The sequence below is a fragment of the Balaenoptera ricei genome, chromosome 7, assembly GCF_028023285.1.
Source record: "Balaenoptera ricei isolate mBalRic1 chromosome 7, mBalRic1.hap2, whole genome shotgun sequence".
Classification (NCBI taxonomy): domain Eukaryota; kingdom Metazoa; phylum Chordata; class Mammalia; order Artiodactyla; family Balaenopteridae; genus Balaenoptera; species Balaenoptera ricei.
The window spans coordinates 30,037,605-30,181,783 of record NC_082645.1 but is presented as its reverse complement, the minus strand read 5'-3'; the positions used below and the strand labels follow the sequence as shown (position 1 = coordinate 30,181,783).

The 144,179-nt window shown below is 39.3% G+C and overlaps 1 protein-coding gene across 1 annotated transcript; it reads left to right on the top strand.

Annotated features, from left to right (window-relative positions):
* Nucleotides 1-35,515: 35,515 nt before the first annotated feature.
* NXPH2 (neurexophilin 2) lies at nucleotides 35,516-136,245 on the top strand. The gene is made up of 2 exons (XM_059927122.1): nucleotides 35,516-35,660; nucleotides 133,945-136,245. The coding sequence occupies exons 1-2, from the start codon at nucleotides 35,610-35,612 to the stop codon at nucleotides 134,686-134,688; spliced, it is 795 nt and encodes a 264-aa protein (XP_059783105.1). The 5' UTR covers nucleotides 35,516-35,609; the 3' UTR covers nucleotides 134,689-136,245.
* Nucleotides 136,246-144,179: the final 7,934 nt, after the last annotated feature.

Sequence of the window (144,179 nt, the reverse complement as noted above, 5' to 3'; positions counted from 1 at the left end):
TCTCTGTTATTTGTAGTGTATATGAACTATTATTTGAAAACTATTGCTATTGGTAGTAACAAGATTCTGGGCCTGCCAGGGCCAAGTCCAGTTATGAGAATTTGTTGTGGACATCTCAATGTAGGGGAAGGTCACTCACTATTTCCTCACCTTCCTGAAGAACGCTTTGAACGCTACTAGACCTAATAAGTGAGTTTAACAAGGTTGCAGGGAAAAGATCAATAAGCAAAGATACACATATACAAAGTATATACAAACTGCATTTGTACATACTACAACACATGAAACCCTCATAATTAAAATTAAATCAATAATTCAATTTACAGTGACAACCAAAAACATGAACACATTAGGGATAAAATTAACAACTATGTGAAAACTACTGAAACTATACACCCTGGTTTAAAAAGTTTAAAGACCTAAATAAATGGGGAGGTATACCATTTTCATGGATTGTATGAGTCCTTATTGCTAAGATAACAATGCAGTCCCAATTAAAATCCTATTGGACATTTTTGCACAAATTGACTAGCCAATTCCAAAATTTAATTGAAAATACAAAGGACCTAGAATAGGCAAAACAATTTTTTAATAGGAAGTACAAAGTTTAAAGACATGTTTCTAACTTCAAGTCCTACTTTAAGGCTATGGTAATCAAGACAGTGTTATATTGATGTAAAAATAGACATATGGAACAGAATCTAGAATCCAGAAATATATCTACACATTCATTTTTCACAAATGACCAGTGGAAAAAGGAATGTCTTTTCCATAAACGATGTTGGAACAACCAGAAATTGTTGTCAATTTTTACCTCACTCTACACAAAATTAATTCTACACAATAATTAATCAAAAATCTACATGTAACGATTAAGATTATAAAACTTCTGGATGGAAATATTGTGATCTCGAGGTAGGCACAAAAAACTCAAAACATATTAGAAAAATTATATATTGGATTTGATCAAAATTAGAATATTTGCTCTTCAAAAGACACCATAAAAAGCAACAAATCATAGACTGAGAGAAAATATATATAGCACATATAAGAGAAAGAACTTGTATCTAAAATATATGAAGAAACCTTCTATCTCTATTAGCAGACAACTTACTTAAAAGCACAAAAAGATTCCAACTGACACTTCACAAAGTAAGAAATCTGAATACCCAATAAGGACATGAAAAGATGAAGATGCTCATCATTTATCAGGAAAACGCAAAATTTAACTATAATAAGCTCTCACTTTGTACCTATAAGAATAGCTAAAGTTAGAAAAACTGACCATACCAAACGTTGAAGAGGATGTGAAGCAGCTGGAACGCTTAAGCCTTGCTGGTAGGAATATGAAAAGGTCCAACCACTATGAAAAACAGCTTGGCAGTTTCTTTAACAGTTACACATATATCTCCCATATGATCCAGTCATTCCACATCTAGGTATTCACCCAAGAGAAATGAAACTATATGTCCATACAAAGACTTGCACACAAATGTTCATAGCCGCTTTACTCATAATATCTCCAAACTGGATACAACCCAAATATCTATCAGCAGGTAAACAGATAAACAAATGGTGTCATATGTATATAGAATGACGTAATACTCAGCAAAAGAGGACCAAAGTACAAATATATGCAACATGACTAAAGCTCAGACTCACTGTGTAGAATGAAAGAAACCAGTCTCAAAAGAGGATATACTGTTACATTTACTTGAAACTCTAGAAAAGACAAATCGAATCTATAATAACAGAAGGCAGGTCAATGGTTGCTTAGGAGTTGCAGTGTGAAGGGAGTTGACTGGGAAGTGGTAAAGGAATCTTCCGTGGTCATCGAAACAGTCCGTATTTTGACTGCAGTTGTGTTTTTATCAAAACTCATTAAACGATACACTTTAAATGAGGACATTGGATTGTATGTAAAGTATACCTCCATAGTAAATAATAATAAACTCCACAGAAACATAAATGTCAAAACTTAGCCCTCAAAATGTTTCTACCTTCTCTTCCCATTGCCATTTTCCTATATACAGAAAACTAAACATTTTCATAAAGAGTGAAAAAAGTCAGTCGATCATGAAAATAATTTAAGTGTTTGGATTAGAGTTGATCACCATAAGCATTATTTAAACATTCATTTAATTTAAGTGTATTTCCTTTCTTTTTATTTGGTTGTAGAAATACATCTTCAGATCTTCACCGTACATGAAAATATCCAAATCAACTAAAAAATAAAAGGACAAGAAATAAGTAGTAAATAGATATTTAATTTTCGTTTTAAAAAATTAACTGCCTGAGTGCTTTCAAAGATGGTCTTATTTCATAAATGCTGGGAATAAATTTATAGAAAAACTGGCCAGCCTGTTGGACTAACATGAGCTCTGTCACACGATTCTTTCTTGTGCCTCTCAAGAATTCAGGCCATACAAAGAGAAAAACAAATCTCCCTATCGTCCTGCCCTCCCCTGTCCATGACTTACATACCAATTGTGATCCTTTGCATTGTTTTATGCTTTCAACGCAGCATGGGCCGGAGCTCAAAGTGATGCACTTGAACCTTACTTGAGATTTAAAAAAAAAAAAAACCTGAACAAAATCGGCTGCTGTTTCTTCTGACTCCCAGCCTAGGGCTCAGATTGTACATCAAGACACAGATACTGGGAAGAAGGTCAGTGGAAATGTTTGCTAGGACAGGATCTAAGGACCACTGTTGGGGTTCCCACTGGGAGATAAAATTTTATGTATGTCTGATAAAATGGAATAAATAGCAAATATGGAAAAATAACTTTAAAATGCTAGTTCTCTCCCCCTGCTCTTTGCAGAAGTCTGTTTAATCTAGAAAATTATGGTTCAAATGTTCTTTTTCCAACCAGCTTTCACTCTCTAGTCCTAACTTGCTCGCATGTGAAAAATGCTGTTACTAAAGTGGTTAAGGGTCACAAAAACAGAAAAATTGGAAACCAAGAAAGACCTCCAACAGTGGCTGCAAGTAAGGAGAAAATACATATGGTGGTAATATGACCAGGATTTCAAAAATGAGCCGTCCCGTTCCTATTTGGCTACCAACTCAAGATTGCCCTGTCCTCTCCTCTGTGACCAATGTTGTAGACCTCTTCACATTACTGATCTTACACACACACACACACACACACATACACACACACACACTCTCTTACCAGGTGATGTTTATGCCCTTATTATCTCACTAACCTAAAGACCAAAAGCAGCAACCTGCAGAAGTACATTCAGAATTCTGTGTCTGCCATTGCATAGTTTCCTATAGGAAATTAACCCCCAAAATGAATCACCAATGTATTCATTTATTTAACATATTTTAAAGGAGCTGTTAGATTCTTTACTGGACTTCTTTCCAAATATTTTTCAGCTCATCAAGAACGCTTTTAGTCCTTGGTTATACAAGGTCCAAGGATATTTCAAAGTAATGGATTTATGAATTTCAGCATGAATATAAAATCTACTCTAAGGATGAAGAAATGAGAGAAGAGGGAAGAGGGAATCAAGAAAACACATCAAAAAGGAAGCACTGTCCACTTCCTAAGTTCAGCCTTTGGGTAACATGTAGGCGAGGAGCTCTTTCTGAAATGTTTCCCAGGGCAGCGTCATCAGCCCCAGAACAGAGTATGACTTTGGTGTGAATGACTGTCTGAATGATCCTTCCTGCCTGCCTGCCTCCTTTCTTTCCTTCCTCACTCTCCCCTCTTCCTCTCTTTCTTTCTTCACTTATCTTTTGAAAATTTAAATCACATACAAGCGTGAATTTATTTACATCTGTCAAATACTTGTTTATTTTGCACATATTTATATATTTCTTTATAATATTTCTCTGCCATTTTGTCTGCCACATGGCTTTTCTCCTCACCTCTTACAAGTACTTGAAGGACAGAGTCGACAAATTCTTTTTGTTAATCTCTTCCCTTTTCTACCTGCTTCACAGTCCATTTAACAAATATATGCAGAATCTTGCAAAAGATTCTGTTCAGGATTGGTTCTCAGTAAATTCTTATTCTCTAAGTGAGGGCTATTAAATAAACTAGATAGAATTAAACTTATCGTATGAAGTTATGTGAATTATTTAAATGACTGCATTACAAAAGAAACAATCATTTTTCAAATGACACCAAACTGTCTAAACATAAATTTACATGTATCATATTTTCTACAGTTGACTCTACAAGGAGAGTCTTTTTGTAATCCTGTATAATAACTAAATATTCACAGGATTAATTTGGTAGATTCAGTGTACTGCAGTAACAGTTAAGTGACATCTACCTGATATACACGTCACTCATTAATCATATTAAAATCCTGAGACTTAATTTGAATTACCTGTAATTTAGAGAACTTCAAAAATATTCATGTACTCTACACTTGAAGCTTTCAAGTCCCAAGAAGATCAAAGAGATTTGTTCAACTGTGGAAACCTTCTTAAGAGCTTTCTAAGACCCTACATATCATACACATTTCATATATAAGACAAGATTTAGGAGAATTAAGGCCACGGTGGTATAAATGTCAGATTCATTTGCTTATAATATAAATAATGCAAAATTCTTCTCTAGTAGCCATGATCAAATTCTGCTTTTTGATGAAACAGAAGCAGATGGCCCATTCAGGGTGATTAAAGTTAAGCAAAGTATTTTAATATGACTAATTTAGGGAAAGAAGGAAGGTAGAAATCTGAGACGGAGGAGAGAATGAGGTCCCACTTAAATAATATAATTAGAATAGCTGGTGATGATCTGGCTCAACCAAATTTACTTTTTCAGGTGGGGAAACTGAGACCCCGAGTTTAGAAGTAGCTTGACACCCTCCTCATGTTTCTGTTCCCTATGAGGACATCACCTGTCTTATTAAATATATGTTACAATATCCTAAAAAACAATCAACCTGTCACCTACTAGATTTAAAGAAAAAGAAGACTCTCTTCATCTTACTCAAATCCCAAGTTAAAGTACTTTCATTCTTATTTTTTTAAAAAGGGTGTACTTAATAAATAGGGTAAAATAATGAGCCTAGAATCAACTCAAAAATCTCTAATAAACATAAAAGTGTGAAACTAGTATAATTATCCAAGTAAATTAAATGGAAACCCTGTAGACAGACCGAATGCTTCCTTACACAAGAGTTCAAAGAGTTCAGGGTGAAATAATGGCAAATAAATAGGCTTTGGAATTTAAAATAATAATAACAATCACTGAGTTTAGATTCCTCATCTAATCCCTAATGGTTATGTGCTATGGAGCAAAGAACATGACTAACTTGACCTCGGTTTCTCTCATCCTTCAAATGAGTATAATAATATCCATGTTATACAATTGTAGGAGATTAATACGTTTAAAAAGACAGTACACAGTCTGGCACATAAAAGTCCTCAATCAATTTTACTTATTATTATTACTTTTATTACTATCATCTTTTTGGTATCATTGTTATCCACAATATTGTTGACTCACTAGAAAATCCCCTAGTTCATGGCTTGATCCCCATCCTCGCAGGAGATACTATAGCTTATTTGTTTCACAGTATCCAAACTAACAAATGGTTTATTTAAATATTAGAATGTTAATCTTTTGATTTAAAATGGAAACTGGCTATACAGAGAGGGCACCACTATACTTAAGAGACCAAATTATTTATCAAGGCATGTTTGATAGCCAGTACAAAAGGAGTTGAAAACTAGTAATTATAGTAAATATCCATTGGATGGTTACTGTGTGTGGAGCAGTTTTCTCATATAGTCTCATATGATCCAATATAAACCTTGTGAACTAGGTACTACTGTATCTCCATTTCACAGATGAGATAAATTGCGGCACAGAGAGATTCAGTACCCTGCTCAAGTGTACAGATCCAGCAAATGATGGAGCCAGAATTGAATATAAGTCTTCCTTGCACCATTTACCCTCATACAATTCTACCTTCCTAGACCCTAGTGTCTATTTCCAGTAAGATAAGAAATCCATACCTTGATAAAAAACATTCTCTACATGTATTAGTTTGAATATATGCCATAACAGAGAGCAGAGAGACTCAAAATTATGGCTGATCTTCAAAGTTATTTTATTTGTCAGTCATGTAAAAGTCCAGGTGGGTGGACCAGGGCAGATATGGCAGCCCCATGATCATCAGGATTGCAGGCCCCTTCTCCCTTGTAGCTATATGTACACCTTTTGTGTAAAAGTACATACACCTTTCTCTACATGTTCCTTTCATGTAATAGTACAAGATGGCTGCTCCAGCTCCCACCATCACGCCTGCATTTCTGCATATTCTGTAAATATATGTAGGCCTGTTTGTGTGTGTATATAGAGAGTGAGAGATTAAGATTTATTATAAGGAATTGGCTCATGAACTAAGGAGACTGACAAGTCCCATGATCTGCTCTCTGCAAGCTGAGGACCCAGGAGAGCCAATGTGCACGTGCAGTCCAAGCTCAAAGGCCTGAGAACCAGGAGAGCTGATGGTGTACATTCCAGTCTGAGAGCAGGAGACCAATGTCCCCACTCAAAACCTGGCAGAGAATGCATTCTCCCTTACTTTGCCTTTTGCTCTATTCAGGCCTCCAAAGGATTGGATGAGGCCCACCCACATCGGGGAGGACCATCTGCTTTACTCAGTCTACAAATTCAAATGCTGATCTCATCCAGAAACACCCTCCCAGACACACCCAGAATAATGGCCGCCCCGTGTCCCAGTCAAGTTGACACAAAAAAATGTAATCATCACAGGACTGGAGATAGCTCAGGGACGAAAGCTAAGAGCAGAGGTCCTGATGAGGGAACCACTAGCTTTTGCTAACCTGGAGGAAGAGAAGGCAGCAACATGAGATCAAACCCCCATCGTCTAAACTGCAGCGGAAAAGCAACTATCCAGGGGACTGAGACTTACTAGGCAGCCGTCTTGTAACATTTAGGATAAATGGGATTACTTCCTTCCTTAAAAAAAAAAATCAAAGTGAGTGAGCAAACAAAAACACTATGAGACACTCTTCTACTCTGCCTGCATCATTTTTAGTTTTCTTATTCTCTGAGGCAACATCTTCAACACAAATTCATAAAATCATAGCCTAACCTGCTCTTGACTTTAGCCTTTGATGTAGTCAACCTCTCTGGTGTCGTTTAAGCTCTGGAAACTCAGAGGATAGCACAACCACAATAGGGTCAAGTGTGTCACCTGTAGGGGACTTCAAGGGTCAAAATGTGATGGCTGTTCAGGTGGCTAAGTTTATTTAGAGAGTAATTCCATTTTATTTTCCCTGCCAGAGAATCAGAAAACAACCCGACCAGTTCACTTCAGTAAGTACCTAAAATCAAACAGAAAATCAGACAAATATCAGAACAGGCTTTTGAACAAAGCGGCGGGCTTTCTGGGCCTCGTTGTACACAAGGTTTCGAATGTCCACATCATGCTATTCAGAAGCAGAAGTAAACAACGCGCTGCAAGAATCAATGTACTTTCAGTTCTGCGATGGCCGTGCACTCAGAAGCTGAATGAGAAGCAACACACAGACTCAGCCTGATCAACACCCTTAAAACAGACCTGCGTATGTCCCCAGTGGAGGGCCCTGCTGCCCTGACTAGCAAGACACAAGTCTTCCAGAGGAAGGATAAAGCTTTTGGCAGGTTATCAACCTCACTCTGATAAGGATGGCTAATTGCACTGGTTTTAACATGAAAATGTGTCTTTTTGGTGCACTGTGGATTTTCAGAGGGTCTCTGAATGCTGCTTCAGATAACATCTCTTCCTCCCATGGTAAAGATTCTCCATGATAGATGATGGACCCAGGGGAGGATGGCACCGTGGACAAGTGAAGATGCAAGCTGCTCTTCCTGGAAGTTGACAGCAACCTGACACTGACTTGCCAACTGAGGCTGAGACTCTGCTTTATTGAGCACAGTGGAGAGGATCTGCTTAACAACCCTGAAAACTAAACCCCAGGGAATGGGATGCTTTGGTTTACTGGACATTTGATTCTCCAAAAGCCTTTTTGATATTTCAACCCTTATTATTGGAATTCTTTGAACTTGGAAGAATCAACTTCTCATTTTAGTACTTATTTCAGGAGTACACAGAACATAACTGAACTCACAGATGGGGATTTGGCACAGATACCTGAACTGTCAGTGGATACAGATGAGGAACTTATGTGGGATTGGAGCTGAGTAATACTGACCCCAGGACATATATATATATATATATATATACCAAAAGCCCATTAATTCATTAAACAGATAATTATTAAATATCTATTCTCTGCCAGGCATGGGGAACAAATATACCTGAGGGGAGGGGAAGGAATTGACAAAATATTACACAAATATTTAATTACAGACAGCTATGTTCAAAGCTATAAAAGCAGTGAGCAACTGACAAAGGACAACAGGGTCCCCTACTTTGCTGGCAGGTAGAGAACACTTACTTGGGGAACTGATGTTTAACTAAAGACCGAGTGGAAGAAATAGACTTACAATGCTTTGAAAGTAATATTTCTGTTGTTTTTAACTTTTTATGATTTGATTCCACCTAAAAGAGAAATATTAAAAAATTTAAATTCAAGTTAGCTTGGTTTTCAGTTATCTGAGGTTTGAGCCTCAAAACACGAGGGCCCCTGAAGTGCCTGATATTCTTGGTGCCTTGGACTTGAAAAAGATTTAAGCCCCTTGTTCTGCAGTGTCTATAGAATCAGGAAATGAAACCTCTAGTAAAACCATGACTTCTAGCAAGTACAGTGTTTTCTGAGCCATTCTTAATGATTGCAAACACCATTTTATCTCAGGAATTCCCTTTTACTGTTCCTTTGTCGGCTGAATCTTGGGAGAATTTTTTCTCTATTGTCGTTCTTATTTCTAAATTGATTTTAGCCAAGAAGAAAATTGCCCATCTGCAGGAGATAATGCTAAATCTCAGTCTCATTCAGTATTACAGCAGGTATTTTATTTGAATCCAAAACTTCTAACAGCAAGTGTAGCAAATGTTGAAAAGAAAATGAAAGAATAGCATAACTTCATTTCTTTTATTTACAGTCATTTTGGTTTTGAACTAATCTTCTCAGGTTTACTTGTCCAGACTATAAACATCTGTTTTTGTTATTTTTTTTCTTTCTTTTTGTTTTTCTAGTTCTCTGTTAAATAATTCTGTATTACAGCATTTTCTAACATATACTCAAAAAAAGCATTTCTCTAGAATTCCAGTAGATGGCAGCATAGAGCTATAGTTCTCACAGGGATGTACCTTTGCTTCTGCTGAGCACTCAACATTGATAAAGAGTAGTGAGTCCCTGATACAGAATCTGAGCTGGGTGTGTAAGCCAAGTCCAGCCCAACTGGCAAATATAACATTTCCAAATTTCTTGTACAACAGCCAATGGGTCGTTCAGAGTGAAAACTAATATTACAAATAGCAAATTAAAGGAAAACAAATATACTTCTTACCCACTGGCTGGTTCACCAACATCGTTTGGAAAGCAGTAAAAAGGACATTTATAAATTTGAACTTTCTTTACTGGTCAGTGTGGGGAAAGAAACTAGACGCCTAAGTGCTCTCTGCTGATTGCTTTGTTACCAGGACTGTTAACTGCTGATAGGACACAGGGCCCCCAGCCATCAGAAAGTTGCCTGACCAGTTAGTACTGGATACAGAGACTCAGCCCTTTATCATGCTTGAGGGCTGAATCTTATCCCTCTTGCTTGAAATAACAAGAGCTCTGGAGTCTGGTTACGAGGACACCTGGGGTGACTTGCAGATTCTTCCCTGACGGTCATGTTTTCTGACCCTCAATTTTCTCACATATAAAGTAGCATTAAGATGTCCTTCTCTGCTTCCTTTATAGAGGAGTGATGGGGATTGGAGGAAAGCTAAGAGCACAGTGTCAGGTATCAGGAGACAAACTGAGGCAACAGAATCTGGTAATACAATGGTGGGCTCTGCAGCCATCACTGAAGGCTTGAACCCAGCTCCAGGCCGTTAACCCTACAACTGTACAAATTACTCAAGCACTCTAAGCCTCAGTGATCTCCATTATAATATAGATCTAATGGTAAGAACTAACTTATAGTCCTAGGATATATTTAGTCTGTTTTCTCTGCTCAATGCATTTTGGCTATGATTGATAAGAAACATGAATTTTGCCCTGACCTTGCCATTAACCGTCTGTATGGGCTTGGGTAAATCACACAGCCTCTCAAAGTCTCAGCTTCCTCACCTCTAAAATATAAAGGTGGACTTGAACCACATTTGATTCAGATATATATTATATATTTCTAAATTGCAAAGCCCCATGTAAATGAGACGTATTTTTACTACATGGAAACCTGGAGGAACAAGATGAATTCAGCTGGCAGATGTTTTCATGGAAGTAGCCGGGTTTGAGGACTGAATTAATCAGAGGGTTGTTCCCAAGGTCTATAAATATAGCTCTAGGTAATCAGAAAATAATCACGTTAAACATGTTAACCGTGCGTTAAACAGGTGACAGAGGACAGAGGCAACAGCAAAAGCAACAGGGCCTGTAACACTAGCCAAGGCAGGGCCACTCCAGACTCGAGGAGCTGCAGGTGCTTCCTGAGAGGAAGAAATCTCCTATCCAGCCACTGTCTGACCACCTGCACTCAGAGAAGACTCTCCCAGAAATGTTACCACAATTCCATGAGTGTCAAGCCCTGAGTAATCCATGGCCTACTAGGGTAGCCTAAGGATGTGGACTTGTAGCATTCACCCTTCCCCATACGTCTGCCAGAGGTTTCCAAAATTCAGGTAGTCCCCGGGAAGAAATGGGCTTCCTATCAGTCAGATATGGCAAATCTGAAAGGACTTTGTATTTAGCTGGATGGTTCTTTATTATTCCTTATCAGATCCCGAGGAAACATCATGCACACTTTTAATGGATTGTGGAGAAGAGACCATGGTGGGGAGTTCGGGCTCAGATCAGGCTGGTAGGAACACTCCAGTGAGGAACCCAGGAGACAAGAAGGAAGTACACACCTGGCAGACATGGGGAGAGACCATCTAGGATGGAAGAGAAAATGAGAAATTCACCAACACTTGTCAGGGCTCCAAAGTTCAGTCTCTCAGCACCAATTGGCAGAGAACTCAATGATGAACTCAACAGAAGATGTAAAGTCCTCACAACACTGATCCTAGTGGTTAAGCCTCAGCCAAGAGCAAATCATATTTTAAGACATCCCAGGCAAACCAAAGGAAAACCAGACGGCTTCTTGGTGAGCGTGGAGAATTGGAGCTAGAAAGGCGTCTGGAGGTGGTCCAGGCCAAGGACAACGCTGCAAAGAACACCACATTGGCCAGGTCTGCAGACACACCCAGGCCTCCTACTGTCCTTTACTGAAGGACGTTTAACCTCGGCAGGGTCCTCCCACGGTCAGCAAGTGCACAGGAAGGATGGAGGAAGGAAGGCCTTCTCCTTGTTTTCACCACCGTGCCAGCAGCACACTGGAAGAGCTTCATTAACCAACAGCTTCTTGTTCCTGCTCCCCCTTTTCTTTGATGCTATCAAGTGCAGTTTTCTGCATTTAGTCTTTGATACATGATAGTAAAAATCAGGGAGCGTTTACAAAATCCTTTACATAAATTAACTTAGTCCTGGGGACAACCCCATACAGGTTATAAACCCCACGTTATACACAAGGAAAATAAGAGATAGATAATTTAAATAACCTGTAGAGAAGCAAAATTTGCCACCTCAAACTGTCTCTTTGTTACGCGGATTATTTCAAGCTAAAAACAATCAAGGCCCAAAAGGCTCAGGAAGAAACTTTAACTTCCTCACCAGCTGCCAAAAAGAATTTAGGTGGAGGGCCTGTTCCCAGAATGGAGATATCACCAGAGATATTTGCAAAGAATATGGGCTGGTGTGGGCAGGGGAAATTCAGGCAAGGCCTAGAAACCAGAATCCACTCTGTGTCCCACTGTCTCTGCTCAGCCCAGCAAACATTTGTTTATCAAACATTTGCTTTTCCATCTCCACATGAAATGCCTTCCTCCCTTCTGAAGTCCCAAACCACTACCCCAACATCCTCTTTTGTCTTTAGCTGAAGATGGTATTTAAGGCGAGGGTTTTGGGGCCATTTTGGTGAGTTACTTAGTTTTCCTGGGTCCCTTCCATGTATACATGTTATTAAACTTTTGTTTGATTTTTCTCCTGTTAATCTGTCTCATGTCATTTTAATTCTTAGACCAGCCAGAAGAACCTGGAAGGGTAGAGGGAAATTTCTTCCTCCCTAACATACTCAGTGTATGATATTTTGTAAACAGTGTATGGAGGTATGACCCAAAGAGATTAATTCCAGAACCCATGTTTTAACTATACCAAGAAGAAGGCAACAGCAAAGCTGTGATACACCACAACAACAAAAGAAAAGATAAAAACCACATGATCATCTCAATAGATGCAGAAAAAGCATTTGATAGGGACTTCCCTGGTGGCACAGTGGTTAAGAATCCACATGCCCACGCAGGGGACACGGGTTCGAGCCCTGGTCCGGGAAGATCCCACATGCTGCGGAGCAACTAATCCCATGTGCCACAACTACTGAGCCTGCGCTCTAGAGCCCATGAGCCACAACTACTGAGCCCATGTGCCACAACTACTGAAGACTGTCTACCTAAAGCCCGTGCTCCACAACAAGAGAAGCCACTGCAATGAGAAGCCCACACACCGCAACAAAGAGTAGCCCCCACTTGCTGCAACTAGAGAAAGCCCACACGCAGCAACCAAGACCCAATGCAGCCAAAAATAAATTAATTAATTAAAAGAAAAAAGAAAAAGCATTTGATAAAATTCAACATCTATTCATGATTTAAAAAAAAAAAAACTATTACCAAAGTGGGTATAGAGAGAACATATCTCAATCAACATAATAAAAGCTGTTTATGACAAACCCACAGCCAACATAATATTCAGTGATCAAAAGCTGAAAGCCTTCCTGCTAAAATCTGGAACAAGACAAGGATGCCCACTCTCACCACTTCTATTCAACATAGTATCGGAAGTCCTAGCCACAGCAATCAGACAAAAAGAAATAAAAGGTATCCAAATTAGAAGGGAAGAGGTAAAATTGTCATTATATGCAGATGACATGATACTATATATAAACAAACCTAAAGATTCCACACAAAAACTACTAGAACTGATCAGTGAATTCAGCAAGGTAGTAGGATATAAGATTAACATACAGAAATTTGTTGCATTTCTTTACACTAACAATGAAGTATCAGAAAGTAAAAAACAAAAAAACAAAAGAAACCTTGTTTAAAAACACATAAACAAAACAAAAAACACACATAAACAAAAATAAAATACTTAGGAATAAACTTAACCAAGGGGGCTAAAGACCTATATGCTAAAAACTATAGAACACTAATAAAGGAAACTGAAGATGATTCAAAGAAATGGAAAGATATCCCATGCTCTTGGACTGGAATAATTAATACTGTTAAAATGGCCATACTGCCCAAAGCAATCTCCAGATTTAATGCAATCCCTATTAAAATACCCATGACATTTTTACAGAACTAGAACAAATAATCCTAAAATTTATATGGAACCACAAAAGACCCAGAATTGCCAAAGCAATCCTGAGGAAAAAGAATAAAGCTGGAGGCATTGCCCTTCCAGACTTTAGACTATACTACAAAGCTACAGTAATCAAAATAGTATAGTATGGTATTGGCACAAAAACAGACATGTAGATGAATTATCTTTTGATATAAGAACAAAGAGTGGTTAGAATTCTCCATTCTTTCCTGCATAAACTACCTCATAATGCATCATCTACAGATTCTAGGTTTTTCATAGATCTTGATAACATTGTGAAGCAAACTGAGTACAGAATCCTTGTAGATTTTTACAGTTCCCCCCAAAACTTCTAGACATAACTTGATACCATGTTTTGACAACTTGGCTTTAAAGCATTAAACTGATTTTTCATAGAAACAACGTCTCTTTCACACTTGTATTTCATCAATTACTTAGTACCTTATTAAGTTATGTAATAACAAAAATAAGTACAGCTGGCATAAATAGGTTAGAGAACCAACACCAGTGACCCCTGGTGAGTATATGACTCAACTGATGAGCACATAGCTTCCTGGGCACCGGATTAACTATGAGATGAGTAAGTAGTGCACTTGTGGGCCTCAGCCAATAATATAATATGTTTTGTAGAAAAAAATGGAGCTTGTCATATAATCAAGTTAATTGGTTAAGTAGAAGTCAAGTAAGAGGGCATCTACTGTGTTAAATATGAAGTGTCACTACTCATTTTTTTCCCACATTTTTTCCCCATCATTTTCCTTAAATTTTTTAGAAAACATTTTCCTCAGGTGGTTTCAAGCATCTATGCAAAGTTACATCATTCCTATTCCCCAAAACTTAATCCAAAGATTGCTTTTGCACTAACCCTAAGATGATAAGCTCCATCTTCATCCTACCTTATATCTTGACGTTGTTTATACGCTTTTCTCAATTCACAGAACAGTTGACCTAGAAGGATTTTGGATATCATTAAATTGAACTCTTACATCCTCTAGATTCATGTTGTTCAATGGAAATAAAATTTATGTATTTAAATTTTCTAGCAGTCATATTCAAAGGTTAAAAAGAAGCATATGAAATTAATTTTTAAAATATGTAATTTAATCCAATATGTCCAAAATACTATCATTCAACATGTTAGCAATATAAAAACAATTATCAATAAAATATTTTACAGTTTTTGTACTAAGTCCTGGAAACCCAATGTTTATTCCACATTCACAACACATCTCAGTTCAGACCGGCCACATTTCAAGTGTTCACTGGCCACACATGACTATTGTCTACTCTATTGGACAGCAAAGCTCTAGGTGATTTGAGATGATGAGTCTCTGGTTCAGGAAGCTTAAATGACTTGCCCCAGGTCATCCAACCATGATTAGTCTTAGCTTAGTTAAGTCTCCTCATTCCCCACCCCTAACATCATGGGTAAGGAATAGTGCCAACGTAGCTCGCCAAACCTAACAGAAGTTTTACAGAGCTTAATTAATATTGCATTTTTCTGATTATAAAGCATAACATTATTCTAGAGAATGTGAAAAAAATCTAGAAATATACGTAGAAGAAAATTAAAATCACTGCTGAGAACAATCACAAATATTTTTTAAAATATGAAAATATTCATATTCATGTTAAAAATAACTAAATATTTTAAATAATGTTTTGAAGTTTATTCCCTTCTTTTTGTATGACATTTATTTCCATGTTCTTCAATCCTTCTTCCTTTTCTATTATAAATGATTCTCTCTCTCTCTCTCTCTCCCTCTCTCTGCATTTAAAATGTTGTGTAATTTTTTAATCCTACTATCAAAAGAGTAACAGCTGTCCAAAATATCAGTTTATTAGCATGGGGGAAAACAGCACAGCCAGGATCTGGCATCACTGTATATTTAAATACTTCTAATGATCCAAAGTAGGCCTGCCAGAGTCTTCCAGCTCTTAAGAAAGGTAGACACCAGGTTTATAAATTCATCTATCCCAGATCAACTTATTCTTAGAATAAAATATTTTTTTTCAATAAAATAAAATATCTTTCAGGATACACTCTGAAATGTGTCACTGGGGCTGAGCATCTTATACTTTAAACTTATTATGTCCCTTATATTTAGTTTTACATGACAACCCAATCAAGGTCTAGATAAATAGAAAGTCAGAATGTTCTACATAATAATCACTTTCTGCAACTCTCACATAAAAAGCCACTCCACACACAAATAAAGTTACAATTTAAAAATAAAAACAAAAAAGGGTACAGAATGAAGAAAATTTGGAAGAACGTCATATCCAGAAGAAAGCTCGGGACATCAAATCACAGCAAAGAAATAAAAAGGAAATTGAAACAGTAAATTAGAGGAGGTGAGGAGATAACTGGATTATTTCCAGTTTATCTCACAGAAATTGGATTGCACCTAATTGTGACCACTTCAGACAATACCAAATGCTCATGTTAATCGGCCCCTTGTAGCAGCTAGGGAATAACGCAGTTTATGGGGAAGAGTTATTGGCCACCTTTGTAAGAAGGGACAGTGTTCTGCTTCTAAAATGCACCCAACAATCAACAAGCAAACCACCCCCTGAGCGATGTGTGGAAAAAAGCACATAGAGCCAAATTCTTTCACAGCCAACTTACTCACCACGATTTATCATATTTGGCTTCACGTCTGTCAGTCTGTTCTGGAACACATTTGACCTGGCTTTGATTGTGCATTTAAAGGCGATCTGTTCTGACTAGGGCTCCCAGCTGGGAGGGAAGATTTCCTGGCATCAGGCCATGCAAAACAGGCAGCATCTCTACATCTCTACTTATAGACCTTCAGAAATTGTTTTACAATGTAAGTGAGGGCAGGGGAACCCTTAGGGGGAGGTTTCTCCTATCTCTTTAGGGGTTTTCAGAGTTGGAGGTGGTTGTTGTTGATTAGAGCAGTTTCAAGGGGTAATTTTTGTTACCCACTGCACTTAGCTAGAAAAACAAGCTTGGCACTCAAGGCTCTCTGAAATTTACCTGAAATATCCACCAGTCTTACCTCTTCATAAATATTAACATAAACCAGTTATGGTCAAATTGGTTTATTTAATAGCACCTCAATAAATGATACTATTCTAACTTTTGCACCTTTGTTCACGCAGGAAATGCCTTTTGGCCACCCACTCTGGCTCTTTAAATTCTACCGTTCAAGTTGCCTCCTGCATGAAGTTTCCCTGGCTTTCCTTAGCCCATTTGCCCTGCCTGCACTTCCCGAGGCACTGACTGAAAGCAGGTAACACATAACTGGTGCTTTTATGAATTCCCAATTTGTATTATTGTCCAAATGTATTGATTGAACATCTACCATGAGCCAGGCTACATGCCAGGTGCTGAAGAAACAAGGATGAGCAAACCAGAGCAGGATTCCACCCTTATAGGGCTTACAGACTAGCATGGGAGATACACATCAACCCAACCAGACCATACCTTTCTCTCCCCTCTGATGTCTTAGCTATACCTCTTATTTTACACTTAGTGTATTTTATATTTTTATCTTTTGTACATATGTCTACTTTGCCCAACTAGATTAAACATGTTGTTAAAAAACAAAAAGAAACTCCCACTGACCATTGCTGCCTTCCAGTGACATACCACTTACACATGTTATTTCTAACCCTCACAACAACCTATAATTCTGGCATTATTCACCTACTTTGCCCATGAGGGATCTGAGGCCCAAGAGAACCAACAACTGGCCCATGGCACCAGCTCAGGGACATGCACTCCTTAGGAATTTATTGAATAAATGATTGAGAGTGGTTGAAAAACCAGACGTAATATTCTGGCAACTCGTAAGTATACCACTGCATCAATGGAAATTTTAAAATACATATTGGTTTTAAATCTTTAAAAGTAACTACAAGAACAAACAATCAAAATGAATTCTTAAAAAAAAAAAAAAATGAATTCTTGGGTTTTTTCCCCTCAGTGTTTTTAGAAGCTTAACTTTGTCTTCTTCATTACACTAAGTTCTCCATTCTCCATTCTTTTATTCCTTCTCCGTGCATTTTTCCAAGATGATTTGAAGAAATCCACTGCTTGCATGCAGTAACTCAGGCACATACAGTATATTTTGAGAGAGCCCTTGTGTCCAGTAGAATATGTTTAGGGGAGATGCTGTGACATGCCCTTCAAAATATGCCAGCATGTCACCTGATAGTGCCAGGTTGTATAAAAGGATCTATTCCTTTAACTTTAAATTAGAGTTTAAGGACTACTAAGGAATTAGCAAAAATCCTAGCTTAAACCCTGATATCTGTCTTTCCCTTTAGGCTGGAATTTGATCTGGTATGAATCACCTACAACTTTAAAAAGGAGAATCCTGAAGACTGTTGGGCTTCAAGCACAACAAATTCAGAATAAAAAAAAAATCATCTGTCTTTACAATATAAAGTCGAGATATTCGTTTTTATTTCTTTGGGTATTTTCTGGTTGTTTGTTTGGAGTTTTCAGGCCTGAGTAGTTATCAATAACTAGCTGGTGTTAGTAATAAGTCCTATCTAGGCAGTGCAGCAAGATGGAACTTCATAAGATCTAAAGTTAAAGTAGGAAGAGTAAATAGTTTGAGAGGCAGGAAGCAGAGTTTGAGGATGGAGAATAGAGTATCCTACTCTCTCCCTTTTTCTCGAAGCAGAAAAACAACAATTTAAATCAGAGAGAAACAACGGCAAAGGCAGGTCACTGTAGAACAGAGACCCTAAGAAGAGGAGAGAAGGTAAACCGAAGTGAAGGAAGGAGGAGGAAAAGTCCTCATTTTCCACATCTGTAAAATGGGGGTAGTAATAGTAGCAACCTCAGGACCACCACATCATAAAACTCCAGAGGAAAATGAGGATACTCACCATTCTTATCAGGACTGGCCAAACACTGTGGCCCCAATCTACTCCACAGAGTTCCTGCAATGATTAAACAAGAAAATATGTTAAGTGTATACAGCAGTATCTGGCACACAGCTAATGCTAAAACAACTGCTCGTTATTCTATGCCCCCAATTGTTTCTTTTCTACTGCCTGGTTGCAGAGTGACCGGTTTCCCCTTTCATCCACCAATTTTCTCAACAATTCCATTTACTACTGAAGCTACAATCCTCCAAAACCTCTTCCTTAAGGCCTAGAGCACTGAAAACGTCCCAAAGAAAAGTCTAATTCCTAGCTCAGATTATCTGCTCTGCTGGAGCTCTGACACTGCTTGTCAATGGATTTACATCCATCCTCCACCTAGACCTGCACTGTCCACTATGGAAGCCACGAGTGAGCTTCAAACTGAGCACTTGAAATGGGAGGAATTAAAATATCTCATTAATAATGTTTCATATCATTAACTTTTAAAGTGATAAGATTTGTGATATATTGGGTTAAATAACATATATTATAAAAATTAATTCTGCCTCTGTCTTCTTGGGTTTTTTTGTGTTTTTTTTTTTCATGGGCCGCACCACGTGGCTTATGGGATTTTAGTTCCCTGACCAGGGATGGAACCCAGGCCCACAGCAACGGGAGTGTTGCATCCTAACCACTGGACTGCAAGGGAATTCCCTCTTCTTGCTTTTTTTTAATGTTCCAACTGGAAAATTTTGGATGGCACATGTGCTTCACATTATGTTTCTACTGGACAGCATTGGTCTAGACCCTTTTTTTAAGACATATTAAATAAACATTTTGTTTGAGTCATTTATTAATGGCATTTGTATCCTTTCTCTCCATTCCCACCATGAACTGATCTCTCCAGTTTTGTCCTCCTAATCTGGACGTGCTTAGTTCAGCCTTCACCCAACTCTCAGGGTCCCCAGAGACCCCTGACATAGCTCCCTCCAGCTGGGCTCCTGTTGCTGCCCAGGGCCTCCCAATCCTGATGGCCCAGAAGAATCACTCACATGTGAGCTTCTCAGAACATCCAAGGACACAGCCCAGGCACCTGAAGTTTTTAAACCCTCTACAGATGACTCTGAGGTGCAGCCAGTTACAAATTACAGTTTCAAGTCCAAGTTCCGCAAAACTTGATATTTGGCAAAATATAACTGTTACATAGTTGTTCAGTAGAAAAAAATATAAGAATCAGTGAGCCATTTCTGTGTTACTCCTTCACAAATAATGGAAGAAAGAGCATGTTTACCCCTGGAGGAGCCCAAGCCCCATGCTGACAAAACCATAAAGGCCACAGCACAAACTAAGCCTACTTCCTTGTCTACAAGCCAAAATTTACTGGACTCAGAAGTATCTTGTTTTTTTAGGGGAAGGCACTAATTTAAATATCAAGATGGTACATAAATTTAAGAATATAAATAGCTGATAACACTGCAAGTGGTTGATTTTCTTTCGTACTAAATATTGAATTTTTTTATTGTTTGTTTTCCTTTCAACTCATGTCTTTTCCCTCATTACATATCCCAGTGAGCTGCTCATAGATTTTTCACTAGTGACTACAGATGATGATTTGAAACGAGTCCTATTACATCTGGGAATCAGCCAAAGACTTGTTGATTTAAGATAGCTGTTTGATTTCCTAAGCCAGACTTATAATAATTCATAGGTCATTTATAGCAGTGCCCGCTGGTAGACTGCCTATCATGAGCTTGCAGGACTGTGGAGACTGAAAAAAATGAATTGCCTCCCAATGTCACAGCTAAAGAAACTCTTGGCATTTAAGAATCTCTCTCCTGAGCAGAAAAGACAAAGATGACCCCACATGCAAAATACAAAATGAGAAAATCAAGAATTTTTACCCTAAAATGCTCATGTGTTTACCAATGATTGCCCAACCCCTAGCACAGTCCAGAACATAATAGGTGCTTATGGAATATCTGTTGAAACTTGAAATAATTCATTAATAAGTTAATTATTTCTGAGAAAATGCTGGCTGATACTTTAATAAGCTTTGAACTTGACTATCAATAAGACCAAATGAAAATAATTTCAATGGAATTTTATAATCATTTATACATAATGACCATTTATATGCATCTTTTGTTGCAAAAGACAGCTTAGGTTAATAAAATGTAGAATAGCAGAGTGTTAATACTTTGGATGTGAGTGAGAATACTGCATTTGACACTAGTTAGATAAATAACTTTTAGGCAAATTACTTAACCTCACTGAACTTCCTGTTTCACAATGAATATACATTAATTTCTTAATTAGAAAAATAATAATAAATTTTAAAAGTAAAAACTGTGCTTTATATAAAGGGCTGAGTACCTATCCCTAAAAGAGCATATAAATATGGTAAGATGCTAGAATTACAAAAGGTATAGTTATTTGAAAAATAAGATATTGACCAGAAACAAAAGGGCAGCATTAGAAAAAAATTTCCCCCCCAAAAAAATAGAAAAGGAAAAAAAATTTAAAGAAGGAAATGTGGCCAAATGGGAATAGCATTTCTAGAATTGCAAACGGTAACCTGGTAATTATAAAGACATCATATATGAAAATTACCTAACTAATAATATTCGCCTGGGAGGAGATGAGATTCTTTGGGGCTGGTTTGTCTTCCGTGTGCCCTGGCAGACTTCATCTACTGTTCTGGGAGACTCCAGACATGGAATTGAGAACACTTTGCAGATCACAGAATGCTTAGAGATCTGGAAAGAAAAGCCACCCCCATCTCTGGATCAGTGTGGATCCAGGAACCCTGAAGGAGAGGAAAAGAAGCCAGTGTTTCACTGGGGTTCAGACACAGAAAGACTTAGAAGAAATTGCACCTGAAAGAGAAGCAGTAGGGCCCCTAAGACAGCCAGATGAGTGAAGGGGCCTGGCAGAGTGAGCCAGACTAAGCAGCTGGTCTGGGATTTGAAGGGAACAGGATGTCCAGGTTCAGCTGAGAAAGAGACAGGAAAGCATAAAAGTGAATTCTAGTTAAAAAGTAGTAAACAGAACACATACACTTAGTTCTCCTCCCTCCCAGGCCCCTGTTAAAATAACCGTAAGTGGAATATTTAATAATTTTTTGAAAATTTCAATGGCTAATTTCAAGGGTCAAAAAAATCGGAAAGGAGAGGATTAAAAACACAAATTGGAAAAGCAGAAGGACTTGTAATAACCACTGCCGTAGACTTGATAAAGTTGAACCCAAAGCCGATACTGTTAAAGCTGAGGAAGAAAATCAATTTGCTGTTCTCGAAAAAGGCTCAGGAGTTGAAGAGATATGAGACTATTATTAATTCTAGGAAAAACAAAATGTGTAGTCAAGAAAAGGTAGTCATGGTCTTCCACATAGCTTACCCATGAAAATCAACTGCAATAGTCATAACAGCATCAGAGTACATACCTAATGCTTTGATATAACTATATTAAAGGGGTAAAAGGATGCAAAATAGGAAAAGAAACCTTCCAGAGTTGGAAGTCAATAGAAAATGGCTACCATTGGATAATTAAGGAATGGCCGTATAAACATTTTATTTAAGAAAAATGAGATGGCAAAGAACTAGAAATAGAGAAAATGGTGAAATAGAAAATTAAAAGAAACAAATAAATACCAAATGACTCAGATAAACTCAGAAATGGCTGATTGTGGGGATGTAACAGGGCAACAGGTAAGCATGAGACTGCTGTTTTCCATAACAAATCTTATAACAAGTAAGCTTTTGAAAGTATCCGTATCTTTGAGAAAAATAAAACAATTTAAAAAGAAGTAGAAGGAGGAGGAGAAGAAAGATGAGAAGGAGAGAACCATGTCATTAGGAACCCCCCATTGCACTTCTCTGAAAATCTCAGGTGAAAGTTGGTCACGAGAAGCAAAAGTCACTTCCCTCCTGGCCAGAGAAGGAACAAGATCCTACAGGCTGCCCCTTCAGAGATGGCTGGTAGCTCAGCAGTTGCCAGGGGCTGTGGGAAATACAGCCACAATGTACTGGAAGGAAGAGAACCCAGAAAGGATAGATGCAGAAGTGCAGGCATAGCTCTGACCATGAATAGCCAAGTCCCTATCCACAACCGCCAACTCCACCTTAACTGGAAAAGAGGTGGACCTCTTGCTAATCAAGCCAGACCACATTTAAAGTGTCAGTGGAAATAACACCAGCGACAGTGTTACAAAAGACTTCACAGTGCTTCTTGATTAACTGGCTATAAGGAGTCAGGGTAGAAAGAGTCCAATAGAGTGCTATGAATATGTAAATATATTTACCCAACTAAAATATATTTTGTAAGTTACAAATGGGTGTTACAGTAACTGCTTCTTGTGGTATGGTCCAAAGGACAGATGAAAAATCTCTGCGACTTAAAATATATTTCCCACAAGTTTGCTAGATGTTGAACGTTCTCCATTCTTGATGTCACCCATGAAATTCCTGAGACACTGTGCATACAGCTAGCAAGATAATGGGATAGTAACTAAAAGCCCAGGTCTCGGAAGTAATTAGATTGAGGTTCAAATGCCAATGTCACTAGTTTCCTATTTTATGACCTTACAAAATGTTCTTTAAACTAAGTCTTTGCTTGTTCTTGTGAAAAGTGGTATAGTAATACTAAAAAAAAAAAAAAAAAAAAAATAGATTGCTTTAAGGGTTATGAGAAAATGTGTGTAAATCACGTAGCACTGTGCCTGGCATACAGAAAATGTGAAATCATCAATAACAGATATTACTGTATTCTCAGGGAAGGACTATAGAAAAACAGGGGCAAAGAAACCAATGTGTGTTGTTCTCCTCACGTTCTAGAAATATCGTATGTGCTTTTATTTAAACTTCACAATTCACCCAAGGTCACAAAGATGGTAACTGGTAGAGTTTGGATTTGAATACAGGACTATCTGACTTCAAAGACCATGCACTTTTCACTAGAATTTCTAACCTGAATTCTGTTGGTGTATCATCAAAGATCAATCAGATCAAAACCCCCTCTCTCTTTCCGATCTCTACACATCACTTAGAAAGGAACAGACCTTTGAGGACATGGTACAGCTGAGAGAAAATGTTTGATAGAAAGAATGAAATAAGCAAAGCCCCAGAAAACTTGGCCCTACATAGAGGATCTAACACATGGGACCCCCAAGTACCAGGTGAACTCACCCAGATGCCAAAGGAGTGGGGGCGATGAAGAAGTGTGAGTGGAAAATGAGACAGTTTAGAACTATGAAGATGAAGCTACATAAGCGGCCCTATCCAAAGCCAAACACTTCCCAGGCCAAATATTTAAATTTGGAGTCATATCAGAAGTCTTAATATTTTATTATTGGTGTATCAAACACTGAAAGTTAGTTTGTTCTCAATGCAACAGTGAAAGTTCTCATGCATATCCCTTGTGGAAGACAGAATTCTAAGACAGCCCTCAAGGACTAGTGTATAATCTTCCCCTTGAATACGGGTGGGATCCCAGAACATGATGTAATTTCACTCCTGTGATTAGATTACATTACCTGGCAAAAGGGAAGAGATTTTGCTTATGCATTTAAGGTTCCAAATCAGTTGGGTTTGAGTTCATCAAAAGACAGATTATCCAGGGTGGGCCTGACTTAATAAGGAAAGTCCCTAAAAGAGGAACTTGATCCTTCCTGAAGAGCAATTCTCAGGCTGGCCTTGAGGAACCAAACAGCCATGAGTTCTAGAGCTGTGAGGAAATGAATTCTGCCGACAACCACATGAGCTTGGAGAAGAACCCCAAGTCTCAGACGAGACCACAGCCCTAGACTACATCTAAATTGCAGCCTTGTCAGACCCTGGGCAAAGAACTCACCTAAGCCAAACCCAGACTTCTGACTCACATAAACTGTGAGACAATAAATGTGTGCTTTTTTTTTTGAAACAAACAAACCAAAAAAAAAGTTAGTTTGTTCTAATTAATTAATACTTTATATCAGTGCCTGCATACTCTCTTGTTCCATAGAAATAGAAAAAAACAAATACAATCTGTACCTTTAGGGAGTTTACCAGGTGGTGCTTCTGGAAAGACATTCTCAGACAAAAATGACACTAACAATACACCACAAGGTTTGGGAAACATCTAATGAGTGGTGCTCACAGAATCTGTGAAAGGAACTCAGAAACCAAGAGACAACTCTCAGTTGGATGAAGCAGGGAAAGTTTCACTTGAGTTAAAGCTTGGAAATGAATTTGAAATAAAGGGGGAGGCAGGATTTTGGAGGAGGTAAAGGAGTGAAAGGGCATGAGGATGCCATTGTATGTTGGAGGGGCAGTGATTTGCCTTGGCTGGTGATGAGAATCTAGGCTGAAAAGTTATAAAATATAAGGCTGAGAAAAACTGGCTTTTGCTGAATGACAGAAAACTTTCAGTGTCAGGCTATGGTGTTCGGGCTTTACTTTCTAATAGGAAGGAAAGGCTTGGGTTTTGTTTGTTGTCTTAGTCAAGAAATGATGACCAAGGGCTTCCCTGGTGGTGCAGTGGTTAAGAATCTGCCTGCCAATGCAGGGGACACGGGTTCAATCCCTGGTCCAGAAAAGATCCCCAATGCAGTGGAGCAACTAAGCCGGTGCGCCACAGCTACTGAGCCTGCGCTCTACAGCCCGCGTGCCACAACTACTGAAGCCCATATGCCTAGAGCCCGTGCTTTACAACAAGAAAAGCCACGTCAATGAGAAGCCCATGAATAGTAGCCCCCACAATGAATAGTAGCCCCCGTTCACCACAACTAGAGAAAGCCCGCGCACAGCAACGAAGACCCAAGGCAGCCAAAAATAAATAAACAAAAAAAATTAAATTTAATTTAAATTAAAAAAAAAAAAAGAAATGATGATCAAAACCCCATTCCTCATCTCTTCCCCCCAGTTTGATCTATAGATTCAAAATGCAATCCCAATATAAATCCCATAAAGTTTTTTTGGGTAGATATTGACATGCTGATTCTAAAACGTACATGGAAAGGTAAGGGAACTAGAACAGCCAATTCTGAAATTCTGAAAAAGAAAAAAGTCTTTGCTGATGATCCTGCTGGATCCCTGTGTGCAGGAAGACATGGCTACTATGTGGTTCTCTTTGTGTCTCTCAAGGTGTACTTTTTTTTTTGTTTTTGGGTGCTCCACACGGCATGTGGGTTATTAGTTCCCGGACCAGGGATCAAACCCAGGCCCCTGCAGAGGAAGCACAGAGCCTTAACCACTGGACCACCAGGGAAGTCCCTCAAGGTGTATTTTTGATCACACTAGTCCCAAAAGAGGTACTTGAAAAGTTCCAAGAAAAAAAATTAAGGGCTTTGAATAATCCTTGAATAAATCAACCTGTTTAACTTCAGCTCATGTACTGTTTCTCGAACTAGGTTGAACTCAGAATTTTTTCTTCATATAAATATCTATTAACTTTCCTTGGAGGTGGTTTAGTAAAATACACTTTGAGAAACACTTAGAGATGTTGGAATACACTTTTACACTTTGGATAATACTTAAAAGATTAATTTTATTATTTTTTATTATTTTATAACTTTATTTATTTATTTGTTTTCAGCTGTGTTGGGTCCTCGTTGCTGCACACGGGGCTTTTTTTAGTTGAGGCGAGCGGGGGTTACTCTTCGTTGCAGTGCGCGGGCTTTATGGCGGTGGCCTCTCTTGTTGTGGAGCATGGGCTCTAGGCGCACAGGTTTCAGTAATTGTAGCTCCCAGGCTCCAGAGTGCAGGCTCAGTAGTTGTGGCGCACAGGCTTAGTTGCTCCGCGGCACGTGGGATCTTCCCGGACCAGGGCTCGAACCCATATCCCCTGCATTAGCAGGTGGATTTTTAACCACTGGGCCAAGATTCTTAACCCCAAGATTAATTTTAGAATTAAGATTAGAATTAATTTTAGAATTAAGATTTAAGATTAATTTTAAAATTGATTAATTTTAGAAAAAGTGTGTAAGTCTTAAGAAATTTGACAGATTTGGGTAAACTGTTTTTACTGCCCATTTGGAGACTGTGTTGATATTCACATTGCCAAGGTTCGGTCAGGATACTCTGAGAAGCCAAATGGGAACATGAAGAGGAACTCGTGGGGTGATTTAAGGGAAGGTGTCTGAGTGACTACCTGTCCTGTGGATCCACACGAAGTGGTGGGCTTGGGGTAGCTGCTGGCCGGCAGGCAGAGCCCTTAGGAAGATGGAAGACAGCAAGGACAGGCTGGAACCGCTGGGTCCGGTCTATTCTTTCAAAGTTGAAGACCTTTAGAGAGGAATGGGTGCCCCGAAGCTTCAGCCTTCTAGATCTTATGCAGACCAGATCTCTGGCCAACTCTAACACAACTATACAGGGGAAAGGGATGCTGGAAAACGTGGTTCCCAGCTTGATGGCGTTGCACAGAGCAAACCACCACAGGGGTTACTAGTGAAATGAAAAAGAACAAAAAAGCATACCTCCTTTCAGTTTGAAAACAGCATTCATATGACTCAGACTTAAGGAGCTTTGGGGGAATTCCCACTCAGTGTCAGGCACTGTGCCAAATATTTTCACACCCACACACACACACACACACCCCTACATAAACACAGCTTCTCTAGTAGCATCACACCATATGCTACCTTTCCCCATTTCCGTTGGTCACGATGAGAGAAAAATGAAGAAGAGTTTGGGCAGACCAGGAACGTTACTGACAAGATGTAAACAACAATACAGTTGAATACGATGTTGTGTCATAGCAGAGAAAGCTCTAGAGTTTCCGGGTCCAAATCGTGGGGCCTGTGACATGAGAGTTAAGTGATCTTGTGCAAAATATTTAATTCCTCTATTTCTCAGCATTGTCATTGCAAATTTCAGATAATACGTTACTGGGTTGTTGTGATGATTATATGCTATAATATATGTACAGCACCTGGGGTTAAAAAAATAGAAAGCTCAATTTAGGAATAATTGAAAAATAAGTATTAGCGAGATTTTTGCTTGTGCCTATAAATACATATATATTTTAAAATATCCTATTGCTGAAACAGAATGGTTTTAAATTATAGTTATGTATTTTTAACTCATGTTCTCTCTTTATTATCTATCAAAATGTTTATACTGATCATTATTTAGTAGCATACAGATAACCGAATATGTTACATATATCTCAGTCTCAAAATCCAGGATATTCAATTTTTAAAATTATAATTTGCAGTAGAATACATAAGTATGAAGTGACATAAATAATTCCAAATTACTGAATAAACAATTTAAAATAATAGAGTGAAAGGCAGCATAATTTGCATTTTAATAACTTAAAAATTATGATAGGATAGTCTATTTCCCTGTATATTGTTAAATCTATATGTCTGCATAAAGTTCCTGTTAACTACAGCTTCATGATCTGGATCTTTGCCTAAATTAATGTCAACACATTAGCCCTTTCTCTTCATGATTTCCTGATAATCAATAGCAATCTCCTGTCCTTGGTCCTTCCTTTACAGCTATTTGTCCTAAATGGAACAATGATTCATTCTGCTACAATAAGAAGATCCCTTGGCTCTTTGACCATGACTCTCAAATCACTTGTCATTGACTCTCAGTTGTTCAATGCTTTGCACTCCTTCCTCATATGTTCTTTTCTTCAATCTTGATTAAAGCATAATATACTTCTCTGGATAATTCACAAGGTGCTTAAAACAAAAGACCTTAGGCAGAAAATACAGTTTGGCTAGCAAAAATTGGATGAATTTTAACTCATACTTAATATTGGCTGTTACCTTTTAAACATTCTGATCAATACTATTAGTACTGGCATGTTCTTTTTACCTCGTATTGAGTGCAAATTAACTGGAAAGGATTTTTTTTAAACTGCTCTGTTCTTCCTTTTCATACACATGAAAACATAGCATTATTGATTGACTCTGTAAAGCTCATTTTAAATTAAAGGCTTATTTTTATCCATTGACATTACTCAGCAAAGTGAGAATCAGATTTAAGCTATTCATAGTTATCCATTTCAAAGAGGAACAAGCGGGCACCTGCCTACCGGTTACATTTCACTTACACTATAAATTGTACAACTCTTAATCAAGGGGTCTTCTGATATAGAAGGCAATCAGCGATTCCCTAGCAATGATATCACTTAAGAATGCATGTCCTTAGTCAGTACGTGTCAGGATGTGCTAAAACATATGGCATATATTCAGCTGACCGACGAAAGTTATCCTTAAAAGACCCATAACAATTTGCCTGAAGCTCATGCTTTATGAAGCAATGCCACATTTGGCCAGTAGATAGCACTCAAGATATTCCACTAAATGGAGAGAAGGCGCCTCGGTGCGATTATCACTCTGCCAGGGAATCATTAGACAAGTTCATTTTAGATCAGCAGAGGGGGAAAAGAGATGCCCCCAAACACCTAGAAATTGGGATTTTTGTACAAAACGCCAGCAGCCACTTAATGTAAATCTGTACTTTATTAGGGTAGGAAAACTAGCCCACTCAGTTCCTAACACAATTTCTGTTGGAAGACAAGGAAAGTACCACTCATGTGACACAGACTGAAATAAAACATGAAAGTAGCACCTGAATGGTAATGTTGAGGTCCAGAGAGACCACAAGTGGAATATGCCAGTTGCCTTGCACAAAAAGACTAAAAAGGCAAAACGCTGTGACCCATCCATCCTGCTAAAAAGCCACATGCATTTCAGAATGCAATATTTAAATAAATAAGAACCTGGCTATAAACAAAAAATGAATCGTAACTGCTTGAAGCCAGTGGACAGTGCCTTGGCATGGTTAGACCTATTAGTAAGGGTAACTACTGTTATGCTTTGATAAGTGACGGCTTCCACGGTGCATAAGAACCAACTCATGTTTGCTTAGAGGCAGAAAGTGGTAAAGGGAGCTGCTCCCATGATTTTGAACCATCTCCCGCATGTCGCGAGCTCAGTTCATCTGATACAGCAAGTATGGGTCTGTGTTAAACGAGGTGATGGTTATCAAGCTGCTGTCCAAGCAGACACAGAAAGCTGGAGTGTGAGAAGCTAGGAGATGAGAATCACTCAAATATCTATCAAAGAAACAGTGGAGGCACCTGAGCTAGGGAAGACCATGTCAAGGGAAAAAGACATCTGAAAAAAAAATTGTGAAAAACTAAAGAAACAACTTCAAATTCCTTCTGCAGAAAATTGGTGGTGGTTGGGAGGTGGTCAGGCTCTTACAAAAGTCAGTTCCTAGGGGGACAGGTTTTCATTCCCTGCTCTCCAGGGTCCAACCTTAAGCTTTCTACAGCTGTGCTCCCAGCCCACTTTCATGGACTTACACACAGAATGGCTAACCCAATATCCTGCTCAAAAATTTTTTAATTTAGCCTCAAATTGCCTGAAACTACCTTCAGCCTTTGAACTTACTGTTCCCATGAGCCATTAAATGGCTTTCTGTTGTAATTGCTCAACTTGTTTGAGTTGTGTTTGGGTATTTGCAACCAAAAGTCTCTTTTGACTGTGCTAGGCTTACTCTGGGGTAGGGTGGAGCTGTGGAGTGCCTACTGCCTGATTCACAATGATTACGAAAAGACAGCAAGGGAAAAACACATTTACAGAACGCTGTCTTAGCCAATCAAAGGAAAATTTTCCAGTTTGAGAATGCTTAGGGTCTTCCTAGAAGGAAGACAGAAATCTGGGATGAAAAGAGATTGGACTGAGGTCCCCCTTGCACTGACCCTGGAGTCTAGCCTTCTTCTGCCACAGTCTGGCTGTGTGACCTTGAGAACATCACTTTCCATCTCTGGGCCTCAGTTTTTTCATCTATAAGCTGAAAAGTTAAGCAAGATGTTCCAATTCTAACCTTCTATGGCTCTGTTCTCCTGCCTTCTTTCCATACAGGAAGCTACATCTGAAAGAGGTTAAATGATTTCCTAGTAATGACATCCATCATATTCAATGCACCAGTAGAAAAGGTGATTATTCAGTCAAATAATCATGCATATATGAACAATGCATGGGAACACACACAGAAAGATAGTGACAAGTTTGCAAAAGTCAGTCTGATTTGGTAGAGATGCTCTCTCCCACCTTGTCGGTCTTGAGTGATGCTCTCTTCACCCAGGCACCTTCTTATCACAGGACCTGCTGGGGCCCCCAGGCTGCCTCCCTTCCCCTCCCTCCAGCCTCTCCCCCTGGCTGCTGACAGTGGCTTCAGCCACCAGTACACTGCTGGCAGCATCTTCTGACATCCAAGGGAAGATGAAGAGAGAAGAGAGACAATTGAAGAGAGAGAGTTATGGCAAAACTCTGGTTTTGAGAGAGAGAGTTCTTCTCTCTGGTCAAGAGAGAGAGTTGTGGCAAAAAACAATTTCACTGTAGAAGAATTCTTTGATTTGTGTTTGAACTTGGAGCAACTGATATGTTTCTGTGATAAAACTTCATAAATCCCCCAATCGTGTCGAAACGGCTACAAAGAAAATGTCCAGTTCTCTCCTGAAAAGTTCTATAAAAACTAAGGATGTAAATAGGTTCTGATGATGTTCTGCTAAAGCCTGAGTGCATTCCAAATGTGGGGCCTATGATTCTGTAGGGGAGGGAGGGGGGGAGGGAGGGGGGAAGGAAGGGAGGGAAGGAGGGGGAGGGGGGAGGGGAGGAAGGGGGAGGGAGGGAGGGGGGAAAAAAGTTTCCGGTAGAGCAGTAGTTCTCAACCATGGCTGTATAGTGAAATCTCCGGGTGAAAAATACCAATGTTTGAGTCCACTTTTAAAGAGGTTAAAGTCCCCAGTGCCATCAGGATTGAGAGTCAATGTAACGCAGTATCATTTTAATAAAATAGCGACTCAAGAATATTCAATTACTCAACAAGAATGGCAACTCAAAAGGATTTTCGTTGTTAAGAATTGCTACCAAAAAGCCCACCAGCTTCTTATCACAGAGGTCTAAGAGGTCCAAAGGGTCCCTGAGAATTCCCTCTATCCTTGGGGTAAGCACTGCCATGTTCTTGAGTCCCCAATCCTCCTCCTCTGAGGCCTGCACAGCTCCTGTGAGCCCTGTGCCATGTAATTCTCCATATCTCTCACCCTTCTAAAATTATTAGCTGATCAATGCTTCAGGCTCAGTACAGTCAAACCTCTTTTCCTGATAATAAGATCGACTCAGGGGCTTTTAACAACCATAGATCATTCCTGTAACTCTTATTCGCTAAAGGTTCATTCATTCACTACATCACAACTTTTACAACTGCTGGCCAGTTGAAAAATACCTGAGGCAGAGTGATGAATTGGAAAGACAGTGCGCCGAGAAACTGAAGGCCTTGAATCAAACTTCAGATTTGCCCATGCCTCTCTCCAGATGACCTGATGCAAGTCACATAACATTTTGAGCTTCCATTTCCTTAAAGGTAAAGTGAGACATTTGGTTAAGGTCTAATATCCACCGCAGCTCTGAAATGTTATACTGCAGATGATGTTCTTATCCACGTTCTGGTAATGATGCTAATGAACAGTAAAGGGTGAGAAAGTAAGTGCAGAGGAGAAGCACAAGGGAAAAGCTAATGGTCCCGGTGAGCCACAAGTTGACAGCCTGGCTCTCAAAGCATCGACAATATTCCTATAAGTTACCTTTTTAAAAGGCTGCAGTGGAATCTTATGGCAGTAAAATTTGGTAGGTTCTACTTTCTGCTACTTTGTCTGTATGGAAAGACCATTTTCACTCCCCTCACACTGGGAAAACCACCCTTGCAAAATGAAAAGGCAATGATCTGATTCTCCAGTTGTTAAATTGCCTCTAAGAGGAAAAGGGATTATGTTAAAAAAAATTCCTCTAATATGCCAGGAAAGTTTTACAATATTCCAACCCCAAGTTCAGTTCCTTGTTCCTCTGTAGGAGCTCTTGCACCCACATCTCTCCATTCTTTTCTTTCCAGCAACCATGACCATCTCCTCATGCAGCTTCCTCCTTAAGACACTCCTGCCTGTTACCACTGCATATATCTTTATGCCACTTGATGTCTGACTTTTCTACTCCAAAAAGTTTGAAGACCAAACTTTGGTCTTATTTCCTGCAGACCAAGTTAAACTATTGATATTTAGCCTGGCATTCCCAGATCTCTACAGTCTAGCTTGTAACCTACTTTTTCTCTCCCTTTTTCTCAAAGCCAGTCTGATCCACTTGACTGTCCATCCCTCAGTTAAGTCACATGAAGTCCCTCCACTGGGCATTTGCTCGTGCTGTTCCTCCCACATGGAATAGCTTTCCCCATTTTATCCCACATAGACTAACCTTGGCCATTCTCAGAAACTGAGCCAGCTCACATTTTATCTCTGCCATGAAGCAGTCATGCTGGTTTACAATGATCTGTCCTTCCTCCAACTATACTAGGCAGCACTTAAACTTGAACTCCCCTGGATTGTCTGCCTTTTGTTTGTTGCATGTCTCCTGGTTAGACTGCCTGTTCGGAATGACAGAGTCCATGTACTTAATGCTTCTATCTTTCCCCCTTCTTTTCTCCCTCCCTTCCTCCTTCCCTCCTTCTTTTCTTCCTTCCTTCCACTTTCCCATAGTACTTACAGTAAAATTTGGGGGAATACACTAAATTAGCAGTAGTCGCCTTATAAATAAACACCGTAATACCAGACTTTAGTCAAGGGGGTCCTTGGTGCTTCTCTCTTCCACAGCCTGATCAACGGGACACACGTTCTCTTGTGTCCGTTAGCTCTTAGCTTGGAATCCAACACCTTTCAGCAAGTTCCATTGTGAGAATATTTAGTATTATTAGGACACATGTCCAAGTTTAGGTTCTAAAATTTTATGCATAAATTTCCCGAAAGGGTAGAAATGGTCTAAGAAATAGGAACGAATTTAAAGAAAAGAGTGAAATTCACTTATTCATTTCAATAGTGTGTTAAGTCATGCATTCCTCATTTAAAGAGCTAATGATAACAGAATCGGAAACTACTAAATCAAGAAGGGACCTCACCTTCTGGTTTTAGAGATGAGTCAGCTGGGGCTCCGTCAGAAACACTCAGTCTATATGAGGCACTGCCTCTTGCAATGCTGTTTGCCCTTCTTCCTCTTTAGCAGCTCCTCTCCAAAAAGGGGTTCTTCTAATGTCTGCCAAACTCGTTCCCTATTAATCACTTCCCAAAGATTGTCTGTAAATAAAATGCACAGACAAAGTTGGACAAGAAGATCAACCTACAGAGATCGCTCCCAATTTTTGAAATTATCTTATTTATGCTTCTAGGATAGAATAACTTTCTAGAAGTGAGCTCTAAGCCTAGGTAAAGAGAATTTTTGTGGAGGTGAAGGGTAGCTATAGGGAGGTGAGTTATATATTTAGATATGCAAATAATGATTTTGTTTGTTTTTGAGTCTGTTGCAAGGAAAAGGAAGAGTCTGAGGACAAACAGAAGTGGGTTCTTGCTGCTGCAGCCTTTGCCATGGGCCCTAGAATCCCCCAGTCAGGCTAGGTGAGGCGTTAGGAAGGATATACAACCCTCGCTTGCCTCTCTTCCTCCATACAGGGAATGGAGTTGTATTAGAGAGGTACCCCACCTGCAGCCTCAGGGACAACTTTTAAAGTCACATTGGGACCCCCAGAACACTCTGGAATGACCTCCCTCCCCATCTGCACAAAATCGACACAACCAGTGAAAGGAAGGGTGGGACCTTGCCCTACCCAGGTCAGTCCTCCTGCCCTTGGTCCTGCACCATTCAAAGACTTACCAACTCCCCTTTCATTTCTATTTGGGGGTAGAAGAGCAGTAAGAGGAGGAGATGGAAACGTTTTTCCCCTAAAATTCCAGCCCAAATTTCACTTTTTGTTGTTTTATTTTTTTTTATTAAAAATCTATCTCAATTCCACTCTCTTGCCTCAACGTGTTTTTCATTTGCAAGAGGATGCAGGAACTAGCCTTGCCTTGAGTGTTTTGAAGTAGCTGCCTAGAGACTCATCCCTGGAGAACTGATTTTACCTCTCTGGACCTTAGATTTCCCATCTGTTCAATAAAGAGGTTGATGGATGATGTCTAAATTCTCACCCGCTGTAAACGTGGGAGTACCTGAGCCCCACTGCCCCTTGACTTTTCCACTCGAGGGTCCAGCACAGAGATAGATAGTTAAAGGTTAAGGATCTCTCCAATGGAGAGTTGTTAACATGGGGTTGAGCGATCCCGGGCAGCAGGTTTCTGGCCTCGCCCAGCCGCGGCCTCAGAAATCTCTCTCTCCAAGATTTCCCAACTGGGAGGCTGCGGCAGGGTCTCCTCTCCTTATTCTTCTCCCCAGGCCCCTCGGGCGCAGCTCTATCCTCCTCCTGGACACCGAGCAGCCGATAGCATCCTCAAACCCGGGTAAGCCTGGACCCCTACAGCTACCTCGGTTTCTCAGAGCCCTGCCGCTACCCCTCCTCAAGGTCGCTCTAGGTCCCCACTACTTTCCACTTCCAGACATTCTTCCAGCCGCACCGGCCACACTTTGGACCCCCTGCGCCGGGCTCTGAGAGCCAGGGCTGCCGCGGAGCGGGGCGCTCTCCCGGGGCGTCCCGGGCTCCAGCACCCCTCCACACCACCCCCCCCCCCCCCGCCCCACGCCCCGCCTCAGGACCCTGCCGTCGCCTTCCCCTCGAACTCCCTGGGTGCTCTCCCGGCGCGCTCCTTCCTGCATCCACTCAGGGAGACCCCCCCACACACATCCCCGCTGCCACCTCCCCAGCAAAACAAGAGCTGGTCAGTGGGCAGGGCGCCCGGCCCAACCGGCCCTCTGCTGGGCGGGGGCGGAGAAGGCCCCGAGCCTCGCCGGGCTCCCGGGCGCGCTCAGCTCTGCCGGGATCCCGAGAGCGGCCTCGCGCGGGAACCCCGCACCAAGGCGCCGGAGCCGCAGCCTCCCGCCCGCGGGCGCCCGCCGCGCTCACCCCGACCCCGGGACGCGGGAGCCCCGGGCGCCGCTGGAACCCCGCGCAGCACGCCGGAGCTCGAGCGGCCCCCCCACGCTCCTCTTCCGGCCCCCTCCAAGGAGGGGCGCGCGGGGCCCCAGAAGCATCTCCCGCCCTCCCCCACCCCCTTCCCAGCCCGCCCACCGGACCCGCGCGGCGTGGCGCGGCGCTGCGCTCGGATTCCAGGAGGGAAGCGCCGCTCGGAGTCCCTGGCGTCCTCAGTCCTGCCCCGCGAAGTGGAGATGCACGAGAGGCAGGCGAGGGCGCGCAGCTCGTGAGACGCCGCGCCAGCCGGCACCATGCGCCTGCGGCCGCTGCCCCTCGTCGTGGTCCCCGGCTTGCTGCAGCTGGTGAGTGCCCGGCCCGCCGCGCGCCCCACGCCCCACGCCCCACGCCTCACGCGCCGGGGCCGCGTTTCGGCGGGAAAACCGCTCCGGCGGCCGTCTCGGAAGCAGAGCCTGGGGCTGCTTGGGACATGGGGTCGGGGGCGCAGGCAGTGGAGAGAGTTTAAGGTTGCCTTAGAGGTTGAAGGGAAAGAATCAGGGAATGGGGATCAGAGGGGAGCCTGAGGCGAGTGCGGTGCTTATGGAGGATTGGGACTAGAGGGCTGAGGTAAAGAAGGCAGAAAGGGGCAGGGAAGAAGGTGTGAGAGAAGGAAGAGGTCTATTGCGGAGCGGCCGAGGAGGGGATAAGGGTAGACGGACGCGATGAGGACGGGCTGAAAAGACCTGCCTCTAGCCCAGAGTTTGGGGGGCTTGGTGGGTTTTTTTCACGTGGTATTTTGCCCGGATGCCCGCAAACACTTCTAAACCACGGCATCGTGCATCCTCGTTCTCAGGGCCGGTTGGTGGCTCCTTGCTGGGGAAAAACTTAGGCAAAAGACCGATTTGGGAGGCAGACTGGATTTCTCTTCGTTTTCCGTCCGGCGCTGGGGGCTAGGATGGGGTTTTGTGCCCGCGGGGACGCAGGCTGTAACTTTCAAATCCACCTCCACACAGGAGCCCCCTCCCCGTCGTGTCTAAGCTCTAGGCGACTGTTCCAGTGGTGCCTCTCATCTCTCCTCGCTTTTCCCGCGTGGCGCCACCCTCTCCTTCCGAAATATACCTGTATGCTGTATGGCTTGCTAGTTAATTCTGTTTAAGGGAGATCCCAAGTAAGACCTTCAAGAAGACAACTTTTAAAGTAAAATTATAGAAGGGGATTGCTTTGGCGCAGTCCGCCTCTGTGATGGATTTCTCCTGCTCTCTTGGCACTTGTCTTAATACGGTGCTATCAAGAGGGCTTTCTCCAGAAGCCAAGGTTTCTTTGGTCTTCATATTTAAGACTTTACCCAGTTTAATCTGGCTGTTAAAACAGGGTTAAGGAACCCAAGCATGATGATTCTTCCTTTTTTCCTTCCTTCCTCCCTCTCTTCCTTTCTCTCCCCCCCCCCCCACTCTCTTATTTCCCTTTAGAGGGAAAGATCAAGTAACTTATTAAAGTTTCTCTGTGATACATATGATATTGCAGACGCAAAGATACTCTGCAAGTTTGAGGATAGAAGGAATTCTAAAATGTCTTAGTGAAGGGGAGAGAGCACGAAAGGGCCTGTCCATTCCTTTTCCACAGAGATTAGCTTCACCTGCACAGCGTTAAGAAATTCTTCAATGGCATCAAGAAGAAAATGCAGTGATGTTCCCAAATGTCCTTGAATGAGCTGGCGCATACTGCCTATATACAATATGGCATGTTAAAATAAATTTTACATCTAAGGCATTAAGCATGCCACGTATATGCCATAATAGTCTTCATTATCCCTTGCTTTTTGAAATGTTTGATCTGGAGTCCAATAAAAGGTGATTTAACAAAGCAGCATTTGTATGGTGTGTGTAAGTAAAACTGTAAAAATCTGGGGAAATCCGGTACTTAGGCAGGATCTTCAGAATATCTTCATGAATCTCTTAGTTCTTGCATTTAATTTTGCATTCAGTGATCATGAACTGTGTATCTGTTCCACTGTATTAGACTCTTAAAGATGAGGAGCTATATTGGGGGGGGGGGTGTTGGGAAAAGTTCTCCTATCAGTTTACTGTATTGGGAATGTTAGATTTTTTTTTTTTTTTTCACACCACCAGAGTCAATAGGGAATAAGAAATACATCTTGACAAGATTATATACCCTCCTTAAGAGCTAGATTCTAATATTACAGCGTGGCTTGATTTATCAGTTTTTAAGGAAGTGTATGTCAAATTCTAATCCATTTTTGGATTGTGCTTGGGTTGTAATGTTTTTTTCCTGGAGCACTTTATCATGGTAAGTGAGGTGGGGAGCTGCAGCTGTGTGATAAGCATACATTCCTTACACTGCCATCCTTTTGGACAATAAAAAGCTGTTTACATTCTCCACAATCTTAGAGCTGTTTCCAGCCTTATAACACAAGGGGGTTAGGATGTGAAAGGAAAACAGAGTGGCTGAGCAGGGTAGATCTAAATGAAAACACCCTCCAATCCCACCATTCGCCCCACCCCAGCAGGTATCCAAAAAAAAAAAAAAAAGTTATAATTTGGCCCTTTGGAGGGCTTATAGTTTTAGTCTACCTTTTCAGCTAATATTGAACTTCTTTGCTAAATCCCAATAGCAAGTGGATAAAATGCTTGAAAACTAATTTTTTCATTTTCTAGGAACCATGTGTACATAGTACATCTGCCCTTGGGGGGAGGGAGTGGAGACGAGGTTGGGTTATTGTTGGAACTGGATTTTACTTTTCCATTCCCACTGCCATCCTAAAATGCTAAATATTTTTAAATGAGTAGTGGATTCATTTGGGGATATTGAAATTTTAATTTTAAGAAAATTGCCTGATTCATATGAAAGCAGTCAGAGGGAGTTGGGCCCAAATAAGTCACGATCATATAATACTGTTACAATAACTAGAAGATTTTTACTTATTTGGGGGATATTTGTAAGTTTTAAGGAAACAATAAGCTGAATTGATAAATATTGCAGGTAAACTGTGAAGTATGTGTGTCTGTGATTTGTCCTTACCCAATTTTCCTGGCCTGTGTCTAGTGTTTTAACAGACAGGTTGCTATACCTAATTAATAAGATTACTAGGCATTTGCAGAAATAAGTATCAATCCTGAATGTATTATTTTTTTTTGAAATTCTTATTCAGCAACATATCTTTATAAAAATATTAATAGCACATTATTTCTTGTCTGCCATCTAATGAAGAAAAAATTAGCATTTGAATTTAATATTATAATGAGTGTTATTTTGTGATATGATACAAGGTAAAGACTTCCCCAGTTGACAGCTTCTTACAGATTTGCATGATTATTTGTAACTCGTAATAAGTGTGATTTTTGCCTCTAAGTAAAATGCAGATTGTAAAAAGATTAAATTTGAATTTAATGGATGATAAGCTTGAATTTAAGATAAAATTTAGTGGTGATTTTAAAAATTAGTTTGTTATACATTTCAACTTGTTTTTCTGTGATGTAATGATGAGTTTATCAAGTAAAATATAAATTAAAAAAGCGACGCACGTTAGCACATTTTTAGAATCCTATAAAATCAGAATACCTGTGATGCAAAGTTTTACAATTTTAAGTTCATCCTCATTAGATAGTATCATCCCACATGAACTTATTGAGGATATTTTTGTTTATCTTAACAAATTATTGATTTTAATATTTATTTAGTGTCATAGTCATAACATATATTTATTCCCAGTTCTGTATTTTCAAGAAGTGATAACTCATGACTGTCTTCCATTCAGAAATCACAATTTCCCTCATACAGTTTTGATCAATTAACATCAAAACAGTATTTCCCAGTAATAGTCGTCTGTTGCCTAGCTGACAATGCAGAGGAGAAGAAAATACCACCATATCATGGTTACGACTTAGAGTTGGCTGGGCTTTGAAATTGACTCCACATTAAAAGCATCATTATCTTAGACATTTTTAAAAATGAGAACTAGGATTAGACAATTAAGTCCTCTATTCCAGCCACTCACCTCCCAGTATAAATTGTGTTCCCTTGGCCTCTTTTAAGATTAGGTTGTGTAGTTCAGTTTTAAATGCCTTCCACATAGGAAACTGACTCCTCTTGGGAACTTATTTTATAGCTCAATAGATTTCCGAATGGCAAAGAAAAGCCTTGTTACTTTTTGTTCCGTAGTTTTTTTCTTAATTTTCTTTTTTTTATTGTTTCTGATTAGTGGTCAGAATGCTAAATAAGGCAGAAGGCTTTTCTGAAAAACTTTTATAGAGGTTTTACATTCTCAGCTTAAAATGTGTAGCTCTTGCAAATCGAATGAATTAAGAAATGTTGATTTTTACAACACACTGCCCACCTTTTATCTATTAAAGAGCTAATCAATACATTGTGAATGATTTCATTATTTAGTAGTAACAATCAGAGATGAATATAAGTGTGTCACAGGTTTGTGATTTTGTAAAAGCTCCAGGACTGTCTCCTACTGTTTACATATTCTGCGGTCTCTTTTACCTGAAGCTTTGCTGGGTAAGATTTGAAAAAAGAATTATAGCCACTCGCTCAAATACCTACAGTTAAGGCTGTGTCAGCATTTCTGTGAAGACTCATTTCTATCTTAGCCATAAGCGTTATTGCCGGTTAGAAGTTGGCATTTAATATCTTGATTTGGGAGTCAATTATTTTAAAGCTGCTTTAAAAAATTGGTCCAAATGATTTTGAGCACTCATCCATGTGAGTTTATTCTCTAGATATTCTTATAGTATGTGGAATGATGATTTAACAAACTAATTTCTATATCATTCTTGCACAGTGGTTATAATTTAAAATGTAGCATGTTTAAATTATTTTCAATAATCTCTTCCAAGTTAACCTATTTATTGAACCACTGTAAGATATTGTAACACTGTTTCATCACAAATAATTTTAATTGTGCCAAATTCAGATGCCTTAGTTGGTCTTTATTTACTAACAATTGTATGAGTCTTTATTTGCTAACAATCTATTTGAATTTTTTTATTACTTGTGATATGACCAATGGTATTGATGACAACTCTGTTCTTTATTTCAAAATCTTGCTCAATAAAAAAAGTATCTAAAGCAATTTACAGTATAGATTTTCATATTATAGAAAGAATTCTAAGATATGATTGATTGAAAACTTCCAATTTATGTTGTTTTTAGTTGATGAAGATCTAGATGAAAACCTTCAAATAACTGTTTGGTTCATTATGCTGTAAGATCAGTATATAATAAGGAATTCTGTTTCTTTATAGAACTACCATTAAAAATGAATATTTCATTATCTAAACCCAAAAGCTATAAGAAATATTTTTCCTAGCCAGATCATTCAAGAAGTTAAAATAGTTGTCTTTAAAATTGTCATTCTTGTAAATTTTGCTTTTCTTAGATTTATGAACCCACAGTAAGGAAACTGGGAAGTTTTACAAATTTAAACTACAATGATAATAATGCTCTCTTAGATTTGCATATACCTACCTGTTTTCAAGTTTCTTTCACACAGTTTATCACATTCTGTTCTCCCAAAAAATCTACAAGAAGGACATGTTAAAAGTTTCCATTTGTGTACTGTAAAGAACAATGCATTTGGAGTCAAAAGACGAGTTCTATCTCTAAATAAATTGCATATTCAACAAATATTTACTATTTTGTCCCTGACTTTACACTGAGACTGTAGCAGACATTGAGGACATAACAGTAAACAAAATGGAACTGCTATGAGAATATGAGTGTGTGTGTGTGTGTGTGTGTGTGTGTCTGTGCACACACGCGTGTCTGTGTGTCTTGGGCTGGTCATTTAACAACCTCAAATCCCTCATCTGTACAAGGACGTCATCAGTGATAAAGAGAATGAAAAATGATTTCTAACATCTCTTTCCTTTTTTTAATGTACAGTAACAGTGTTCCTGTATTTTTCTTTTTATGAATTATGTACATCTTTACTGTACAATTTAAAGTATGTCTTACCTACAAACATAATTGCTTTAAATATAAGTTTTACATGGAGTTTGTGCTGTTAACCATATCACAAATGGTACATATATTTAGAAATAGATTTAAAATACTACAAGACTGATTAATGTTATATCTTCTTATGGAAAAGGACAATTTAGTGAAACTAGGCAAAGGGAATTGACAAATACTTATTTAACACATATAATCAGCAAAATCAATAAAATTTAAATTAAAATGGTACAATAAGGGCTTTTCCCCCTCTATACCATTTTTAAATTGTAAACCACTAACATCTACTCATTTCTTTAATTTAAATAAAAAGTAAATTGGCTCTCAGTTAAATTCTAATTATTAAGATAAGCAGCATTACAGCTTAATACTGTACTTCAACCAGAAAACTAACATGTGACTTTTTGTACGCCTCATTAGAATCCAACCTATTTAAATCAGGAATACTTTTCACTAACTCCAAAGGTCTTGGGAGTTCTGATGTAAATGGTATGAAATTTTTAAAAGAAAACCAAGAAAGAACTGGCATGTGAGACCTATCAAAGATGGAAGAAATTGTTAATGGTTTTAACATCAGGGGACAAGTCAACTGAAACAGACTGACTAGTCCTGGGGTTCAGTCCAACTATATTTTAAACAACATGAATGTCTTTAAAAACGAAACGACTTTGTGATAGTGCCGGTTTGGGCCAAATAAAAGGATTCTCAGGTCATAAAAACACTTAAGTACATCTCTTTATTCAAGATTATGCAAGATTGTGATTTTCAAGCATTGCCATATATATTGACAGTTTTAAAATCTCATCAGTTTTACCTTATGTGGCATGTATATTTATTCACTCAAAACTGTAACTTAGGAAATAGTTGAGATTACTTGAAGGGAGAGACCACATATGTAATTTATATGGCTGTTAAAAGTCCATGATCTGCATGATATTTTGAATGGATAACGTATACAGTAAGAGAATAGGGACTCAAAAGAACCATTTAACACTTTGTAGCAATGATAACAATCATTTTTATCAATACAGTTTTGCATTTGGATAACCCAAACAGAAGACAGTTGGGATCAGTATAAGAAACATGGCTACAGAAATGAAAAGGGAGGTGAAGTTTTCAAAAGTGTGTTTTCCATAGTCATGAATTCACCTGCTGCTTCCATGTTGATGACTCCCAAATTTGTACCTCAATTCCTACCCTACTGCTCAGCCTCCAAAGCCATCTCTCCATAGCTCACTTTCTTTGCCTTGGATGTTTTACTGCCAACTCACACTCAACATGTCCACAGCCACACACCTCTTTCCTGAACAAGTAACCTTCCAACATTCATGGATTCAGATCTTGAAGTCACTACCTTGTCCCCCTTTTTAATGTCTGGTATCTTTGTGTTGGGACAAGTGACTTAGTATAAAGCATTACATGGTTTGTAAGATAATTTCATGTGTGTGATCTCATGGTTCATCTTCACGTCAGCTCTGGAAGGTAAACAGAGCAATAGTTATTGCATCCATTTTAAAAATGAACAAACAAAGGCATGGGAGATTTCCAAGATGGACTGTATAGCGACCACACAAAAGGCACAACTTGAATTGTCTGCCCAGTCCATCCCCAAGGTCACGGTAGCATCTGTTTGTAGCAGAAGGCTGTGAGGTCCATCACAGACCCCCAGAGTGAAGGGCCTGAGGGACGTTTCTAGGAAATGTTCTGTTCTGCTCAGTAGACATGCCGAGGCAGAAACCTCGACTCATTCATTTTAGGAATGTTGTACACAAATTTGTCATGAAGTCAAACAAGTTTAACAGAGTAAACAGATTTTTAGAGGCTGGCTCTTAATCGGGAGTCCTGTTTAGAATTTAGCCTCAGAGTTTAGTTTCCAGATGCTCCAGCGTTTACAGCTTTAGGGCTCAGTGGATGGCCTAGTGATGTAGTTCCAGTTAGGATCAGCAGAGGGTTTGAGAGTTCCTCTAATTCCTCAAGATCTCAACCTGTCCCACTTCAGATGGAAAAGGTGAACAAGAGGAGAGAGAAGGGCTTTAACTACTATGAAGGGCTACTTAATCTTGGTTTTTTAATGGATAGGTGGGAATATGAGAAGGAGCCGGTGGGGTGGGGGGAGGCATCTAGCAGGTGCTGACACCTACTAGACTCGCAGAACTTGCGAGCTTTCATAGAAGATTTTACTCTACCAGTAGCATTCTTGCTCTTGCCCTCTCTCCCTTTCTTACTTTTTATGAAAATATGTGTTTGATTACACAGGTGGTATAGCATAGTAAATGTTATTGGCTTTCCACCCAGATCCCTTTGGATCTCTTTTTTACCATTTCTGTGCGCCCTCCCCTTTTTTGGTTTCTGTTCTAACACTGGGCACCTATAACTCTCCTTCAGGATTTCCCTGGGGGTGTTGGATGCCCCTTGCCAGAAAGCACTCAGAGCCAGATTGCAGTTCCCTTCCTTCTGGGACAGCTCTTGACAAATGACTGACAGGTGCCAGAGTGTGAAAAGCCCAGCTCCCTTGCTCAGAGGTTTAAAGAATACATTGGAGTGTCCCTGTGAGAGCAGGTCAAAGCTCCCCTCAAGGGGACTTCGCTTGAGATCACGCACGTCCATGGCTTCCTCTTTCTTGTTCACTGACCCGCTGCCCTGCTTCCCCACCAGACTCCCCTGGACGCGCTTCACGATAAATCACTTGCACTCAAACACTTGTCTTGCTGTCTGTTTCTGGGGAACCCAACCTAAGGTGTCTGGTTAAATTTTCTTTAACATGCAGACATTTTTAAAGCAGCTATTCTTACCTCTGCCTGCTTTGTGCCATCTTATACTAAGAGATAATCACTATTAGTAGTTTAATGTGTCTCTTTCCAGAAATTACGGATATGTATGCTTTCATCATAATTATATCAACACAACATAACATCATATAACATGTATTTTTAATGCAATAATATACTGTGGCCATTTTTATACAATGTACAACTTATATTTTTGAGAATTCTTAGTATTTCATGGCATTGATGTGCCATAATGTATTTAATCAGTCTCTTATTAAGGAAAAGTTTGATTGTCTTGAATTTTTTCAGTACATTTGTGAGTATATTTATAAAATGAATTCCTAGGGGGGTGGTGGTGGGATGAATTGGGCGATTGGGATTGACATGTATACACTGATGTGTATAAAATGGATGACTAATAAGAAAATAAAGAAATAAAGAAATAAATAAACATTAAAAAAATAGAAAAAAATAATAAAAAATAAATAAAATGAATTCCTAGAATTGAAAATACTTGTCCAAGGCTGGAAATGTACAATATGAATTTTGATAAATATAAATTTTCTCCTTAATGACTATACCAAAATACAGTACCACTCACAGTGGATATGCATCCTATATCCCTATCTGGATAATGGGTTTTTTGTTTACTTTTTCAATCTATTAGAGGAAAACACCTCATTGTTTTTAAAATCTGTTTTATATTACTTATTAAGAAGGTGAAGTTTGTTCTTATATTTAATAACCTTTGAATTTATTTTGTGATTCTTTCCTTTTTAAATAATTTCCCATTTTTCAATTCTTTTTGTCTACATCTTTTAAACTTTTATAGTTTTTTTTTTTTGTATTGCTCTTGCACAATTGTTGTTTATTTTACTATTCCTGAATACTTTATACATTATGGAGTTGTTGTGGCTACCATTTCTAGGCCTGACATTTTTTAATTGATTTTTGCTGGAATTTAAAGAAAGCTACTTATTTTAGTATATTTATTGTATCAGTTCTATTTCTGAACTGGATTATTAGTTTTAATAATTTTTAATTTGATTCTCTTGAATTTTATGTATAGACAATCATATTACCTGTAAATAATCATATATTTAGCTCTTCCTATTGAACATTTATGTCTCTTAAATTAAAATTTAATCCCGTAGTGTACTGGGTAGAACCTTCAGAATATTATTGAATAACACTGTGAAAGTGGATATTTTTTTCATATTTCCAACTTCAGTGTAGACTTTACTAAATAGGATGTTTGCTTTAGTTTCTAATAAATAACCTATCAAGTTAAGAATATACTTTTATATTTCCTATATATTAAAATAAAATATGTGGCTCACAGAGGTTTATTTCAGATACGTTTTTAGCATCCCTCAAAATGATCATAGATTTTAAAAATGTTAACTTATTTATGTTTGTTATTTATGAGTAGGTTTCCTAATATTATGCTTTTTAAACAAAGTTAAATTATCTATATTTTAATACACAATATATGTGTTTTATGTTGTTAGTATTTTATTTAGGACTATGATGCCATATTCATAAGTAAAATATAGCAAAAGTGAAACATGTCAGGTTTCGATCAGGATTATTCTAGGATCATAATTAGAAAGACTTCTATTTTTTTTTCCCCTCAGTTGTGGGAGAAGTTAAAATAGTTGAGAATTGTTTTTCCCTTGGAAGTTTGTCGTGTTCTCATCCATTTGAACCTTTTTGTTTTAGGAGAGGAGATCTTTTACCAACATTTCATTTCCTTTATGGCTACTTATCCATCCAGGTTTTTTTTTTTTTTCAATGCTTATATGAATCCCTTTTACTAATTTTTAAAGAAAATTATGCATTTTTATGTGTCTTCAAATTTACTTAGAATAAAATTATAATACCATTACCTTAATTTTAAAAAATTTACTCCATACCTGTGATCTATGCTGTATTTTTCCCCAAGTTTGTATTAGTTGTTTTGGAATAGTAGCTAAGGCACTGCCATATTCTCTAAGTCTACCACTGTAAATAGAAGCTTTCTGGGGCAGATTCCATAGCTAATTGACTAAGTGGTCTAGGTTGAATGAAGCCTGGAATTAAGGGGTGAGCATTCAGGACCTCAGCCCTCTTTCTACTTTAGTGAAGGACATGTAGCTGCCCTGCGCCTGCTTGCACTCCCAGCTCCTCCCGTGCTAATTTTGGTGGTGAGAAGAGGGGATTCTGTCGGGGGGTGAACCCCTGTTCAGGCGCTGTTCTCTTTTGCCTTTGTTTGGTTACTGACTGCTCAGCGCGCGTGGCTTCTCCATCATTCTGATTCACTCTTCTTTACATCTTCCAGAGATTCTCACATTTTGTGGACCCTTGGCATCCTTTCCTCTTGGTAGCACCACTAGGCACTCATTCTTGTTTTTGCATTCCTAGTTCATTTCATTGGAAATTTGGGAGAGAGGCAAGGTAAATACATTCACTCAGCTTTCCTCATTGCAACTCAAAATCTTTTAGTCATTTTTGGCTCATCTTTCTTCATCCTCTACAGTATCCATTCAGTCACAAAATCCTGTGAAATTTCCTTCCAAATCCATCTGTAAACTGTCTCTTTCTCTCCACCTGCTGCCATTTCATCACTACAGCAGCCTCCTAGCTGGTCTATTTTATTCCAACATGAGCCCTCTAAATGCATTCCGCATGTCACAGATCATCTTTCTTAAATTCTCCTTTGATTTACTATGCCACTCCACTATTAAGGATGAGATTGTGATTCCCTTTTCCTTAATACATTGAGTCTGAATTTCTCTTTCTGGTTCTCCAGCCTTAGATCTCCCATCCAATATTCATCATATACTCTTAACTGCAGCCAGGTCTGTATCTTTATACCCCATGAATACTTCAGAGTAAAGCGAAAGCATAGGTTTTGATGTCAGACTGACTTGGATTCCAATGCTTTTTCTGGCACCTTGGACAAGAGAACACATCTACTCAATTTCAGTGGGGTTTTTTTCCTGAAATAATAGTAATTATAGCTATTTCTTAGGGTTATGATGGTTATGAAAACTGACCTTAACAAAGGTCAGTTTTCCTTTCCACCTGCAACAGCTTAGGTTATTTGTGTGTAAGCAATAGAAACTGACTTTGACAAACTTAGAGAAGAAATTCATGAAAACAGGGTAGCTCACAGGAAAGGTTGAAGAATCAGGCATGTCTAGAGCAAAATCAAGGGTCTAGGTATCGGGAAAGTATCAATTGGCCAAGATGATGAATAAATATCTGTCTTTTTTTCTCGAGTTTTTCTTTCACTTCATTTAAGATGCCATGTTCTGGTTGAGAGAGCCTAGATGGCTTGGGTCATCTGCCTTGGCTTGAGAAGGGTGGGACACTTTGATGAACAGTTCCACACGTCCTAGGGAATCAACACTATATGTTCCTGTTAGAGAACCTGTGATCAGAACTCCCACCACAGGAAGAGCTCAGAGAAAGAGACCCAAGCACCCACAGTGAAGACCCATTCCAGCTCTTTGTGTTAATCAACCAGATCTCCACTCGTAAATAGACATAGACCACAAGACCACCAGACATTTAAGCGAAATCTTTAGCAAAAAATAATAAGAAGAAGAAGGACAAAGAGAAACTAACAGAACCTACCCTGGAAGAAACAAATAACACAGGGGACAGATTTCAATTTTAAAGATTCCTAATTAGGATTCTCAGAGAGTCAAGAGGATATTGCATCCTAAAAATAAGGCCTTTTCACAGACTGCTATGAAGAAAGATCAACTGGGTAATAAGAAGGAGTTCTTGGAAGTGAAATATATAACAAAATTAAAACATCAGGGAGAAGGTTAGGAAGACTAGGAACAGAGATTATGCTGATGAACTGTAAGGTGAAGTCAAGGGAACCTGCCATGACTGACCCAAAAGACCAACATGGAAAATACGAGAGAAGAGTGACGAGACATAGGGGATAAATCCAGCGAGGAGCCCCAGAAACAGATAACAGGAGGCTATGAGGGGAAGGAACATAGTCAACAGGGTTGAATGGGCTGATAAAAAAAATAAAATCCTGGTGAAATTCCTGAACTCAGAGGAAAAAATAGAAAACCCTAAGAGCTTTCAGAGATCACTAACAAAACAAACATACACCTCATTAACCACACTGGATGTTAGAAGCAATGGAACAATGCCTTCAAATTTCTGAATATTCTGAAAGAATATTGAACCAACAGCCAAATTATCAATCAAACATGAAGGGGAAAAGTAGGAGGAAGAGAAGGAAGAGAAAATAAACAATGACATTTGGAGCATGCAGGCGTCTCGGGGGAGTTACCACTCACTCCATATGGAAAAATCCTCAAAGAAGTACATCAGCAAAGCAAGAAAGAATATAGCACAAGGGGATGATTTGGGGTAGAGTGGTATCTGAGTATGACTCAGAAAAAGCGAAGGAGGGTAGAGAAGGGTCTATTAGCCTCTGACCCAGGGGAGATGTGGGTTCTGTTTCCTTCTGTGTGGTCCAGTCACACTGTGGCCCTACTGGGAATTTCATTTAAACCATTCAGTTTTATAAATGCTATTTATTAATTTGCTGTGTTTAAAATGGATTTGTATGCAAAGCAGGAATGATTTAAACATAGTTTAAGAATGGAATGTAACTATAATAAACGTTAATGAACTGAAATAATATAATAAAAATTGGAGGTGAAGGGAATACAAGAGGTGAAGCTAGGTGAGCATATCAGTTTCCTTGTTTTTCATAGTAAGAACTTAAGCTGTCTAATGTTAACAAATTAAGAAGTAGACTTAAGAATAATAATACAACCAACCAAAACCAAGAATTGGAGAAAGGGAGATAGGCACAGTCATCACCCTTCATAAAAAGAAGTCAATGATATTATTTAAACTGAAACATAGTAGTAAAAAAATCAAAAATTTAAAAAAAATCTTCATGGTGAAAAAAAAAAAAATAGACTTAAAGCCTTAAAAGCTACCAAATAATAGAATTAAAAATAATACAACCGGGGCTTCCCTGGTGGCGCAGTGGTTGAGAATCTGCCTGCCAATGCAGGGGACACGGGTTCGAGCCCTGGTCTGGGAAGATCCCACATGCCGCAGAGCAACTAGGCCCGTGAGCCACAATTACTGAGCCTGCGCGTCTGGAGCCTGTGCTCCGCAACAAGAGAGGCCGCGACAGTGAGAGGCCCACACGCCGCGATGAAGAGTGGCCCCCGCTTGCCACAACTAGAGAAAGCCCTCGCACAGAAACGAAGACCCAACACAGCCATAAGTAAATAAATAAATAAATTTTTTTTAAAGTTAAAAAAAAATAATACAACCAACAAAAATTCAGTTTGTAAATTTATTTACTCTGTGCTCTAATTCTATCATTTAAATAGATTAGAAAATGAATATTAACATCTGGAAAAGGCATTTTGACCTTAAAATGTGACTTTGTATCTGTGCCCTTCTTTTTCTGTAGTGCTTTTGACAAATATCATTCATCAGTGAATTTCAAAATAAAGGAGGTCTTTTCAGTGGAAGGAGCTGTCTAGCAGTTGTAAAGACATGCTCAGGACATGGCCATAAGTGCGCCTTCCCTAGGAGGTGATGGATACGTTTATGGTGTAGATTGTGGTTTGATGGTTTTTCACGGGTGTATACTTATCTCCAAACTCATCAACTTGTATACATTAAATATGTATAGCTTTTTGTGTGCCAATCATTCCTCCAAAAAAGTCGTTTTATAAAAAAGAGGTAAGCAGAGGCCATCTGTTGGGTCATGCCTCAGGGAAGGGTTTCTCAGCCTCAGCACTACTGACATTTTGGGCCAGATAATTACTTGAGTGGGGGGAAGGGGTGGGAGAAAAGTGGCTGCCCTGTGCCTTGTAGGATGCTTAACCGCATCCCTGGCCTCTACCCACTTAGATGCCAGCAGCACACTCTCCCAATTGTGACAACCCAAAATATCTCCAGACATTGACAAATGTCCCCTGAGAAGCAAACACACCCCAACTGAGAACCACCAGTGAAGGGAATTCCTGGCTGTGAGAAGCTGAACCAGGTGAGCTCTTTGGCCTCTCCCAATTAAATACTTTGTCTTTGAACTGTTGGGAAGGGGTCAGCATTTTGCAAAGACCTAGTTTATTTCTTGACACTTCTTTCCATCTCAGGCAAGTTTCCTTCAGTTCAGTTTTTGAGTGCCAGGTCCATCAGGCACTGTGCCCAGTACACACATCTCTGACAAATTTTCCTTTTTGAGAGAAATGATTGATGAGTGATCCCCCTGATATTCTTCTCCTGGATAAGAGTTCCCTCCAAGAAAAGTTCACACATTTCATCTTGCCTCAGGTACACATCTTACCAGTTGTTAGGGCAGGGCTGGCTCCAAGAGTTTTAGGAAAGCTTTCGAATTTCCATATTTTACAATGCAGTAATGAGGAAGCGTTACTCTGTAATGAAGATAGCAAATAAAACTGAAAATGATAACCATAAATAATAGTTGGTTAATAAAAATGTGAACTAAATCACCCTCAGTGTGCCTATTTGTTACAGTTAAAATACAGTGGGATTACATTCTTCAAAGAATTTATCACAAACCCAGATTATACTATGGATATCAAAACAGGACAGTAATACTTTTGAGTGGAAGATTTGATCTAGTTTTTGAGATTTTTAAGAAGTAGCTTAAAACTATTCAGTTCAACTCTTAGGGGGCTAGAATGAATTTCTTTTTGTTGAAAATGGGGGATTTTCAAGTTTACAAATGTAAACTGTGAGTTACTCTATTTTTTATAAATGGTATATGAATCACTTTCTCCTACATCAGAATGCATTTTTTAATTAAGTTTCTCCTTTAAGGCAATTCTCATTTTTTAAGAAATTGTATCTATGAAGGTACTATAAGACTTGCATCTTCTTCCCCAGAGATAAACATGGTAATAAAAAAGTAAAAAGAATCCCAGCTGGTGTTAAAATTTGAAATAGAGTATATTTTCATGAAATTAAAGCTATACATAAATAATGACCTTACTTATTGGGATAGAATCTGAGAACCCCAGTGAACTGCAACTGGGCTGCCACTCCAGGGATGTATAAAGGGATATATCCCTTTACGTCAAGGGGGGTGGGCCTTCGTATAGGCTCCTGTAGCTTTCCGAGTGAGTGTGTTACAGACACGCCAGGCAGGTCAGGGCTCCTGCATTCCGGCCCGTGCCTTTAATACATACACACATACAGATGACATTCTCCTACTGAACCTTTCCCACTACATCAAAAGTGATATCTTTGGGCTTCCCTGGTGGCGCAGTCGTTGAGAATCTGCCTGCCAATGCAAGGGACACGGGTTCGAGCCCTGGTCTGGGAAGATCCCACATGCCGCGGAGCAACTAGGCCCGTGAGCCACAACTACTGAGCCTGCGCGTCTGGAGCCTGTGCTCCACAATAAAAGAGGCTGTGATAGTGAGAGGCCCGCGCACCGCGATGAAGAGTGGCCCCTGCCTGCCACAACTAGAGAAAGCCCTCGCACAGAAACGAAGACCCAACACAGCCAAAAATAAATAAATAAATAAATTAATTTAAAAAAAAAAAAAAAGTGATATCTTTTCATTTGCAAGAGGATGTGTTGTCTCTACCGTGAAAGTTACAGACCTGTATAATGCTTCTGTCACTCTGTACAAATGCCTAAATAAGCCGTTACTTACTGATATACTCTTAGCTTCCGTCAAAGATTAATGTAGGATGTGGCTGTAGGAAAACACTTTTTTGGTTAACACGTATTCACATTTTCATTCATTGCTTTATTCGACAGTTGAAGTGTCTACTGTAGGCATGGCACTATGCTAAGCCTTTCCTTAGAATATATTCCTAAGGACAAAAACCTGTTTTCCTGTTAAATCAAGTATCCTTATTTAAAGAATGAGAGTTTCAACTCAATTTGGTTCCTTTTTCACTTTTCCTACCAGGAAGAGCAGAGGTAATTTATAGCTCATTGCAACAAATACCTTTATTAAGCCCATTTTCTTTTTTTTTTTTTAATAAATTTATTTTATTTTTGGCTGCGTTGGGTCTTTGTTGCTGTGCGTGGGCTTTCTCTAGCTGCGGAGAGCGGGGGCTACTCTTCGTTGCAGTGCATGGGCTACTCATTGTGGTGGCTTTTGCTGCAGAGCACAGGCCCTAGAGTGCAGGCTCAGTAGTTGTGGCTCATGGGCTTCAGTAGTTGTGGCACACGGGCTCAGTAGTTGTGGCCCGCGGGCCCTAGAGTGCAGGCTCAGTAGTTGAGGCACACGGGCTTAGTTACTCTGCGGCATGTAGGATCTTCCCAGACTAGGGCTCGAACCCATGTCCCCTGCATTGGCAGGCGGATTCTTAACCACTGCGCCACCAGGGAAGTCCAAGCCCAGTTTTCTTGACGGTTTCTCTCCTATTATATAGTTCTTGACCTTGTACAAATGGTCCTGTTTTATATGGCTTATATCATGCACCTTGGAAATACTCTTTGAAAGTATTTGGGCCAAAATTTTCTTTGCCAGATGTTCCACCATGGCTGTCCTAATGTGCCCGAAATCTGATGAAGTCAGTTCAGTCCTGTGGATGTGAATTTCCTCTAAAATTCTTCTTCTGAAAATGGAGGTGGTTGGAGTTGGTGATTCCCAAACGCTAGTTCATGGGCCGGCTGCAGCGAGAGAGCGTTTTCAGAGTCTCCAGGCATGTTACATCAGTGTCTCCGGGCTGGGGCCCAGGCACCAGGTGACACTGGGGCCCAGCCAGATTTGGGAACCCCTAGAGCAGATGGTCTCTTAGATGTCCCTTGGCTTTATGAATTTATAATACTGTTGGAACCTTGGCCCTTGGTTGGTGGAATATAAGCCAGCCCGGAGGAAAAGAGCTGCAGTTATACAGATTACACTGCCAGTGACACAGGAGAAAGAATGCCTCAGCTCCCCAGGGGTCACCTAGCTTTTCAGATCTCCCCTCCAAAGATACCTTTGTGTTAAGTGTGTCCCTCTGGGCTCCTGCACACTGTGCATACCTCCACTGTAGTATTTATCTCGTGGCACTGTATCTGCAGGCGCTCCTCTAGGCATTCCACTTAACCCAAGTGAAATCTATGACCACAGAGAATGTGGATGTCAGTCTGTGTCACACCACAGCCAGTCACATAGTAGGCATCCAGTAAGTGCTCAAATGAATGAATGAATGAGTGAACCATTGAGAGAAATCACTCAGTACCCTTCCTGATAGGCTGTGTTTCCAAGTCAGTGGAAAACTACCTGTGACCGATTACAGAGAAGTTTGGCTGGCAAATTAAATCCAAGCCCTAAGTCTGCTTGTTCAGAATCGCTGAACTCCTTCAAAGTGTTCTTGAAGCCCCTTTGTTTTGAAGCTCTGGATTTACACGGGAAAAGGCCCTTAACTTTTCTTATTCTTAGCAGTATCATAAGGCTCCTTTGGGGCAAAACTTCTACACCTAGGTTAAAGTGCCAAAATAAAATAGACTGTTATTTGTTCTGTCTGATTCTCTCAAGACTAAGTCTGTTTTCTTATATTAGAACAAAGAAAGGATATTCTCAGTAGCCAAGGAACTGGTTTGTTCCATTTTTTACCCTTTTAGAAGTAAATACAGGTAGCCACAAAAGATGTTTATCCACAAATATCCACTTTGTAATGCTTTACAATCTCTTCCTATCATTATTGACTCGTGTTTTTAGTACAATATGCCATGCTCTTGTCCTTTTTAATATATCAATATTTATATAATTAGAGAAGAAATAATTAATATAGGAAAAAATTATTTCTAAAGTTTACAGTCAATCTTAAGGTGGAAAAATACCTTGAAAATAAGGATTTAGACATTCAACAATTTTAAATTTATGATCAAGATTTCTGATCTGGTTTTTAATTCTGATATTTTAGTGCTTTTCTACATTAAGCTCCTTATTTCATTTATTTATTTTTTTGTGAAGTAATAGGTTTAATTTGCTGACATTTATATACTAAGGGCTTTTTCTTAGTATAGATTAACTTACTCTCTTTTCAAATTGTAATCACTATGAATCAGATTTTTATTTAGCGTTAATTAAGGTGATCATTTCATGATTGAGATTATTTTAAAAATTTCAAAGACCAGCTATGTTTTAACAGTCATCACTTTGCCTACCAATAAGCACTGTAACTTTGTTGTAACAATGAGATATGCTGCAACTCCCCCACCTTCTATACAAGTAGATGAGACGTTACATAATGGTGCATGTAGGTAGGGACAGCCTGACCTGAGGCGCCAGGCATGACTCTGTAGGGAATGGTCCCTCTTCTCATTATACTAAACAAGCATATTTCGAGCAGATAAGGGAGAGATCTACTTTCAGTTGAAGAGCACTATCTGGTTTAAGCAGGACACAGCCCACAAGCTCCCATGTGATAAAGGCATCCTCTGTTTATCCACAGCAACCCCATAGAGGCTGTCAGGGAAGGAATTTTTCATCCAGGAAAAGCTTTTCTTCTGGGTTCTGAACAACAAAAATATCAGGGTATAATGAGCCCTTCTCGTGTGTTGTACATCGTTTGAGTTGGTAGACCAAAACGGACACAGTGAAGGCATGTGACTGAGTAATTAAGTGCATTCCTTCTATAATATTTGCTTTTGATTTGTTTGTCTTTGGTTTTATATTGGGGAGATGTAGAGGCAAAGCACCTGTATCCAAGTTGCTACTAAATGAAATGCCTACAGTGGAAGAACAGTCTTTTATGAGTGCCTGCAGTGAGCAAAAGCTGTCAGCTTTGAATGTTATTAATGAGAGATTTGAAGTTTGTATTAAGAATTCTGAGATGTTCAAGGCTTCTGGGTAAACTGCTAAACATGGGGAGAGACGTGCCAGTATTGGCATGAAATCTGGTTCCTTTGGTCCTTTGTCATAGCTCATGGACTTCTATTATGTCAAGTTGACCTTGTTGACGATACAATAGAGTGTAGTTGAAGGCTCTCATCTCCAGATATGTCAGGGGTAGGCTAGAGGGTGTGCTATGAAAGAAGCAGAAGTCGTGCTTTTTGTCCTCACATCTGCTCCCTTCTCTCCTCTCACATATACTCAGCTTTGACTCTGCTTAATATGCTTTCCAACAGAAGCGCCTGCTAAGCTCTTTCTCTGGGGACCCATGTTGTCCTGGCTACTTCCCAGTTCTGTACATACCATCCTTCTCTAATCCAGGAAAGAAACTCTCTTAAATTTCAGTTGTACCTGACCCTTATGCTACTCTGGATTTTAAGAAGCCTAAAGCTTTGCCACCGTATACTCTCTGAAATGTGATGACCTTTTGTATATTTAGCACTACTCCCATGACATCCCCTTCGAACACCTACAAGCACTTTTAAATGTTTTGCTTCAGACGCCTGGCTTTTACTTTTCTAAATTTCAGAGCTGCTAGGTTTCTCTTTAGCTGAATCTGCCAACCTTCTTTTTTATCTTCAGATGATACATACATTTGAATGCACACGATAAAACGTATTTTGCTTCAGATATGTACTTCAATCAGAATCTTTGAGAGTTAAATATTCTCATAGCTGCAAGCGGCCGGAAAACTACTTTCCCAACTTTATTTTAGTGAACTTTGGGGGTGGAGGAAGATGTACTCGGGTACTGATGCCCCATCCAGGATCCTCGTTTCTCAGCTTCAAATGGCACAGGAAACCCCCTTCAGATTTCCAACATACTCTCAGAATAGCACTCGTTTCTGTTGCCACAGAACATGCTTCAGCTTCTTGCTAAAACCAACAGGAGGCACAGCAGATGTATTAGTAAATCACAGAAATTTCAAAACTACAAAGAAGTACAGCCACATCACATTGAAAAGCTCTGATGCATAAGTGTGAGTGAGAGTGGGCTGCGGCCCCTGACTGTTGGGGACCTGGCCAAGAAGCTGGGTGTCAAGGTTGCCCCATTGCTAGAGCAATTGACAGCCATAGGTGAGTGGTAAGGTCAGGTAATACACATCAGAGAGAATGCTTGGCATAGGGGTTAGCCCTGGGTAGCCAGAGAACGTTTTAGAGACTGCTCTGGTGAAATAATTAGTTGAGGTTCGGCAGAGCCCAGGCAGGGAAGACTGGGACGGCCTGGATAAGGTCAAATGGAGGGGAGGGTTGAGGCATATGGCAGCAGTAGGTCAGGCACAAGGACAAAAGCTTGGGACCTTTATGGATCTCTGAGCTACAGGTAAAGCTAGCTCCAGCACCCTGAAATCCCTTTAGGATAGTAGACATTTACCTGGTCATGGTATTAGTCAGTTGGAGGCTTGTAGGTGCAGAGCCTGGTTTAGTCAGGTGGCCACTCTTGCTCCGAATATTCGCTCGGCAAAGGGAACTCAGGCCTTTGTCCAGAGCGTGGTTTATGTAAAGAACTGAAATTATTGTTCTCCCACCAGCATTTGGCTTCAGAAAGAAGGTCCACGTCTGGTCTGACTGAGAACTCTGCCAGCCTCTCCACTCAGCCTATGAGTCTGGAATGTTAATCTAAGAAAGTGGCTCTCAACTTTGAGTATGCGTCCACCTGGGAAGATTGCTAAAGATGCACATTCTTGGGCTGGTGCTCAGGAGATAGATACCAGGTGTTGAAGTTTGGGCCCAGGAGCCTGAATTTTAAGCAGCATCTTGCCGGGCTTCCAAGGCAGATTTTAGAGGCAATTTGAGAAACACTAGCCTAAAGGGAGCTGGTTCTACTTTGTTTTAGAAAATATCCCTTTAAGGACATTATGGCTTTTTTTTTTTTTTTTAATTTTTTTTGGCTGCGCTGCATGTGAGATCCTAGTTCCCCGACCAGGGATCAAACCCGCACCCCGTGCAGTGGAAGCACTGGAAGAGCAGAGTCTTAACCACTGGACCGCCAGGGAAGTCCCGACATTATGGCTTTTAATGACAGACCATTAGCTAAGGATCTTGACAGCATTTCTCCTCCAAAGCAGGGACCCTTTATGCAGCGGATGAGACATGGTTCCCCATACTCTACATGTAACTTCTCAGGATGTCACCGTTGGTAAGCATGTTTCTAACAGACAGCTCTTTCTGTTTCAGAGGGTCAGGCTGAGTGATCTTAAAACTTAAACAGATATTGAGTATGGGGACAGACTCAGAACATGCAGCAGGGAAAAGAGGAGAATGGTTTGCAGATGAGTTTATTATTGCCCCCTAGTGGCTGGGGAGCAGGTAGCCCACTTACTTTACTGCTGTGTTACTAAGGTATATAGGTATTTGTTCAAAGTAGGGTTGGATTTTTTAATTTTCCCAGTTGTCTTTGAGAATGAACAAATTGTAGGTGAGTTTTAACTTTTTAATTTGGGAAAAAAAGTTTTAGGTTATGAACATGAAGGCTTTTTCAGAATGGTTGTTAATTTAAACACTTTATAGAAGAATAGTGGCATAGGAATCTGTAACAGACACTATTGGCTGGCTGTCACAATCATCATCTACAACCTCTTTGTTCTTTGTAAAATTCTAGCACAAGGTAGCTTATAAGCCCTAGTTATGGCCAATGGCATATGAGTAGAAATTTACTGAGTGCTACTGCCAGGAAATCTTTTCCTTTTTTGATTAGAATAAGGATAAATTTGGCTGGAATGCCTTTTGCCCTTTGGCACTTTGCCCCTTTCCCACCTTCCTCCTGGATTATAGAATTGTAGCTAGGGGATGCAGCAGCCATTCTGTGAACAAGAGGCAGCAAGCATGGGCTGAGGACTACATCTTGAGAATGGCAGAGAAGAATGATGACAAAGCCTGTGTCTCTTATGGCTTTGTTGAGCATCTGTGCCATCCCTAGTCTGCCTGTCTCAGGACTTCTTGTTTCTTGAGTTTCTGCCTATTTAAGCCACTGTGGTAATTAAGTTTTTGTTAGTTGAAACCACATGCTGTCCTAACAGATACAGGGTACTAAAATATTTTGTGAATGCATGACCTTAATAAAAATAACCATTATCAAAGATAGCTGTGAACCGTTATGAATGAAATGTGTTTGTTTTAAAAAGGAAGAAATAAAATCCTTAAAACCCACACACCAGAGTCTTACGGGGTTCAGAAGGAGTTACAAGGAGTTTCAAATGATAGTATTCCTCCCCAGCATATATATTGCTTTATAAATTGCTTTATAACTCAAGGTGGGGGGCACAAAATGTCTCAGGAACCGAGATGGTGACTTCTGTATCTCCTAAGGTAGCCAAAGGAAACACTTCCGTGACATAAATGTATTGTGATTGGACCAACTCTCATCCTCTCAGAATGGGAGACCGAGAACAAATGTCCTGGAACCGTTTTTGAGTGAACTTTTGGCTGGTGTTCTTGGTGAGGTACAAAGCAAAGTCTGATGACTTCAGGATTCTCCAGACATGGTACACCATCAGGGAAATAGATCTCTAAGGCCACAGTCTCTAATTATGAGTCTTTCAATTTTGAGAACTGGGATTTGCAAATGCAAGCATATGACTTAACAAATGTAGGACGTTTGATAGTGAGGCAGGGCGTGTTTTAGCCAGAAGACTTATGTGGGAGTTTGCAGGGCCTGATAGGTGAAGACATGAGTCAGGCACAGAAATGGTATCGTGTAGGGCACTCTGGCTTGGGGTCAGGAAATCAAACTTGAACACTGAACTCTTCTCGTTGACCAGCTGTGTGACTCTGAGCAAGTCACAATATCACTGAACCTAAACGTTCTTTCTTGTAAATATTATATGAGCTTTAAAGTTGTGCTCAGACCTGAAATTCTATGATTCTACCATTATTTCACAAAGATAGAGGAATACAGCCTTTGGGTCAGAGCACATTTCAAGCAGAGGTCTCCTAGGTCCCTGGACAGCTCCTTGGTAATAATATTTAATAATGTTATACATAGAACCCAGGTGATAATATTTAAAATCAGTGAACAGACTTTTCAAAAGAGGTACAATCTTATTCAATTATGATTTTTCATTTTTCTGGGCTTCTCTGTTTTATAAAGGGTTTTGGCCTCTTTTATAAGCGTTAGTCTGTGGATTTAGGAAATAGAAGTTTTCCTAAAAACTTGAGTCTATCTGAGGGTCAAACAGATTCACCCCTGATTCATCCTTGTGCCTCTCCCTTCTCTCATCACACAGCTTATTGAAGGCAAAATCGTAAGAGTGGTACTGCTTGGACCATCACTCCTGTCATTCAGAAATGACTCTGGGAGAAAGTTCATGGCTGTGTGTATTAGGGGTCAACTAGACAAGCAGAACCAATGGGGGATTACATAGATAGACGATAGATAGATAGATAGATGATAGATAGATAGATAGATGATAGATAGATAGATAGACAGACATTACATATATATACACATACATACACACGTATATATCCATCCATCTGTATATGCATATTACAGATAGATACATACATACATGCATATACATACATATACACACATATATCCATCTATATATGTGTGTGGTGTACATATACATATATATATACACACATATAGATTACATATATATATATGAGAGAGAGATTTGCGTGTGTATGCACATAATTGGATCTATTATAGGGACTGACCTAATGCAATCTGGGGGCTGGTTAAGCTGTCTCTGTAAGGCTGTTGTCTCTGCATTTGACGCTAGAACTTGAAGGCCAGCCACACAGGCAGTCAAGAAGGGGAGATGACAAGCTGGCTAGAACCAACACGGATGCGCTGCAACCCCACAAGGGTAGACCACAACCTATGTCAGGTCTCATTAACCCTGACCTTGGTTACAAGGCTTCCTGCAGAAGCCAGGGCTCTTCAGCACGAGCTAAACACACACACCTGGCCCAGGAGTAGAGGAGGTGGGGGAGAACCCGAGGGAAGGCGACCTGATCGCAGACCCACCTGCTGCTTCACCTCAATGCAACAGATCAACAACACGTGTGACCCACCAAATGGCCCTTTCCTTCCCTCTGCCTTCCAAATCTCACAAGAATCTCCCTTGTGGGCCACCCGATCAGCTTAAAGAAAATTCTGAGACACGCAGTCCAGCCTAGCCAAATTGGCCCATTACACAGCCAACACAGTGAGGAATACGAGGAAGTTTAAAGCATATATCTTGCCCCCAGGAACTTTATGACTTGCTCAAATTAATGGGAATCTCTATGTAGAAGTGCTCAGCATAATTCTTGTAAACTGCCAGTTCCCTTTCCCAGGGAGCTTTGTTTTGTGGAGGATTTAAACCCATGTTCATTCTTTTCTGTTGCAGTCATACTCCTTATAGACAGTCACACTTTCACAAAATAAAAAAGAAGACTGCGTGTTACATCACTTTGCCTAGTGTGAGAGTTTAGTTATTAAAATGAGTAGGTCACAGACCCGCCAAGTGCTGCCTCATTTGTTCATTGATCCAAAAGTAAGGCTATAATTTAATACAGTAAATTACCTTTTAACCCATTTAACTGGTTTGCCAGTCTCACTAGTGGCTTCATTTCTCTCTGTCAAACTCCTATGCAGCACTGAGAGTTTGAGGTCACTAGATACCTTTCTGAGAACTTTCTCAGTACATAGAGTTGCTGTTGTCAAGTCCGCACCCAACTTATTCATGCCACCTCTGTTATCGTGATTCTGTAATTAATTATTACTGTAAACTGATAAAAATTGAAACACATTTTTATTTCTAAATAGTATTTAGTTAAATGCGTTTGAAAGGTTAAATAAAAACTAATTTTTTTTTTAATCACCAGAAAATTAGGATGGGCAAGGCAACTGGGAAAAAAGCAAAAAAATTTCCTAAAACTCTAGGCAGATTCTGTACCCAGATTACTTTGCAAGTATGTTCATTGCGGGGTGGGGGGGTGGTACTTAAAAAACTGGCACTGGAAATCCTAGAAAAGCTGTGGTTTTTATAAGAAATATGATGCCTAACTCCCATCACTGGGCCCATTCTCAGGGAAAGGTCTTGACCTTACAATGAAAGATTGGCATATTTATATGTTTTGATCAAAATTTTAAATGTTTATATTAGGAGTCATGACTAATGCATTAAGACAAGGAAAATAAGTAAATCCTGTTCATATTAGAAAGGAATGAATAAAACTCTTTATTCATGGATGACATGATTGTATAACTAGAATATCCCAAAGAATCAACAGCAATAACAACAAAAAGTCCTGGAACTAATAAGTGAGTATAGCAAGGTCTCAGGATACAAGGTTAATATGCAAAAGTCATTTTCTTTCCAATATACCGGCAAAGAACAATTGGACTTTGACATTTTTTTAAAAAATACCATTTACAACAGCACCAAAAATAATGAAGTACTTAAGTATAAATCTAACAAACTATGTCAGGATCTATATATAAAAAACTACAAAAGTGATGAAAGAAGACAAAGAAGATCTAAGTAAATGGAGAGATATGCTTGCTATGTTCATAGATCGGTAGTCTCAATATTGTTAAGATGTTATTTCTAACTTGATCTACAGATTCAATGCAATACCAGTTAAAAACCTCAGCAAGCCATTTTGTAGTTATTGACAAACTGGTTCTAAAATTTACATGGAAAGGCAAAGACCTTGAATAACCAACATAGTACTGAAGAATAACAATGTTTGAGGACTAACACTACTCAATTTTAAGACTTACTACTAGGCTATAGTAATCAATACAGTGTAGAGTTGGTAAAATAGACACACAGATCAATGCAACAGGATAGGGAGCTCAGAAATAGATTTACACAAATACGGTCTGCTGATCTTTGACAAAGGAGCAAAAGCAATTCAACAGAGAAAGGACAGTCTTTTCAACAAATGGTGCTGGAACAATTGGACATCTATATGAAAAAACTGTACCTAGACACAGACCTTACATCTTTCACAAAAACTAACTCAAAATGGATCATAAACCTAAATGTAAAATACAAAACTATGAAACTTATAAAGGAAAATATAGGAGGAAATCTAGGTGACCTTGGGTTTGTTGATGAGTTTTTAAATAAAACACCAAAAGCAGTCTGTGAAAGAAAAAAAACTACTGGTGAAAGGACTAATAAGAAAATGAAAAGACAAGCCATAAACTGAAAGAAGATATTTGCTGAATACATATCTGATAAGGAGCTTGTGTCCAAAATATACAAGGAACTTTTATAACTCAACAATAAAAAATAATTTTAAAATGGGCAAAAGATCTGAACCTCATCATAGAAGACATACAAATGGCAAATAAGCATGTGAAAAGATGCTCAACATCATTTGTCATTAGGGAATTGCAAATTAAAACAGTTATGAAATATCACTACGCATCTATTAGAATGCCTACAATCCAAGTAACTTTCAGTACCAATTGCTGGCAGGGATGTGGAGCAACAAGAACTCTCATTTGTTGCTGATGGGAATGTAAAATGGTACAGACACTTTGGAAGACAGTTTGGCAGTTTCTTACAAAGCTAAACATAGTTTTATCATATGATTCAGCATCTGAGCTCCTAGGTATTTACTCAACAGATTTCAAAACCTATTTGCACACCAAAACCTGCATGAAAATGTTTATAGCATCTTAGTTCAGAATCACCAAAAACTGGAAGCTCTCAAGATGTCCTTCAGTAAGTAAACAGAAAAACTATGGCACACCCCATAATAGAATATTATTCAATGATAAAAAATTTGAGTTATCAACCTATGAAAATATACGGATGATTCTGAAACGTATACTGGTAAGTGAAAGAAACCAGACTGAATGGCTACATACTTTATGATTCCAATTATATGACAGTTTGGAAAAGGCAAAATTATAGAGACGGTCAAAAGATCAGCGATTGCCAAGGGTTCAGGGGGCAGGGGAGGGTTTGAATGGTAAAGCACAGGAGAGCTTTTAGGACAGTGAAACTATTCTATAGGCTACTATAATGGCAGATACATGACATTACGTGTTTGTTAAAGCACGTACCGTTTTGCAGCACAGAGTGAATCTTCATGCGTGTAAATTTTAAAAAATTATTTAGCATTTGACTGAACTGAAAGAGCTTCCAGTGGTCAAAGCTGGATGATGTGGGCAACAAAGTCAATTAGTATTAGTCATAACCCAAAGTTTCAAATAAATAACTCTGAGTCCTCACTGATACACATTACTGAATAAACAAGTGGGGGAGAATAAACAAATCTCCCAGGCAGGAGAATTCCAAATGATTTATCGAGATGCTCCACCTTCAAGGATATGGACCATAACTCCACCTGTTAAGCTCAGACTGCCCATAGTGACTTCCTTCCAAACTGTATGGAAAGGGAAAAAAATGCACATGTGGTGGGGAAAGCTGGCAAACTTTGGTCATCCAGGTGACCAAAGTTAAAATTAACAGTGATGTCATATTGATAGTCTATTTCCTTGATATAATGGAATCAAAAAGGCAATTTAGCTCTGTGGTCTTCCTCCTAAAAACAGTCTAATCATGAGAAAAGCATCAGACAAATCCCAGGGGAGGGACATTTCTCAAAATACCTGACCAGGACCCCTCAAAACTGCTAAGGTCCTCAGCAACAAAGCAAGTGTGAGAAACTGTCACAGCCAAAAGGAGCCTAAGGAGAAACGAGAACTAAATGGACTGTGTATCCTGGATGGGATCCTGGAACAGGAAAGGACATTGGGGAAAAACTAAGGGGATCTGAACAAAGCGTGGGCTTTAGTTAATAATAATGTATCAATATTGGTTTATTAATCACAGTAAACAAATATACCATACTGATGTAAGGTGTTCATAATAGGGGAAATCAGGTATTGTCACAATTTTCTATAAACTTAAAAATGTTCTAAAAAAGTTTATTTTTTTAAATTTTATTGGGGTATAGTTAATTTATAATGTGTTGGTTTCAGGTGTACAGTGTAGTGATTCAGTTATACAGATATATGTATCTATTTTTTCAAATTCTTTTCCCATTTAGGTTATTACAGAGTATTGAGTAGAGTTCCCTGTGCTATCCAGTAGGTCCTTGTTTGGTTATCTCTTTTATATATAGTAGTGTGTGTATGTTAATCCCAAGCTCCCAATTTATCCCTCCCCTGCCACATTTCCCCTTTGGTAACCACAAATTTGTATTCGAAATCTGTAAGTCTGTTTCTGTTTTGTAAATAAGTTCATTTATATCATTTTTTAATTAAATTCCACATATGAGTAATATATGATATGTGTCTTTCTCTTTCTGACTTACTTAGTATAATCTCTAGGTCCATCCATGTTGCTTAAAAAGTTTATTTTTAAAAATATGTTTAAGGTATGCATGATGTATGTACTCACCTCAGATAGAGATGTCTCTTGAACTGGCTGAGTGCCAGGTCTAAACTCATCAAATAAGAGGCCTTCTCCTGAAACCTCTGCCATTAATTCAGGACCGGGAATTCCACCTGATGCTTTCCTTTTATTATATCATCCAGTCCCGAACATAACCCTCCAGAGACAGTGTTTTTCTTCAGATCTGTGAATAAGGAGACTAATGCTGAAAGAAAATAAAGGATTTATCGGAATTCTATAGCTCGTTAATAAGATTGGAGTGGAAAAGAAATCATATGTGGACTTTTTCTCTTTACATTTCCTTTTCACATCGTTAGATGCAGGAGGCCTTTTTTTTTTTTTTAAATTAGGTAACAGTGCTTTTTTTTTTTTTTAATATTACTTTATTTATTTATTTATTTTTATTTTATGGCTGTGTTGGGTCTTCGTTTCTGTGCGAGGGTTTTCTCTAGTTGCGGCAAGTGGGGGCCACTCTTCATCGCGGTGCGCGGACCTCTCACCATCGCGGCCTCTCTTGTTGCGGAGCACAGGCTCCAGACGCGCAGGCTCAGTAGTTGTGGCTCACAGGCCCAGCTGCTCCGCGGCATGTGGGATCTTCCCAGACCAGGGCTCGAACCCGTGTCCCCTGCATTGGCAGGCAGATTTCCAACCACTGCGCCATCAGGGAAGCCCCTCAGGAGGCCTTTTAAACCATGTTGTTAGCTAGAATTAAATCATTCTTTATTACTCTATTCTCAAAATTTATTTTTTAATCCCTTCAGGGCTCCATTTCATAGTTTAATGTATCTTTGAGACCAAACTCAAAGTAATTTAGGCATCTCACATATTCCTAAAGTTATCTCCCCACAATTTCAATGATGTCTGTTAATCAATTTAGTATCGGGTATTTAATGTTGAGTATTAAATGTAATATTTAGTATTACAACTTAAATTCAGTATTCCTCACAGCCTTTCAAATAAGAATTGAAGATACCCTGGAAAGAAAAATAGAGTAAAATTAATTTGAAAACATCTAAACAGAATTACGAGAGGATAAACAAATACTTTAACCATAAAAGTTAATACAGTTGTTAAAATTCATCATGAAAGCTGCCACTGCTTTACCCAGTGGCCAAGAAAAACAAGGAATGTGATCAAATTATATGTCTCCTTTGAAGAGGGAAAATACCGTTTCTCAGAGAGGCAAAACAAAACTTTCCCCTGTTCCAGATTCTGAAAGAATTTATTATTTAGGATATTTCAAGGGGGTAAAATAAAAGAATTGTTCACAATAGCTTCACAGCCAAATGGAAATAAAATGTATACGTTTGTTTCTCATAAAACCTGACTAAACAATGGAAGCCATAATAGAATGGTAATTCTATGCACATAGTTACTTGAGATATTCTAATGTTATCCGTGTGTATTTTAATATATTCCAAATTCTATTTCACTTTGAGAATATGTTAGATAACCAAGAGCAGTATATAGATATATGGATACATAGGCCTGTCTGACGTGACATGTGAGCTGAGACCAGAGTGAAATGAAGAAGCCAGAAGTGGGAATAGCTGGGGAAAGAGAATCTGTATCCAGGAAGAGGGTACAGAAATGTAATGATGCCCATTGCTTCCTATTTTAGGTATCAGTAGATTGAATAACAACAGCATTGAAAAAGTAGATATAAATTTCAAAGGAAGGATGCTAAGGCTTGTTCTGGTATGACACCATTTAATATTGTCTGGTTCGGCAAGAAGCCTTTTTGCCTCCCCTTGATGATGGTGGGGCTACTACAAGGCAGCTTTTGAAAGAGTAGTTTAATAAAACTGGAGATTGTGTCCTTGAAAGATGTAAATAGACTTACATTTTTCTTGGAATATTTTTCCATAAGATGAGAAAGACTATAATGGGAACAAACTTGCTTCTTCCCAAAAAAAAATATTGGATTGAGAGACATATATTTGCCATTTATTAAAAATAAATTTTTAAAGCTAGGAATAATATTGAAATGCAGTATTGAAAGAGCCTAGTAAAGTCATAGGCCTGCCTTTGTAAAAAAGCAAAATGTATGGTAACTTTAATTATACTTTTAATTTATCTGCAGGAAATCAACTCTGAACTAGAGGGTAAAATTAGGAAAATGATCTGTGAATAGCCAATGGCAGGGTTTAGATTTAGCAGAGAGAAGTATTTAAAGAGGTCTTCTCGCCTTATCTAGCAAGAGGGTTAGGGCTGTGGAATTTGAAGTATATTTCCTAGAATAGAAAGCTTTATGTTATTACTCTAAGATTATGTCATACACCATTCACCAAATAAATATGTTCCCAAACTGACCACAGTTCTAAGAGCTAAACCTAGTGCCTCCTGTGGGGTTTATTTTATATTTTTTTCAAGTAACAAAGCATTTGTTAGAAAATATTTAATAAAATAAACTCTGTTTAATTTAACTCAGTGCCATTGACTAACTCTTGGTTAGTTTTTTAACAACCTAGAAATGTTTTTTCTTTCCAATTATTTTTATCATGTTCAGGGGTGCATTTGTCTGACCACAGAATGTTTTCATTCAATCAGTCTTGTCAGGTCCTTCAACGGAAAGAGCTGTCCTATGCCAGTGTGAAAAAGCCTGTAATATTTAGGGTTTTTTAAAATTGTCTTAAAGTTTCTGGGACTGTGCCTACATCTCCTTTTCCTGTTAATTTGATTTTTGAAGTCATGTTAGTGTCCAGTAGATTTGTCGTCATCCACTTGTCTGTAAGGCCTTCATAGGCAAGGACTGTGTCTTATTCGCCTTTGTGTCCCTAATATCTCAGCAGAGTTCATGGCCTTACAGTAGCACTCAATACATGTTTGCTGAATGAATGAATGAATGACTAGACCAATGAATGAGGCTTCATGCTGATCTTACACATTTACAGCTCTCCTTGCTGGGCTAGATCATGATATTTGTAATATCTAGATACTCTAGATAGAATTTTTTTTATTTCATGAGTTTCTTTTATTTTATATCCAAAAAGTGATGAATTATTTAATCCTTCACTTGCTTGTATTGTCGGCTATATTTGGACTGTATATTACCGTTTAGAATTAAATTATTTGCATATATTCCAAGTTTTGGAGGTTTTGAGAGACACTAAAAGGAGAACACACAAGGACTTTGACATTCATAAAATGCTTCTTTTGAACCTAGTAAATGGTGAACTATAAAAAGAAACATCTTTTCAGTCTTTACCATGGAAAAGAATAAAATAAGAAGACCTGTATTTTGGAGGCAACAAAAGATTGCATTATTATTTTCCTTCTGTAGGAGCCTCGTGTCACTGAATATCACTGTGTGTGTACACACCCTTGTGTGTTTTCTGTTTAGGGCCAAGAGGAAAAAATGTTTAAACTGTAATGCCCCCTAATCAGTGAAACGCCTGGTATGCTATTTCCTTGCCTTCCCTGAGATCCACGGGTAATACGAGCACCAGTGCCCTGGGTTCCTGGCTGCAGCCTGACTTCTAAGCATTTTTGAAATGAAAAACAAAACAAGTCCTTTATGTAAGCAACACACTCCCTGCTATTGGTTTGCTTTAGATACCAGGAAACGCTCGCACCGGTCTTAAATTAAGTTGGTAGAGGAATGTTTGCTCATTTAAATTCATCCCTTTTGAGGAACAAAACTTAGACTGTGGTGTTTTCATAAAAGAAATATTTCATGTCAGTGAATTTATTATTTTATCCTGACATTACAAACTGTACTCTTAACTATTTGTGATTTAAAATCATCACTCTATTTTTTTCTTTTCTCTGTAGTTCAAGCAACCATCCTCAAACCCTTGAATGTTTTTGCTGTTTTATTTTTTAAACTGAGAATTCTGCTTGGGTTAAAGAGGCAGATAAAAGATAATGTGTAGGGAAACCTCTAATTCTTGAACTTGTGTTAAATTTTTGTTTTTTTCTTTAACAAAGAGTTTATTCTTTGAATATCTTACATGACCAAAATCCATCATTAGAAAATTTAAACACATATTGATAATATAGGGTAAAGTATATGAACATAATTTGATAAACATAAAGAAATATATGAGGCATATATGGAAATCTCTGCACATTAAGTTTAGAATTACTTCAAAATAAAACTTCTTTTTAAAAGATGGGGGAAAAAAAGAAATATATAAGGTATTATCATTAATAGTAACTTTACTAATCAAACCTGAAAATTTAGGACTAAATGAACTAAGTCGTAAGAAATGTGGCCTTTTGGTAAGAGAAGTAGATGTAGAAGCGAGAATGCAAAACTATTTTTCTTTTGTTCCATTTTATTATGTAATCACAGAGTAGTCCTTAAGCTTGCTGACCACAATGCACAATTTTCTTTTTTAAAAAAATGCCATTCTTAGTCTAACAACAGGTGCCCTGTTTTGTATATTGATTCCTCTTATTTTTAGTTTGTAGTAACATACCATCTTTGATTTCTAAAAGCAAATCCAATAGTAAGTAGAAGTTGCTATTTCTGCTGTTTCAACATGGCAATATCTTCCTCTCACAATAAATCTATTGCCAACAGTATATTATTGTGTGTGTGTATACGCACGTGTGTTTATTTGTGTGAATCTCAAATCTCATTTTCCATTTCTGGCCATTTCAGAAATTTCTGGCCATTTCATTTCCATATCTATCCATTTCAGTAATAAATCTTTCTAGCTGGTACCATAATTTTGGCCCACCTTTTTGTTGTTTCTGCTATCATTCTTGTGCAAGGATTGGACCGTGATGGGGAGGTGACCCAGAACTGGCCTTACTGGGCAACAGGATGCCTTGTTGCAATGCTGACCTGTGGAGGATATAAATGATGACACTGAGCTAAGGTTTAATGAGCGCTCACTCTCAAACACCGTGCTAAAAGCTTCACAGCAGACCTTACAACAGTCCTCTGAGATCAGTATAGCCATTTCATTCCTGCATTATGGATGAGAAAACTGAGGCCAGCAAGATTAAACAAACATTAATTGTTCATCATCCCTCTTCCTTCCTGACACACTGCAGTGTCACTAGCACCTAGCACAGTGCCTGGCACATAACAGCATCCATAAAACATTGGTTGAATGAATACATGAAGATTCTTGCCCTGGTAAATGACAAAGCCGTACAGGAATCCATGGTATCGGATTCTAAACCCATTCACCTAATCTCAAAAATAAGGTAGAGGGAAGCTGTTAAAATCATGGTAGGGAAGCAAGTCCAGAAAGGAAGATCTGAGCAAGAAAGGCAGAGGATGAAGAACAAGGGGAGGTGTGCAGGTTAAAATGAGTCCGAGGCAGGGTAGATGAAGACAAGCAACTGAAACTGGAAAAAAGAGAGATAGTCTAGACAAATTCTGGAGAGACAGTTGATACCCATAAATGGATTTTATGAGTGATTGACATATTTTTTTGTGTCGTCAGGCTGGGTCAACTTCAAGCAGGGAAAGTAGTCTCCCAGCATGCCTTCTCAAGCCTCTGTCCCCGGAAGGATGGACCCGGCCAGAGTTTGCCTGATTTCAGATAAAAAGCTCTTAAAGTGCACTGATGTGTGTGTGTGGTGAGATTTATGGCCACCTTTCTGATCCACACTCTTCCTAGAGCGAGCCCAGGCACAGCAGGGCCTCCAGCACCACAATGGTGCCATGTTCCAAAGAGGATCCATCAACACTGTGATGGTCTCATGGCCATGGCAGGGAAAAGGTCATAATCTGGGGCCAAGTGTACCATGTGGGGCCCCCCAACAGCCTTTGGGATTGTATTAAGAGTTTCAGTTGGACCTTCAGTGGTCCTTAACAGTGGTCCATCCAGATGGTGTCAAAGCACAGTCCCCAAACTCGGGTATGTGCCTCCTTGACTGTTTGTCCTAATAAACCAGCCCCCCCCCCCACAAACTCTGCACCCAGCACAACCAGCCCCAGGACACTCACCATTTCAGCAAGGTTTGTTAGGCAAGGGCACCATTTTTCTCTCCCTGCCAGATCTCCATCAGGCTTAATAGGAACTGAACTGTCATAACCTTGTCGAGCTTGAGGATGTTTGATAAATGTGCATGAATGTTCATCACCGCACTGTTTATGACAGCAAATAATTAGGAACAATTATCAACAGGAGGATGCTCAAGTAACTTGAGATTTATCTTCATAGCGGAGTATTTAAACCTAGGTGGGCAGGAAATATAACGTGATTGATGAACCCCTGAAATAGGTTGGCACCTATAAATTTAAGGAGAAGCTTCTCACAAGGCAGGGCCAGGCACCGGGTCTATCATACGGTTACTCGTCTTTAGTGTCTCCTGGTCTAAAAACATCTTTCTTTGTAGGATATCTACTTGGGGGAAAAAAACTAAAGGAGGTATGTGGTGGTACTGGGCCCTTCTTTAAGATGAAGACAATGCTAACAACAGAATTCTGATGTGGAAATGATGGTGAGAATTATTCAGGGATAATGGAGTCACGGGGCTTTAAGTAAGAGAGGCCAGGGTGAGTAGGATGTGAGCAACAGAGAGCAGTAGTCTTTTGTTGCCTACCCACCTGCTTAGTTCAAATATTTCTGTTTACAAGGAAGATTAGCAATATCCTTACCCACCAGGGGAGTCTTGGTCAGGTGGGCAGCTGGACATACTGGGCAGGGTTTGGCTACCAAAGCTCCCTGTTGCTCTGAGAGCTATCACAGGGCAACAGCTATCACCCTACAGTCAGATACAAGTCACCTTTCGTTCTCTGTATGACTGGAGCCAGGTACAACGAGGGAGCTTCGAAAGTCTTGGCCAATTTCTCCACAAGGGGTGCTCTTAGTTGCGGAAGTTGTATTGCCAGGTATTTGCAGGCAAAGTGAACTGCCCCTTCACAGTCTATAGGTGGTTAATCTGTCTAATAGCTTGTCCTTTCTTGAGATCCCAATGAGAGATAAACATAGACAGATATCAGAGGGATTGATGGCGGCCATGAAGAGGTCTCCATTGGTTCCCAGGGGCATCTCCTATTATTATGTCGAAATTGATGAGACTGGAGAATTTGGTGGGCTTGGTTGTTACAGCAGGCTCAACACGCAACATCACCTTAATGCCTTCATAGAATGGGCCCAGGGTGCCAGCTTCATCCAATCAGATAGATAGCCACACAAGAAGGAAGTCCAGTTGGGAGCTGCCGCCTTCCTCACCCCAATCCCCATGACTGTCAATGCTTCCACCAGAAGTTCACATGGTCAATAAAGATTTGACAATCACTTGGTGGAGTACGCCACCAGCTATGTCGCCCCATGTGAGTAAGATGTCCATACCAACACCAAATGGAGTTATGACCCTTTAATCGTCTTGTAATTATGAAGTATATCAAATTCAATAAATAAAACATTATAGACACAATTAAAGCACTTTCCTACTGTCCATGCTCCCACTCTGTAATTTAATTCCTCTCCCAACCCAAATGCAATAGCGCTGAAATTGCTCCTGAAATAGTAGAGTGGCTTTTCCTGACATGTTACATGCTTTAATACATATAAATAAATTTATTATAATTTAGGACTATTCTCTGTGTTTTAAAAATGTACATAAATCATATCATACAATGAATATCCACTCGCAACTGTTTAACCCAATATTATGTTTCTAAGAATTTTCCTTTCACTTGCAGGTTTCTCCTATTTTTTTCTCAATTAGAAAGTATTAAACGTAAGACTTCAAATCCCTAACAGGTCCAAATAGTTCAGTTAAAAAAATAAAGAATATACGTAATGAGCAATGTGAAAACTTGAACAATGAACAAAAGAGAAAACGTCAATAGTCAGTACACACTTGAAAGCATTTTCAACCTCACTAATAATCACTAGCAAGAAGATTCTATTCCATATCCATCTGTGTGTTGGGAGAATTTAGGTAAACCAACTCTCTTAAACACGACTCTCAGAGTGTAAATTGGAACAACCACTTTAGAGAACAGTTTGTTAATATCCAGTGCAAACCCTGTGATCTCCTTGGTCCCGTTTTAGGGGATGACTCTTCTCTCTGCTTCTCCTTTCTAGCAAAAGACAAGAATCGTTATCCATTCTGTTTGCTCAGCACGCTAGGTGTCTGGTGCACTCAGCTACGGCTGCAACCAGAACAATGAGCAGAGCAGTGTGAGGGCTTTCTCTGTTAGGCTTTGGAGCTGCAAGAGCAGAGGTATGGGTGGAACTCAGGCTCACCTTGTCATCACAGCAGTGGCTGCAGCTGTTCCCACAGCTTTGCCAACTACACGTGGAAAGGTGACAGCTGGGCACACATTTCTGCACGTGCACCCTGAAGGCTGCTAAGGTCCGGCTAAGGGTCCCGGACTCTCCAGGAACACGTGACCACTTAATTGTCCACTGTGTAGTGGCCTGGGGATGGGAAGAAGCCTCTGGAAGCAGCAGTCTGCACTCAGAGATCCCCCACCCAGCCAGGGAAGAAGTGAGCCTGACTCTCGGTCCTCACGTGGTGAGGCTGGAGCCAGGAAGAACTCTTCCCCTCACACAATGGAAGAAGCCAGACCTTAAGAACCAGAGCTGCACCCAAGGGAGAGTAACTGGGAAGCATGTTCAAGTTGGTCTGTTAAAGTAAGGGAGGTTCAAGAAGAGGAAGGGGGTCTGGACACCTGAAGGAGGGAGACGTAGGGAAGATGGCAGCAAAGGGTAGCACATTAAGGGCATCAGTGTCAGGAAGATCAGATGGACACCTACCCACTGCCCAAACATTGAGCTAATCAAGGAAAAGATTAGTCTAAGAGGTGGTTTTGGACACTCAAAAACAGCCAGTTTATACAAGCCTGTAAAGACTAATGTGAAATAGTAGGACCAGTACCAAAGATAACAATAAATTACCATTCTGCCTCTCTTTCTCCCTCTGCAAAAGCCTCTTTTTTTGTCCTATTCTTTTTCACTTTCCTTTATATTGACAAGAAAGAGATCCATTATTAAGCCGGTCATCAATTCACAAATTATTTATCTGTACTAAGTAGAGGGAAAAACTTGTTGCCTGTTTTATTTATAGTAAGAAAATTCTTTTTTTTTAAAATAAATTTATTTATTTATTTATTTTTGACTGCATTGGGTCTTTGTTGCTGCGCGCGGGCTTTCTCTAGTTGCGGCGAGCGGGGGCTACTCTTCGCTGTCGTGCGCAGGCTTCTCATTGCGGTGGCTTCTCTTGTTGCAGAGCATGGGCTCTAGATGCATGGGCTTCAGTAGTTGTGGCTCGTGGGCCCAGTAGTTGTGGCTCGCAGGCTCTAGAGCGCAGGCTCAGTAGTTGTGGCACACAGGCTTAGTTGCTCCATGTCATGTGGGATCTTCCCGGACCAGGGCTCGAACCCATGTCCCCTGCATTGGCAGGCGTATTCCTAACCACTGTGCAACCAGGGAAGTCCCTATGGTAAGAAAATTCTTAAAAAAAAAAACCTACATTCTAATGGTCACAACAAATTCATAACATTATACCTATTGAAAGAATAGTTTTTACTATAGCCATGTCAGTCCTCTACTAATAATGTTCTTAAAGAGAGTAGGATAAAGACATGGCAAAAAAAATAAATTAAAATAACAGGATCACTTCAGTCATTTTTATAACAGTTTCATTGAGATATAATTCATAGACCATAAAATTCACCCTTTCAAAGTGTACAATTCAATGCGTTTTAGTATAGTCACAGACTTGTACAACCATCACTACTAGTTTCAATTTTAGAACATTTTCATCACCCCAAAGGAAATGCCATACCTATTAATAGTTACTCTCCATCTTTTCCCTCCCTTCCAACCCTAGACAACTTGAATTTACTCCTTATATGGATTTGCTTATTCTGGACATTCATACAAATGGAATCCTATGATAATGTAGTCGTTTGTGACCGGCTTCTTTCACATAGCACAATGTTTGCAAGGTTCTTCCACATTGTAGCATGTATCAGTACTTCATCCCTTTTTATGACTGAATAATATTCCATTGTATGAATTTTATTTATCCATTCAGCAGTTGATGGGCATCAGTTTCAGTCCATTTCTCCTAGAACTGGATCCTGCCCAGATGACCTTGATTTCAAAGAGGTACTTCATAACATACACAAAATCCATTTCTCCTTGCATTGGGAAACCTTATTTAATCGATGCAGACCAACTGCCTTTGTCACAAGCAATCAAAAGAACTACTTTGACACTATCATACTCTCTTGAAATACATTTGCAAATGCTTTCTTTCGGCAAGTTTTTTGAATTGTGAGTTGCAAATGTTTACCAGAGAGAATAGTCCTGCAAATAAGAAATGATCTCACTAAATTATACCAATATGCATGGACTTAGAAGTGAAAATGCAGGATAAAATATTGTTGCTGTTTGTGTTTGCCATACCTAAGACCAAGTAATATTGGCCATTTTTTACCCCAGCCATATCTCTACTGTGATAGAATTCATTCTATTCAAGGTCAATCTCTAGGCCTCCTAGATATCTGGAACCTGAGCTTCAGAAACACTGTTGACATTGCAAAACTTGAGTCAAGAATTATGTTGTCACTATTTTTTTATTTGAGTTCATCTAATAAAGTTGACTTGCTCTGAGCTCAACAGCAAGGGCAGATGCATGCTTGCTAGGAGTGGATGTAGTTTAAGCCATTTGGGAGATTTGCACTGCTCCTCCATGTGTCCTGCTGGGGTCTCACACACACGCCTGTCACATGCATACATCATGGGATCAACTGTTGTCAGTGGACACTCATGGTGTGTTGGAAACCTTGGGGCAAAACCTTTCATCTTATCTGACTCTACAATCATACCAGAGTTTTTTGAAATGAATATTCACCAAAAATGTTAGTAAGACTCAAATTCATCTCTTGATTATCAAAAGCAACTACTGTTTTTTTCAATATGCTTTATTAAAAAGCCCTCACTTCATCCCAGGATTCCTCAGTATTTTAATGTTTGTTAAGTTCCAGAGAAAAACCACACCTATTTCAGGTCTCCAGCCCCTCATCACAGCAAAGCACCTGAAGATAGTCAGAGGTATCTCACATCTGTGAAGCTGTCGGACACCCAGCTCTGAAGTTGTTGAGGATAAATAAAACAATCTAAATTGGGAGCCCAAGACTCATTATTCCTGGGATTAATACCTCAGTAATGAACTGGTTCAATTCGAGCCAAATTTTGTGTTGATCTCTTTCACTTGGAATGCTGACAGTTGGCCAGAATAATGGGCAAATGATGGCACGGGATTGACTTTGCAAGCCCACTAAATAAGAGAGCAATATGCTAGATTCTGTGGAAGGTGTGACCATGAATTAGCAGTAACACATTTTACCATGGCAACAGTCTCCCTGTTAATGCCCCAATCAAGCCCAATACTGGGGTTTCTCTGCTTTGAGCATGCTCTACTTCTGTCCGTTCTGCATCCAGTTAATTATATAAAGGCAGAAGGAAATAGAAGTAAATGTGGTTGTTATCCAGTCATTTCTAGCAGCAATACAGGGTAGGATTAGATGTAAACACTACAGAAAGTATATAATACACTAAGTACCTTGTTTTCAAGGCAATGTTTGTTACTTTTGTTTCTTTAGTCTAGATTTTTTTCTAGTTAAATTTGGACGTTTGTGTCTAGGTTACTTCATTTTGCCATGATCGTATAGTGGTTAGTACTCTGCATTATGTTTAGGTTATTTCATTTTAGAATTCCAAGTAGCTTATGAGTGGTACTACTTAGTTAAGTGACAAGAAGTGCCATCCCCAGTTGAGAAATCAGTTTGTTTATCTCTTCCAGGAATCACTACAATTTCAGAACTTCATTAGTGAGAAATACCAGGGGGGAAAGTGGGGAATGATTTCCCACTTTTCTAGCATTTTTGAAAATCACTTCAAAGAGAAGGTAAGCAAAGGTAGCTGTCAGGGACTCTGGCCTAATACTTCACCATTTCTGAACTCCCTGGGTTCATCCTTGTCTGAGTGGCTGGATGAATGTGTGTGTGCAAGGCTGTGCAGGCCATCCGTCTCTTGGACCAAGGGTGTCCAGGGCTCTGCCAGCACTATCTTGGCCGGAGATATAACTGCCTGTGAACATCATGCTTCTGTGGACTGATTCCTCATGCAGGCCTCACTGGTTCCCATGCACAGCAAAGCCGAAACGTCAACAGCATTCATGGAGAATCCGGCCAAGTTGTCAAACAAAGGTGTTTTCACTCCCTTTCTCCGAGCTGTTAAGTGGATTCCTGTTCTGTTATATTTTAAAATCAGTCCTTTTCACCAGGAATGGATACAGCGCCTATGACTTGCCAGGAAAAGGTGGAGAGGGAGGCGGGAAGTGAGGGGATTGTCCCAACATGGCTCTTCACTTTAAGGGTCTATTTCAAGGCGTATTTTTCCCACCCAGCCCCCACTCACAGCTCAAGTTGTATCGGCTGTTCTAAAGTGCAGGAGGAACCAGCGCGCGTTTCCAGGGTTGCTTTAGCAGAATTTGCAGCATGCAGTTATGCACGTCATTTCAGGCCTATTGCGTAGTCTCCCTTTAGCCCTCAAGCCCCATTGTGAACAAAATTTTTACTGTGATCTATTAAGCAAGCAAGAGACTTTCAACTTTAGAATGCAATAAGAATTAAAATTTTGGATGATAAAAGTTATTACACATGAGTGAGTTTGTCTCTCCAAATCAAGGAAATGAATTACATTCTCTACTTTGTAGCATATGGTATCCTCAGAATTGCCTGCATATAATTATAACTCTGTTTATTAAAAAGAATTATGTAACAATATGGTTGATTTATTCTGATGTGATTGGATTAGTAACTTAATTGGACTGAGCAACATACCCAAGATAAAATTAATTTAATTAGCTGATTCATTTCAGGATGACTAGAACCCCTCATCCCACTTTGATAATCTTCTGCAAAGGTGTGCAAGCAGACAAGCAAAGTTCAGGAACAATTGGACCCCTGTGTGGCATATTGAGTAAGAGAGGAAACAGGAAAAACAGAGCAACTCCAGCCAAAATGTTGAAGAATAATACTTTACCTTGTGCTCCTAACTCTTTTTTTCCCCAAAGGACAGACTTTGTCTAAGACATCTGTGGTTCTGGGACCCTCTCTTCCTAAGGTGACTGGGATGACCCAGTTACCAAAATCTCCCCTGGTTCCTGAATTGCCCCATCCTCTTCTGCTGCAGTGTTGCAGCTGATCTCCAGCTGCTCAGGTCCTTTGCCCCACCTGAGCATGAGCTTGAGCCTGGCATGGGCCTGTTTGCATGATTCTTTTCTGTGGATATGGAACACCATGGTGCAAAATTGCACCATTTCACACAAGAGGATTATAGTGAACAGATATAGGTAGATTAGGGCAAAACTACCACAGTCATTACAAAAACAACTGAGACTCTGTCCATCCAGATAATTCCAGAGTCAAGAACTACATCTCTCCATCTGTTTCCTATCTGTTCTCCCTGGTTCTGTTTGTTTGTTTTTTCTTCTCATTCTAATCCATTCTGTATAGTGACACTATATTTTACATATATTTCTTTCTTTCTTTCTTTCTTTCTTTCTTTCTTTCTTTCTTTCTTTCTTTCTTGCTTTCTTTCTACATACTTAAAGATCTTGCCTCATTCCAAAAAAGGGCCTGAGGCAGCTTCACAACTGCTAGGTTAATCTTGCACCACACCTTTGATCATATGTCATTTCCCTACTGGATGGCTTTCCATCAACTAAACTGCAGAAGAGAATCACAGTTCCTCAACCTGGCATCCAAGTTCCTCTACGGCTTGCTCCCACCATATTCCTCCCACCTTGCCTAGCACAATCCCACTGTGGGCACCCTGTGTGGCCAGCCCCTGGGACTTCTTGCCATGTCCTCCCTTAGCTGTTTCCTTCATCCTCCTTTGTGCCCTCCATGCCTTAGCTTGTCTCAATATTTCCAAAGTAATTCCTCACTACATTGCATATGAAGCCTTTTCTGATGAGCATGGCCAGTAATTACTTCTCCATCTTCAAAATATGTGTGTGTATGAAATTTTGGCATCAAATATCGTGGGTGTTTGTATATGTCCACTTGTTTCATTACACAGGGGCAGTGGTCCTTCTTTCCAGAGTCTCCTAGCACAGCAGTGTAGTATGGAATCTAAGATGGAATTCAGTGGTTACCTGTGGCATGAATGAAAATGCATGATGATGATGATGATGATGACAGTGTTGGTGGTTGTGGTTATTATTGTGGATATTTTATTTTTATCATTGATGCAGTGCTTTGTTGTCTCTGCTCCTCAAGCAATACAACATTGCCGGTGGAAACAATAATTGCAATCTTATGCACCATCCTACATCCAATGTGGACTTTAACCCATTGTTTTAACAAGTTTCTCCTCTTGAAAAAAAATAGACCCTGTTTCCCAGGAGTTCATTAATTATTAGAGACAAGACGTCTTTCGGGGTTTGCTGACTTTCATTGTACTCTCTAGAGCTTCTATGAGTCGCAAGCAGACCAGGTCTCTGAGGATGGTGTTATAGGTCTATCCATCCCCAAAGAAGCTGATGAGAGATTAAATTCCCAATTCACCCGATTCTGTTCCCTTTGATGCTGTGGCACATATAGCGTGAGCGATAACGTATTTCCCCGCAAGCAGGACTCACCGGGCAGAGCAAGGGGAGCGAATTCAGACAGTCCCCTTGGTTCTGACTCTTTGTTTCAATGTAGTTAGATCAGAGTTGCACTGCATTGCATTGAACTTGGGTGATTTGATTTCCTTTGTTGTAGGAACAAAAGTGTAAAAGAGAGAATAGAACAGAGGTGCTTCTGCAATGAGCACCAAGGTGATGGAGGAAATCTATATTGGACAAAAGACCCATTTATCAGTGTCAAGACAGTCCTTTGAATAACCACAGTGTGTTTTTTTTCTTAGTCTTTTACCTTGTGGACCAAAGTAATAGGTACATCTCTAAAGGCTAGATAAAGATTTTTGCACACAAGGAGGAGAGGTGAAAATATGTTTTCCAAAATAAAATTAGAAATAGTAATTACCATTTGGGGGTGAGTCCACTAAATGCATGCATTATTCCAAGTGTATTTTTATTCTTCTTCATTTTATTTAATTATAAGAACAGTCCCATTAGTTATATATCATTCCCATTTTACAGGTAAAGAAAATAAGTTTTAGAAAGTAACAGAGTCAGATTTAGAACCCAAAACCTAATCCAAATTCTACTATACTGGACTGGGTCTGCATATGAGAATGAAGATGTTCTGTTTAACAAGGACAATAGAATACCTCCTTTGTGTTGATACTGGATTGATTTTTCACCACAAATTAGACTGGCAGTGTCTTTCAAAGGATGACACAAAAAATAATAATCCAAAGAAGTGCTCTACTTATTAGTTGCCTGAAAATCATGTAAATATACTATAGACACTGATTAGGATACCAGCAATTTCAATGCTGTGACGTGTATAATCAATGGCAGTGAGCAAACTTCTAAAAGTAGAATAAAAAGAATAAGCAATGGAATGAAGAATAGCCATATTATTCAGAATTATGAGGAGTCAGTTATCAGGACTTCAAATAAAAGGTCAAGGCCACAAACTAGACTCAGAATACCAGCAAAGGGAACATTTAAAAGACCCTAGGCTCAGAGAGAGATTGGGATTGACATATATACACTACTATATATAAATCAGAAAACTAATGAGAAGCTACTGTATAGCACAGGGAACTCTACTCAATGCTCTGTGGTGACCTAAATGGGAAGGAAATCTAAAAAAGAGTGTGTGTATGTATATGTATAACTGATTCACTGTGCTGTACAGCAGAAACTAATACAATATTGTAAAGCAACTATACTCCAATAAAAATTAATTTAAAAAAAAAAGACCCTAGGATCAGGAAGAGACATCGAAGAGATAACAGCACAGGTTGTTAAAGCCAAGGTGATAAGGCAGTCGAGAAGGTCAGGGCCCACATGGGGAAGCTTTGAGGTGTAGGAATCAGAAGGTGAGACCACCAGACCTGAGAGAGCCAGGGGATCTCCCCTCATTTAGAAAAGGTCCGCAGCCTCCAGTCTAACATTGACAGAATTTTACAGGAGACCTTCTCGTGAAAGAAGTCCCCATCCTCACAGCGGGGACTTTTGAATGGTGCCTTTTACCTCTCTTCCGGTGCTGTCCCTATGACAGATCACCTGAGGAGCTCCCCGGCCCCCTCTTCTTCTCTCTGACTTTCCATGGACCAAACTTCTCTACAGTAGTATCCTAAAAATACTTCTGATGCCTGAGATGATACATCCCTAATCCCAGAGCCCCCCTTCTGACACAGCATGTATGCTATCAACAAAACTTGGAAAGCAACGCAGTCTGTAGTTTCTTCTTTCCAGTTTGACACACTCCGGATTTAAACCAAGATTTCTGAGGACCATCAAGCCGTTCCTTAATCTCTTTTGCCACATCAGTCACGTTTTTCTCATTTCTGTTTCCTCTTAGTCCACATCTTCAACCACACCTGCCCACTCGGAGCAGCCTACCCAGACATCACGTTCATAATTTGGGCAGAGGTGCATATGCGCAGATCACCGGTCAAGGCAGTGTACAACTCATGAGAACTGAGAAAATAACTAGAAACAACTGTAAGACTTTGGGGGCAAAAACAGAGGCACTATTTCAAAAGGAAGTGACTCTTAGGAATTGTGAAGTCGGACTTGTCAAGCCCATGCCACCACCTCCCCCTCCTCCTTGTGATGGTTTGATGGCTCTGCTCACGGTAGACCAGAGTGCTGATCTTAGGCCCCGAGTCTCCCGTCCTGTCCTTCATTCCTAAGCCTCCAGTTCTCCCCTCGGGTTGACCGCTCTCGTTTCTAACAGATCTCTCTACAAGTTTGCTTAAATCTTTCATCTTTAGCGTCCATAGACTTCTAAAGGCTTAGGCTGGCATTTACGGGAGAAGGTAGAAACAACTTCACCAACCAAGCACTGACAGGGATGAGCATTTTTATAGTCTCTTCACTTTGACGCCTTCCTTAAGTTGCCAAGGGCCTGGAGAGACTATTGCCAAAATGCAGACTATTTGCGAGTTGCCACAGTGCTCTCTCCCCTCCAGGATTTATTTAACATGTGGTGTTCCTGGTCGTCACTGCTTCCTCAGTTGCTAGATTAGAGCTAGCAAGAGCAGGTGCTCAGTAAAAGCATACTGCTTACATGGAACCGAGCCTCTTCCTAGATCCGATCAGTTTACTTTCAATGACTTTTTTGTAACCAGAACAGAGCAATACTGAACCCACAGTCGTTTATGTATTCAACAGATATTCCCCAGCCCCTTATGATGAACACATAGAGCATATCCTATGCTCAGCGAACAAGTGAAAAGTGGTTCCTGCTCTTAAAAAGCAAGTAGTATCATGGAAGACAGAGACTGAAAAATTAAAGAATTAGATACTGTTAATAGAAACTCTGAAGGGGAAGAACAGGGAACTCTAAGACAAATGAAAAGGGATACTTTACATTGGTAGTCAGAGGAGATGTCTCTAAGGAGGTGACGTTTGAGGCAAGAATCAAAGGATGATGAGAAAGAGTAGAGGAAAGAGCACTCCAGGAAGAGAAAAGAGCCTGTGTGAACCTCTCCCCGCAAGATGCTGTTAGAGTTACTTATTGCTGCATAATGAACGACCCCCAACTTAGTGACATTAAATAGCTGATTTCCTGTGCTCATCAGCCCTGTGGGTCAAGAATATGGATAAGGTGCAGCTGGAATGACTTGTCTCTGTTCCACAAAGTATGGGACATCGCCTGAGACGACTCAAGATATCTGGATAACTTGGATTACTAGGGGCCAAAATGAGCCAGAGTTGTTAGGACTTCACTCCCATGTCTGGCTCTTGTGCTCGCATGACTCAAAGGCTAGGCTGTGTTCACAGCAGCACTATTTACAACAGCCAAGACTTGGAAGCAACCTAAATGAATGGATAAAGAAGACGTGGTACATATATGCACTGGAATACTACTCAGCCATAAGAAAAGAATGAAATAATGCCATTTGCAGCAACATGGATGGACCTAGAAATTATCCTACTAAGTTAAGTGAGCCAGAGAGAGAAAGACAAATACTCCTGTCTTCATGACAGGAGTGTCAAAAGTTATGGGACCATGTTTTAAAACTGCAACATGTTGGAAGGAGCTTGGCAGTCAGAGGAACTAAAAGGCCAGTGTAGCTGGGCCATAGTGGGCAAGGCACCACAGGGGAAGAAGTCATGTCAGAAGGTAGGTGGGATCCACTATTTGAGGACGGTTTAGCCACTGCAAAGAATTCAGAGCGTGCTCTAAGTGCAGCAGGAAAATATTAGGTTAATCCGGAGGATGATGTTTTGATTTATATTTTTAAAAGACATTAAAGCAGCTGTGGGGAAGGGGATGAGAGGAAGCAGAGTGACTGATTCTGAGGCTCACTGAGCAGCTCAGGTGCACAAATCTGTTGGCTTGGACGAAGGGAGTGGTGGTGAAGACAGAGAGTGATGGGTGGGCGCAAGGTAGGGTTTGAAGGTGAAACTGACAAGTCTTGAGGAAGACCTGAATGTGCCAATGGAGAGAACTGAAAGTATGAAGGATCACTACCAGTTTCTGGCTTGAGACATGAATGGTGACATTTACTGGGGTGGGAAAACCAAGGATATACAGATTGGGACAGGAAGAGGAAAACAAATCAAAAGTTTTATTTTGGATCCAAAATATATCTTCTGAACTTTCATCAAATAGGGTTTAACAAATCTTCCCTAAAACAATAATCCAGAAATGAAAAAGGGTCCCTAATTATTTTTCACATTTTTCTCATGTAACACAAGCAGATCAGAAAGAAATTATCTGGAACTATTGAAGACAAACACCAGGAAGGTCACCTCTAACTTCCAATCCCTTACTTCCCCACCTCATCGCCAGTTGAAGGCGGACTCCAAGCATGCAAGTATGTACTGGAAACTGTGCTTTCAATTAAAAAAAATAAAAAAGAAGAAGATTAGACTTGTTTGAGCATCAATCTCACTTTATAAAGGAAGAAATATCATTTCTTTTAAGGAACAAGTAAATCCAATTTGTCCAGGAAAATAACTGGAATGATATTAAAACTCTGTATACATCTAGAAAAAAATAGAACTTTAAGCAGATTTCAACATCAACCTCATTTTTTAGGAAATAACATATTTTCTTTTTAAGAACAACAACTACAACCTCTTACCTGATAAAATATTTAGCAAAACATAAGGATAGTTCTGAACATCGGGAGAAGAATGGACCCATACACAGTAATCTAAAATGTTTTCTCTGAAAAGCAGATAATCTTGTATAATAATTGGGCCAATATGTATAAAAAGAAATATAAGTAAAGTTCTGATCAAATTTAACCCTAAAAATTAAGTAGATTCATAAGGTATTTTAATAACTGCCAGGAAATGGCTTAAACCCTTTAGCATAACTTTGTGTCTACATGAATCCCAACAGTTAGAATGAAAAATGAAAACAGAAGTCATTAAAATATTTCGTAAAGCCACATCTGGATTTTTTTCACTGATTTTCCCCATTGTGATCTATAATTTTGGCTCTGTTTATTATGCAAATCTTGATGTCTAGATAATGGCAAACATTTTTATCAGAGAATAAGTGTGTCTACATTGTTGTTCTGGCAGTATTTTCATCTAGGAATTTTTTATTTACACTCTGTGTTTGTAAGCATTGTTTATTCTTTAAGAAAGAATGTGTTTTAGGTGAAAGCCTTCTGTTTGACTTCTAGCACATGAAGCACCCTCTTATCAAAAATAATAAAAGCTAATATTTATATTGAGATCCTTCAATACGTCAAGTACTATGCTAAGTAATTGAAATGACTTTCCTTTTAATTCAAATACTCCTTATCAGGTATGTGCTATTTTTATACCCAGAAGGTCAAAAACTCTGTTTTAGAGATTATATTGGTCTTCTAGGACTGTTATAAGAAAATACCACAGACTGGGTGGCTTAAACAACAGAAACTGATTTTCTCACAGTTTTGGAGTCTGATAGTCCAAGATCAAGGTGCCAGCAGGGTTGGAAAACAGATGGCCACCTTCTCACCATGTCCTCACATGGGCTTTCCTAGGTGCCTTCAGAGAGAGAGCTCTGGTGTCTCTTCCTCTTTTTATAAGGACACCAGTCCCATCAGATTAGAGCCCCACCTTATGACCTCATTTAACCTTAATAACCTCTTTAAAAGCCATATCTACAAATACAAGCACATTGGGGGTTAGCGTTTCAAAGTATGAATTTTGGGGGAACACAGTACAGTCCGTAACAGAGATGTGAAGAAACCTACCCAAGGTCAAATACCCAGGAAATACGAGAGCTAAGTTTGGAATCCAGGCAGCCTGACTCTGGAGCCTTGAGTCTCCAACTACTGTTTTATATTTTCACTCACTTAGCCTTATATAGTAACATCTGTCTCTGTCTTCCAGAAACCTTGGCAGGGTACACAACAATTAGGAGTGAACTCAGTTGGCGGAAATTTATTTAGGTCTAATAATATGAAAACATGTCTCATATACTCAACAAATAAAATTTGGTCTTTGGTGCTGTGTTGGAGATATTTTATGCATGTTCCTTTTTTATTTATTTTCAAATTGATACAAATTAAGCAGCTGATTTCAGTATGGATTGAATATTTTTAATCTCTAGAAATCCTAAGGAAACTATTACAGTAATAATAATGGTTCATTTCAGCAACACAATTTCTACATCTTGGTTAATAATCTAAGGGGAAATATATCAACATTATGTTAATTAAACTCTAAGCTGGCGGTACCAAGGGAGATATTATGAATGGTGCTGAGGAGAAAAAGTCAATATGCAAATAGTTACAATATCAAGATATAGTCAGGAAATTGTAGCACAGATGAAACAAACTTATATATCTAGGAAAGAAGAATATAAATGGAGATAATGTGAATGACAGTAAATACTAGAAGCAGGCATCCCAGAACAATGATAATACTTCTTGCTTGTGCATTTGAAAATTCTCTACACACAGTAAATGGATTTTTTAATGCAGGAAAATAAAAAAGCACAGAGAGACTGTGAGAGAAAGCCACTGATCACTGAAGCTGGAAAATACAATTCATTGTCAGAAGACTATTTTGAAATACAAAGAACAACTATATACATAGTTTGGTGGAACAAATGTGGGATAAACTCAAGAATAAGAAGCAGTGTACCTACAATGCCAAATATTATGTAATATAAGTTACATCTGTAACAACCTGTTGCCACAATCATGAATTAAAACTATCTGTGAAAAAAAGCTTGCATGAACTTTACCTAAAACAGTCACAATTTAGCATCTATTAATTATTTGCCCTCAATAAACAAGTGTTCAGTCAACAAGCATTTACTGAATCAGACGCTCATATCACATAAGAAATCATAGCTTTGTGGATTCATCTCTTTTCTCCATCCTCCCCCAAGGATCTAATATTTATCAAAGATTGGGACGCTAGTAAATACAGTAAAATCTGAGTTCAGAGGATGGGTAAATATGTGAGTCTGTCTTATCTATTTGGGGATGCAGAGTCCATTAACAAAGCATCAAATGAAAAATTTAAAAAAACGACCACTTAGTAAATATTCGTAGTGCATTACCTCAAATACCTGCACATTTTAAAACTTACAGAGGTTTGAAGTAGCAGAATAAAATATTCCAATAATTAACTAGCCTCTCAACTCTTTTGTTATGGAATCGACATAATCCATGTTTATATTTCAGACTACATTTTCAAAGCAAATGCAAATTGTATTTTACTTTTTCTAATTTATTTATTTATTTATTTTTGGCTGCTACTCTTCGTTGCAGTGCGCGGGCTTCTCATTGCGGTGGCTTCTGTTGTTGCGGAGCACAGGCTCTAGGCACACGGGCTTCAGTAGTTGTGGCTCACGGGCTCTAGAGCGCAGGCTCAGTAGTTGTGGCGCACGGGCTTAGTTGCTCCACAGCATGTGGGATCTTCCCGGACCAGGGCTCGAACCAGTGTCTCCTGCATTGGCAGGCGATTCTTAACCACTGCACCACCAGGGAAGTCCACAAATTGTATTTTAATCATACTGTGTCTTAGCTCATCTTTTTCACCACTGCCATTTGTTAACACAAAAAATAGTGAGCCGTCCATATGTGGAACTCCAGAAGAAGGGCTTGGTCATAGTAACAGTGGCAATCCCAGCGACTGCTGTCAGCGTGTCTCTTCCATTCATAGACTGATTCTCAACTATGTGTACTCCTATTGTGTTAAGAGAGCCTAGTTCCAAAGGGGGCATGTAGCATGAATGCCTGCTGTGTAATAAGCACTCCTCTGATGTTTGTTTAATTAATCAATTATAACATTCCTCTTCTTGAGCCATTAACAGACTAATTTGGACAAAAAACACATACACACAAAATTATCAGTAGTAGAGTTTTGCCATTTCATCAAATTATCTGAGCACCCGAAGCAGTCATATACTATGGCTACTCAGTGTTCCTTCCCAGTGAGGCTATGCTTTTCTTAAAGGCAACAATAGCAATAAATAATGTGAGGGGAGAATGGTACAGGGAAAGGTACCATTGAACGGGACAGGTATCCAACAGTGAACAGTGATCTGCTGAACTCTCCCCACCAACCCATACAGAATGCTTCATACAGTGTTTGTAAGTGCACACACACACACACACACACACACACACACACACCCCATAAGCCCATTGCACAGCAGTGGTTTGCTGAAATTGTCTGACATGAGTTCATTCCTTGCTGAAGCTTCATCACTTATTGCAAACTCTGAAGACACGGAGTGAAGCCGACATGCTAAGTGTGATGCAGTACTCCCTAAAGTTGATAAAATCTTCTAGCCGCCTAATGTTACTCCTGATACAAGTATTAATAAACCATGAAATGAATGGTTTAGGCATAATGGCGAAATAATCCAGGGGCCGTACATACTAGCCAGTGAGAGAGAAGGACATCTGAGGCCACAGAGGAGAGGCCTGGCCATCTGTCTCAGCTCAGTCAGATGTAACATCTGTGGGCTGGGGGTGAGTGACCTGGCCTCTCTCAGTCTCAAGTTCCACCTCTGAAAACTGGAAATAACGATAGTCAATCCAGAGTGCTACTGAGAGAGTTAAACTGAGTTCCGAGGACCTGACAGGAGGCAGAGGGCCAGTAAAAGTTGGTATCCCTTTATGATCTAAAAGCTAAGGGCCGGAACTTCCCTGGCGGTCCAGTGGTTAAGATTTCACCTTCCAGTGCCGGGGGTGCGGGTTTGATCCCTGGTCGGGGAGCTAAGATGCCACATGCCGTGTGGCCAAAAAACCAAAACATAAAACAGAAGCAATATTGTAACAAGTTCAATAAAGACTTTAAAAATGGTCCACATCAAACAAATCTTTTAAAAGAATACTAAATAAATAAAATAAAACCTAAGGGCCTTTTAGATGCCTAACCCTAGGAACTGAACTGCTTGCCTTGGTTTTCTTAGTATCCTGATTTTTCTGGCTGTATCTGCACATAAAACGCTGCACCTTGCCCATTCAGTTCCTAGGATTAGGCATCTAAAATATGTGGAATCTAGAAAAATAATACAGATGAACTTATTTGCAAAGCAGAAATAGAGACACAGACACAGACAACAAATGTATGGATACCAAGGGGGGAAGGAGGGGTGGGATGAAGTGGGAGATTGGAATTGACATATATACACTACTATTTATAAAATAGATAACTAATGAGAACCTACTGTATAGCACAGGGAACTCTATTCAATACTCTGTCGTGACCTAAATGGGAAGGAAGTCCAAAAAAAGAGGAGATATATGTATACACATAACTGATTCACTTTGCTGTACAGCAGAAACTAACACAGCATGGTAAAGCAACTATACTCCAATAAAATTAATTTAAAAAGAAAAAAGAAAACCAAGGCTGCTGCCCTAACAATTGGCCTAACATGAAAACCTCACTTGAAAAGAGGCCTTACAGCTTAGTCATTGAAAACTAGATTCCTGGGACAGGTTTGGGTCAAAGGGGTTGGTTTCTCCTCAAATGTCAGGTATTCTGGTAGGTACACTTAACCATGTTTTTTTATTTCATCCATTTTTCATTTTTCAGTATTTATAATGTTCAGTGAATTTCTTTTTTTCATTGCTCTCTCTGGAACTAAATTCTCTGCCACTGTTGATTGTTGCTTTTCAAGGCTTCATTAAAGCTACTTGGAATAAAGCTCTGAGTCTTGAGAAACACAGTTTGTGTGTTTATTTCTGTTGCTTGGCTGCGCTTCAATGCGAAAACCTACAATGAATCTCCTCAGTGCTGTTCTGAGAAAGAAAATGTCTCGTCTCAAGGAGTTCTTGTCTCTGCTTGCCCTGGCGATAGATATAAAATAATGCGACACTTAACCTCTTTATTTTTGTTCACCCAGAAAACAAGTAGTCCAGGACACAGGAAGCAGTAGATGATAACTGAAAAAGCACCTTATGCCACTTTTTTCCCCTTTATTTTATTTTATTCTATTCTCCTCTCCCATGTCATTTATGATTTGGGCCTTTACTGATGAGGAAAGAACTTCTGGCGAAAAATCTAAACTCCGATCTGGTTGGTACAGAGTTTCCTACTATGCTTTCATCCTTCTTTCCCCCCTGTGCCACTCATGGCTAAGCTCTTCTTGAGCCAAGCAGCTGGAGAGGCTAAAAAAACCTCAGAGGAAGGTGGAAGGGAACTCATGGTTTTGAGCAACTATCACATCCTAGGCATTTTATTTACTTTGCTTTATTCTTAAAAGACCAGCCAAAAATTTCTTGAGCCAAAGTTCCCACCTTAGCCATCCATCAGCAAATCCTGTCAGCACCACCTTCTTAAAAAATCCAGAGTATAACCACTCCACAACACCTCCACTTCCTAGTCCAATCTAGATCCTCTTTGTGGCTCTACTGACCCTTTATAGTATCTCCTCACTGTGGGAATGATGTCGCCCCCGACGCCCCCTACAGTCTGTACTCAACACTGCAGCCCCAGTGAGGCTCAGGCAAGTCAGGCGGCGCCCCTGCTCTGCTCAGGACTCCTTGCCAGCTCTCTGATGCCTCAGAGATGATGCTGACCTAGATGCCTACAGGAGCTTCCTGAGCGAGCCTCCACGCTGCCTGCGGATCCCACTGTGGTCTGACCTGCACCACCTCCCTGACCTCATCTCCACCACTTTTCTTCTCCCACCGCACATGGCTCCTTGATGTTCCTTCCCCCATGCCCAGCTTACTTCCACATCAGAGCCTTTGCACGTGCTGTGTTCGAAGCCTAGAATTCTCTCTTCCCCAAACATCTTCAAAATTTACTCCCTCACTTCCTGCAGGTGGGTGCTCAAAACCTTATCTTGGATGCCTTCATTGATCACCTTATGTAAAAAGTGGTTCTCAGTTACTCTCTTATCCCCTCACACTGCTGTGTTCTTCTTTACTACCCATACTGTCTTTGCAATATATTTGTTTATTGATGTCACCTCAGCTTCCATATTTCATGAGAGAGGCACTTACAGATGAGATTGAGTCTCTGGGAGACATTAACTCACTTACCCGTAGTGAAAATGGAGCAGCTAGACCACAACCTCCAGTCAGTCTGACTGCCTCTGCTGCCCATGCTCTCTCTGCTAAATCAAGCAGGGACCAGCAAATATAGCCAAGCTCCATCCATTGCTCTTGTGGGTCTGCACATTCAACAAAGACAGAATGGTCAAAGCACAGTTGCGCTCTCATATCTACCTGCTGCATCTAAATCCTGCAAACTTACAGGCATTATCCGCCTGCTGACAAGGTTGCTCAGCCTGGGGAACTTTAAGCCTCTGTCACTCTTAGGTTTGCAGAGGAGGGAAGAAAGGTAAGAGAGCAAGACGGAACCTAACGAGGGATTCCTTAACTCCCGGAGCTTGTGTCACTTGTCTAGCTATTCAACATACTCATTTTTATTAGCTTTTTTCTGCACACATCATATCTCACCCACTGCAACTTAAAAAAAAAAAAGGGGCTTCCCTGGTGGCGCAGTGGTTGAGAATCTGCCTGCCAATGCAGGGGACGCGGGTTCGAGCCCTGGTCTGGGAAGATCCCACATGCCGCGGAGCAACTGGGCCTGTGAGCCACAATTACTGAGCCTGCGCGTCTGGAGCCTGTGCTCCGCAACAAGAGAGGCTGCGATGGTGAGAGGCCCGCGCACCGCGATGAAGAGTGGCCCCCGCTTGCCACAACTAGAGAAAGCCCTCGCACAGAGACGAAGACCCAACACAGCCAAAAATAAATTAATTAATTAATTAATTAATTTAAAATGCAACTGCAGGGGGAAAAATAAAAAGTCTAATGCTTCTATTGAAATAATGTGGTCCTCCTGCCTGCAGTGTTACCACCAAGCCCTACCTCCAAATTCCTCCAGGACATCCTCTGTACTGTTCCCAGGAAGGTCTTTATAAAACATGAATGTCATTATTTTACTCCATTTTGAAAAAGAAAAACTGCTGTACCATATAATCATGACTCCTTGACCTGGCATGCTAGCCTACAAAGCCCTTTCTAACTGAATTCCTGGGCTCCTCTCAGCTTTCTGCTCAGACGTGCCCCCCTCTGGCCACTTTTAATTTCACAATGCAAGAGTATTTAATAAAGCCTCACCTACATCGTTCAGTTTCACATTTAAACACTTTTTTCTGCTGCAGACACTCTGAAATACTGCCTCCTCTGCCCAGTTTTTGCCTGCTGTACATTTCTGATTGTCCTTCATATCGAGCATCTATTGAGAGCCTGCTACGTGTCAGGTGTTGTTCAAGGGGCTTTATGTATTGTTTAATGCTTACAGCAGCCCTGCTCGCAAGCAGTTCTCTCCATCTTTTCAGATAAAGGAACTGAAGCTAAGAGAGCCCAAGACCCCGTGACCAGACAGTGGAAGAGCAGGCATCTGAGTCATACTTTCTTGTCATGGCACCAGTGCCCATAATTTTCGCACTGTGCTGGGTGCCATGCATCTACCTTTGTGACAGTATCTCCCCCTAAGAGATGCAAGGCTCTCGGTGGCAGAGCTTTTTTTTTTTTTTTTTTTCTTTTTGCAGCTACAGTGCCTCCATGACCTGGGTCATCAATTGTACAGTTACACAAATAAGATTAATTGTCCGTGTAAAAAACCATGACTGGGAATTACATCTCACACCACCAGTTGTACACCAGTCAGCCCTTTAACCACGTGACCTTGTCCCTCACCACCCATTCAAAGCTGGCTAAGAAAAGCCCCATACTTTGCTGAGGTTTACTCTTTCAGTTTATGATAATCCCAGCTGTGCACACACACTCATGTCTTGTCACTGTCTGCCGACAAGGACGTTTACTGCCATACTTATCTTTTCTGTTAGCCAGGATTTTGTTTGATGCATGAAGAGGGAATCCTCTACCACTCACCGCTTGTGCCCTTCATACAATCAGCAGGAGACCTGCTTTGCATTGTCCTCCCTTTGGTGAAAATGCCCTCTGTTGATTTAACCATACTGCTTTTTTTATTTAAAAAAAATTTTTTTTATTACACTTATAATGCATGTTTCATGTAATCCCCCCAGAATTCAACAGATTTATTTTTGGTACTGAACTGGATGATTTAAAAGTTCATATGGAAAAATAAATGCAAGGATGCTCAAGAATGTAAGAGGGAGAAAGAATAATGAGGTGGCACAGGTAGTACGAGATATTGGAATTTACTTTAAAGCTAATGTAATAAAAAAAAATGCTCTTTGCACAAGAAAAAGCAAATATAGCAGGGAATAGAATCAAACTGAGAAACATATATAAGTAAATGTGGAACGTTACTATATGATAATGAGAGCATTTCCATGCCATGGGAATTAGAGTTTATTTAATAAATAATATTGGCATTATTGGCTATCGAAACAAAAAAATAGTTTGAATGTTAATAATATATTTAAACAATTCACTTTTAAATGAAGAAAGTAAGGAGAAAAAAAAAGTAAGGAAGAAAGTAAGAACACTATACATTTATAAATTTACATCTTTGACTTGTTACAACACATATTACCTTTGTAATTTAAAAGTAATATTTACATATTACATATTATATGTTACATATTTCTAACATTAAAACAATTCAGAAGTTTTAGCAGTAAATACTGAAAGACTCCTTCCTTTCCCTAGTAACTGTCAGTTTATAGTTTCTCCTCCCTGATATTTACATATATATATGCACACAGACATATTTTTTTTACCTTAGTGAGGATGATACAATATTATGTTGCAAATTCCTTTCTTTTTTTACATAAAACATGTAATTGTAGACAACCTTGCATAAAAATATGTGTTGACAAATCTCATTCTTTCCAAAGGCTATACAGTATTTCATTATCTGATTCCACTTCAATTTATTTAAGTAATCCTTTACTGATAAAGGAGGTATTTAATGTATTTTTTAAAGTCTAATCATACAGGTTGTAGTTCTTCTGGGGTTATCATTACTGCTTAAATTATATTTTTCTCTCTCTCTTTCTTTTTTTTTTTTTTTTTCAGTTTGAGAGAGTAGCTATTGACTTCCTGGTATGAAAATTATACCATCTAATGAGTGATACTATGTCTCCCATCTCCTCTACTTCCCTACATCTGCTGTTCCTACATCTATGATTATTTATCCCATGTTTAGCCTATAGGCTAATGCAAAATTTTTAACCCCAACTTAAGAGGCTTTAATAAGATTATGCTCTTATAAATATTTACTGTACAACCAAGTTATGCTATTGGATTTAGAGAGAAAGCAATATAATGTTAAGACACTAATCTCCAGCCACTCAAAGGATGATGATCCAAGCATGACAGTAGTGGTTTCTCCTCTAATTTCTTTTGAGTTTTTCTCTTTCCTCGTAAGACATTTCAGCTGCTATTCCTGTGGCTCATGATGTACTCTTTTTTTTTTTAATTTTATTGGAGTATAGTTGATTTACAATGTTGTGTTAATTTTAGGTGTACAGCAAAGCGATTCAGTTATACATATACATATATGCATTCTTTTTCAGATTCTTTTCCCATATAGGTTATTACAGAATATTGAGCAGAGTTCCCTGTGCTATACAGTGGGTCCTTGTTGGTTATCTATTTTAATATATATAATAGTGTGTGTATGTTAATCCCAAGCTCCTAATTTATCCCTCCCCCCTAAGCTTCCCCTTTGGTAACCATAAGTTTGTTTTTGAAATCTGAGTCTGTTTCTGTTTTGTAAATAAGTTCATTTATATAATTTTTAAAATTAGATTCCACAATGAGTGATATCATATATTTGTCTTTCTCTTTCTGACTTACTTCCTTTAGTTTGGTAATCTCTATGTCCATCCGTGTTGCTGCACGTGGTATTATTTCATTCATTTTTATGGCTGAGTGATATTCCATTGTATATATGTACCGCATCTTCTTTATCCATTCCTCTGTCAGTGGACATTTAGGTTGCTTCCATGTCTTGAGTATTGTAAACAGTGCTGCAGTGAACATTGGGGTACATGTATCTTGTAGGAGGGTTCCCTTTTCTCCACACCATCTCCAGCATTTATTGTTTGAAGACTTTTTGATGATGGCCATTCTGACCTGTGTGAGGTGATACCTCATTGTAGTTTTGATTTGCATTTCTCTGATAATTAGTGATGCTGAGTATCTTTTCATGTGCTTTTGGCCATCTGTATGTCTTCTTTGGAGAAATGTCTATTTAGATCTTCTGCCCGTTTTTTGATTTTTTTTTTTTTATATGTAGAGCTGCATGAGCTGTTTGTATATTTTGGAAATTAATCCCTTGTTGGTCGCTTCATTTACAAATATTTTCTCCCATTCTGTGGTTTGTCTTTTCATTTTGTTTATGGTTTCCTTTACTATGCAAAAGCTTTTAAGTTTAATTAGGTCTTTTTAAATTTATTTCTTTCTTGTTTGATCTGCTTATTATTCAATAAGATCCTTATTGAATAATGCTTATGGACAGCTTGTGAGGGAGATCAACTTTCCGAGAATTTGACTGAAAATGTTACATAAAATAATAGTTTAAATATGGAATTCTAAATCCAGAGTCATTATCCCACCGAGTTTTTGGATGGTTTTTGTTCCTTTGAGTTTAGTGTTCAGTGCTGGTAATGGAATATCTGCTGTTAATCTGATTCTCCTTCCTTTATAGATGACCTCATTTTTTTCTCTTTTTGGACATTTTTAAAATTGTCTTCCCAGAAATTTCAACAGAGAGTGTTTAAGTATGGATCTTTTTTTCCACCTACCTCACCTAGCCTTGATGAGACTTATTCAATATGAGGGCTCTTGTTTTTTCAGTCTGGGATATTTTTATTCCACTATTTCTTTTATTATCCCCCCTCTTTCTTAGCTATTCTTTTCTCTTGGAACTTATTTTCGTCAACAATTGAACTTCTTGGACTCTTTCTCCATATTTTTAAATTTTCTTTCTTATTTTTGTGTCATTTTTGTTTTTTGTTTTGGACTGTTGGAAATTTCTTTGCTTGAGCTTCCAAATCAATAATTGTTTTTTAACTCTATTATAATATGTGGTGACTGATTGAATTTTTTATTTCAGCAATCATATTTTAAAATTCTTTTTATTTGGTAGGTGTAATAACCTCTCTAATTTTTCTACAGATAATACTTAGAATTTTTAGGTCATTTGGGATCCTTTTTGTTTCCTCACCTTTCTGTTGATATTCTGCTATTTGTTCATATTTGTGAATTATATAGGTTGACCTGAGGTGCCATGCCATCAGTATTGTTAAAATTTCTTCAGGTGATTCTCATGTGGAGAAAAGAACTAGGGGTATTTCTGCTGGGTAATAGAGAAGCTGTATGATTATGTGCATGCTTCTTTACCTTGTCTTCTTTGGTCAGTAATATGTCCTGTAGATTTTTCCTTATCAGTGTATAAAAAGCTTTCTCCTTTGTTAAGGCTTCATAGTATTCCATTGTGTAGGTATATCATAGTTATTTAATTACATTTCTATTGATTTGAAACACTTGAATTCTTTCAGATATTAGAGCAAGGAATTCTTTCCTTTAATGCTCAATGAATAATCTTATCCATCTATCATTTTGTACATGTGTACCTACAAGATAAATTCTCTAAAGATGGAATGCTGGCTGAAAAGTTAAATGTATTTTTAATTTTGATAAATATTGACAAATTGTTCTTCCATTTTAAACACGAGAAAACAGCCCTAGAAAGCTGAGGTGACTTGATCATAGTGACATAAGTTTATGCCCATATGGGGAATGGAACCTTGTGCTTTGTGTCATTCAGTCCTGCATTTCTTCTACTATATGACACTTCTTTCACTGTGTCCTATGAACAAGGACTACAGCTATGTCAGGTAATTTGGTGAAACTGATCATCAGAGATTATTCATGATATCATGAATTGGTGTCTGGAAAAGACTAAATAGCTACCTCCCATTTTCCATGGCCTCATAAAATAATAAAAAAGATATATACATATGGAGACAATGCAACAATGATTGAAGATAAAGCAAGACAAAATAAAAATGAAGTTGACAATGGGCAGAAAATTTAAGGAAATTTTGGAGAGAGACAGCCTGAAACACCAGAGATAAGAATAGTTCTTCTTGAGATAGCTTCCAAAGAAACTATACGTACAGTCAGGACAAAGGCAAGAGTAGATCATCAGGCAAACACCAAGATTTTTTAAGTTAAGAACTACATTTACAGCAGCCAGTCCAGCTCCTTCCCGAACTCTCACCCCACCCCAATATACAGAGCCTAACAAGGGGGTATTTTGCCCTTAGTATTGAAGACCTGTTCTCTAATGAATAGGTGGCTAATGAGATTGGGGAAGAATCCTAGAAAATGTACTGGACCTGAGAGAGAAAAGAAATGAAGATTTAGGTAATTCTAGACCTCTGCTTCAGAGAGTGAAGGAAAATATAAAAGAAGCAGCTCTGTCCAGGAATAAAAACAGGAAAGCCCTCTACCACCAGAGTAAGGTCTTCTTTTCCTTGACTATTGTGGGATTCCTAGCCTCCTATCTGCTCCAAGCCAGCATGTACCTGTCAGCGTGCCAGAGCACTATCACTGATGAATTCTGCCCTCCAAGTCAGGAGAGGAAGCGTTTGGTAAGCCAACCTGCACCAGGGGTGTGTCACTTTGTTATAATTCATCCAGCTACGCATGTAAAATTTGTGCAAAATTATATACATCAAAAAACCCACCAAGTAACTCTAAGTTGCAGCCAGGATTGAGAAACCCTGCTCTAAACAACTAAACTGAATATGTTTCTATGTGTCTAGTAAAAAATGATCTCTGCTTTTTTAAAATTGAGTTTAGAGTGAAAAATGAAATTCTACGTCGACTTAATAGATAACAACTTTTGTGCCAAGAGAGCTATTAGCTTATAGTCAATTATAATAAATGTACAGGGACTCAAGTGAAAAGCAAAGTGGCTGTAGTGGACCTACAATGCAATAGAATCCTTTTCAGCATCTTTGGACAAGTGTACCTAGAGTCGACGGAACACCAGTGCCTCCATCACTAATATAATCAGTGAATAATCTGTATTTTCCTTCAAGTTTCACATCTCCTCTTTGTCACTGGTGTTCAGGAATTTCACTATGATGTATCTACTCATGGAATTGTTTTTACTCATCCTCTTTGGATTACTATTTGTAGATTAATGTCATTTATAATTTCTGGAAAATTCTCAGGCATTACTTGTTCAAATATTTCTTCTCCATTCTCTCTCTACTCTCCTTCTGAGATTCTAATTAGACATGTGCTAGAACTTTTCATTCACTTCATATTTTGAAACTTTTCTTTCATATTTCCATCTTCTTGTCTCTCTCTGATGATATTTTCTTCAGAGCTCTCTTTCTGTCCACTAATTGTCTCTTTAGCTTTATCCAAATGGCACTTTTGCCTTTTGTGTCACTCCAAAATTTTCCATTTTTAGAGTTTATATCTGATTTTACATAGAAAGTTTATATTTTACATAGGAACGTGGTCATTCCTGATAATCCCTTGCTTCTTGCTTGTATTTTTAATTTCTATATTATTTCTTCGAATTGTTTACAGATAACTATTCTAATTCTATATCAGACAGTTTCACTGTCTGCATCCTTGAAAGCCCAGATCTATTCCTTGTCATTTCCTTTGACTCTCACTCATGGAGCTTGCCTTCTCTTGTGCTTGTTGATCTTTTTTTTTTTAAATAGAGTTTTTGTTGTTTTTTTTTTGGCTGTGCCACATGGCATGTGGGATCTTAGTTCCCCAACCAGGGATCAAACCCACACCCCCTGCATTGGAAGCATGGAGTCTTAACCATTGGACTGCCAAGGAAGTCCCTGCTTGTGGATCCTTGATTTCAGGCTTTTTGTTTCTTCTTCATTGGTGGGGATCCTAAGGGGATGCTTTCCTCAGGAGAGTGTTTGTATCTGCTTCTGCTGTGAAGTAAGGGTTTACACCAATCTGGGACCATTTGGTCTCTTTAAGAGTCACAATTCAATAAAACTGATGCCTAATAAGAACCTGCAGTATAAAAAAACAAACAAAACAACTAATACTAAACTTTCATTGGGTTATTTGTATGGAAACATGTTAATATAAATGTTTCAGACATTACATGAAATTTCTAAAAATCTTATATTTGTATTTGTATGGAAATATGTATGGAAATATGTTAATATAAATGTTTCAGACATTACATGAAATTTCTAAAAATCATATTTGTATTTGTATGGAAATATGTATGGAAATATGTTAATATAAATGTTTCAGACATTACATGAAATTTCTAAAAATCTTATATTTGTACTTGTATGGAAATATGTATGGAAATATGTTAATATAAATGTTTCAGACATTACATGAAATTTCTAAAAATCTTATATATTCTGGTATAATGTTATAAGTAATAATCCTAGTTATTACTTTAAAATGTATATCTCAGAAATAACTAATTTTCTTGTCAACTGCATTATTATGAACTGTCATCAAATCTTTAACCGTGGTCATTTTTAAGTCTTTTGTCATTTACAGACAGTTCTGGGTGTACTCTGATGATTTTGCAAATATGTTCCTATAAAAGGGTTTCATCTTCAAGAAATACATGGAAAAGACTCTGACAAGTACAGGTTTCTGGTAGCGGACTGTACTGCTGAACTGAATGAATAAGCATTTTCAGAACTCTAATGAAAAACTGATGAACTCATAAAAGTGCTAACAAAAGATCAAGATGAAAAAAAAAAATTAATTACATGGGACTGAGTGAACTGATGAGGATGAGTATAATTTTTGTGACTTTCTGTCTGAATTTAAAAAAAAAAAAAAATTCCACAAGGACTCAGAGGCAAAGAATATACAAATCAATTTTCACTGCAAAGTAAAGGAGCTGTTACAGTGGAGGATTACTGGACTGAATGTCAATACTATGACATAGTATGAGTGTGTTTCATGTTTGGTAATTGCAATCATTGTTGCTTTTGTTGTGGTCATCCATGTACAATGCTTGGTGTCAGTCGATTTATCTCTTGTAAAAATAAAATACAGTGTGTGTGTGTGAAAAAAAAAAAAAAAGTCATAAAACATAAGAACGCAGAAAACCTGAAGTCAAAGGATGGAAAAGGTGTACCAGACAAACACTAATTTATTTTTATTTAGGAGATGCTAATAAAATAATAATATGTAAAAAAAAAAAAAAAAAAAGAGTCACAATTCAAGACAGGATTCTCAGGCTCAGCCTGTTAATGTTGTTGTAGACCCACTGCTCAATATCAAATTTACTGCACGTCTATAGGCATAAGACCTCAAAGCAGCCCTGCCCCCTCCCTCTACTTCTAGTTCTGAGCACCTCATGGTTTGGATTTTTATTATAATCAGAAAACATGCCCTCACTAGGATCTTTTCTACAGCAGAAGGGTCCCTCACAGCAACACCGGTCCAGTTATCATTATAAAATAGTTTTAGCAATGTTCTGGGAAGCCATGAGTGATTTTATCAAAAGTAAATGAGCATAGGATGAAACAATTTGGTTAGTTAAGACAAACTGTAATAAAAAATATTAATACAGTGAAAACAACTTTCTTTCTGATCTCTTTTGTATTAACCCAGAATCTATTTTCTAACATCTCTAATTAAATCCTAAATTAATTTGCTTGGCCACAATGTTTTATGGATTTTCATTAAAAAGTGTGAGAAAAATGTGTTAATAAGCCTTTTAACTAACTTTGCAAGTAACTTTGCTGGCTCTATTGCACATATGTAATGCTTTCTGTGATTTCCTTTGTTTCTCTGGATAAAGGAATCACAGAGCTACTGTTAATGGACAGCAACAAATTGAAAAAAACGTATCAGCATCTATCTATCTACCTTGTATATGTATATGCCTTTAGAGGTTACAATATTTGTCATGAAGTTAGGTTGTTTTAGTACATGGTCTAGTTTCTTTCGGGTTCTAGATTCTGTTCTTGTGCTATTTTGCATAAATCTATTGAAACAAACTAGATAATGTGGTGGGAGGACGTGGTGTAAATAAAGTAATTCTCATGTCTTAACACCGTTATCTCAGAGGTGCACCTAGTTCTTCAGTATCTCACCTTATATTTTTTATCAGGCCATCGGCAGCAAGGTATGTTATTTCCAGTTTGTGGGGCAGTGAACACAAGTGATTCTTCTGTGTTTAGAAGAATCCAGCACTCGCCTTGCACATCATCTTCAAAAAGACTTCAACATTCTTCCTAAGGTGCTGGGAATAGGGAAGCCTTATGTTTATGTGAAAAGGGTTACTCCATTTCTAGGAATTCAAAGAAATTCAGGATATGAAGATCGGCTAAATGAGGGTATATACAGCATCAAGTGAGGTACATGCATGACAGGCACTTAATATTTGTTGGATAAATGAAAAAAATGAATGGATGTACTTTTTAAAATAAGGAACCAATAACATAAAACTATCATACTAGGAGTGAGCTGATGGTGAGATTTTATTTGCTCTTTTATTTAACACCCCCCCCATCACATATACACACAGAAGAGAGAGAAGCAGGAATAGAAAATAAATTTAATTTATTCCAGTATGAATTTGAGGCCAGAAATAACCAATAATTATAATCCAAATGAGTGATATATTGCATTAGGACATATATTTAAGCACCTACACTTTTCTGACAACAAGAAAAAGGGAAGAAGCTCTTCTCACTAACTTTTCTAGCCTATTTTGTTCCACTAACTGTAGGGTTGTTTTTTTTTTTAACATAATTTGAGAGCGGTGCACTGAGTAGGAATGTGCCAATAGAAACTGAAATTTATCTTGTGAGGAGATAAAAATCAGTATCCGGAGGATTGTTCAGTAATTCACACTGAAAACAGAAAGGTTCGGTAAGAAACTCATTGGATTCCCCTGACGGGTCCATTGTTGAGTCTGTGTGAAACAAAAGGCAGGGAAGCATCCCCTGTGCCCTTTGTCCTGTCCCAGTCCTATTGTCTGGGCCCACGGCCTCATCACAGAGCATGCTTCGAGATAGCATTTCTCTTGGGACCCTCAGCAAGCGGAGATTTTGCTTGCACCAATTTTGCGGGTTTTTTTGTTTGTTTGTTTTGTTTTTTAAGATTTCTACAATTGACTTTAAGTGCAGTGAAAGCCAGTCTTTAGAAAGGGTTTTCCGTTCTCGTGTTCTCCTTTCCTATTCTTTCCCTTTCCCTCACTGAAATCAGAAGATGAGTACTGAGCACCCCGGATCCCCCAGTACCATGCGGCAAAGCTGGGAGCCATGTTTACTCGGTTTGCATCTTGTCTCCCTCTGGAGCATCTAAAGATGTCAGGGGAAAAAAATATGTTACTCCTAATGAATAAGGGTTCCTCTTCAGACTGCTGGGGCCAGCAACACAGCTGAGGAAATCCGGCGTGTTCTCCTGTAACTCTGAGACTTGCTGCTCCAGTCAAGGGAGGCCAGATTCTCAGACAGGCAGCGGCCAAGGGCCCAGTCCCAGCCCCAAGTAAGAGCCACTTGGCAGGGTGGAAGCAGAACCCGAATAACCTCCAAATCCAGTTTTCTCCCCAAAGGAAGCCCTTTTCAACTTAGCAGAGACTGTTTCTCCACAGTTAACCATTGAAGGCCTGGATGCACTGGATGATTAATTTTTTTAATTTTTAAATTTTTAATTTATTTAATTTCATTCAGAGCATTTTCGTGAACAACCAACATTAAAAATTATCAAGACAATCACAAATGGTAGACACAACTGAAAAAAGGAAGAATTGGAGGGAATTTATCACGGAATATTTACTATGTTGTTTCTTTTCTCAATAGTATTAGCTGAATACCTGCTGTGTGGTAGGTAGGCTGTATAGGGTGTAGACAGACCTACAAGACACTGGACTAGTCCTCAAAGAATTTTCCATCCGACGTGGAAATAAAGGCTGAGCCCAGGTACTTGTAGTGCAATAGAGTTAGTACTCAGTGCCACAGGATAATCAGTGCATGGCAGAACAATAAAGTCCATCCTAAGAGCTTAGAGAAGGGGGAAAATAGCTTTGCCTCTGGGAGGTAAACTAGGAAGGTACGCTTAGACACATTCACAGGAGTTGCCCTTGGTCTGAGGGTAAGCCACAGACAGTGTGCTGCTGCACATTTCAGGAAAACAAAGCTACACTCAAAGGTGCCTGAATGTCTCAAGGCATGTGTTAGGGTTGGGAGAGGTGATATTAGGTGAATTGTATTTAGGCTGTTCGGAGAAAACGGAATCGACAGAAGGTCGTCAGCCCAGGGAGGAGAGGGAACTCCGAAGTCCAGTGCTCATCGGCCTGAGGAGATGAGCCATTCAGACCCTATGACAAAGGAGTCCCCCTTTTGGGTCATCGACCAGCCACTTGTTTTGATTCTGCAGTCACTTAATGTTCTGGTTAGAAATTGGCTTCTAGTTTAAGTCTATCCATCAGGGAGAGACTCTTCTACTCATGTGACTCACAGGCTTCGATCCCTGTAGGTTATAGTTGTCATTGTAAATTAATTAATGTCATGGCCTCCTACAATGCATACACACACACACACACACACACACACACACACACACACACCAGTTCTATGAGCTCAGGTAACGTGTACCCATTCCTAAGAAATAACACTGCCCAACATAAGCTTTCAAAGTCAGGTTCCCCACCTACCAGTCTGAGGATAGCGCCTGACGTTAGTGAATGTCCCAAGGTGACCTGATTGAGACCATTTGGCAGCCGGCCATCTGCCCTCTTCTAGCAACACCCCAAGCTCACCGAATACTCTTCAGATCAAACTAAAACATAAACCAAGTGCTGTAAACTACACGAGACCAGCAGAGGATATGCATTGCACTTCTAGCTGGAGTCATCACGGAAACTCTATCCTTGAACAAATGTAGAGGTTCATTAGGCAAAGGGCCTTGGTGAACGAAAACCCAAAAGCCAAGTCACGAGCCAGATGCAGAGGATGTGCACAGCCTGGGCAGACAAGAAACACAGCTAGGAAACAGTAGGCGATCATGTGGGGAATGTGAGTTGGGCCATCGTGGGAAGTTGGGCCAACTGCAGGAGTTAGGTGTTGGAATCATCTTGAGTAGGAACCAAGGGAGAGTTGAAGGGGGTTTGAGTGAAAGAATTTGTGGTGTATGAGCTATACTGTGATTGCAGTTGACAAGATGGATTCGACTGAGGTGCACTTCAGAGGCAGTGAGACAAGTTTGGACAAGAGCGGAAGCTGTTGCCGTGAGATAAGTACAGCCACAAGCAGGATGGAGGCAGATGGAGAACTGAAAGGCAAGTGTAAATGCTAGAAAAAGGTGAAGCAAATTCCTAGAGGAGTGTCCATTAATTATCAGCCTCCTTTCTCTGGCTAAGAGTTTTACATAGAATTCCGTTACTGCGGCCATAAGACTGCATTGAATTAAAAGCAGCATCTTGCCTCATCTTGGTAAGAGGAGAGCCGGCCCTAGGAAGATGGCAGCAAGAGGAACGTTCACTAAGGAGCAGCGAGGATATCAGGAGGAAACGCTGAGGGCTCAAGTGAGGTCAGGCAGAGGCTGAGGAAGTGGTGGTGGGGATGCCAACTTGGATAAACGTTGGCCCTGGGTGGTTTAGGCGAGTTCGATTCGGAGGTGGATTAGACTTTTCAGCAGAGAAGGAGACGAGACGGAGAGTGAATGAATGAAGGCTATGTTAATGGGAGAGTAATTAGCCTAAAGCATAGAAAAAAAGGTGTTAGTGAAGGAAACTCCCGAGGGCAACTGTAGGTCTGGGGCTGGTAAACTGCAATAGCTTATAGTAAAATTTATCTTTTGGAGTCTGAGGTGGAGTAAGGATGCCAGGTAACTTCATGGTAACTGTCAGTTGAACTAACCACTCTGCCTGGGTCTCGAGATAAGCTGCAAATTAGAACTCTTGTGCACCCCTGGTTGGAATGTAAAATGGTGCATTTGCTGTGGAAATCAGTTTGGCCGTTCCTCAGAAAGCTAAACATGGAATTACCATATGATGCAGCAATCCCACTTCTCGGTATTGAAAAACAACAAAAATTGAAAAGAATTGAAAACAGGACTCAAATATATACTTGTCCACCAGTGTTCATTGAAGAATCTATTCACGATAGCCAAAGGTGAAGACAAACCAAGTGTCCATCACCAGATGAACGGATGAGCAAAACATGGTACGTACATGCAATAGAATGTTATTCAGCCATAGGAAGGAATGGAGTCCTAATATATGCTACAACATGGATGAATCTTGAAAGCATTATGCTGAGTAAAATAAACCAGGCACAGATGGACAAATACTGTATGAGTCTGCTTATACACAATATTTAGAAGAAGCAAATTTACAGAGCCAGAAAGTAGGTTACCAGGACCTTGGGGTGAATGGGGAGTTATTGCTTAATGTTTACAGAGTTTCTGTTTGGGGTGATGAAGAAGTTTTGGAACTAGATAATGGTATTGGTTGCACAACAATGTGAATGTACTTAATGCTGCTGAATTGTACACTTAAAAATCATTAAAATGTAAATTTTATGTTATGTATATTTTGCCACTATTTTAAAATATTTTAAAAAAAGAGAAGTTGCAGAAGTCTCTTGTAGGATTTAAGAGTGAGAGAAAAATGCAGTTCCTGAGGGGCCCTCCCTCTCCTCCTCCTCAGGGATGCTGGGTCCCACTGTTGCCCCTATCATCCTGAGATACTGCAGGACCACAAGTGGAACTGCCAGCCCACGTCCCAGCTTCCCCAAGTGACTCTCGGAGTCAGTCCTGCGGGCTCTAAATAGCTTCGTCATTGATTGGAACCAGCTCCATGGCCAGTCCTGCTGCTAGAACACACACGGGAGCCAGGGGAATAGTGAAGTGCTGGTTTCTGCAGCTTTGGGTTTGGTAGAATGCCAGAGAACACAGCTTTTGCTGTCATAATTGGTCTAAATTTAAACGCTCACTTGTTTTTGTTTCCAGTTGGTATGTGTGTATGTGGACATAGCCTAGGTCTGTGGGCATAGAGTATTTTGTCAACATGGAGAGAGTGAATCAGAGTGTTTTGTTGTCTAAACCAGCCCTTGTTTTCAGTCTTGATTTCCCTACGAGTTGATAATGTCCTCCAGCCTTTGAGTCAAGGAGAGGTTGGAATCCAACCATTTAATTGGAGGTTTTCCAGTTCTCAGTAGTTAACTTTTCTACAACTTGTCTGCTTAATTTAGAACAACATTCAAAGAATAATAAGCACTCTATCTCACATTAGTTTGGGCCTATTTCTAGACCTCTGTGTGGAATATTCAGAACACATTTATTGTCTTTAGAGAGTTTTCAGTAAAATTGTGAAGAAAGAAAACAAAGCCATCTTGAATTTTATTAGAGATTTTCAGTCAAATTGCTAAATGGGGTTATTTAATATTTTTCAGTGAATGCAGCATTAATTTGCATATTAAATCACATTACATCTGCCTCTATTAATGAAATTATTTTTAGATTTAGGCAATCAATATAGTCTTTTGCAATATTCAAATCCTGATGTAAGAAATAGTGCTGGCTCAATTGTATGTTCAGATAGTTTCTAAAACATCTTAATTTGTCTGTGCTCATTCTTCTCCCAAGTTTAGGTTCATGGCTTTGGGGATCGTTTCAGAGCAGTTTGTGTGTCTGATGGCTGGGGAAAGTAGCAGCTGTTTGTTTTGTTTTGTTTTGTTTTTGCAGATAGCCTTTCCTTATCATCCTATGCCAGAAAAAAGAATGAAATTCTCTGATCTAAATACATTTATTAAATGCTCTGTGTATTAGACTAAATGCAATTGTGGACAAGACAGGGAAAGCAACACATATGAGGCTTTGCCGAAAGACAGCCCCGGCATCTTGGGACAGTCAGAGTTGTGACTGCAAGCACAAATTATTCCAGTGAGGAAGAAATGGAGGAAGTATCTATAGTCATCAGCTTGACTGCCGAGGGAGCCTTCTGACAAGGTCAGATTTTAAAAGGGCTGACACAAGTCTTACTTATTAAATTAGCTGATGACATGAGGCTCAGAGAGACAGGGGCGGGATATGTTGGTTGACAGGATTCAAAAGGATCTCAGCAGGCTAGAATGATGGACCAAATCCACAAAGAAGAAAGTTAAAAGGGATCATTTTAAGGTCTGGCACTTGGATACAAAAAGAACAGCACCACCAGAGGATAAAGGATATATGGTGAGCAAGTACGGAAAAGTTTTAGTTGAAATAAACTAAAGTTTTGAGTCATCAATATGGCCAAAGCTTTCCAAATGTGCATAAGTTTTACAGAATGCTTATGCAACCCTCGACTGTATTAATAGACTGTGGTATTTAGTAAGAGAAAAGTGATAGCATAAAGCATTCGCAAGCAATATACACAGATGTCAAGCAAATGCTCTTTGGGGTCAGACAACCGTTTTTCAGATTGCATCTCCAGCTTATCATAGCAACTCTTTAAGTGATTCGTAAAACTATCAAATGTGCATTAAACCTTTTAACTTCAACTATGAATGTTCATTCTTTTACAAATTTTTTGGTGGAGGATCAAGCCTTTTCCTTTGCTGGTGGAGCTGACCTTCCACCAATACACCCTGATATGGCCATATCTGTGGTTTTTGACTGGCCTCCATTCTCATTTGCTACGCATATGTTCTAATTGGTTATAATAATATTTGGAATATCATCCCCCTGCGTATGGGTCCCCTGACTGGAGTTTTTCATTTTCTCATTTAAACAAACCCCATTATTAATTATCTAAGATTTCTAGCTGCTTTTTTTTTAATGGAGCAATTACTTAAAGACAACTTCCAATCAATTCAAATCTTTTTAGGATTTTTATATTTTTTTCTTTTGTCCTTTTACAGTTTTCTTGCTCTCACTTAGTTCGACAGAAATATTTTAAGAGACTCATCTGCAACAAGCTTCTCTAAGCATTCAACTTGATTTTCATATAAATGATAACTTTCTTTTCTCACTCATATTTCATCAGCTTATGTAATATTGTATTAAGTTATATAATTTAAATGACCAATATAAGTGGCATAAACAGGATGAGGATAAATAGCTATTTCACATTCAACTCAGAAGAAGAGCCCACTAGCAGTGAACAATGTACTGTGAAACAGTATCAATAAGAGCAAAGTCACCAGGATGGTTATGGGAACTGAAGGACAGCTTATGATTGAAGCAAGTGGAGGCATTTAGTCTAAAGAGGGGCTGGTTCAATGATATGAATGTCCTCCACTGTTAGAAGGTTTATTGTATAGATTCCCTGAGCTTCTTCTCTGGGACTCCAGAGAGAGACTGAGAGAGAGAGAGAGGGAGAGAACACAGATCACTCAATAACATTACAGGCAGGCAATGTTCAGCTCATATCAGGATGAACTTTAATAGAGAATTTAAAGATGACATAGGATCTCTTGGGAGATACCTGTCACTGGACATGTTTAAACACAGACAGGATGACCGACTTGGCAGTGATGGTATAGAACAAATTTAGAATAAAGTGGAGAATTCAATTAGATAATGGTAACTTCTCGAATTGTAATGACAATGCAGGAAATCAGTAATTGAAGAAAATCTACTAAGAAGGATTAGGCAGAAGACATTCCTTGGGCTTTTAGATTGCCAAAATCAGGACAGTTTGAAGTGTCATTGCTTCATCTTAACTTTAAAAAACACATTTTCTTTGTAGAAGAATGATTATTAAGATGTCTGGTATCTAAGAATACATGTGATATATATGTGTATATATCATATATATATATATATATATATATATATATATATATATATATATATATATATAGAAAGAGAGAGAGAGATTCACAGTATGAGAATTCCATATCTCAAATCAAGGATAAAGAAACAAAGAGACACAGATCTTATTAATATTAATAATAATAATATTTTCCAGAAGAGGATTATTTTGCATCTCCACTACACAAATATTTGTTATATCAATTTGAAATGATTTACAAGTCTGAAAAGAAGTATATTAGATTGATAATGCTCAATAGTGCTTACTTTGAAAAATATGGTGATGTGTTCTACCCTGTTCAATAAGATACACTTGACATAGTTATAGCTCTCAGAGTATAGCAATCTAATAGCATAGATATCCCTTTATTTTCTTATTGGGAGACAAGACACTGCATTATGGTAGTCTTTAACTCTAGATGGCTGTCACATTTTGAGGGACATAATGTGAACCCCAATGTACCTTAGCTCCATTCCACAATGAAGTTTAACTCTACTTCATAGCCAGTGTGTACTCATAAATTTCCAATTTGAATACCTTTAAAGCACATCTATATGGATAAGAAAAATATCTTCCCTTCACATGTAGCCTCATCTATCCAAATTAACTCAGATGTCTTCATCTAGGAATTCATCCCATTTGGACCCTTTAACGTGAAAGGCTGCTCTTCAGCTGGTACTGTAGTGCTGATTGGTTATAGCCTGTGTCTGTTCTGATTGGTGGGCACTGACCAGCCGCCATTCTGATTGGCTAGTACCTGTGCTGAGCCAGTTGTTAGATCTATTTAGTATCACCGCATTAGAATCCCCTGAGGAGCTTAATACCCAGGAGATGCTCAGTCTCCACATCCCTCGCATTCTGAATTAATTGGTCTGAGGTGGCACAAGCTTTCTAGGTCAGTGTTTCTCAAACCATTTTTTGTAAATGACCAGTTGTTGCCGTTGTTGCTTGTTTTAAGTTCCAATCTGATACTGTCGTAAAATGAAAAACCACATGATTGGATGCTGTTGCAAATGGCAAATTGCTATAAAAGTTTCTAAACACAGAAGGATTTATCTTGGAATGGTGACAGTTTGTGGATCATACTCTAAGGAGCACTGATTCTAACACAAGGCCAGAGTAATGAACCACAGACCTAGAGAGGCTGGACTGTCTGTCAGTCATTGCCTCCCTTGTAACTGCTTACATCTTACACTTTAATAGCCTAGAGACACTTTTTGTAGTCAGAACCATTTATTGTATCCTTACTGGTCCATATGATTATGGAGGCTGGCAAGTCCCCAGGTCTGCAGGGTGAGTCGGAAAGCTGGAGATCCAGGAGAGGAACCAGTGGTGCGGTTCCAGTCCAAAGGCCAGCAGGCTCAAGACTCAGGAAGAGCCAATATTTCAGTTCAAGTTCGAAGGCAAGGAGAAAAGCTAATGTTCCAGTTTGAAGGCTGGCAGGCAGGAAGTCTTCTGTCTTACTCAGGGAAGGGTCAGTCTTTTCGTTATATTCAGGCCTTCAGCTGATTGGCTGAGGCCCACCTACATTAGGGAGAGCAGTCTGCTTTACTCAGTCTACTGATTTAAATGCTAATTTCATCCAAAAACACTCTCACAGAAACACCCAGAATAATGTTTCACCAAATATCTAAGCACCCCAAGGCCCAGTCAAATTGACCATAAAATTAACCATCACACTATGACACATAGGAAAATACTAAGACCTTTATCAAATATCTGTATTACAGGCATCGTCTAAGGTTCTGAGGGACAGAAGGTGACTCGGATCCAAGTTTTGCCCTCAGTAGCCTCACATCTAGTATGGGCAAGGGGGGGCGTAGCTAGCATGCATTCAAACCATTACAATGCATTTTAGTAACTGGTGTAATAAAGCCATATCCTGGGAGTTGTTGTAGGAGAAGTCTGTAGTTCCCAAGGGTTCCATAGTTTGGAATGAAGCCCTAAGCATTTGTATTTGTTATAAAGTCCCACTAACCCACCTTATAAATGATAAATAGGAATAGACACATAATGCATTCCCAACAAGTACACATTTCTCAATTAAGAGTACATGTGTGCTATCCTTTTTATATGCTAGCTGTATCACCATGATAAGCATCTTAACAATGTACAAAAAGAATCACTGTCAGTTGTGTTTCATTATATTGGCCAGATGATGCCCATTTAATCACAGCATGTCCCAAACATTGTAACTGAAGTAGAATCCTCGAGACTCCCTTAAAACAGAAGTAACAGCAAAAGCTGTTCTTACTTAAAACTTGGTGTGGTTAAGAACTTGTGCTGGGTTTTAGTAATTAACCACTCAGATGCCTACTGGGCTACTAGCTAATGACCCCCAGGATCTTTCAGTTGTACTCAAGTGGCTGGAAATAGTTTGCTGAGGCACCTCTGCCTTTAAAAGGCACTGGGGACTTATTATTTTAATCCTTGTACAGCCTGATTTATCCCTTCAAACATCTGTCAGCTGTGCTTTGTCTTGAAATTGGTACCGATGCTGCTGCTGATTTTTCAACAGCAGCTGGGAGACGTTCATTAGACTCTCAGAGGGTGTGTATGGCTGTAATATTTTCTTTTACTAATGATCTCTGAAGCATTAAATATTATGCATCCCATATCTACAGGAAATCTTGAATTTTTATTTCCCTGCTTCAAGATTTGAAGCATTAGGTTTTACTCAATTAGCCAAATTATTAACAATCCAGTCCCTGGGTCCTAGAGATAGAAAAGAAAAATGGACTGTAATTTCCTAGGTTAAATGATTGTTATTTAACACAAGGGAGAGATCATAGCCCATTCTTTCCAGCAGATATAAATAAGAGCTGAAGCACAATTTTTCTTAAACGATTTCCAAATTAATTTGTCAATAGAGCATCCCTTGATTTAGCTCTCATTAAGCCTGACTTAGCTCTCACTTGCTTTACCTCCTTCTACACTCAGAACAGAAGAGAGGTTTTTTCGTCCTCCTAAACTTCTCTATCTTCCCTTTGGTTGGCCGTTGTTAAACACTTATTTGTCTGCTCAAAGATTTAAAAGATCTTTCCCTTTTTTTGTTCTTAGCACCTGGAGACTTACTTCTCACATGTAGACAAAGGCAGCAGCATTTTACACTGTACTTGAAGCACCGGCTATTCCCTGTCAGTCACCTGCCCCTCCAGCCGCAGTGTTGCTATGCTTCCATCATTATTATTTTTTCCTCAGGTTAATTTATTCAAGCAATGTGGGGATGAAGGGGGTAGAGTTGGAAGGTAACGCAAGAAAAATTTTGAATCTCTTGTAATTCTGGTGGTGGACGCTGTGTGTGGGAACCAGGAGGTGACACGATCTATGGGCCAACGTTATAGAGTTTTGCTCAAGTCAGGACTGAGTCTGGAACATATTAAAAGATAAAGAAACAGCCTCTAGAAAATGCTAAAGTAGCCTCAGTGTTGCGGAGAATTCTCCCTACATTCCGCCCTATGCCAGAGTAAGAGACCTCCCCCCTCCCCCGGAACCTCTCCTCTCCAATCGCGGGCAGCTGGGAAGACCCGCTCCCTACAAACAAAGCTAGCTCTGCGCATGCGCGGGGGCGACATTCACGTAGAAGTGAAATGCTCTGAAGTGAATTTCCCCAAATGCCCTAAGGCAGATTCTCTAAGCAGGCCAGAGCCCTCGGTTAAATGAAGCAAGTTTCTGGAGCATATGGGTGACACCGCTTTTACAATTTGTACTATAGGCCATGAACTCTTTGAAGGAAGGATTCCTGTCCTATTCATCTCTGTACCTCTCTGAAATATTGAAGAACAATGTCTCATAATGTACAAGCTATAGGGTTAGACAACCAGGGTCGCAAACCCAGATTCTGATCTCTCCAAGCCTCATTTCCCTCATCTGTACAATGAAGATAATACCCATCTGACCCGAAGACCCGAATCACCAAGCACATCATAAACATTCAGTGAATGGTCCTTTTTAACCTCTCTCCTTGTATGTAGTTCGTGCTCAAAAAATACTGCAGCTGCTCCCTAGGATGTGTTTTTTCTTCCTCTGGCTCTTTCCTCTATCCTATCCTTCTTTTTATTCCTATTTCCTTTTTAAAAACCCTTTCTGTTTTACTTATTTTGCTTTTTTTTTTTTTTCTTTCTCACATATTTATACCTTAACTCTGAGAATTGTACTCAGTTCTGCCATCCAAAGGGCATTCCCTTGTCTGGCTGATGTCATTACAGGCTAAAGATATCATTGACCTTTCTCTTAAAACAAGGAATAACCTACCCCACCCTGCTCCCACCAATTGGGCCAGCAGATTGCAAACCCTCCAGGAATTAGAGTAGCTGCTGCACAGTTAAAATCCTCCCAACCTGAACAGGACTATTACCTGCTATGCTTCCGATTTGATTGCTTTTGTTTTTTCCCCAGAAGGTATTATCATGAATACTTTTACAATGGAGTCGATTTACCATATTTACAATTCTTCCTGCTTGCCTTTGTTGCTCTTCTTAAAATACAGCTCTCTCCATCTCTTTCAAACTGCCTTCTTTCGAGTGAGTGCCAAGGTAACTCTTGCTGGAGGCTCCAGGGGATGAGAACAGATGTGAAATTCTCCTGCGGTTCCAAGATATCAGTGCCACTGTGGTTCAACCGCTAATATGAACCAACAGATAATTACAGTTTAAAATTAGTATTTTAATGAACCAGCCTTAGCAAATGTAAAGTGAAATCTCCCAGGCATTCGAGAAATGAGCAGGAGGGAGGACATTAAGAGGTCCAGCCAACGGATGGTCAGCAGATGCTGGTCTGATGGAGAGCTGAATAGTCCAATTTTTACGTGCTGCACAAGGCAGGGAAAAGCCCATATTTAAAGGTGAAGAGAAACACCCAAAGAGCAATGTCAAATTCTAATCAGTCATAGATCTGAGGCTTCAATCCAAGAACCTCAAATTAAATATCGGTGCAAAATATAGGGAAATAAATTCCTTATCCATTTAAACCTAATGTCAAGGTTCCCTTTCAGAAATTAATGGCATCATTAAATATTTATGTTGTCTGATACCCAGCAGTAATTGTTAGCAATATCATAAACTGTTTCAGCACAATAGAAATGCTAGAAACCAGGTATGAGTAGGTGAAAAGCTTGTTGAATTGTTACAGTTTATTTTTTAAGTGTTTGTAGTGCTAAATATATATTTTACTAAGAGCTTGGTTGTTATACAACTTATTCAATTAGAAGAAAAGTCTTAGGTTATGTTAAAATGATTTGAATGCTGGATTAAAATGGACTATTAGATGCATCCCTGTAAGGGTAATAAAAGGAACTGGGCTCTGTTTATCTTCCAGGGCTCACTTGCTTGGGGAACTTGGATTAGTTGCTTAAACTCTCTGTACCCTGATAGCTCAGCTGCAAAATGAGGTTATTACAGTTTGCCTTACATGGCTTACTGGGAAATAGGGAAAACGGAATTCACTGATGTCCTCAAACTGCACGGGCAGCGCAAGGACACAACCAGCACATGAACGGAACAATGTTTCATTATTACACAAGAGTGCACATGTTAGCACACATGCCTCAGTTTATATCTTAATATATTTTGGCCTCCTGCAGGATTTTGAATTCAAGGTTACTATTAACAAGAAAATAAACGTGAACATATTTCCACAGCTGGTGCTTTGCACCCCAACAGGAGAGGGGCTGGGATCAGGTACGAGACTTGCTAACCAGAAGCTCTGACTCAGTCTAATCCCAGCAGAAAATACCCCTCTTGCTAGTATCTATCTCTCTCAGAAACTGGGCACAGCAAGATCTGCCCTCACTCTTAACCCCACCAGGGCCTGGCTCCCTGAACCCACATAGACCTTGAGCCCTATTCATCTGTTCTCACTGCTCTTTCATGTTTTACTTTTCCACCAGCAATATGTAAGAGTTTTAGTTAATCCACATCTTTGCCACCATTTGGTACTGTCAGTCTTTTTAATTTTAGCCATTCTAGTGGGTATGTAGTGCTATCTCATCTGGATTTCATTTTAATTCTCCTGATGACTAATGAGTATTTTATAATGAGCATATTGGACATTTGTATATCTTTAGTGAAATATATCTTCTTTTGTTCAACTATTTTTCCCATTTAAAAAAATTGTCTTCTTACTGTTGAGTTGAATGAGTTCTTTACTATAATCTGGATACAACCCTTGTAAGATAACTGTATTGTGAATATGTTTTCCCAGACTGTGGATTGTCTTTCAAAGAGCAGACAGATATTGTTAATTTTGGTGACATACAATTTTATCCATTTTTTTTCTTTTATGATTCCTGCTCTTTAAGTCCTGTCTATCTAAGAAAACTTTGCTTATGCCAAGGTCTTGAAAATTATTTTCTTTTGTAAAAAAATGTCTTATAGTTTTAAATTTTACATTTAGGTCTAAGACCCATTAGATCCAGCAATTAAATCCAGTGGATCTAATTATTATGTAGAAGAGGTTCATTTGTTCCATGTGGATATCCAGATACTTCAGCACCATTTGTTGAAAAGACCACTGTTTTTCCGTTTAATTAGTTTGGCACTTTGATCAAAAATCAATTGACCATCTATTTGTGAGTTTATTTCTGGGCACTTTCTTCTGTTCCATTGCTCTGTCTCTCCATATATCAGTACTTTGGGGCATCCTTTTGTTTTAGGGTAAATTCCTAAAACATGGAATATTGGGTTTGAGGGTATCACAGTTCTTAAGGCTATAGATTCATGTGCCTATATGTCTCTCTAGGAAGATTGCATCTGTTTATTTTTCCAGGCACTTTCCCAACCTTCAACATTGGTTGTTTAACTTAAAAAACTCCAACCTAACTTTTGGAAAATATTATGTCATTATATTTAAATGGATATTTGTGTGTTTATCACAATATTCATTGTCTATTTGTATGTCTTTTCCTGTGAATTATATGTCTTTATCCTTGTGTATGTTTTCATTGTGATTTTTACTCCTTTTTCTTAACGATATGTATTGATAAAATCTCTCTGTATGGTAAGGTTAGGAAGCTTTTTTCTACCATATTTATTCTAAATAGTTTATCAATTTGTGTTTGCATTTTAATTTCATTAGTCAGAATTCCAATACCAAGAGATGTTTAACATTTATTATTTTATTTCTGAATGGACTTTAAAATCATTTTTTATGTTCTCAAAAAAATCCTGTTTGAACTTTTAGATCAAATTACACAAAATATATACATTTTTTTGAGTAGAAGTAATACCTTCACACTATCCATTCTTCCCAGTCAAGCACATTGTATGTCTTCATTTAATGTAGACTTCCTTTATTGCTCTTTGTAGAGTTCTGTAAATTTACTCACAGAAGTCTTAGGCCACCCCTACATAAGTTGAATTTTATGTTGCTACCATGAACAGCATCTTTTTCAAATTACATTCTAACACAGTTAATACTAAAATATAGAAAACTATTTATCTTTGCTTATTAATCTCTTATCTAGTTACTATGCTGGACTAGTATCAATTTGGAATCTTTTTCATTTCATTTCCTTGGATTTCCTGTTTATCCAACTTATTTTTCTCAGCAGGTAATAATAATTTAGTCATTTCATTGCCATGAGTTTTTCCGACTATTTTTCTTTATGCCTTATTGATTTGGCCAGAACTTCTGCAACAGTATTAAATAATAATGTTGATACATGATCTTATTAAAACCTCAAATATCATTTACAGACCATATAAAAGTATATTAAAAATGAAGGCAATTTTGAGACTGGAAGAAACATAAAGGTTGTCTAAGTGAATACCTAGTTGATTTATGAATTTCCTTATAACCTCAGATATTCTGCTTTAACATCTCAAGTGATGAAGACAGGGAAACTGACCACCTGTGTAAGTTTTCTAGGGCTGCCATAACAAAGTACTACAAACTAGGGGGCTTAAAACAGCAGAAATTTATTCTGTAACAGTCTGCAGGCTACAAGTCCGTAATCAAGGTGTTGGCCAAGAGCATGCTCCCTTGGAAGCTTCTAAGGGAGGAGGCTTCCTTGCCTCTTCCAGCTTCTGGTAACCCTAGGTGTTCCTGGGCTGGTGGCAGCAAAACTCTAATTCTGTCGCCCTCTTCAGAGACTGTCTTTGTGTCTCTCTCTTCATATGGTGTTTTATCTGTGTGTTTTTTCTTTTCTTAAAAAGACCCCATCATATTGGATTAGGGCCCACCCTAATGACCTCATCTTAACTTGATTACATCTGCAAAGACTCTATTTCCAAATAAAGTCACATTCACAGGTACCAGGGGTTAGGACTTCGACATATCTTTTTGGGAGTACACAACTCAACCCGTTACACCATCATAGGAGCAGGCTGTTCTACTGATGGATAGTCCTCATGGTTAGAAATCACTTCCTTTTACCATCTACATCTGCTTACCTTCTGTCTCCATACTTATATCCAGGGCAAACTGTTAGAAATCTCACCTGGCTTCTATTGGACAGCCGTTCAGATATACCAGAAGAGTTCTCATAGCTCACAGTTTAGATATAGTCACATTTTGATGAAAAAAATCAAGAAATGGCCACAATTAAGGATCTGTAAACTATATGGCAGCTCGCAGACATGGACCTTACCTTACATTTTTAGGCTGACCAAAGGCTCGTAATAGAGACACTCTCACACCTTTGTAACGGTGAGTTTTGTCCTACAGCTGTTGGTAAAGAAGCAGGTGATCAGCATTTCTATTTTTTAATCCTTTTATTTTTATTTTTTTAACATCTTTATTGGAGTATAACTGCTTTACAATGGTGTGTTAGTTGCTGCTTTATAACAAAGTGAATCAGCTATACATATACATATATCCCCATATCTCCTCCCTCTTGCATCTCCCTCCCACTCTCCCTATCCCACCCCTCTAGGTGGTCACAAAGCACAGAGCTGATCTCCCTGTGCTATGCGGCTGCTTCCCACTAGCTATCTATTTTACATTTGGTAGTGTATATATGTCCATGACACTCTCTTACTTTGTCCCAGCTTACCCTTCCCCCTCCCCATGTCCTCAAGTCCATTCTCTATGTCTGCATCTTTATTCCTGTCCTGCCCTTAGGTTCTTCAGAACCTTTTTTTTTTTTTTAGATTCCAAATATATGTGTTAGCATATGGTATTTGTTTTTCTCTTTCTGACTTACTTCACTCTGTATGACAGACTCTAGGTCCATCCACCTCACTACAAATAACTCAATTTCATTTCTTTTTATGGCTGAGTAATATTCCATTGTATTTATGTGCTACATCTTCTTTATCCATTCATCTGTTGATGGACACTTAGGTTGCTTCCATGTCCTGGCTATTGTAAATAGAGCTGCAATGAACATTGTGGTACATGACTCTTTTTGAATTATGGTTTGCTCAGGGTATATGCCCAGTAGACACCTTCTTTTAATTGACCATGGTGACCAGAACAGATGGCCTCGCCTAAGTGTTTCAGCCATGTTGAGAGACAAAGCTTGAGAAGCATAAGTGCATTTATGAGGCAAAGCATGAAAAGAAATCAAGCAAAGCTATTAAAAAAGGAGATAATATGTAAAAGAGGCAAGCAGGGTGTTAAATGTTATTAATCATTAATTCCTTGTTGGAAATTTCTTATGAAAAGAATATGCATGAAATGGAAATATAACTTATGTGCACTGTATAACAAGGAAAAAATTTTAATTTATTCAAAAAAGGCTTTCTTACGGTTCTGACAGCTGACTTAAGAAATTACGCCTCTTCTAATCGTTTTCTCCTCTGCTATCCTTGACGTGATTCCTTTGTAAACATTACAAATCTCCAAGTATTCTGAGGCACCCACTCTTTAGAATTAGGTCATATCAAGATGAGAAGTGAGATATATCTAAAGATCAAATAAGCTATGTATAAAAATGATGTCTGTTGTGAGTATATTATTACATAAATAAAAACCAAAAATCATGAGTTTCACCTGTTTTCTATTAGCCTAGCTTAACAGTGCCTGCTTGATCATTTTTTTTCTCTTTTGCTGTCCTTTCAGAATTAACCTTTAATAATTTTCTTCTGGGCAAAAAAGGTGCCCAGTTAAGACCTAAGACATAGGAAATCTTAGGCAAAGCAAAGCAGAGAGATGGTTACTTAGCATTGGAGGATAGTTACTAAAGCTTCTCTTATACATATCTTGAATCTCATTGAAATCTACAAATTGACCAAAGCTCTGCAGTAGCTGCTGAGGAACTAGCACTGGTTCCTTGATGGTATAAACACGATCTTAGAATCTTGTGGAAGTCATCACAGCAGTCTGGATGCAGGTGATCATGTTCAGGGGAGCCCAGGGATTGGGTCTGGACTTTTCAAGAGCCTTCCTCAACGAGGACCGTGAAAGGCAGAGTTTAGGCAGACCCCAGGGCTTTGGGTGGGATCCATAAATCAGAACAGCTCAGGGCTGAACCATCTAGGCTCATGCTGCGGGTCACTCCCCATACAGACAGCCTCATGGACACGCTCTGTTTATGAAAAGTTCTGATTACCTCTTTAGTGGCTACTACTCTTCACCTCACAGAGTTACACATGCTCTCCATGTGTCAGTTACTGGCTGCATAAGAAACTACCCCCAAAATCTGACATCTTAAAGCAACAGCCATCTTATTATATCTCATTATATTGTGTATCCAAAATTTGGACAGGGCTTAGTTGATTAATTCTCCTGCTCCAAGGGGCATTCACTGGCATCACTTGGAGGTACTCAGCTGGCAGTTGAATTGATCTGAAGGGTTCAAGACGGCTCCACTCACACGCCCAGGGCCTTGGAAGGGTGGCCGGAAGTTTAGACTCAGCTGCGTTCCATGTAATTTCAGAGCCTCCACACAAGGTCTCTCCAGCAGAGTTCTTCAGCTTCTCACAAGGCTGCTCAGGTTCCAAGAGTTCATCTATGAGAGTTACAACTTGGTCCCGAGAATGAGAAAAAGCTCCCCAGATGTAGAAAACACAGAGTGTGATTAGACAAAAGGAGTTTGGGGAAAAGGGAACATTCAAGCAGAGAGCAGTATCTGCTTTCAGAATGAAGCTGGACTCAGGGAAGCTCAGTAGCTGTCACACATTCTGATAAAAGACTGTCAATTAATACATGTCAATCACGTTCAATCTGTGCATGATAGAAGCTGGCACTTCATCTTCAGATGTGAGTGATCACATTTCCACTCTGCTTCCGTGTCTCCCTGTGAACTTAACAGTCTATAGAGATACTAGAAAGAGCACTCGACTGGAAATGTGGAGACCTCACTTCTAGGTTTTTTTTCTTGATTTTAAGGACCTCAGTTTTTTAGCCTGTATAATTTTGCAGCTGGAGTATATTCACCACATGAAAACTCAACAAATATTTATTCAACTCTTCCTACCAGTGATCTAACCCCTGCCTACTTCTCCACCATCACCTGTACCCATCCCCCCACCCCCATTCCCACTAACCGCCTTCATTTGATTCTTGGGATTCCCTGAGCTTTATCTGGTCTTTCACACGCTGGCCCTCTGCCCACAACACCCCTTCTGCCCTGTTCCTACAGTGAGCTCAATTCACTCTCTCTGTGTGAGCTTAAATGCCACCCCCTCGTGCTACCCACTTTCAAGTGATTCACCCTATTCTCCCATGAATCTCCTCTTGCTTTTCCCCTCTGCACTCCCCACAGTTTGCATTTATTTTGTAAATGCATTTGTTTACACACGTTCTGTCCATCTCGTCCACGCCACGCTACGCTCCATGAAGTGGGAGTTGTCACTGTCTCATCCACCATTGCAGCCCCGTGCCTGGAACGCAGGAGTGCCCCCCAAATATGTGCAGAATGGATGTGATGGGAGACTCTCAAAGTAACCTGCAATCCAGTGAGAGAAGGTAAAGCAAGGCAGAATGTTCACGTGCTGTTAGAGAACCCCGAGCAAAGTTGTCTGATGGTTTTCAAGGGGAATTGAAAGAAGATGACATAAGGTTACTGCATGGGAGTGAGTGGAGTGCTGTTGGAAAGCCAGGAGGATCAGAGCCAGAGGACCTTGGTCACCGTCTGAGGAGTCTGAGTTTTATTCTCAGTGCACTGGAATCTGCTGACGAGTTTGAGCAGTTTGAGCGGCCTGGTTGCCTGAAGTTAATCCTGGATGCTGTGCAGAGAGCCGTGGAAGGAGCAAGATTGGACACGAGGTTCCTAAGGTGTCCAGGAGAGAGATCTCATTGTTGGTGGAGAAGACAGGTAGACAGACTTAAAATAGATGTGGGAATAGACTATAGGAATTAGTGATGAATTAGCTGTGGAGGGCGGGAACAAGGGAGGACTCAGAATAACTGAGCTAGGATGAGTCACTAGTGGATGGAGAAGCACTAGATGAGAGATTCCGTGACAAAGGGAGGAGAATACGTTTACAGGAGGGAAAGCAGAAAGGAAATCAGTGTAAGTGACCCTGTTATGGGCATGGTGGAGGATAAGTTTACATTTCAAGTTTCCCAGTCTCTGGATAACTTTGCTTTCTGACCACTTCCACCCTCTGCCACCACTTCGAGCTACTTCCCGCACGTGCAGCTCCATCGATTCCACTGCAAGTTTGCAGCGAGGGGATGTCACCCACGTGGTCTGTACGCCCTAGATGCTCAATAAGCACCAAAGTGAACCGACTTTCATCAACAGGTTGATTCGTTCTCAACACTTTTTTGTACAGGAAGACTTAGTGAATCACCGACTGCTCCTCCTTCCCCAGTAACACATTGAAAAGGTTTCCACTCGTTAATTAGTATTCTGGCTTATTTGGTGGATTGTTAAATATGTCTACAAAAGCCAAGTGCGGTACAGTGAGGAATGGAATGTATGTGACTGAGGTTCAGAACACTTTCGGTCTGAAATCATCAGATCTCCCCACAACACTGTAACTTACTTGAATAACTTCTTCCTTCGTTCTTCACTTTGACACGGACACTCCTGGAAAAGCATCCTCTCTCCTTGGTACTTCGGTGGATGCTCTGCTAATTCTCCCCCAGGCCTGGAAGGACACCCTTCACAGGAATCTTTCTCCCCCTTTTCCTGTTTAACTAGGGTAAGCCATAGCACCCCTTTCCAGGTCCCTTCCTGAATCTGACCATGCCCCCCAACCAAGTCCAGGGACCCTTCTCTTCTGGATCCCAGAGGCTGGGATTATGCTTGAGTCTTCAAGGACCAGGGTGGCCTGGACGCCATCAGGAATAGTTTGTAGCATCCCACCTTTTTCCTTCCTCAAGCGTGGCTTTTCTCTCCAGGCTCTCTATGGAAACCACAGTCAGTTAAACTTCACGTATTTGATCCCCAATAAATTAAAAATATTATATGGTCATTTGGGTACAAGCCAGGAATGACTTTGCAATACATAAAATCTCAGGGGAAGTTTAACCAAGTCATTCAGTCAATATTGAAATGATACTGGCACTTTATGGGAAGGGTTACACTTTTTCAGCAACATATGTTTATTAAGTATGTGTACTTTATTTTAGACAATGTGCTGGGCCTTGGGAATACACCAAAGAACAAGAAAATGTCCCTGTCATTAAAGAATTCAGCCTAATGAAGGGAGACCAACCAGTTCAGGTGCTATTATAAGAGTATAATGGTGGAAGCCCAAAAGGAGAACAACCAAGTCCATCAGGTTGTCACATATACTTTATGGAGGAAGTGCTACCGTGAGCTATTTTGAGGCAGATATGACTGCAACAATCATCTGTTACCTCTGATTTCAAGTTTCATGTTTGTTTTAAGATCCTTTTTGCACTCATTCATGAAGTTTACAATAATAGTTGTTACACAGTTGAACTCATGTATAATTGTGCATGTAAATGCCATTTGTGTCTCTTGTAATTATTGAGACTCTACAAAAGCTTACTTTAGGAGGAAAAGGTTCCATAGCTCTGAAAGTGTGAAAACACCGCTCTGGGTAATAAGGAGATATTTAAAGGCCCACATCAGATCTTAGAAAATTCACTGGACCAGATGCCTGATGGATGTGGTTTGACAGGAAATGGTTGCAAGACAGAGCCTGGCCCCCTGCCTGTGGTCCTGAACCAACTCCTAATCCCAGGACCATACTGTTTGACCTTTCCCAGGACTTCTGAACCAGGTGTGCAGAGAGAGCCAGAGAGACAGAGAAGACTTTGATTTTGATCTGGTTTACAAATGATTGCAGATGCCAAGAAAGAAGCCACAGTTGATCTTAGCCAAGTATCAGATGACTGAGAGCTCCCAGGATATATACCTGGCTGTGCCGGTTGTCAGCAAGGTACTTCTAGAAGTTCAAGGAGTTGTGCAGGCATGAACGTCAGCCCAGTAGGTCGGATGACGAAGCGTTGCAGTCCGTTGAGTTCTAACAGAGAGCTCATAGCCTTCCCAATCCCCTTCTATCCTCATTGTTAACTGCTACTTCCACAACCATGAAGGCAGCATATTATGTTTTACAAAGTGCAAAACTGGTGGTGTATACTTTTTATGGTTCAATTAAAGTGAGGCTGTCTTTTAAAAAGGGAGATATACGGATCATGAACTTCAGAGAGAGTCTGGGCTGAAGGTGGAGGCCTGTGAATTAATATTAGCTTATAGGTTTTAGATGAAGTCACAGGTATGAGGACCCCTTGAAAATAACACCCTATAAATTAATTCTTTTAATAATTCCTACTAACTTCTTCAAATATTATTTTTAATATTTTTATTTTGGTTTCATTATTCTTTTTTATGTCGAATCAGTATAATCTTTTTTTTAAAATTTTATTGGAGTATAGTTGATTTACAATGTTATGTTAGCTTCAGGTGTACAGCACAGTGATTCAGTTATATATTCACATATATTCATTCTTTTTCGGAAGCTTTTCTCACATAGGTTATCACAGAATACTGAGTAGAGTTCCCTGTGCTATACAGTAGAGGTTTCATTATTCTTCTATCCAGTTATCATTACTTATTTTTCAGTTCCATTCTCCCACCTTGTAACTCCTTACTCTCCATCTCCATTATTTTTCCTACTTAACTCCTTTACCAACTACGTTTTATTTAAGATTTAAAGCATTTTCCAAAGTGTCCTAAGAGTAAGGCCTAAAGAAATAAAAAGTTGTGCAAAGTCCAGGATGTTCCACCCTGCCAGTCAGATTTATGTATTCAGTTTTTACTGGGCACTTACTGTGAATCAAGCACCATGATGAACGCTGGAAACATAAAGGTGAGCAAGATATGGTAGCTGCCACCAAGGAGTTTACAAGAGGAAGAGTCAAGGAAAAAATAACTAATAATAATAATAAACAATATGACAAGTGCAGTGATCTAAACTTTCACAGTTTCCTCTGGGAGCCACATGGAGTCCCTTGATCCTAAATCTGAACCAACGATTAAGTCACCATCAAGTATCCCTATACAGTTGACTCTAGAACAGCACAGAGGTTAAGGGTGCCCACCCCCTGCACAGTCAAAACTCTGGGTACATTCAGCCCTCCATATCCACAGTTCTGCATCCACACATTCAACCAACCACAGATCGTGTAGTAGTGTAATGTGTAATTAGTGAAAAAAATCTGCATATAGGTGGACCATGCAGTTCAGACCTGTGTTGTTCAAGGGTCCACTGTACTAGGTTCTATGGAGAATACAAGAAAGAAAGAGGTATAATTGAATCATGAACATAAGACATTCACACATGAATATAATTATTAAAATCAAATGGCAGTGTATCAGAGTTCTTCAAAGGTACAGAACCAGTAGGATAGATGATAGATCAATAGATAGATGGATAGATAGATAGATAGATAGATAGACATAGATGATAGATAGATAGATAGAGAGAGAGAGATAGAGAGATAATAGATAGATAGATAATCTAAAGAGCTGTATTTCAAAATATTTATTCTTGCAATTATGGGGGCTGGCAATTCTGACACCGTAGGACAGGCCCCAGAAACTCTTGGGCAAAAGTCGATGCTGCAATCTTGAGGCAGAATGTCTTCTTCCTCAGGGAAGAAGTTTTGCTTTTAAGACATTTCAACTGATTGGATAAGGCCCACTCACAACACCAAGAATAATCTACTTAGAGTCAGACTGTTTGCTCTGGAGAAAACACCAAAGGGTGTGACTGAACAACTTTTGCTGAAGATATTGGGTGTATGGCACATGGATCCAATCAACCATCTCAGCATAAACAAGAAGCAGAGACACAGTTATCCAGAAAAGATGCTTGGAGGGCGCTCTTATTGATGGCTTGGACCCCAGTGAACTACACAGGAAACTGACAAGGTTTTAAGAATTTTATGCCATCAGAAACGTTGCCAGGGACTTCCCTGGCGGTCCAGTGATTAGGACTCTGTGCTTCCACTGAAGGGGGCGTGGGTTGGATCCCCGGTCAGGGAACTAAGATCCCACGTGCCACGCGGGGCGGTCAAAAAAAAAAGAAACTTTTCCAGCCTGGACTGAGAGGCACAGAGACGGGACAAAATAAAGAAAGAATGACTCTGAGGGCAGAGCCATGGATGCAAAGACCAGGGCTGACAATACCTCCTTGGGCTACGAGGAAGGGCCTGCTACCCCAGCTCACCCAGAGGACGGCGAGCTTGCTTCTTCCCAGAATGATCCATGATCCCAAATGATGGAACAGTAAAGTGTCCTTCAAGATCTAGGGAGGAGGTCTAGGGGAAACTGACCCAGATTAGAATTTAGATTTTACTCTTAGTAATAGCAAGATTTTTTTCTTCTAGACCATTTGAATTATTATGTGACTGAATACAATGTATTTTCCTTAAAAATAATTAAAGTAATATATAAGATATATATTATTTATATTACATTTGGAGAAAATATGAATAAATATTAAAATATTAGTAATTGTAAAGACTAATTTTCTTCGGTTTTCTTAGTTTCATTTTCTAGAGTAAACTTCATTTTGTACTTAGAAAAAATTTTTATTTATAAGGCAAACGTTATGTTATTATTTATATTACATTGTTCAAGCTTTTTTGTGTGTCAGGTCCATTACAGTATTAGTGTGGAAAGAGCAGTGAGTTGATACAAAAGACTTGATTTCTAGACTTATTGCTACTTCTCACTACTTAGACCTTGGACAAGTCTCTGAAGTTCTCTCAGGCTACAGAGACTCTGTAATTCTCAGTATAAATGTCAGGAATGATTAATGCAAAAATAATTTTGACACAATTATCAGTTTCATATACACAAGCAATATGCATTGAGTTTTTTTTTTTTATTAAATAGATGTTTTTTAGTGTGGAAACTGACACTGATCTTACAAACATACTTATATTGGATCATCATAAAGCAGCACATTTATGTAGGATCCTGTAAAAATCCCGAATAGACTATGAATATTTACATTTAAGTGAAATATCATCTGTGTATCTAAAACCATTTGAAAAATTATTTTAAATTACTGAATGTAATGTTTGGTGAAAGATGTAATCAATAAGTGCTGACATTTTTAACTGAAAAAAAAAAAATCAACTTATTGGCAACGTTAACCACATCTACAAAATACCTTCACAGCAGCACCTGGTATTTGCACCTTGTGTTTGAATACTGAGTACTAGAGCCTAGCCTAGTTGGCAATTAAAACTAACCCTCACAGGCAGTATGTGCTAATTGCTGGATTACTGGTACCTGAAGATTGAAATATCAAATGGATTTGATGGTAGAGTACAAAGCCATACACAGTACACCTCTCCTAACCCCTGTCTCCTGCCCTGTCCACCCACCAACCTACCATGTTTCCTCATCCTGCATTGAAACTCTGCCTAAACTGATGTAAAAAATACAATATATGCCATTTCCACTTCTCCTTTCACTGCTCTTCCCTCTGTTGCAACTTTCCTTTTTAAATGCCAACTTATAGGGGTCAAGACACAGATGCCTGTTGTCTTTCCCAGGCCATTATATTTCAGAAGTATTTATGTGTTCCTGTCATGCAAAGCTCTTCTCTCTCATTGAAAACTTGGATGGGGCGTCTAAGGATGGGGGGTGAAAAGAGACAGTGCCACTTACCATGCTGAGTCACTTGTTCCTTAAGAGTGAAAGGACTGTTTCTATTAGATGATCAAAAGAATACCTTCTGTGACTTTGCAAAACTTGGGTTAAATGACATTGCACTCTGACCCTGTTTTACTTGGGAAGTATAGACATAGCCTAACATTTAGCAGCCCTCTACCACAAGGTATCTTAAAATTTACTTCTAGTCTGTTCATAACTTGTTAAAGAGCCCCTTTTATGCAGCCTGCGGATACAAGATGAAATCTGTTTTCTTTCACACCATTTCTTTTATTTTTTTATTGAAATATAGTTGATTTACAATGTTGTGTTAGTTTCAGGTGTACAGCAAACTGATTCAGTGTTATATATACATATATATATATTCTTTTTCAGATTCTTTTCCCTTATAAGTTATTACAAAATGTTGAGTACAGTTCCCTGTGCTATACGGTAGGTCCTTGCTGGTTATCTATTTTATATATAGTAGTGTGTGTCTGTTAATCCCAAACTCCTAATTTATCCCTCCCCCCCGCCACCTTTGGTAACCATAAGTTTGTTTTCTCTCTGTGGTTCTATTTCTGTTCCGTATATAAGTTCATTTGTATCATTTTTTTTAGATTCCACATAAAAGTGATATCATATGATATTTGTCTTTCTCTGTCTGGCTTACTTCACTTAGTATCACACCATTTCTTTTAAATGTTTACAGAAATTATGGTATGTGCATGCACACATGCGTTTATACACGTGATATTTCTGTGTGTCAGAATGTGGGCTTGTGTGTGTGTGTGTGTGTGTAAGATTTTTTGCAGAGGTTGTGTCATCGATTTTCCAGATTACTGTCATCAAGATAAAATAAGAATTGCCATATTTAACCTTAGCAATAAAACTATGCCAAGCCTTGCAATCTAGCTTTTTGGCTCTTACTACTAAGATTTCTGTCTTCACATTTATGTTTCCTGTTAGTTCCTGTATCAATTTAGAAAAATGTAAAGGGTAGCTATTAAAAGATATCTGGAAGGTAAAATGAATTTGCTACTCTCAGCAGAAAGGACGTCCATTGTTTAGCTTTCTTCTCCTAAGCAATCATTTGTTTTTCAACTTGCAAGATGAATTTTTAAACAATGCCACATTATGCCACAAAATATTAATAGGTACAATTAATACATTGATATATGTTTGATTCTGTCATTCTTCATTCCCTTTCTGTCATTCTTCTTTTAATCTGCTGTGACAGTTCTGTAATGGACACCAGAAATATGACTTTAGGGCAAGCCATACTACTAATCATCAATATAGCATTGTAGGTTGTCCCGCAGATATGTGTTCTCTTGTCAGCAGGGATGATAGTCTGCAAAATTTCGACCCAGAGAAAGTGCTTTCCAAAATTTGTTTACAAGCAAAAAATTTAATGGGATGCTAATTTCGATCATAACAGGGTTTTTCTTTTTTCTTCCTGCTGAGCAGGTCGTTGTTTCATTTCAACTGAAGGATACGGGACAGAATTGTTAAAGCAATCCAGTTATATAAGCTATATATATATATGTAACATAAATGATGCCTTAGACCACGTTTCATTATTGGTTCTATAATTGTTTAGCTATAGTGGGATCTGCAGGCCACCTCTATGTTGTATAGCAGTGGTCACTTTGGGGGTCCTTGGCTTGAACTAATACTACCCCAGTGAAATAATTAATGGATTTTATCAGAAACAGCATTATAAACAGATCTATTAAACAAACCAGTTATTCTTCCAAACTGGCACTTAGCAATGATTGTCACTGTGAAAAAACATTAATAAATGCTTCCAGGATATCCGGGGGGGTGGGGGCAAGCCAGCTGCCTTTAAAAATATTTTTACAGATCTGTATCAATTTATCTCTAGTAGCATATGCCAGTCCTGTTATCATGGAAAAGCCAATCCTACCAGCTTGGTATAAATTCACAGGTTTGGAGCACTCACCTCATTCTGCCTCATCCTGGAAAGTCATAATTATTTTTCTTTGATGGACAGAGGACTACATATTTTTGATGTACTATAAAATAGTTAAGGGTACGGCCTTCCTTGTTAATGGAAGGTGATCTATTTAATCTGTGCATGGGGCATTATTTCTATTATTGCAAGCATTTCACAGAAAAGCAGTATGGGCTATAAATATTTTATATTCAGTGTAAACACCAAAAACTGAAAACATCCACTTGAGGTATAGATGCTATGATTACGGGAAAAAAATTAGTAGTATGGCTTGTTTTGTTTTATCTTTTATTCATTTATTTATTTTTTCAACATCTTTATTGGAGTATAATTGTGTTACATTGTGTTGGTTTCTGCTGTATAACAAAGTGAATCAGCTATACATATACATACACCCCCATTACCCTCCCTCTTGCATCTCCCTCCCACCCTCCCTATCCCACCCCTCTAGGAGGTCACAAAGCACCCAGCTAATCTCCCTGTGCTATGCGGCTGCTTCCCACTAGCTATCTATTTTACGTTTGGTAGTGTATATATGTCCATGCCACTCTCTCACTTCATCCCAGCTTACCCTTCCCACTCCCTGTGTCCTCAAGTCCATTCTCTACGTCTGCGTCGTTATTCCTCTGCAGCGACTCCTGCTAGGGATGGATACTTCCTTTTATGCTCCAACTCCTTCCAGGAAATCAAAGCATTACTGTTTCCATTGCTTGCTTTTTCCTGCTTTGGTTTTTACCTGTTCTGATTGAGTTCATCGCCCATGCTTCTTTCATTCATTCCTTCACTCTTAGAACAATCTTTTACTTACGGAAATTCAGCCACTGGAGGATGTGCCAACAGATTCTTTTCTGCAATGCACAGACTTGATTGGGACACTCCACTTTTTCTCTCAGTCCAATAATTTGCAAGTGCCATGTGGGAGTACCGTAGCACTCATAGGATTGCAGGCAAAGATAAAAATCAGTGGAGCCATAAACTTACTCCTGCAAAAATAAAGTGGGGATATTTCTAAACAGTTTGAGGTTTCCCACTTTCTTAAACAAGGTGTGTTAAGTTCATCCAGTCTCTTGAGCTGTATTTCGAGGCAGTGAGCTTGAAGAGCTAAGCTTCAACTACTTAGGAAATTGAAGCATCTCCTTCAACTTCCTGGTGCTGTGTAAGTGAAGAGTCGATAGGGGCTAAATAAACGTGTCAATTAGAATTGCTAAACCCCAGACTGGGACAGCAAGGCTGGTCTTGATATTTCATCCACAGGTGTTTCTTCAAATAATAAGTAAAAAATAATACCTGTTAGGACAGAGCTACTTGAACTGATAATGGCATGGTATACATTGAATGGAATTTGAACCCCAGAAGCTCACATCTTAAATGCCCTTCATTTCCTTTCTATTACTCATGGGTGTAGACAAATCTCCTCCCCCTCTTCTTCCCCTGCCCCCCACAGTTTAGGACCCATCCCCACATGCAGCGACAGGGAAGAAGCAAAGCTATCACAATGAGAGACATATAGAAGATGGTTATCCCATAATTACGGCAGAGGTCTGACTGTCTCAGATGCCAAGGGAAAGCAAGTAGTGGTCATGGTCCTGCAGCACCCAGCTTACTATGAATGTAGAACTCTGCTTTGTGAGGCTCCCTTTCCTTAGCTCCATTCCCCTTGGTAAACAGACCTGCAAAAAAAGCCCCACATAAATGTTGGTACTGACTCATTGGATGTATAGAGTCAAGTACGATGGAGCTCCAAAACTGAGAAAAGGGACATTTGAATCTAATGTTAAGCAAGTAATTCCAACTCCATGTGAGATATTTATAGACTAAGCTCTTCTTTATTGAACTATCAATTATCAAAATGAGCCCCATTTTAAAAATAAATACTAAATAAAATAAAATAGCAATAATAATAACTGATGATGACGGACACATTTATAGCACATAAGAATGCCAGAATAATTTATGAATAGGGTAGGATTTCCTAAACAACTCTGAGGTTATTTGAGATAATTCAGTGATGTGGTAAAGGGTTATAAATTGAAATGCTTGAGAGTTCCTGACATTTTAAAAAAATCAATCCTAAACCAAATGCCACTGAATTAAATGTAAATTAAACTAAGCTTATGATAACAAAAATGTACAAGCCTTGTGAAAATTCTGAAAGCAAAACTTAAAAAAAAATTCTTCCCTACCTAAGCCAGAGATTAACATCAACAGTGATTAAGTCACGCTGCTAGCATGTACCCTTGCGATGAAGTGATGAAAATGGCACCTTACTTCTGTATTCTCCTCCCCAAGGCCCAGCCTAATCATGAGAAAAACATCAGACAAACTCAAATTGAAAGGCGTTCTACAAAATGCCTAACCAGTGCTCTCTGAAACATTCAAGGTCATCAAAAACAAGAAATGGTCACAGCCAAGACAAGCCTAAAAATTCATGATGACCAAATGTCATGTGGGACCCTAGATGGCATCCTGGAGCAGATAAAGGATATTAAGGAAAAACTAAGGAAATCTGAATAAAGTATGGACGTTAGTTAATAATAAGGTATAAGCATTGGATCATTAGTTGTGACAAGTGTAATATGTAAGATGTTAACAATATAGGAAGCTGGGTACAGGGTATATGGTAACTCTTTGTACCACACAACTTTTCTGTAAACTAAAACTATTTTAAAATAAAATGTTTATTGAAAAATACATAATAAATATAGTTGAAAAAAAAGATCTTCTGGTATAGTATTTGCAAAGGAAGATGCTTTTTAGTTTATAAATTATTTCCGTAATTCGTGACAGTTCTCACATCTGCTACTATAAAATTCATTGCACCCTCTCTGCCTCTTGGGAAAAAATGCATTTAATTATCAGTGAAATTCAACTCCAGCCTGTTATGATGAATGATTTGAACCTGTCAGCTTCTTTTCCCCCCTAAAAACAAAAGAACTGAAATGAAATAGTCTTCTTCCTCTATTTCCTTCCTTCCACCTGCTTCATTTAATTGATGAAGGTTTGAGCTTTTATTAATCTTTTTGAGCTTCTCTCTAAGATGCAGAAAAAGCTAATATGATATCATTGTATCTAGCTAATGTGTGTGCTTTGTGAAATTGATACACCCTGCCAAGACATAAATTACTTAAGCTTTGATAAATGTGTGGAAATCAGGGAATGTTCAAACAGATAAAGCACAGCAATTCCTCTTTTTCTCCCTTTTTTAAACTCCATTTTGTGCATGCCCTTAAATGTTTTTGCATTATTATTGTAATATGGTGGGACAAAAGATACCAGTGATACTGACATTAGCATAGGAAGCCCCAGCAAGTACAAAAGTAATGGGGGATACAGCCTTGTGTTTTGCAGATAACATCTAACAACCTTACCTTGGATAGAGTGGTTTGCCAACAGGCTCAGAACCACCTACAGTCCTCTCCCAGCATGCTGTATCACTGAAATTGTCTCTACAGGAATGAGGGCACCTGCCAGACACATTGTACTTTCAGATCCTTTGCTGACTCATTTGGTAGGTTGGAATCAAAGATCCACAAACACATTTTGTTGGCAAAAAGAGCTCACCTGTCCCTGTGATATGGATATGACTCAGATGTCAGCGAGACTGGAAACATGAGGAAGCATTTGATTGATGCTCTGTGGTTGAGAAGGTCAATTTCTACTCGTTAATGTATCATATGGCACTGAACAAGTTGCTTGATTAACCACCAATCAGTTTCCTGGAGACCGGAGAATCCATATAATCCTTTGAAAACACTTCTTGGATAGGAGGCATGGGACTACCCTTTGGACCATGCAAGAGCCAGGAGTCACTGAATGCCTTTTGCAAGAGATTGGGCTCAGTAATTTCTATCCATTCTTTTTCTTTTTTTTTTTTTTTTGGCTGCGTCAGGTCTTAGTTGCAGCACGTGGGATCTTTGTTGAGGCCTGCAGGATCTTTCCTTGCAGCACGGGCTCTGTAGTTTGCGGCACGCGGGCTCTCTCATTGAGGCATGTAAGCTCAGTAGTTGTGGCACGAGGACTTAGTTAGTTGCCCCGCATCATGTGGGATCCTAGTTCCCCAACCAGGGATAGAACCTGCATCCCCTGCAGTGGAATGCAGATTCTTTACCACTGGACCACCAGGGAAGTCTCCATCCATTCTTTTATTTAGTCCTTACAATCAACCAGCAAAGGACATAAAGGTGAGAAAATTTGGGCTCACATCAAATACTTCAAGCTAAGGGGGTGATGAGGTCATCAGGCACCAAACCCTATGCTTTTTCCACCATGCTGCTTTCATATTGGGAGTTTATGGATGAGTGCAGGCAGGATTATGGTTGATCCAAATCCCAGTCATCCCTGGTTAGGTCTTTTGAGGTGAAGCATGAGCTCTGGGGACTTTGGTCACACAACTGTCTTTGTAGACCTGTTTAGGAGAGGGTGCCCTCTCAGCAGTGATGTATGCCTTTAAGAAAATGTTCCAGGGAGAAGGCTGAACAAGTTACACCAAAGGGAGAGGAAGTTGGGAGAGGAGGTACAATTGTTGGCTTTTTAAGACAACTAGAAATATATTTACCCTTTTAATTATACTCTTCTACCAATACATCATCATCCAATAGTTTTTTGAAATTTGGGTTTAGATTTGGAAATCAGTACTTGTAAGAACCGTCCATGCATTTTAGAGTAAAAAACAGATGAAGTTATACACAGCTTTTCTCACCTTGTTTAATGTTATCAAAGCAAGTGACAAATGTGATGGTCTAGGGCAAAGCAAAAGAACTAAAAGATACATCCATCTACTTTTTTTGTCTAAGGAACTGTCAGTGACTGTTTTTCATTGGAACAGAGAACAATTATAGATCTGTGCTTAATAGTTAAATTTGATTATTTTTATATAGGCCAACCTTAAAATCAAGGGCTCCTTGAGCAGGTTTGAACCTGAAGAGTATTGTGTTAGAATATATTTTTTAGGAATCAAATTTCATTTTAAATTCTCATCTGGAGAATCTTTTCTGAAGAATTGAAGAGCCTTTCTAAAAGCAAATAATCATATCTAATGTATCTGTTTGATAAGCTTAGTTGGTTTTTTTTTTACACTCATATTTCTTTAGGATGAGTCACATATGTTTGGGTCAAGTTGCTACACCATGTTACTACAAAGAGAATCTTCAGTTTTTTTAAAAGTCAATAAATGACTTTTTGCGTAATTATTATTGACTAATCTCAGAACCATCACATCAGAAGTCCAAGAGATAAGAGAAAGATCTCATAATGTCTATCACATAAGGGGGCCCATCATGTATTCTAAAATACGCTAATACCAGTTAACCTGAGACCCTACGTGACTGAAGACTTCTTGTTGAACAATGGGTTCAATGTTGGTAGGTTTTCAATAACAGAAAAGGAAGGAGAAAAATCAGGCAAAGGACTAAATCAAGAAAAATGATCCAGGCAGAAAAAACTCAGGAAAATGTGTAATGTAAAAACAAACATTTTAGGAAAAAAAGAGAGCATGTTTCTCCTGGTAGTGAAGAGTGTTGTCATACTTGTAAGTGAAAAAATATTTTTGAACGGAGAATGGATCTTAATTCTGCTAATAAAGTATTCATCAGGAGCATGGTGTGTAAGAGTAAGAATTGAGATTTTCGGTTTCTTTTGGAAAAAGCAAGCTAAAAGGGGAAATTTACCCTATGAAAGAGAGAAAGCAAGGCAGGAGCGAGGGAAGAAGTTAGGAAGTTGTACAAATAGGGGAGTTGAGATCAGGAAGTAAAGGAGAAGCTCTTGAGTACCAGTGATTCTCAGGAACGGTAGTTGTGACTGTCAGCAATGACCAAGCAAGGCACATCTCGTGAAATACCGGAAACAGGCAAAAAATAGATAATACACAGCAAGAATCATAATCAGAGAGAAGAGAAATTGGACCTTGATCAGCAAGGGGTTTCTTATCTGCCCATGTGTCCTTGAACATCTCCCTGGAGGGAGAACAGGACAAGTCACTTGGACCAGGTTGCATCAGTTCTCAGGAAACTCAAGTCATATCTGGAGCCTGTACTGACCTTCGTGGGCTGTATGACCAGTTGATCTGAATGAGGTTTTTGCATATAACCTATGCACATCCTCCTGTATATTTTAAATCATCTCTAGATTACTTATAATACCTAATACAATGTAAATAGTTGCCAGAGTATGACAAATTCAAGTTTTGCTTTCTGGAAATTTCTGGCTGGGGGCGGGAGTGTTGGAGGGGGTTTTCATTTGTTTTTAACTTTAATTCAGTGTTGGTAAAATCCACTGGATTCAGAGCCTGCGGATACAAAGAGCCAACTGTACTCTCTTCTTGATCCCATCATTTCCGTTTTCGTACTAATGGATTTACATTGCTTGAATTAAATGGTCGTCTTATTACACTGTGGAGCCCAGCTGTGTGTGTGAAATGCTATTTAGCAGGAATTGAAATAAATTACAAGAATTAACCTGGTGCTTTGGCTTTGGTATGTGTGCACGCAAAGCCTAACCTAAAGTGTGTTTCTCTTCTTTTCGAACAGCTATTTTGTGACAGTAAAAAGGTGGTGCACGCCACAGAAGGGCTGGATTGGGAAGACAAAGATGCTGCGGGGACACTGGTGGGAAACGTGGTACACTCAAGGATCATCAATCCTCTGCGCCTGTTTGTTAAACAGTCTCCAGTCCCCAAGCCCGGACACTTGGCGTATGCGGACAGCTTGGAGAACTTTTGGGATTGGCTGGCCAACATCACGGAGGTTCAGGAGCCCTTGGCAAGAACTAAACGGAGGCCAATAGTGAAAACGGGAAAATTTAAGAAAATGTTTGGATGGGGCGACTTCCATTCCAACATTAAAACTGTTAAGCTCAACCTCCTCATCACGGGGAAAATCGTTGACCATGGAAATGGAACCTTCAGTGTTTATTTCCGACATAATTCCACAGGCCTGGGCAATGTGTCAGTGAGTTTGGTACCCCCCTCCAAAGTGGTGGAATTTGAAGTTTCCCCGCAGTCTACCTTGGAGACAAAGGAATCCAAATCTTTCAATTGTCGCATTGAGTATGAAAAAACAGATCGGGCAAAGAAGACTGCCCTGTGCAACTTCGACCCGTCCAAGATCTGCTACCAGGAGCAGACTCAGAGCCACGTTTCCTGGTTGTGTTCCAAGCCCTTCAAGGTCATTTGCATCTACATTGCCTTTTACAGTGTTGATTATAAACTTGTGCAAAAGGTCTGTCCTGACTACAATTACCATAGTGAGACTCCATACTTATCTTCTGGCTGAATCTTTCTACAGCCAATAGAAAGGAAGGACAAATATATATTCAATTAGAATGGCCAAGAACCAAGCCCAGCTCTTCATGGTAAAGGATCCCTTTTGTTTCTGGCAGTGAACCTTCATTCCCTATAAGGTTTTCAAACTTAAAAGAAAAAGAAACATCTTTAAATGTGAATTGTGTTTGTTTCGATCATAAGTACCTGAATCTAAAGAGTAAAACTGTGTATGAAGCCATCGCTCTCACATAGGATGGCTAAGTCCTCCAGGTATTGTTGTTTCTCTAAGAGTCGATGGTAGCAACATGTAACAGGAAAGAACCAAATTATGCATGTGATAAACATTGCTCTTGAAATGAGCCTGCCTTTGAAGTATGTTTTGGAAGATTACCTTAAAAATAGCAGATTCCGTAAAGCAACTGAAAAGATTGTATTTGGTAGATGAATCGCATTTCTGACACTGAATTCTTTTTTTATTGCTGTCTTTTCTCCCACATACGTGCTGTTACTGATATGAGAGATGAAGGGGTAAAATTTGTTTCAAAACTCATGTGTGAAGTTACAGTGCCACAGTGGAACAAAATACATTATTATCTGAGCTAGAATTGAGTGGTGTGGGATTTAAACACTTAGCCCTGGTTTGGTCACCATCCTCAGGATTCTCATGTGAGTAGTAACATTAGTGTATTAAGAAAGCAAATCTGGATATATTGTAAGTCAGTTCAAGAATAATGACGATCAGGATGTTTTTAGATTGTTTTGTCAAATTCAGTGCTGTGAGGTGGTCAAAAATATCATAAATCTGTATTCACCCTTTAACCTCATTCTATTCATTTGGTAGTATGATTTTTATACACAGGTGTAGAACAACTCTTAAATTGAGAGAAAGTGATTGTTTCCTATAGGCTAGAATGGGAAAGAAATTGGAATTGGAAGGAGGAAATTCCAGCATGATATATTCATTATTTCTAGCCTCTTAGATTAAGTTCTCCTTGCATTTAATTATTTACATGAGGGCTCAAATTGTGGAAATAAAGAGTATATTTAAACATTGCTAATTATTATTAAGTGTTAATAACCAAGATGCATGATTCACCAGTCTTTTGAGATGACTTCCTAATAATGTTGCTTCACAACCGTGTCCCCCTCATCTTCTCTGAGGGGGTCGACAGTCATTCTGTGTCATAGAACTGGATGGTCTTTGAATTAGCACAGAAAGGCAGTCTGGCTGACCAGTACAAAGGTTTCTAGAACCTGTAAGACTCATGGAATGGTTACTCTTTTTTACGATAGACGTTAACTTTTTTTCCCCTTCTTATCTGTAAAATAGCAGTTAAAGTAAAACATTAAATTGAGGAAGACCAGTCCTAACCAACAAAAACCAACAAAAACCAACAAAAATGCTCTTACTACATTGTTCAAAAAGTCAGCAGCACTCATCTCTATTTTGCATCTCCATTCCTTTCCTTTTCTTGGTGATATCTGCACAGTGTTTGGTTTTTGTCTTTTGTAAAAATTGTACTAGACTTAGTGTGTGGTAGTACAGGCTTGAAATTTTTGCTCTGAGTTCATCGGGTGCTTTTGTAATTTTGTGGTTGGTGTGAAATATTTTGAGACATCTTTTTATTTTCACCTAGAAACAAGATTAAAATACTATTTATTGTAAAATATGTGGGAACCATCTATGTATATAAACTTAGAATTTTCTGTGTACAGAGAAAGTATGTGTACACATTTCTATGTAAATAAAAAGAATTTGCTAAATCTGTCACATGGCTTCAGGGTTGTGTTTTTTTTTTAAGACTGTTCTTGTTTCTTTTCCTCACAGTTGTTTAGTGTGTGTGTGTGTGCGTGTGTGTTTTATCAACTGAGCATTAAGATTTTCCATATGTTCATATTAAACAGAACAGCTAGGCTATGGAGATTTTAAAGTAGAGTAAAAGAATAACTCATATAAACCACTTGACACATAGCTTGGCAGCTAGTAAGAATTCTGTAAGTGTGAGCTGCCGTTATGATTGTTATAATTATTATTACAAATGCAATGTGATTTAAAACTATCTGATGTTCAAAAGTTGAGTGGTATAAACATTATATCCATGCAAAGAAAAGAAAAACTAAATCAGTCTACACGATTCTTAGATTTTAGCAGGATCTGTGGAATTTAAAAAAAAGAAAGAAAGTTCCCCAGGCATATTTTTTAATTGGCATAGAAAATATGCCACATATATTTTTTAGTCATAATTTCATTTCAAAGCCTACATAATTGTTATTAATGGTACTTGGCACAATACAAATCAGATCCCATTTAAGCATGCAAATGCACACATTTCCACAAAACCATTTTTGCCTTTGAGTACTGCAATTGAGGAAAAGGACATTCATGTAAGCTAATTTTATACCCAATCACAAACTGTTCAAAATGTAAAGGAAAAGACCCTTCTAAAAATGAAAATCAAACTAATAGATGAACACCTGAAGACAATATAATGTGTGTCAATTATGCCTCAAAAAAAAATTAATTTAAAAAATAAGAAACCACTAGCAGAAATTTAATCTTCAAGGAGGTGTTAGTTATCTTCTCAGGATCTCTCTAGGCCAGCTGTTTACGAGAAAGCAAACTAGTTTGAAGACCTTTTCACCCCTCAGCAGAAACAATCTTGTTACTCATCACCACACAGAATCAGAAAAGAGGTCATATTTCCATGACTCTGGACAATGTGATCATACCAGCTACAGGGTCTGTAAAATCTGGGGAAGGGAAATAAGAGAAAAAAACCTCTGGACACCATGTAGCACAGCATAATCAGTAAAAAGGAAACAATTTTCTTTCTTCCTACTGCTTGGTACTTGGAATTTCAACACATTCTCATGATCTAGAATAACAGAGCAAGAGTGAGTGTGGTTCTCTGGCGCGGGTACTCATAAGAGAACCTGATTCATATCACATTATATTCTTTAATCTGTAGTCTGCAACATTGTTCTTCTTTATATGACCCAGATGCTACATGACCCACAACTGCTACACCTTAAACATTCCACAATTGGCTAATTCTTTCTCCATTCAAGACATGGTTCTGCTGAGTGGGAGCTGCCATTAAGGCTTAGAGAGTCCTGATACTCAAAGTTCAGTCGCTACATCAGCAGTACTACCCGTAAGCTTGTTAGAAATACAGAATCTCAAGTCCTACCTCGGACACCCAATTGGAGTTTTCATTTTAACAAGATCCCTGTGTGACTTGTATTTACATTAAAGACTGAGAAGTACTTCCTTAGAAACTCTGATTTAGTAAATAGAATTAGTAAATTAGGAATTAAGGATCTACATCTTAAATAAGAACCCTAGGTTGTGCTGGTTCCAATAGGCTTCTGACAATACTTTTAAAAAATGTTGAAGGAAACAGACCCTTTTAAAAATGAAAATTAAACTAACAGATTGATAACCAAATAAAGAAAGTAATCAAACCAACATTAACATATAGAAGAGTAATATTTCAAAGAGAGTACAGCCTATACTATCTTCTGGTTCATCCCTCTCATTTGACAGATAAGTAAAACCAAGACCCCATCAGAGTCAAGGACATGTCCAGTTAGTATGTGACAAAGCCAACTGAAATGCAGGTCTCCTGACTCCTCGTCCCAGGTCTTGTGTTACAGAAGAAAGGTAAATTGAAGCAGATATTCAAAACAAAACAAAAATAATTGCGGTGAGTTTATTACAAGACGTGATCCAGAAGCCAAAACTGAACATGAAAATGGCTGGAAATGCTCTCTTTCCAAAATCCTCAGGATTGTGATTTCTCTAAGAACATAAAATTTTTTAAAGCTAAAACTCTGGAAAAATGAAGTCAGAATAAAACCATTATGTCCAAAGATGAGAGTCCTGGGAGGTATTAGAGGTATGACTGGCTAAGAGTTAACAGCAGTTACTACATTTGACAGAATTTTCAACTGATTTTAACACCTGAGAATACATTTTCATAGAAATGGGTAAATTGTGTGGAATGCCTTAATTACCCAAAGGTCCAATTTTACTTCATAAAATAGAGGATGGAGTCATGCATTTTTACTTGCAGTAAAACTATAGTTAACCCCAAGTTAATTAATCAGAACATTCAATGAATGGAAATTTCATGTCTCCAACTGTCAGTGACAAATCACAGGCAAACAAGCTCTTGCTACAGATTTTTTTTCTTCATAAAAATCTTGTAAAAAATATTCAAGGGTCATTTCATATTCACCTCATGTCCTACCCCATAATGCGAGGTCTGGAACCCTGGGAACGTATCCCGTTCTGCTTCATTTGTCGTCTTCCCTTTTCATCATGCTGCTCAGCTCCCCCATAAATAGTCCATAATCTCTTCTCAGAAAGAATGAGTTAACTGCGTCCGCTACAGCACTGGGCAAAGTGTCTGGTATGTAGTAGGTACTTGGTCAATATCTGTCACTCGATTTTTTAAAAATCTCCAGCGAAAAACAGTGATTATTCAAGACCCCCGCTACCCACCTAACATGAGTTACCTTATTTCCAACATGAAGACATTGCTCCAGCTGAATGCGATACCCGTTGAATGCTAGCTCCCAGAACCACAGAAGCTTAAAAGATGGAAACATTTTTGGAAATGATCTAGAATAGGTTTTGTTTATCAGATAAAGAATTGGTGACCTGATGAGGTTCAACAGCCTTTTTTTTTTTTTTTAAGCTATTTTTATTGTTCTTCCTGCCTGGATAAGGCCATTCTTTCTCTTCTTTATTCCTCCGAATCACTGATTTTCCATATTTGTGATAGAGACTGTCAGCTGTCCACCAGCATGGCGCCTCCTCCTTCTCCCATTGCAGTAGAAGGGTCAAGGGTATAGCTGGACCACTAGACTGCATGAGCCTGCCTCTCCTGCAGTGAGGTACGGCCCGGTTGCCGAGCTACAGCTAGCATAATGTGAGAGGAAGAGATGTGTAGACTTACCGTAAAAGCACATTCAGGCTTGCCCATGCTCTCTTCCCTTTGGCTGTCTCAGATAGATGACCTAAAGGACCTGAGATGCTGCCTAGAAAAGGGGGCAAAACAACTGTCCATCTGAGTGTCTTCCAACCATGGAAGAGAGCCACCCAGCGAACTAAAAGCCCACCCTGGACAGCTACAGAAGAAATAAACATGTATATTATTCTTTAAGCCACTGAATTATTGGGATGGATTTGTTACTGCAACTTAGCATGAGCTTAACTAATACAAATATTGCATAAGATCTTCTCTATGTGCTCTAACACACTATAATCTCTATTTGAATTATTTCAATCTATGTTAGGCATTGCAGTAATAATTTCATACACACAACTTCTAGCTTGCCTTATTATTTATAATTCATGTGTTCTATCATCCAGTTCACCAAAGCCAGAGATCACATTTTCCACTTTTTTGGAATATCCTACAATGCCCAGATAAAGCTATTGCCCTTTTTTTTTTTTTAACGTCTTTATTGGAGTATAATTGCTTTACAATGGTGTGTTAGTTTCTGCTGTATAACAAAGTGAATCAGCTATACATGTACATATATCCCCATATCTCCTCCCTCTTGCGTCTCCCTCCCACCCCCCCCATCCCACCCTTCTAGGTGTACTAAAAGCACCGAGCTTATCTCCCTGTGCTATGTGGCTGCTTCCCACTAGCTATCTATTTTACATTTGGTAGTGTATATATGTCCATGCCACTCTCTCACTTCGTCCCAGCTTACCCTTCCCCCTCCCTGTGTCCTCAAGTCCATTCTCTACATCTACATCTTTCTTCCTGTCCTGCCCTTAGGTTCTTCAGAACCTTTTTTTTTTTTTTTTTGGTTTCCATATATATGTGTGAGCATACGGTATTTGTTTTTCCCTTTCTGACTTACTTCACTCTGTATGACAGTCTCTAGGTCCATCCACCTCACTACAAATAACTCAATTTCATTTCTTTTCATGGCTGAGTAATATTCCATTGTATATATGGGCCACATCTTCTTTATCCATTCATCTGTTGATGGACACTTAGGTTGCTTCCATGTCCTGACTATTGTAAATAGAGCTGCAATGAACACTGTGGTACATGACTCTTTTTGAATTATGGTTTTCTCAGGGTATATGCCCAGTAGTGGGATTGCTGGGTCATATGGTAGTTCTATTTTTAGTTTTTTATTTATTTTTTAACATCTTTATTAGAGTATAATTGCTTTACAATGGTGTGTTAGTTTCTGCTTTATAACAAAGTGAATCAGTTATACATATACATATGTCCCCATATCTCTTCCCTTTTGCGTCTCCCTCCCTTCCATCCTCCCTATACCACCCCTCTAGGTGGTCACAAAGCACCGAGCTGATCTCCCTGTGCTATGTGGCTGCTTCCCACTAGCTATCTATTTTACATTTGGTAGTGTATATATGTCCATGCCACTCTCTCACTTCGTCCCAGCTTACCCTTCCCCCCACCGTGTCCTCAAGTCCATTCTCTACATCTGCATCTTTACTCCTGGTCTGTCACTAGGTTCTTCAGAACAATTTTTTTTTCTTTAATTACATATATATGTGTTAGCATACAGTATTTGTTTTTCTCGTTCTGACTTACTTCACTCTGTATGACAGAATCTAGGTCCATCCACCCCACTACAAATAACTCAATTTCATTTCTTTTTATGGTTGAGTAATATTCCATTGTATATATGTGCCACATCTTCTTTATCCATACATCTGTCGATGGACACTTAGGTTGAATCCACGTCCTGGCTATTGTAAATAGAGCTGCCATGAACATTGTGGTACATGACTCTTTTTGAATTATGATTTTCTCAGAGTATATGCCCAGTAGTGGGATTGCTGGGTCATATGGTAGTTCTATTTTCCGTTTTTTAAGGAACCTCCATACTGTTCTCCACAGTGGCTGTATCAATTTACATTCCCACCAACAGTGCAAGAGGATACCCTTTTCTCCACACCCTCTCCAGCATTGATTGTTTGTAGATTTTTTGATGATGGCCATTCTGACCGGTGTGAAGTGGTACATCATTGCACTTTTGATTTGCATTTCTCTAATGATTAGTGATGTTGAGCATCCTTTCATGTGTTTGTTGACAATCTGTATATCTTCTTTGGAGAAATGTCTGTTTAGGTCTTCTGCCCATTTTTGGATTGGGTTGTTTGTTTTTTTGATGTTGAGCTGCATGAGCTGCCTGTATATTTGGGAGATAAATCCTTTGTCAGTTGCTTCATTTGCAAATATTTCCTCCCATTCTGAGGGTTGTCTTTTCATCTTGTTTATGGTTTCCTTTGCTGTGCAAAAGCTTTGAAGTTTCATTAGGTCCCATTTGTTTATTTTTGTTTTTATTTCCATTTCTCTAGGAGGTGGGTCTAAAAGGATCTTGCTGTGATTTATGTCATAGAGTGTTTACCTATGTTTTCCTCTAAGAGTTTGATTGTGTCTGGCCTTACATTTAGGTCTTTAGTCCATTTTGAGTTTATTTTTTGTGTATGGTGTTAGGGAGTGTTCTAATTTCATTCTTTTACATGTAGCTGTCCAGTTTTCACAGCACCACTTATTGAAAAGGCTGTCTTTTCTCCATTGTATATTCTTGACTCCTTTATCACAGATATGGTGACCATATGTGTGTAGGTTTATCTCTGGGCTTTCTATCTTGTTCCATTGGTCTATATTTCTGTTTATGTACCAGTACCATACTGTCTTGATTACTGTAACTTTGTAGTATAGTCTGAAGTCAGGAAACCTGATTCCTCCAGCTCCGTTTTTCTTTCTCAAGATTGCTTTGGCTATTTGGGATCTTTTGTGTTTCCATACAAATTGTGAAATTTTTGTTCCAGTTCTGTGAAAAATGGCATTGGTAGTTTGCTAGGGATTGAAGGAAGAGAGCCACCAAATCAATGAACAAATATACCCATGATAATAAACTCTAAATACTAAACTAAGATAAACATAAAACCACTAATAAATTAGACACAGAAAGCAAACCCCAAGTCTACAGTTTCTGCCAAAGTCCACCGCCTCAATTTTGGGATGATTTGTTGTCTATTCAGGTATTCCAGAGATGCAGGGTACATCAAGTTGATTGTGGAGATTTAATCCACTGCTCCTGGGGCTGCATGGAGAAAATTCTTTTTCTCTTCTTTGTTTGCACAGCTCCTGGGGTTCAGCTTTGGATTTGGCCCTGTCTCTGCATGTAGGTCGCCTGAGGGCATCTGTTCTTCGCTCAGACAGGACGGGGTTAAAGGAGCAGCTGATTAGGGGGCTCTGGCTCACTCAGGCCAGGGAAAGGGAGGGGTACAGAATGCGGGGCGAGCCTGCAGTGGCAGGGGCCAGCGTGACGTTGCAACAGCCTGAGGCAACACCGTGTGTTCTCCTGGGGAAGTTGTCCCTGGATCATGGGACTCTGGCAGTGGCTGGCTGCACAGGCTCCCGGGAGGGGAGGTGTGGATAGTGACCTGTGCTTGCACACAGGCTTCTTGGTGGCTGCAGCAGCAGCCTTAGCGTCTCATGCCCGTCTCTGGGGTCCGCACCGATAGCCGCGGTTCACACCCATCTCTGAAGCTCGTTTAGGTGGTGGTCTGAATCCCGTCTCTTTGCGCACCCCAAAACAATGGTCTCTTGCCTCTTAGGAAGTTCCAGACTTTTTCCCGGACTCCCTCCCGGCTAGCCATGGCGCACTAGCCCCCTTCAGGCTGTGTTCACGCAGCCAACCCAAGTCCTCTCCCTGGGATCTGACCTCCAAAGCCCGAGTCTCAGCTCCCAGCCCCAACTCGCCCCGGCGGGGAGGCAGACAAGCCTCTCGGGCTGGTAAGTGCTGGTAGGCACCAATCTTCTGTGCGGGAATCTCTCTTCTCTGCCTTCTGCACCCCTGTTGCTGCGCTCTCCTCTGTGGCTCCGAAGCTTCCCCACCACCACCCCCCATCTCCATCAGTGAAGGGGCTTCCTAGTGTGTTCCTCCTTCACAGCTCCCTCCCAGAGGTGCGGATTCCATCCCTATTCTTTTGTCTATGTTTTTCCTTTTTTCTTTTGCCCTACCCAGGTACGTGGGGAGTTTCTTGCCTTTTGGGAAGTCTGAGGTCTTCTGCCAGTGTTCAGTAGGTGTTCTGTAGGAGTTGTTCCACATGTAGATGTATTTCTGATGTATTTGTGGGGAGGAAGGACCTTCAGCATCTTGAAGGTCCCCCTGCTATTGCCTTCTAAGTGATATGTATCTGATGTTTTATTGTATTAAACTATAACATTAGAAGTTATGTATTTTAAAATATTTGTTTTACAAATGACCCATAAAAAAACAGAGTTGGAGAATTCTTAAAAGATAATAAAATAGCAATTTAAGAATCATGCTAATTCTACTTTACCTAATAAAATAGGGAAGAAGAGTATATGTTTTCTTTTCTGTCTTTCTTTTTCGTTAGTGACACACTTACGTGGATTCATAATTCCAAAGGTATCAACATGATATACAATGGAACTCCCCTCTCCCACCCCTTTTCTATTG

Excerpts from the sequence above, each read along its gene's own strand:
- NXPH2 (XM_059927122.1), top strand. The coding sequence starts at position 35,610 with ATGCGCCTGCGGCCGCTGCCCCTCGTCGTGGTCCCCGGCTTGCTGCAG. Across the intron at positions 35,661-133,944 it reads TCCCCGGCTTGCTGCAGCTG|CTATTTTGTGACAGTAAAAA; the intron begins GTGAGTGCCCGG and ends CTTTTCGAACAG.